This window comes from Schistocerca americana, chromosome 2 (assembly GCF_021461395.2).
Source record: "Schistocerca americana isolate TAMUIC-IGC-003095 chromosome 2, iqSchAmer2.1, whole genome shotgun sequence".
Classification (NCBI taxonomy): Eukaryota; Metazoa; Arthropoda; class Insecta; order Orthoptera; family Acrididae; genus Schistocerca; species Schistocerca americana.
In genome coordinates this window covers 704,074,491-704,193,271 of record NC_060120.1, presented here as the reverse complement: position 1 = coordinate 704,193,271, position 118,781 = coordinate 704,074,491, and the positions used below count along the sequence as shown (strand labels likewise).

At 43.8% G+C, this 118,781-nt stretch overlaps 1 protein-coding gene across 1 annotated transcript; it reads right to left on the bottom strand.

Annotated features, from left to right (window-relative positions):
* Positions 1 to 3,121: 3,121 nt before the first annotated feature.
* Positions 3,122 to 73,348, bottom strand: LOC124595293 (esterase FE4-like). Its single transcript, XM_047133977.1, has 11 exons — positions 73,185 to 73,348; positions 64,074 to 64,211; positions 52,869 to 53,000; positions 50,672 to 50,819; positions 42,504 to 42,689; positions 39,910 to 40,109; positions 32,306 to 32,471; positions 22,504 to 22,685; positions 18,888 to 19,020; positions 3,877 to 3,997; positions 3,122 to 3,658 (listed from the first exon to the last, which is right to left on the bottom strand). Exons 1-11 carry the CDS (start codon positions 73,242 to 73,244, stop codon positions 3,505 to 3,507), a joined length of 1,620 nt encoding a protein of 539 aa, XP_046989933.1. The 5' UTR covers positions 73,245 to 73,348; the 3' UTR covers positions 3,122 to 3,504.
* Positions 73,349 to 118,781: the final 45,433 nt, after the last annotated feature.

Below are 118,781 nucleotides of genomic sequence, written 5' to 3'. Positions count from 1 at the left end.
GCGAAAGCGAACAGTCGGTCTCTAGGCAACTAGGAAGTGAAGCGACTTAGAGAATTTACCGTTGTGCAGTATCGCGGGACTTTGTCTCTGAGCGGTGAGCAACCACGCATCTGGTGTGAACTCTTAACTTTTCGAGTAGGTAACGAGATGGAGTATTGGAGTTGTATTTCGCGATGATATTGTTAATGATCGAACTGTGTCAAATGAATATGCGCTCGAGTGTGACAGTAACTCTAAATACGACCGCTTTCGCGATTAGTTTGCTTTCTGAATAAACATTATTCTAACCAAATCGCAACTGTGTGGCCTACGTCGTTTATGGGTGGTTAATTTAGTTTCCAATATTATTATTACTGTTATTGGCTGTTATACTAACTTTGTATGTTTCATACAATTTCGCAAACTTGCCATCAGCCGGACAATTTAACCAAAGGTTTGGAAGTGTCTAAATTAGGGCGTGTAATGCGACATATCCAACCCCTGGACGAATTTGAGCCAAGACATTTCGAAGAAGAGGAACCGCATGTAAGCCCTAACATCTCTAGGATGTTAGCTTGCACCTGGAATACTGTATTTTGGTGAAAATGTCAGTCTAGATATAGAGTGGATGTTAAATACTAGGATGGGGAGTGATTGGCCAAATAAAGAATTAGTATTAACTAAGACAAAATGAAAAATTTTAAAAAGACAAAACTAATGTGGCTGCTGTGTAAGCAATAGTGACACTGAGGGAAGCATAAATTGTTGTCATGTACTTTGGTGTGTATATGGCCTAAAGCTATTGTAGCTCTGTTTCCATTTTCGTTTTCTGTGCTACAGCCTCTATATTTTTTTGTGTTCATCTGTCAAAATTCTATCTTTCTACGATTTCTATCGAATATTTGGTAGGAAGTGATAGCAATGAGCCGAGAATTTTATCATTAATTAAAACCCTACATCAACTAAAATAATTTTTCAAAACACTGAGTTACTTAGTGTCACTTATGATGCCATATCTGTCATTTTTTGTGTGATGTGGAAACTCCTGCTACCTGTTTTGACTTGAGTCCTGTTCTGTGACTGTCATGCATTTTGCAGGCCACCTAGTTGTCCTACTAAAGGTAATTTGTCGTGATGATGGTAATAAAATTTACGTTGTGCTGTGAATTTTAATGATTACATTAATGACTAATGATTTATTACTTTTTTTCTGGCTCAGTTATTCAACAATTTTTTCTGTTTTTAGTGTGGTTAAAGTAGAGGTATGAGTACTTTATGCTTATGCTAAGGGCTACTGTGCAGTATATTTTTGAGAGAGTCTGTTGTGTCTAAGGATCTGTTGATAATGTTAGTTGATAGCTAGAAGGGATTTTTTTATTTCCATAATGATGACTGAGAATTTAATATGATGACTAATGTACTGCTCATAGTGTGAAGTGATATGTAGAAAAGCTATTATCTGTACTTGTTATCCCTTTGGTACACCATTTTCACTGCATTAGACAGTTTTTAATGGTCGTTTCTCTGGTGCTTTAAATCGGTCATGAAGCAGCAAATACATGCAGACACAACGAAAATAGGGAGTACCCACTGCAGTGGACTGTGTGTACTCTCACCCTCGGGACTGACTGAAAGTTCCAAAGAGGTGACCATTAAGAGCCGTCCACTGCAGTGTACACTCTGCGCCGAAAGGTTAGAGTGACTAAAACCCCGCACTACTCTGTTATGGACATAGTGATGGTCACTGGAATCCCACTGCTTCTAAAAAACTTACTATCAACATCTACAAGCTCATCTGTTGTGTTTGCACTACAGAATAGTAGGAAACCTCTAAGGATATATGTTCATCAGGGGTATACACCACAAGCGTTCGCTGCGCATGCAGGCATTCCATTCACATAATGTGGCATTTAGCGTGATGATTACCTGTAGTGCCTCGCCCGTTAACGGCAGTAATACATGAGCCGTGCACCACCTGTCACAGCAGGTAGTGCGAGAAACATCTTACGACCTTGTTATGCTGCAGCTCAGCCAGCACTGCCGGCGTGCAACATTAACGCATGCAATACTGACGCCACTAACAGAAGTGAAATGTCCGCAAGAAGTAAAGAAATCCACGTCGTCTGTTTTTCCTCCCTTATTTTTCCCTTATGTCTGACAGGTTTCGGGTACTGTATACATTTTCAAGCACAAGTGTATTCAGCGCAAGAATTAGTTACAACTACTGTTTGCGTTGCAATCAAGTAGCAAATATAGAGTTGTAGGTCATGTAACAATCCTGTATTAAAACAAAAGAAAACAGCACGTTGTAGTACAATCTGTCCATACAGTGTTATAAGTACAACTTTCAGATAGCACCTAAAACAAACCGAGTGTGTTCGCACAGAGGTTAGCACACTGGATTCCTATTTGAGAGGACGACGGTTCAAACTCGCGTCCGTCCATCCTAATTCAGGTTTTCCATAATATTCCAAAATCGCTTAAGGCAAATGCCGGAATGGTTCCTTTGAAAGGGCACGGCCGATTTCCTTCCCCATCCTTCCCTAATCCAATGGAACCAACGACCTCACTGTTCGGTCTTTTCCCCCCACAGCAAGCAACCTTCAACCAACCTAAAACAGTAAGTTTACGCTGCGTTGTCAGTCGCTGTTTGAATGTGCCGTAATATGGTACAATCAGTAAAGCAAGCAAAAGTGCATGAAATTTCGAAATAAAATGAAAAAATAAAGCGTTATATTTTATTGTGTTATGAAGTTCCCATTCAATCAGATTTACTGTTCGGAAACTGCGTATTCATCTCCTACAAAAATTTATTAGTCATTCCAATTACTATTTTGTTTGCTCACTAATGTCCTTCGTAAAAGAAGGAGCGTGAAGTTTCTACTGAAATCGTTCAAATGTATTTTATGGCAAGTAGCATGAATGCAGTGATTATAATGACGACAATTATCCATGTGCCACCAAAACATGACAGCAGAATTACTTACTTTGTATTCTTCTTGCCACAAATTGCATGTAAAAAGTTAATTTGAAATAACTATACAATTAACCTTCCAAAATGAATTGTAGCTCAAATAACTGTTATTTTGGTGTAGTATGGTGATAAATAGACAGAATGGAATGGTTAAGGAAAATCATAGTATTAAGGTATTCCAGAATGTATTTATTTTGAATTTCTGATAGAGACCATTACACATTATAGATTTGTAGAAGAATCGTTATCTTTTTCACAATACAAGTTAAGAAAAGATAGGGTACAGCTTGCGAACATACTAGCAGTTTAGTACAACTGTGTCCCTGAAGACTGCAGCACTATTACTGTAAACTGGCTCAGTGCAGAACAATGTGAATATACAATACTTCATATTAAATAGTTTCTGCCGTCTGAATATATGTATTCTGTACTAACATGCGTCATTATCTGTTATAGTGCACCAAAATGTTGCTCTGAAATTTTCCATTTAACCAAGTGGCAACTATTGCGAAATTGTTTTACTGCGCTTATTACTGACACATGATATGTCTTTACGGCAGCAGGTTGTGCCAAAAGGTCATGTATGGTTCGAAAACGTTAGTTCTGAGGCGAAGAGGTCTCGTTATCTCCAGATAGTAAGGGGATGATTTGTCGTACTCCTTCCAAGTCTCCGTTAGTGTGGATGTCAATTCCGGGGTTGGATTGCTGAAACAATAATAATTACATTATCGGATGCTCATTTTGATTTGCAAGAATCTTATGAGAGTATCGATTAAAGTAGCATCATTTCCACTTTGAATAGTATGGTGAGCCATGGACGATGAATTCATATGGACGTGTTGTTGTGGAACTAGCGAAACAGACATTTCATCTTATCTATAATCTGAAAAAAACTGTAAATATTTAGCATGATGATTACTTACTCATATTTAGCAAAGTTCGTAAACATAGTTATCATCTGAGCCCGGATTATACCTCCATCCGAATCAGGATCCAGAGAGTTTGATGCGTGCATGTATTGCACCTGATCGGAGTGAGCTGCACCTGAAAGTCAGTGAAAAGGATGTAAGAAAAATATAGTGCAGGTTTCCTACATAAGTTTACTCATTATGTATTTGTCCGGCATTTGAGATAGATCTTGTGGTGTCACCGCCAGACACCACACTTGCTAGGTGGTAGCCTTTAAATCGGCCGCGGTCCGCTAGTATACGTCGGACCCGCGTGTTGGCACTATCAGTGATTGCAGACCGAGCGCCGCCACACGGCAGGTCTAGAGAGACTTCCTAGCACTCGCCCCAGTTGTACAGCCGACTTTGCTAGCGGTGGTTCACTGACAAATTACGCTCTCATTTGCCGAGACGATAGTTAGCATAGCGTTCAGCTACGTCATTTGCTACGACCTAGCAAGGCGCCATTATCAATTGCTATTTATCTTGTGATGCATGTACCGTCCGACCGATGTTCACCAATTATGAATTAAAGTTAAGTATTCCGGCAGCTACGTACTTTTCTTGCTAGTATAATTACTTTACCTGTTCCAGACCTCACGCCAGCCTGCGTGAGCTTAAACGCGTGCCTTTCGGCTTTCCTCTCATAGTGACTTGGCTGTCTTGCCAAGTCACAACAGATCTTCCCATTCATTTCGGCGATATTCATGTTTGTCACTGGACCTGCAATTTCCCTCACCCATGCGCGCCTCAGCTCAGAATAATAGGCTTTCAAATGACTCGCGAAAGTTCTATCCAGCGGTCGCATCTAGTGGGAGGCATGAGGAGGCAAACACAGGGTTGCGACATAGTTTCGCGTGCGAGATTGATAACATCCAGAATTCTGCAGTGGCCCATTGCCTTTTGTCTAACATCTTTAATTGGTGTTTGCATAGCAGATACATCCCACTGTTTTCGAGCTCGTGAAGTCATTTCAGAAGCAATTCCTATAAGTGAAAGTACGGTACAGATATGGAGTACTTGGATACAACTATGGAATACTAGTGTTACATATTAGTGACACAGCCACCCTAATATTCAGAAACGCAAACAAAATCGAAAATTAAGTTTAAGTAGGCAACAAATAGGCCACTTTACGGCTTCATGTATTCGCTAAACGCCTATTTACAAAATATATTAATAAGTTATGTGTTATAACAAGAATGAAACTGTAACAACTATGCCTCCTAGTGAATTTGTTAAAACGGCTACACTCACTCACAATGGTTGTTGACTGTGATATGAATGCAATCCCACAGCAGTGTAACAGTTTGCTAAACGTAGTTTTTAAGTAGCTAACCAAAGTACAGCACTTAAAAGGGGCGAATTAATAGTATTCCATATTACTAGCCCTATTTCACATTTTTACCTGTTCCTCTAATAGTTGCTGGGCAGGCGTGACGAACATATTTCGACCAAATACGTTGCTGACAAGTTCGATGGTCTACATGCAAGAGGAATCCGTTGGGTGTGGCAGTAGTAGTAGTACACATTGTTTCTTGAAGTGGGATTATACTGTTCTCGTCACATATGACGTTGCTTAAACAAGGGTCCTTTAGTACCCTGTGGTCCAAATCATCCATAATGAAATGGATTCTGTCGATGAATAAAAGATCATATCTGCACGCAGTAGTACCCCAAACTGTCACAGCTGCAGTTCGTCCGCTACACACCGCTGAAGTGAAGACGACGATATGGGGTCAGCGTGGTATTCTCAAGCACATATGCGGCCTTTACTTTATGATACAAGGGTTGATTGTGGACCTTTAAGTACCACTTCGAAAACTTGAACTGTGAACAGGAAACTTGGTTTTAGTCATTCTCTAGATTATCACCCTTCAATGCGACGCATTTTTTCCAACGGCAGATAACTTGGTGGAGACCTTGAACGACATCATAAATTTTAATTTTTTTCGAAAATTTTGCGTTTGTAGATGTCGATGTTATTAAGAGCGATAATAACCTGTTTAAAAAGATTATAACACTATTGCACTATCTGTGAACTGAAGTGACTGAATGCTGTGTAAAAACACTGACGGCAAAAAAATAAAATAAAATACAAGAAGCAGTTGTGCGACAGGAAAGAAAGTTGGTAAGCTTGTTCCTACACATGGAAGATGATGTCTATTCAGATTTCGCGCCAGTTGTGAGAGCGCGGCGCTTGTAGCGCCAGTATGAGGATGCGGAGCAGGGCATTAGTTATCTTTGAGATTTGGCATCTACATCTACAAGCTTACTCTGCAATTCACACTTAAGTGCCTGGCAGAGAGTTCATCGAACCATTTTGATACTACTTCTCTACCGTTCCACTCTCGAATGGCGCGTTGGAAGAAGGAACACCTAAATTTTTCCGTTCGAGCTTTGATTTCTGTTATTTTATTATGATGATCATTTCTCCCTATGTAGGTGGGTGTCAACAAAATACTTTCGCATTCGGAAGAGAAAGTTGGTGGTTAAAATTTCATAAATAGATCTCGCCGCCAAGAAAACCGCCTTTGTTTCAGTGACTGCTACCCCAACTCGCATATCATATCGGTGACACTCTCACCCCAATTGTGCTATAACACGAAACGAGCTGCCCTTCTTTGCACTTTTTCGATGTCCTCCGTCAATCCTACCTAGTAAGGATCCCACACCGCGCAGCGGTATTCCAGTAGAGGACGGACAAATGTAATGTAAACTGTCTCTTTAGTGGGTTTGTCGCATCTTCTAAGTGTTCTGCTAACAAACCGCAGTCTTTGTTTCGCCTTCTCCACAATATTGTCTATGTGGTCTTTCCAATTTAATTTGCTCGTAATTGTAATTCCTAGGTATTTAGTGGAACTGACAGCCCTTAGAGTTGTGCGATTTATCGTATACCCAAAATTTATATGATTTCTTTTAGTACTCATGTAGATGACCTCGCACTTTTCTTTGTTTAGTGCCAATTTCCACTTTTCGCACCATACAGAAATTCTCTCTAGATAATTTTGTAATTGGAATTGAACGTCTGATAATTTTACTAGACGGTAAATTACAGCGTCATCTGCAAACAATCTAAGGGGGCTGCTCAGATTATCACCTAGATCATTTATGTAAATCAGGAACAGCAGAGGGCCTATGACACTACCTTGCGGAACGCCAGATATCACTTCTGTTCTAATCGATGATTTACCGTCTATCACTAGGAACTGTGACCTCTCTGAGAATAAAACCACTAATCCAGTCACACAACTGAGACGATACTCCATACGCACGCCATTTAATTAGTAGTCGCTTGTGAGGAACGGTATCAAAAGCCTTCTGGAAAACAAGATCCCTTGTCGACAGCACTCATTACTTGATGGGAATAAAGAGCTAGCTGTATTGCACAAGAACGATATTTTCTGAATCCGTGTTGGTTATGTATCAATAAGTCATCTTCTTCAAGGTGATTCATAATGTTCGAGTACAGTATATGCTCCAAAATCCTACTGCAAATTGAAGTCAGTGATATGGGTCTGATGAGGTGATAGTCAAAAATACTTTTAAAGCTAGAAAGACACCATTACTGATTACTGACGCCCCAGTGAGTTTGAACGAGATCGTGTAATACTGCAAAGAGAAGCTGGATGTTCCTTCCGCGATGTGGAAAGACTTGGCAGGAATGTATCCACTGTATATGTTCGCTGGGAGCGGTGATCTCAGAGAACGTACGATCGCAATAAGACCGGGCTCCGGACCTCTATGTCATACTGCCGAGATGGAAGGCCATCATGTTGGACGCATGGCTCTGCCGCATCGTAGTGGATCTGCGTTGGGTTGATTTAACATAGTGACGCTGGATAACCACATGTGTTTTATAGAACAGTTGAGATGTGTAAATAATTAATTAGAAGGTCAGTTGTGAAGGCCTAAATATGAAATTAAATTCTTTCTCCTTGTAGTTGCCAGTAATTCAGAGTGTCTGTTTGTTTACGTGCTTGGCTTCCTAGCTTTCAATTAATATTTTAATCGACATGTGTTTGTGCAGTTGTAATTTTTATCGGGTTCGTTATGGACTATGGCCTCATTACGTCTAAAAATGGAGTGTTAACAACCTGTTTAGGATGTTATTTTGTAGCAACATGTGTTTTATAACAAATTAAATCTGAAAATAAGACTTTATTGTGTGTGTGTGTGTGTGAATAAGAGTTTGACACGTAACATAAACAATGAATTTCTATGTTGCTGACGTATTTGTAACTCATTTTAGACGTTGAATTAACATTGTGACTCTCGACAAACATCACAGGACAATTTAGATGTGGAAATGTGTGACTTTCAACAGTGCATTACACGAGGTGTAGAGCTAAAAATTGTGTCTCACTTACTTGCTTAGGATGTTGTATTTCAATCGCAAGTGTACTGTAATAATTTTGATGTGAAAATAGCGTAGAGAGTTCACAACCACGTGTTAGACATAAATTTGGACTGATATTGGTGTGTGTGTGTGTGTGTGTGTGTGTGTGTGTGTGTGTGTGTTCCTGACGACGAAGATCATATATTTCAGACACGGAAATATTGCAAGCTACACCTATTATATGATTATTTGATAAATACCTTTGAACATCGTGCACATTTTAGATCGTGCGGATACTTTCGAACATGACAAAAAAATAAGATGATTTGGATACTTCGGAACATGGTGTCCCTCTCAGAGCATTCAGATACTCCTTCACAAGGTGCAAATTTCACATCGTTCAGACACTTTTATATATTTCAGCATAAAGGCCACTAGGACAAGTGAGCTGTTTCCACCACCTTGGGCCTATGAATTTTTAAAATTTTGTTTCAGTTTCATTTTCTGATTTCTTAAAATTTCCTGCCATCTGGAATTTTTAAATTTCTTGGCAGTTCTACCTTGTATATTTTTTTTCCAGTGCTATCTTGGAGTTTAGAATTTCTTGCCACCCGAAATCTTGGATTTTTTAATTTTCTGACTCTGCCAATGACTGTAGTGCTGCGACTGCAGCATCGACTTTCGCCTGATGTCTGAACTTTGGCCCAGGTAACTGATTGATATACTACAACATACATTCTACAATCATGAGCACTTTTTAATGTTGCACTGTAGACACATCCTTCGATACTGAATTCATTCAGGGTTTTATAGTTGGGACTTGTTACTTTTACAATTGTTTTTCTATAAGAAAAATATCACACACAACGTAATAATACTATTAAAAACTCCAAAAAATTGACATGGAATCTGAATGTGTTACGCTGCAAGGAATTACCAATTGTAAACCACCGGTGCTGCTGCCATCTTGCAGTTCCTAGAATTGGTATTCGCCACTTGTCTGAGAGTAGGGCAACAGCAAATACATGAAGCATACAGCGATGCGTCATTCAACACCAGTTCTCCAATGTAGAAGCTGTAATTGACTCATTTTAACATGAAAGTGAATTTATGTTAGCAAACAAAAACGAACAACTGGGCTTATGGAGTCTCGTTGATGTCGAACTACCAGTCTTGTGTAACTTTCAACTGCTTGGCGAAATCGGTCATCTAAATTTGTCAATCCGTTGATTGTCACGAAATATGTGATTGCGTTTGTAGCTTTCTTAGCCTTCCAGGCCATAACAGTTTACATATTTACAACTGAAGAATAACTGATTTATGAGTAATCATCACGTCAGCGAAATCGCTACGTATTATGAGGCCGTCAGATGTACGATAAACTGGCAGTGGGGGTTGTACGCTGAGGCAACAAGTCATGGGATAACGGTATGCACACATGCAGATGGCGGCAGTATTGCATACACAAGGTATAGAAGATCATAGCCTTGGCGGAGGTGTCATTTCTACTCAGGTGGTTGGTATGAAGAGGTTTCCTACGTGACTAGGGCCGCATCACGGGCATTAACAGACTTTGAACGCACAATGATAGTTGCAGCTAGACGCGTGGCACATTCCATTTCGGAAATCGTTACAGAAATTCAATATTTCGGGATCCACAGTGTCAAGAGTGTGCCGAGAATACCATGTATGAATGCAGAGTCTCGCGGCGATAACATTGAATAAAATGTTCTCGGGTTTCCAACCGCGTCAAGCACTCCTTGGCCATTGTCAAGTGTTATGACTGCCAGTGGGCTGTTGGTGCGCCCTTATATACGCTAGCTTCCGGCTGTGACGTCACTGGTGCCCGTGACATTGTCATATATGGGCATGTTTTGAGTCGGCGTTCGATGTGCCCTCTTCAACCGCGCGATCGCTGGATCCCACGCAGCGCTGAGCTGTAAGCCACCGTCTCTGTTCAGGGTGTTTGTGGTAATTTTTATTTTAATAGCTTCCTGTATTAAACTGTCCCAGAAGCCGTTAGTGCGAACCACGACAGAGGTATCGTCAAATTTTATGTGGTGACCGTTTTCTAACGCATGCTCAGTTAACGCAGATTTCTCTGGGTAGCGTAGGCGATAATACTTCTCATGTTCTTTCCTGCGTTGTTCCACAGTGCGCACTGTTTGTCCGATGTACTTCTGGCCACACTCACAAGGTATTTCGTAAACCCCAGGTGTTCTGAGACCTACAGCGTCTATAACTGGTCTGAGTAATAGACGGACTTTCGTTGGAGGCCTGAAGATCGATTTGATCTTGTGTCTTTTCAACAGGCGGCTTATCTTGCCCGACACAGAGCCACAGAATGGCAGCAAAGCAAGTTTCTTTTCCTGCTCTTCGTCGCTGGTCTTATTCTGATATTTCCCAGACATAACTTCTTTCACTTGATGGGTGCTGTAGCCGTTATTCCTGAAAATCTTGCGTAGGTGGCTCAGTTCGTGGGGCAGGTTGTCGTCGTCTGATATTACTCTTGCACGATGCACCAATGTTTGCAATACCGTGCGCTTCTGTGCTGGATGATGATGGCTGGTAGCGTGCAGGTACAGGTCTGTGTGGGTGGGTTTTCTGTAGACGCTGTGGCCAAGGCACCCATTTCGTTTACGGTGGACAAGGACGTCGAGGAAGTTCAATGCATTATATTTTTCCACCTCCATGGTGAACTGGATATTAGTATTGATGCCATTGAGGTGTTCGAAAAACTCGTCTAATTTCTCGCGTCTCGTGTAGTTTTAACCAATTGACGCGGTTGGAAACCCGAGAACATTTTATTCGAGAATACCATGTTTCAGACATTATCTCTCACCATGGACAACGCAATGAGCGAAGGTCTTCTGTTAACAACCGAGAGCAGTGGAGTTTCCGTAGAGTGATCAGTACTAACGGACATGCAGCACAGCTTGAAATAACCGCACAAATCGTTTTTTGACATAATATGAACGTTTCAGTTAGGACAGTGCGGCGAGATTTGGCGTTAATGAGCTACGGAGCAGACGACTGACTCGAGTGCCTTTGGTAACAGCACGAGATCGCCTGTAGCGCCTCTCCCATGTTCGTGATGATATCGGTTGGATCCCGCACGACTGGAAAAACGTGGCCTGGTCAGGAGGGTCCCGATTTCAGTTGGTGAGAGCTGATGGTAGGGTTCGAGTATGGCGCAGACCCCACGAAGCCATGGCGCCAAGTTGTGAACAAGGCACTGTGAAAGGTGGTGGTGGGTTCATAATGGTGTAGGCTGTGTTTACATGGAATCGACTGAGTCCTCTGGTATAACTGAACCGATGATTGACTGGAAGTAGCTATGCTCGGGTACCTGGAGATCGTTTGCACCCATCTACATCTACATCTACATTTATACTCGGCAAGCCACCCAACGGTGTGTGGCGGAGGGCACTTTACGTGCCACTGTCATTACCTCCCTTTCCTGTTCCAGTCGCGTATGGTTCGCGGGAAGAACGACTGTCTGAAAGCCTCCGTGCGCGCTCTAATCTCTCTAATTTTACATTCGTGATCTCCTCGGGAGGTATAAGTAGGGGGAAGCAATATATTCGATACCTCATCCAGAAACGCACCCTCTCGAAACTTGGCGAGCAAGCTACACCGCGATGCAGAGCGCCTCTCTTGCAGAGTCTGCCACTTGAGTTTATTAAACATCTCCGTAACGCTATCGCGGTTACCAAATAACCCTGTGACGAAACGCGCCGCTCTTCTTTGGATCTTCTCTATCTCCTCCGTCAGACCAATCTGGTACGGATCCCACACTGATGAGCAATACTCAAGTATAGGTCGAACGAGTGTTTTGTAAGCCACCTCCTTTGTTGATGGACTACATTTTCTAAGCACTCTCCCAATGAATCTCAACCTGGTACCCGCCTTACCAACAATTAATTTTATATGATCATTCCACTTCAAATCGTTCCGCACGCATACTCCCAGATATTTTACAGAAGTAACTGCAGCCAGTGTTTGTTCCGCTATCATATAATCATACAATAAAGGATCCTTCTTTCTATGTATTCGCAATACATTACATTTGTCTATGTTAAGGGTCAGTTGCCACTCCCTGCACCAAGTGCCTATCCGCTGCAGATCTTCCTGCATATCGCTACAACTTTCTAATGCTGCAACTTCTCTGTATACTACAGCATCATTCGCGAAAAGCCGCATGGAACTTCCGACACTATCTACTAGGTCATTTATATACACTCCTGGAAATTGAAATAAGAACACCGTGAATTCATTGTCCCAGGAAGGGGAAACTTTATTGACATATTCCTGGGGTCAGATACATCACATGATCACACTGACCGAACCACAGGCACATAGACACAGGCAACAGAGCATGCACAATGTCGGCACTAGTACAGTGTATATCCACCTTTCGCAGCAATGCAGGCTGCTATTCTCCCATGGAGACGATCGTAGAGATGCTGGATGTAGTCCTGTGGAACGGCTTGCCATGCCATTTCCACCTGGCGCCTCAGTTGGACCAGCGTTCGTGCTGGACGTGCAGACCGCGTGAGACGACGCTTCATGGGGGACAGATCCGGAGATCTTGCTGGCCAGGGTAGTTGACTTACACCTTCTAGAGCACGTTGGGTGGCACGGGATACATGCGGACGTGCATTGTCCTGTTGGAACAGCAAGTTCCCTTGCCGGTCTAGGAATGGTAGAACGATGGGTTCGATGACGGTTTGGATGTACCGTGCACTATTCAGTGTCCCCTCGACGATCACCAGTGGTGTACGGCCAGTGTAGGAGATCGCTCCCCACACCATGATGCCGGGTGTTGGCCCTGTGTGCCTCGGTCGTATGCAGTCCTGATTGTGGCGCTCACCTGCACGGCGCCAAACACGCATACGACCATCATTGGCACCAAGGCAGAAGCGACTCTCATCGCTGAAGACGACACGTCTCCATTCGTCCCTCCATTCACGCCTGTCACGACACCACTGGAGGCGGGCTGCACGATGTTGGGGCGTGAGCGGAAGACGGCCTAACGGTGTGCGGGACCGTAGCCCAGCTTCATGGAGACGGTTGCGAATGGTCCTCGCCGATACCCCAAGAGCAACAGTGTCCCTAATTTGCTGGGAAGTGGCGGTGCGGTCCCCTACGGCACTGCGTAAGATCCTACGGTCTTGGCGTGCATCCGTGCGTCGCTGCGGTCCGGTCCGGTCCCAGGTCGACGGGCACGTGCACCTTCCGCCGACCACTGGCGACAACATCGATGTACTGTGGAGACCTCACGCCCCACGTGTTGAGCAATTCGGCGGTACATCCACCCGGCCTCCCGCATGCCCACTATACGCCCTCGCTCAAAGTCCGTCAACTGGACATACGGTTCACGTCCACACTGTCGCGGCATGCTACCAGTGTTAAAGACTGCGATGGAGCTCCGTATGCCACGGCAAACTGGCTGACACTGACGGCGGCGGTGCACAAATGCTGCGCAGCTAGCGCCATTCGACGGCCAACACCGCGGTTCCTGGTGTGTCCGCTGTGCCGTGCGTGTGATCATTGCTTGTACAGCCCTCTCGCAGTGTCCGGAGCAAGTATGGTGGGTCTGACACACCGGTGTCAATGTGTTCTTTTTTCCATTTCCAGGAGTGTATATTGTGAAAAGCAATGGTCCCATAACACTCCCATGTGGCACGCCAGAGGTTACTTTAACGTCTGTAGACGTCTCTCCATTGATAACAACATGCTGTGATCTGTTTGCTAAAAACTCTTCAATCCAGCCACACAGCTGGTCTGATATTCCGTAGGCTCTTACTTTGTTTATCAGGCGACAGTGCGGAACTGTATCGAACGCCTTCCGGAAGTCAAGAAAAATAGCATCTACCTGGGAGACTGTATCTAATATTTTCTGGGTCTCGTGAACAAATAAAGCGAGTTGGGTCTCACATGATCGCTGTTTCCAGAATCCATGTTGATTCCTACATAGTAGATTCTGGGTTTCCAAAAACGACATGATACTCGAGCAAAAAACATGTTCTAAAATTCTGCAACAGATCGACGTCAGAGATATAGGTCTATAGTTTTGCGCATCTGCTCGACGACCCTTCTTGAAGACTGGGACTATCTGTGCTCTTTTCCAATCATTTGGAACCCTCCGTTCCTCTAGAGACTTGCGGTACACGGCTGTTAGAAGGGGGGCAAGTTCTTTCGCGTACTCTGTGTAGAATCGAATTGGTATCCCGTCAGGTCCAGTAGACTATCCTCTATTGAGTGATTCCAGTTGCTTTTCTATTCCTTGGACACTTATTTCGATGTCAGCCATTTTTTCGTTTGTGCGAGGATTTAGAGAAGGAACTGCAGTGCGGTCTTCCTCTGTGAAACAGCTTTGGAAAAAGGTGTTTAGTATTTCAGCTTTACGCGTGTCATCCTCTGTTTCAATGCCATCATCATCCCGTAGTGTCTGGATATGCTGTTTCGAGCCACTTACTGATTTAACGTAAGACCAGAACTTCCTAGGATTTTCTGTCAAGTCGGCACATAGAATTTTACTTTCGAATTCACTGAACGCTTCACGCATAGCCCTCCTTACGCTAACTTTGACATCGTTTAGCTTCTGTTTGTCTGAGAGGTTTTGGCTCCGTTTAAACTTGGAGTGGAGCTCTCTTTGCTTTCGCAGTAGTTTCCTAACTTTGTTGTTGTACCACGGTGGGTTTTTCCCGTCCCTCACAGTTTTACTCGGCACGTACCTGTCTAAAACGCATTTTACGATTGCCTTGAACTTTTTCCATAAACACTCAACATTGTCAGTGTCGGAACAGAAATTTTCGTTTTGATCTGTTAGGTAGTCTGATATCTGCCTTCTATTACTCTTGCTAAACAGATAAACCTTCCTCCCTTTTTTTATATTCCTATTAACTTCCATATTCAGGGATGCTGCAACGGCCTTATGATCACTGATTCCCTGTTCTGTACATACAGAGTCGAAAAGTTCGGGTCTGTTTGTTATCAGTAGGTCCAAGACTTCATGTTCTCGAACAATGATGCTCCGTGCAGCTGGACCACGATTGTTCGCGTTTGGTTTGAAGAAAATTCTGGACAATTGTAGCGAATGAATTGTCCACCTAGGTCGCTTGACACGAATTGCATCGATCATTTATGGGACATAATCGAGAAGCCAGTTCTAGCACAGAATCTTACACTGGCAACACATCCGCAGTTGCGAACGGTTATAGAGGAACCATGGCTTAATATATCTGCAGGGGACATCCAAAGACTTCTTTTTATTGAGTAAATGCCACGTCGAACTGCGCCGGGCAAAAAAGAGGTCCGACACGATGTTAGGATGTACCCAAGACTTTTGCCATCTCAGTGTATATACACCGGTGGCTATCGAAAGTGCAATGTCAGAAGGGATGACAAATAACAAAATTTTATTCATTGTGCGTTGACATAATAGTTGGAAGAATACATTGCCGGAGCTTTTAGTGCATACATTGTGGTGCATGCAGTAAACGGAGATGCCGGTTCTGGCAGCAACAATGACCCCAAATCAGGTGGGCACTGAATCGAACTGTGCCTGGTTGACACATTGAGGGACGCCATTCCGTGCTGCGTCAACTCACTGTCGGAATTAATAAGTGTTAGTGGGTGGTGAGCAGTGGCGTGCCAGTGTCCCGGCAACCTATGACCAGATATTACAGTGGGTGAGAGTTCTAGAGAATGTGCTACTCGGGGCAACAGTCAAACAACCTCTGTATCGTTGTACGTCAAGATGACAAGGCTAACATTTGATCTTACGTTATCATATAGAAAGATAACGTCAAGAGACCTCGAAGATAGAGCGCCACAACCGTCCTTAATACATAAGAAATGTCACTGCGGTTGCTGCTGTGGCTATTATAACCTGATGTGATCGCGTTCTGTACCCGATGGCACCGAAAACCATAAGGCCAAGTGTTGCGCCCATATGTCGATAATAAATACAACATGGGGAGTTTAGTTCTCGTCAGAGGCCTGACATGAATTCGTCCACCACGACAATGTAGGCAGAAACATGACCTTCTTCAAATATGATATCATGCCACAGCTGCATCTCTCTACCGACGTGTCAAGGGAAGCTGAAACAACGGCCACTGCGCTGGTGGTCCGTGCTGCTCCAGACGGCGTCACCCTGTCTGTATGGATGCTGGTGCAAACTAACCCATTTCTGACTGGACGTCTGCCCCATTTGGAGCTAGTCGAGTAGTGCCGTATGGGGTCTGTATGGTGCTGAGTATGGTCCAATTGAACCTAACGGTTCCACATTCGCGTAAGAGTGGTGTGACCCCAAAGCAAGAAGCAATAAAGAATGATGACAAACCGCAGTCTCTATACACCACGATCCAACTGCTGTCGAATTCCGACACTTGCTGGTAGAGGTTTCTCCTCGTTACACAACAAATAACGCGTTCCATGGCGATTTTTCAGTAATAAGCCCACTGCATGATGATGCTTCCTTACATTCAAGAAATTTTTGATATGGGCTCCTTCTGATCCCAACACTTCCTCCAGGTATCATTAGTTCCCTGCTGCTCCATGGTATAATTACGACAGTCCCTCATCGCAGTGACTTAATTCAAATGGTTCGAATGGCTCTGAGCACTATGGGACTTAACTACTGAGGTCATCAGTCCCCTATAACTTAGAACTACTTAAACCTAACTAACCTAAGGACATCACACACGTCTATTCCCGAGGCAGGATTCGAACCTGCGACCGTAGCGGTCGCGCGGCTCCAAATTGTAGCGCCTAGAACCGCTCGGCCACCTTGGCCTGGTGACCTAATCCGGAGCTCTGTTAGAAATCCCACGATTTCTATATGCACACCTCTTTGCGTCAACCATTTAGTCGATGCTTGCATATCGATATGGCCTTGAGCAAGTTCACTCATATTATTATGATTATTGTTATTATTAGTAGTATTGTCATTATCATTTAACACATTGTCATAGAGGTAATGTACATTGTTTCGGAGCGAATCTGAATGTAAATCTTCCTGAAAGTCGTGACAGCCTGAATCCACACTGTCACTTTGGACCATCTCGTTTTTAGACAGCCTGTTGGGTTGTAAAGGGTGTTCCAAGTAAAACCGATACGCCTCACGTACCGGTTCATCATTTCTATTCGAACTGCTTGTGAAGTGGCAACATTGTCTCGAAAATAGGCTAGACTGCATTTTAGCGAAAAGTTGAGTGCAGCTGTCTGTTCGCGCGTCAGTTGTTGTGACAAGCTCGTATTGTTGAGTTCTACAGAAATGGGCAGTTTGCATTAGAACAGCGAATTGAATTTGTCGTTACATAAAGACGGGCTCCATGAAGGAATGTAAAGAAATGTTTTAAACAAAGTATCCTGGTCGGGAACTTCCCACGAACAGAGCTAATCAAAATGTAGGATGTCTTTAGAATGTGCAAACGAATAGGTGGCCGACAGTGGGGACCCCTGAAACTATTGACAGAATTCGCATAGACATTACGAGAAGTCCCTGCCAGTCTGTAAGGAGGTTATCGTAGCAGATTGGTGTATCTCGTACATGGCGTCATCGTGTACTAAAAGATATGGAATTAAAAGCCTGTCATGTGTGTGTGGTGCAAGAGTTGAAATTTGAGGATCAGGAAAAAAAGGGTTATGGTTACGGTTGCTAACGGTTACTTTGACCCCTTGCTGTACTTCATGTTAGATGAGGCCTGGTTTTATTTGTCCAGTTATGTAATCTTTCAGAATTGCTGATACTGGTCGCAGGACAACCCACATATTCTGGATGAAGAACCTCTTCACGCGGAGTAGGTAGGTGTTTGGAATGCGTTGTCCAGCATGCACGTTAATGGCTCCATTTTTTTTAGTTAAACCTTAAACAGTACCAGATATTACAGATCTTTGACTCTTTCTATGCTCAATTAACAGATGCAGGGAAGTTATATGCAATATTCCAACAAGATGGAGCAACTGCTCACACATCCAACGTGTTCCCTGAAGACAGACTTGTCAGTAGAGGTCTCTAACCACCAAGGTTCCCCGACTTCAACATCGCGTGATTTTTATTTGTGGGATAACTAAAAAGCAAAGTGAACGCTGACAATCCTCGCACAACAGAGACCTTAAACGGAACGTTACTATAGAAATTAACATCACACCTGCACAATAACAGTGTGCTACTGGTAACGTCATCACACGAAGCAGCCATGCCTCGAATTCATAGGGTCACAACTTCTGGCACTCTTACAAACAGGTAACTACATGTTTTTAACGTCATTATCTGTTCTTTTTTATTTAGTTCATTCTTATTTGAATCCCAGGAGATTTTATGTGGGACGTTCTACTATTTTATAGTATTTTCAGAATTCATGCTGGTTACTAAAGAGTTTCCATTCTGTACACGCCATTTAGTAGTACTTAATGTATGCTATAATATCGTCTGAGATTCTGCAGACGATGATCTATAAAAATTTTCTTTTAAGAAGAAAGAGAGTAATAAGTGATACGTTTTAATTATCTTCGAATTGAGTTACATTTGTGTCATAAAATAAGCTGAATGTCTAAGTAAACGTCCAACATCGTACAACCAATAATGACATACTTTCTTCTTATTATGTACTATTTAATGAATTTTAATCGTTACCTGGGCCGCCAGGATATGCACTGAGAGGACCAACGAACGAAAACAGGTACTGGAAGACAGGCTTTGAAGAATAGTTAGCCATGCTCTTAACAGCAGCGTCCAATCCTTCCACAAAAAAGAGATGCGAATCGAACTGTAAAGTGTAATAAATACATCATTAATATTTCCGTGTGGTTCAGAAACTTGAAAAATGGAGAAAACATTAATATCCTACTATAGTTACGCCATTTTAATGTATTTTACACATTAGGAAACAAACTTGAATATCACATAGCCTACAAATTTTATTCTAAAGAACAGTTATGACCTTATTAAGTGTATGAATGTTCTGACTGTACCAGCTCAAGCTAAATTTTTATCCCTAGACATTTTAATCTTATACAGAAGAATAACTGTAGATGAAATAGTCGAGACAATAAAAAACGAAAACAAAATAGTTAGCTGACAGAAAGTAACAGAGTTTATAAATTTACTTAGTCTCGTATTCTCACACAATTACTTGTCTTTCAACAACAAAATTTACAAGCAAAACACAGAATCTGCAATGGAAATCCCTTTTAGTGGCCTAATAGGTGAAACTTTTTTTCTGTATTGTAATGTCATTCCCCTGCCCCATATGGTCAGGGGAGGGCTGGCAGCAGCACAGTCCAACCGCTCTTCAGCCAATTGGTTTTACAAAAATACAGAAGGGTGATTACATAAAAATGGCGGCTAAAAGGGGGAAATAAAAAAACACAGTAAATGGAGATGATGGGAGTTAAATTATACACTAAGATTGGGACATGCAATGGGAGACAGTTAAAAAGTCGACATAAAGTTCATAGCTGGCAAATCAAAGTGCACTTAAAAAACATCGGAAGCAAACACAAGTTAAAAGTCGGCTACAGGATAAAAATCACAGAGCAAGACACTTAAAAAATCACAGGAAAACGACAGAACACTCATGAAGAATAAACAACTGGTGTTGGGGACCTGCCAGGGCGGGAGATGAAGAGGGGAGACAAGGCAGGAGTGAGTGCAGAGACACTGAAGAGGGACATGGGAGAGGGAGGGGGTGTAGGAGGGGGAAAGCCACACAGGAGAAGGGAGGGGGAGGAGAGGGAGCCCTGAGGAGGAGGCAGGAGGAAGGCGGGGTTAGAGTTGGTAGGAGGGGTAGACGTCAGGGGGAAGCTAATCATCTGGGAGGGGTAGATGGTGGAAGTTGCTTTGAGAAAGGAGGTGGGGAGTCTGGAGATGGAGAGAGGTCGGGACACAACGGTAAAGCGCGACAACGGGGTGGACAGGAAAGGCGAAACCAGGGGGTGAGGGGATCGAGTCGGCAGACAATATACAGGGTGCAGATGTGCTCAAGGGAAAGGAGAAGGTGGGGGAAGAGGATGAGGTCGTAGAGGATGTGCGTGGGGGACAGAAGATGGATACAGAAAGCAGGCAGAGCTAATAGCTGAAACACTGGGTCATCAAAAAGTCAGTATAAATTTGAAAACTTGATAAACCATGAAATAATGTAGATAGAGAGGTAAAAATTGACACACATTGACATTTAAATAACTTGAAATCAAATAAATATTTCTACGGCTGGACCATAAACACGCTCTAACACACATTATTAAATACATAAATAAATTAAACAGACATATATCAAAGGAATAGCAAGTAGAAGTAGGCCAGTAGTCTAATGTCCCTGTGCTTTCTAAAACACAAAAAAATAATTGACCAATTTCTTCAAAAATAGCTTATATCGGATATAAACAAAGACATAGAAGAATAAATATATTTATAGGTATGCTGCTACCGATTTTTCGTGTAACTGTGGAGAACTTACGGCCTGACGCGATCGATAGTAATCGGCCACTTTGAGCTCCAGTAACTCATGTACTATTGATGTTACATGCATGTAATTAATACCAATTTAGGTTTACACTACTAGCTTTCTAAAGACACGTCGATCGACGAAATCCGATGAAATGTTTAGATTTTGGAAATTCGTTACTGGGTACTGCTTGTATAAGTGTCAGTCAGATAATAAACTTTAAACAAACAATGATAGTGAAAATCTGATTACACCATCAGAATCGTCGTGCAAATAATGGTAATGTGCATGTTTCTTTTTGATGTATCATCATTCATCTGACTATTATTAATTTCTATATGAACTGCAAAATGGTTGCCATTACGGTTTCACAAAGTCTGCCATCTTTGGCACTACCGGCAAGTCTCCTCCATCGGCACAAAGCACAGTCCTCATCTCAGCGTTAGCATCGAATTCCCAGTCACGCACTCCCTGGATCCCGGTTAACGCTCGGCACCACGTGGCTGCCGCCGAACTGCGACCCGCCGAAAGGCGCCAGCGCAGGCGCGCCAACTGCAAACTCTGAATATTTTCAGGGCCCCACGACTCGCCCGTTACAAGTTCGATAGTCTCAAGGTCGATAATACAGTGGGTGACCGAACCTTGTTTGTTGGAAGTTTGTATTGGAAAACACCAAACGTTTATTACCACTTGGTCCTTAATTATCGCATCCCACTTTTGTACTCTTGTTTGATATAGTACTTCCTTACATTGTTGTTTAATTTATCCCTCTTTCTCGTTCTGTTTCCCCTAAGAATTTCTGGTAGTATTTTCTCGCCTGACTTGCTCTGCGTCTGAAGCGCTATAGGGTGGGACACATGGGAATTTCAAACCTTTTTGACATTGTAACAAATGTTGTGATCGCCTTGTTTTGCGCCATCTGCAACGCTCGCACCAATTCGTCTACTTTGGCGTCAACATCTAGTTCTCTTCCTTGCAGAGGGTGTGTCTTGAATTCTGCGTTTGAAAGTTCCCAATTCGCTTTACGTGAATTATACAGTATAGACGCTCGGGGTGGATGTTAGCGTCTAAGTCACTATCTCCGTCTGTAATCTTGAAGAAAATGAGATTATGGTCACTTGTAAGTCCATCATAGATTTTCCTGTCACTATCTGCGTCTGTACTTGTGAGGAAAATGAGATTGTGGTCCCTTGTAAGTCCATCACAAACTTTCCTGTTTGCAATGCGGTCACTGACTTTCGAGTTTACGACGGTGTTACCTAGGGATGGTTGAAGCCAGAAATATATTGTTAGCAGAATACAGCAGGCTAAAATTGCATATAATTTAAGGAAGAACTTACTACATCAAGGACAACAGGGAAACAAGGGAGAGGACGGCTAGAAGACCTGGGGATTTAGTGCTACAGAAGGATGATGATCAGCTGGTGAGACATACTAATGAAGAGATGCTCAGGAGAGTGCAGGAAACCAGACATCTGTGGGGGCACATCCAAACAAGAAGAGCCAAACACGTAGGACACATTTAACACATAGCAATATTACTGGAACAATGGCATAAGGAGCTACTGAGACAAGCGCCTGGAACGACCGAGAATGTCATACATGAATCCGATTATGAATTATGTTGGTTGCTCTACAAGCATAGAATAAAGAAGAAAGCAGGCACAAGAGGGGAATGAGGTGCTGCTGCAAATCAACCTCAGGGTTGAACACTAGAGACTCAATGTAACATGAGGAGTCCAAGTATCTCTATAATTGTTTAACGGCAGTGATTTACACCTGTTAGCTTTATTTCTTCCTACTTACTAGAGCGGTGGTGTAGTTATCCGTCAGTGTGATGTCGCTGCCGTTGTAGTAGAACTCTTTGACGGAAGCAGCACCTTCGAGCCGTTCTTCCCTCGTCGGAAGTCGTAGATCGCACCCCACAATCTCATCAAAGTTCTTGTTCAAGTTGCTTATTTGTGATCCAGTGGATAATATGCCACCCCCTGTCATAAAAGACAGCGAATATTGTAGAATCCTGTCTCAACTCTGATAATAAAGCAAACCACACTGAAATGAAGAAATCAGTTACAGAAATGAATTATCTGAAGAGATTTACAAAGACAGGTTGTGACTGGAAATGAATCCCATAAATTTTAAGCTTTATGCAGAAGCTAATTACGTATACAATTCCATTAAACTTTATCCTTTCAAACTCAGTCGTTATATAGTAAGAAAATCAAACAAACAAAACGATTTAATTGTTAGTTTTATGCTGTTAAAATTCAAAAAATTGTGAGGTAGCTAAAATTTAAGCAGATGTCAGTTTTATAACTTTTAAATGCCCGACTAAGCCTGTGGCGATATAGTTCTGTCAGTTAAGGCCAAAAAAGGTCGAATATGGGAAACAATTCATATATTCGAAGATTTTTATACAGTGCTAGGAAGGAGTGCCATGTGCAACGTACTAAATAAGCTGGCTGGTGGGGAGTGAAAGAGAGAGAGAGAGAGAGAGTGTGTGTGTGTGTTTGTTTTTGCATTTTAAACTCGTCTTTGTAAGTTGCCTTGGATACCTTGAAAAAACCGCGCCCTCCAGCGAAAAAATATCGTAGTTCAAAATGGTTCAAATGGCTGTGAGCACTATGGGACTTATCTTCTGAGGTCATCAGTCCCTATAACTTAGAACTACTTAAACCTAACTAACCTAAGGACATCACACACATCCATGCCCAAGGCAGGATTCGAACCTGCGACCGTAGTGGTCGCGCGGTTCCAGACTGTAGCGCCACCCCAGCCGGCCAAATATCATAGTAAAAAAATTAAACAACTGAAATGGCCCTATTCATTTTTGGTCTAGTAATAATTTTTTTGCGAAGGGAGCGAGAGAATATTGAAAATTTCGTCGTTGCATATGCACTGTAGCTTTTTTTGTTTTCTTTTAGGCCAGTGTGAAATAATTTCACACTTGATGGACCACTATCGTGCATTGTAAACCATTGTCGATTACTTCCTGTATTCCATGGACACATGTTTCTCTGACTTCCACTACTTTATGTTGTTGATTGTTTTCTAGATAATACAGATAAAGTGCAAAGGTTGCATTAGCTTGAGGGAACGTAAAACGCTTTGCAGAAATGTTAAGAATATCGTTAGAAAAGTAGTACCGAAATTATTAACGCATAACGGCGACGCTGGAATCTTAATGGCACATACACATGTTGTCCCATTTATCTTGACCACAGCCAATAACTTTTTGTCCCGAAGCTAAACAAAGAATGTATTATACAAATGTTGTTTAGTTACCAGAGTGACATTAACCAGCATGGTAGCCTTTTTTGTAACTTTATTTGTTACGATGATATGAACGGCGACAAGTCTCTTTTTAAATAGAACTCATATTTTTTCGGTAGTCCACTTCCTGTCCTCAACACCTGTCCAAAAAACTTCACAGTGTACGGTTCAATTTAACATGATTTATTAAGAACGTAACACAAAATTGACTTCGGTTCTCCTTCACTAACACATTCTCCTTTACTAACAAACAGTTCAGGTACCGGGCACGTAACTCGTCCGCTTTCTACAGGAGACAGTAAACAAACGGAATCGCAAGGAATATGCACACTGGTGATTCAATCAACTATCTTCAGATGAAGGTGTGTATGAGCACAACATACACCAACTAAGAGAAGGTAGAAATGTTACTACCCGTGGGGAATGTGAGTTAGCAGAACAGTAACTGCAGTAATGTTTTCTTAGTTACAGTTTGGGTATATGTATTACAGCAAAGTAGTACTTTTAAAAGATATATTATATACTTTGTAAAAGCCTTTGATAGGGTGCAGAGTTATGGAGTACCTCCAAGGATCATCAGTATCGTGAAGATGATGTACAGAGAATATACTTGCCAGGTGAAACATGGTGGAAATCTCTCAGAAACATTAATTTTAAATTCTGGAGTAAGGCAGAATTGTTTGCTTTCACCACTGATATTGGATGGTGTCATGAAGAGGAAAGGACAGGTGTACAGTTTACTCTATGATCGCCTGGAGGACCTGGACTTTGCGAACGACATCTGCCTTCTGTCCCACAGTTTCAAGAATATGAGTGAGAAGCTCAAGGAATAGGAAACAGTAGCTCAGAGAGTTGGATTAAAAATAAACACGGCTTAGACTAAAGAGCTTAGGATGAACAGTAAGGACAATAATGAACTAGCCGTGAAAGAAGAGGAGATTGAGCAGGTGGAGAGCTTTTGTTATCTGGGAAGTATTGTTTCCAAACATGGAGGGGCGACGGAAGACTTCGAAAGTAGGATGAAGAAGGCAAAAGGGGCCTTTGCCCAGCTGCGACCAGTTTGGACATCTCGTGAAATATTGTTGAAGGTAAATCTTAAAATCTTTGATTCAAATGTAAAATCTGTTCTCTTTTACGGGTGTGAAACGTGGAAGGTGGCAGCACAAATTAAAACAAGAGTACAAATCTTCATCAACAAATGTTTCAGGATGATGCTGGGAGTATGATGGACAAATGTTACCTCAAAAAAGAACTACGGCAAGGCACCCAACAACGGGAAGCCGAGATAACCGTAAAAGAAAGGAAGTGGAGATGGATTGGACACACCCTGAGAAGAGACCCTCAACATATTCCAAAGCAGGCTTTAGAATGGAACCCACAGGGAGCAAAGAGCAGAGGCAGACCGAGGTCGACCTGGCGCGGTACTGTTGAAGCTGAGGTGGCAGCCGTCGGCCACTCCAGGAGTAACATCAAGTGGTTCAAATGGCTCTGAGCACTATGGGACTTAACATCTATGGTCATCAGTCCCCTAGAACTTAGAACTACTTAAACCTAACTAACCTAAGGACAGCACACAACACCCAGCCATCACGAGGCAGAGAAAATCTCTGACCCCGCCGGGAATCGAACCCGGGAACCCGGGCGTGGGAAGCGAGAACGCTACCGCACGACCACGAGATGCGGGCAAGTAACATCAAGAAGATGGCAACGAACAGAGTCAAATGAAGAGCTCTAATATGTTCCCTATGCTCCACGTCGGAGTAAAAGGAATTAAGTCAAGCCAAGTCAACTGCAGTAATGTTTTCTTATTTACATTTTGAGAATATGTATTACAGTAAAGTAGTACTTTTAAATGATATATTATATCCAATAAAAAAAGTTCTTCATCATAATTATTTTCCCTTTATAACAGTTGAAGGCAGGCGAAATGCTACTCAGGCAGATCAACTCTACAGAGAACGACATCCTAATAAGAATCCACCTTCCCAACCGATGTTTTACCGTCTTGTGACACTTCGGTAAATGGGAAGCTTCAATCGGAGGCAACGTAATTGTCGTAGCACTCGCGCAGATGAAGACACCGGAGTAACTGTCCTCACTTCTGTTGCAAGGAATTCACACGTGAAGAAACGACAGCTTAAACAGGAGCTAATTTCCACACAAATGTTCTCAAAAATGGTTCAAATGGCTCTGAGCACTATGGGACTTAACATCTGTGGTCATCAGTCCCCTAGAACTTAGAGCTACTTAAACCTAACTAACCTAAGGACAGCACACACATCAATGCCCGAGGCAGGATTCGAACCTGCGACCGTAGCGGTCGCGCGGTTCCAGACTGAAGCGCCTAGAACCACTCGGCCACAACGGCAGGCACAAATGTTCTCAGTCGAATCTCTTTCTTACATGTTGCTTATTTTAACACAGGGAATGGCTACGTATGGGACTAGGAATGGAAGCTCAAGAAAGAGGCGCTCTGATAAGAAACGGTATAAGGCAGGGTTGATAATGGAAGCAAGACTGAAAAAAAAATCGAGACACGTTCATTGGATTTGTCGACGTGGGAAAAGCGCACTACAGTGTACAATGTTGAAAGAAATTCGAAATTCTTAGAAAAACAGGAGTAAGCGGTAAGGAAAGACGGGTAATACACAATGTGTACCAAGCAAGAGGGAAAAGAAGACTGGAAGATCAAGAACGAAGTGCTCGGTTTAAAAAGGGCGTAAAGCAAGGAATGCTGAAAATTAAGTAGACAAGTAAGATAAGAAATCTGGAGGCATGTACGATAATCGGAGAGGAGGGAAATGTGTGGAATATAGTGATAAGGAGCGACAGAAAGGCATACTTACTTATGACATCAGGGAAGAACATTTATGGCAATAGGAAGAGATTCAGAGGGCAAAAACTGTAGGGGAAGACAGAGGACCGGAATATATCTAACAAGTAACGACGGATGGTGAGTATTAAGTGCTGGTCTGAGATGAAGAAATCGGCACAGGGTTGAGGTCGGCACAGCTCGCATTAACCCCTCAAATGACTAACGAACCTCCGCCTCCCTCAACATTAAAAATATGCGTATCCACATGCGATTAACTGGCATCAGCTTTCGTGTCAAAACACAACAAACGTCCACCCTACCATCCAAAGATCTCTTGTTTGACACCATTGAAGTCGCAACTGGCGGTGGTTTAGGTTCAGTGGAATACACGCTACAGGGTGTCTGGCTCGGAGCCTTCAAAGTATCCGATTTGTAACAGTTCGTCTTGCCACTGTGGTGTCAGCTGCTGCTCAAATTGCTGCTGCAGATGCAGTACGATGAGCCAAAGCCACACACTGAACACGATGGTCTTCCCTCCCGGTAGTGCCACGAGGCCGCCAGGAGCCATGTCTTCTAGAGACCGTACGTTCCCGTGACCACCGCTGCCAACATTTGTGTGCGCTGGTTACATTTATGTCATGTCTCTCTGCAGTATCGCAGAAGGAGCATTCAGCTTCTCGTAGCCCTGTTACACGACCTCTTTAAAACTCAGTGAGGTGCTGAAGGTATTTTCATCGTCTTAAAGGTATTCTTGACTAAAATCAAATTGTTGTTGCTGTTATGGTTTTCAGACCTGAGACTGGTTTGATGCAGCTCTCCATGCTAATCTATCCTGTGCAATCTCCTTCATCTTCCAGTACCTACTGCAACCTACATCCTTCTGAATCTGCTTAGTGTATTCATCTCTTGGTCTCCCTCTACGATTTTTACCTTCCACGCTGCCCTCCAGTGCTAAATTTGTGATCCCCTGATGCCTCAGGACATGTCCTACCAACTGATCCCTTCTTCTAGTCAAGTTGTGCCACGAACTTCTGTTCTCCCCATTCCTATTCAATACCTCCTCATTAGTCACGTGATCTACCCACCTAATCTTCAACAATCTTCTGTAGCACCACATTTCGAAAGCTTCTATTCTCTTCTTGTCCAAACTATTTATTGTCCATGTTTCACTTCCATACATGGCTACACTCCATACAAATACTTTCATGAACGACTTCCTGACATTTAAAGCTATACTCGATGTTAACAAATTTCTCTTCTTCAGAAACGCTTTCCTTGCCGTTGCCAGTCTACATTTTATATCCTCTCTACTTCGACCATCATCAGTTATTTTGCTCCCCAAATAGCAAAACTCCTTTACTACTTTAAGCGTCTCATTTCCTAATCTAATTCCCTCAGCATCACCCGACTTAATTCGACTACATTCCATTATCCTCGTTTTGCTTTTGTTGATGTTCATCTTATACCCTCCTTTCAAGACACTGTCCATTCCGTTCAACTGCTCTTCCAAGTCCTTTGCTGTCTCTGACAGAATTACAATGTCATCGGCGAACCTCAAAGTTTTTATTTCTTCTCCCTGGATTTTAATACCTGCTTCAAATTTTTCTTTTGTTTCCTTTACTGCTTGCTCAATATACAGATTGAATAACATCAGGGAGAGGCTACAACCATGTCTCACCCCCTTCCCAACTACTGCTTCCCCTTCATGGTCCTCGACTCTTATAACTGCCATCTGGTTTCTGTACAAAATATAAATAGCCCTTCGCTCCCTGTATTTTACCCCGTCCACCTTTAGAATTTGAAAGAGAGTATTCCAGTCAACATTGTCAAAAGCTTTCTCTAAGTCTACAGATGCTAGAAACGTAGGTTTGCCTTTCCTTAATCTTTCTTCTAAGATAAGTCGTAAGTTTAGTATTGCCTCACGTGTTCCAACATTTCTACGGAATCCAAACTGATCTCCCCCGAGGTCGGCTTCTACCAGCTTTTCCATTCGTCTGTAAATAATTCGCGTTAGTATTTTGCAGCTGTGACTTATTAAACTGATAGTTCGCTAATTTTCACATCTGTCAACACCTGCTTTCTTTGACATTGGAATTATTATATTCTTCTTGAAGTCTGAGGGTATTTCGCCTGTCTCGTACATCTTGCTCACCAGATGGTAGAATTTTGTCATGACTGGCTCTCCCAAGGCCATCAGTAGTTCTAATGGAATGTTGTCTACTCCCGGGGCCTTGTTTCGACTCAGGTCTTTCAGTGCTCTATCAAACTCTTCACACAGTATCGTATCTCCCATTTCATGTTCATCTACATCCTCTTCCATTTCCATAATATTGTCCTCAAGTAAATCGCCCTTGTATAGACCCTCTATATACTCCTTCCACCTTTCTGCTTTCCCCTCTTTGCTTAGAACTGGATTTCCATCTGAGCTCTTGATATTCATACAAGTGGCTCTCTTTTCTCCAAAGGTCTCTTTAATTTTCATGTAGGCTGTATCTATCTTACCCCTAGTGAGATAAGCCTCTACATCCTTACATTTGTCCTCTAGCCGTGCCTGCTTAGCCATTTTGCACTTCCTGTCGATCTCATTTTTGAGACGTTTGTATTCCTTTTTGCCTGCTTCATTTACTGCATTTTTGTATTTTGTCCTTTCATCAATTAAATTCAATATTTCTTCTGTTACCCAAGGATTTCTACTAGCCCTCGACTTTTTACCTACTTGTTCCTCTGCTGCCTTCACTACTTCATCCCTCAGAGCTACCCATTCTTCTTCTACTGTATTTCTTCCCCCCATTCCTGTCAATTGTTCCCTTATGCTCTCCCCGAAACGCTGTACAACCTCTGGTTTAGTCAGTTTATCCAGGTCCCATCTCCTTAAATTCCCACTTTTTTGCAATTTCTTCAGCTTTTTCTACAGTTCATAACCAATAGATTGTGGTCAGAGTCCACATCTGCCACTGGAAATGTGTTACAATTTAAAACCTGGCTCCTAAATCTCTGTCTTACCATTATATAGTCTATCTGATACCTTTTACCACATACAATCTCAAGGGGAGCTCTCATGACAGTTAGTGTATCTAAAGCAAACCCGCTCTGCATCTTCATAATGGAGCTAAGGACACCACTTTCAGATATGCACTACTGGCCATTAAAATAACTACACCAAGCAGATGATAACGGGGGTCTTCATTGGACAAGTAGATTACACTAGAACTGACATGTGATTACGTTTTCACGCAATGTGGGTGCATAGATCCTGATAAATCAGTGCCCAGAACAGTCACCTCTGGCCGTAATAAAGGCCTTGATACGCCTGGGCATTCAGTCAAACAGAGCTTGGATGGCGTGTACAGGTACAGCTGCCCATGCAGCTTCAACACGATACCAGAGTTCATCAAGAGTAGTGACTGGCGTATTATGACGAGCCAGTTGCTCGGCCACCATTGACGAGACGTTTTCAATTGGTGAGAGACCTGGAGAATGTGCTGGCCAGAGCAGCAGTCGAACATTTTTTGTATCCAGAAAGGCCCGTAAAGGACCTGCAACATGTGGTCGTGCATTATCCTGCTGAAATGTAGGGTTTCGCAGGTATAGAATGAACGATAGAGCCACAGGTCGTAACACATCTGAGATGTAACGTCCACTGTTCAAAGTGCCGTCAATGCGAACAAGAGGTGACCGAGACGTGTAACCAATGGCACCCCTTACCATCACGCCGGGTGATACGCCAGTATGGCGATAACGAATACACGCTTCCAATGTGCGTTCACCGCGATGTCACCAAACACCGCCGCGACCATCATGATGCTGTAAACAGAACCTGAGTTCATCCGAATAAATGACGTTTTGCCATTCGTGCACCCAGGTTCGTCATTGAGTACCACATCGAAGGCGCTCCTGTCTGTGTTGCAGCGTCAAGGGTAACCGCAGCCATAGTTCAAATGCTTTAAACGGCTCTGAGCGCTATGGGACTCAACTTCTGAGGTCCTCAGTCCCCTAGAACTTAGAACTACTTAAACATAACTACCCTAAAGACATCACACACAACCATGACCGAGGCAGGATTCGAAACTGCGAATGTAGCGGTCGCGCGGTTCAAGACTGTAGCGCCTAGATCCGCTCGGCCACACCGGTCGGCGCACCCATGATCTCCTATCTGATAGTTCATGCTGCTGCAAACGTCGTCGAACTGTTCGTGCAGATGTTTGTTTTGCAAACGTCCCCATCCGTTAACTCAGGGATGGAGACGTGGCTGCACGATCCGTTACAGCCATGCGAATAAGATGCCTGTCATATCGACTGCTAGTGATCCAGCACGGCGTTCCGTATTACACTGCTGAACCAACCGATTCCATATTCTGCTAACAGTCGTTGGATCTCGACCAAGGCGAGCAGGAATGTCGCGATACGATAAACCACAATCGCGATAGGCTTCAATCCGACCTTTATCAAAGTCGGAAACGTGATAGTACGCATTTCTCCTCCTTACACGAGGCATCACAACAACATTTCACCATGCAACGCCGGTAAACCGCTGTTTGCGTATGAGAAATCGGGTGGAAACTTTCCTCATGTCAGCCCGCAATAGGTGTCGCCACAGGCGCCAACCTTGTGTGAATGGTCTGAAAAGCTAATCATTTGCATATCACAGTATCTTCTTCCTGTCGGTTAAATTTCGCGTGTATAGCACGTCATCTTCGTGGTGTACCAATTTTAATGGCCAGTAGTGTAGAAAGAAGCCTACGAACTTTCGTTTGTCATACAATTACTTCTTAGCGTTGCGATTTTATTTCGTTAGCGTGCTTCTACCTGAATAGAGTTTTTCGAAAGCTGGTTAACCACATGTCTGCGGGGCAGGGGAACAGTCAATGCTTTATCAGTGAATGAAATAGGAGAAATTTTCTAAAGGCAATACGAAAACGGTTGTGAATCGTTCTGTGGAAAGTGGAGTAGTTGTAAACTCTTCATAGCCGGCCGGAGTGGCCGTGCGGTTCTGGGCGCTACAGTCTGGAACCGAGCGACCGCTACGGTCGCAGGTTCGAATCCTGTCTCGGGCATGGATGTGTGTGATGTCCTTAGGTTAGTTAGGTTTAACTAGTTCTAAGTTCTAGGGGACTAATGACCTCAGCAGTTGAGTCCCATAGTGCTCAGAGCCATTTGAAAGATTTTCTAGGCGACTGAAGACCTCAGCAGTTAAGTCGCATAGTGCTCAGAGCCATTTGAACCAAACTCTTCATAGGAGTTGTTTCATGAAGGATAAGGGTAATTGCCGTTTACAGGATAGAGAAGTTACGGATTTTTCAGATATTTCATATAATTCAGATCGGTTTTGGAGGCCTATGCTTAACATTACGATATTACTTAAAAGAACGGTACAAAAGTACTAAGTATTCTAAGTACGTGCCCTTATTTGTTTACCCAATAATTGGTTTTAAATACTTTTGACTACGATATCTGACAAGCAGAAGAATTTTTAAAAATGAAAATATATTACGTGAAATTCACGAGGAAATGTTATCTTACTCTGTGTTTGCTTCAGTTGTTCGAGGTCATTATTACCAGCCATGAAAGGAATCAGATTGTAGCGGCCTTCAGCGACAAGCGTCCACGGCAATTCCGCCAAAAAGGCACCGTCGTGTTGCGGTTCGACGGTCGGTGACCAGACACAGGTGAACAAACTGAGCTTATCCTGCCACAGTAAAATCATGTTTTTTAACTCTTTGTTAAATATTAGTCACGAATGGTATATTTTACGAACAATAGAGATATGTAAACATAAAACTACGCCGAATTCTACTTTATTTGTATTTAATTGCACATCGTAAGGTTATACTGCTGTTATGACTATATTTTATATTAATATTACGTTAATTGTACAAATTACCAGAATAGAAAAATGAGTCATTATATTCCTTAATTAGTACGGCAAAAGGCAAACAGTCGAAGCACGCTGGGATTTAACAGATAATATTGACAGATCAACCATGCTATGTCTTGATACACATTACTTTATACCTTTATTCTTTCTGAAACCTTGTCTGTAGCTGCTCCAAAATACATCTTTAAAAAAAGTCAAAAAAATGATTACAATTTCAGGAAACTTTAACGATTTATTTAAGGGAAAGAACTACATAAATTGAGCAAGTCAATAACGCATTGGTCCGCTTCTGGCCTCTACGCAAGCAGTTATTCGGCTTGGCATTGACTAATAGAGTTGTTGGATGCCCTCCTGAGGTATATCGTGCTAAACTCTATCCAACTGTCACATTAGATCATCGGATTCCCGAGATGGTTGGAATGTCGTGCCCATAATGATCGAAATCATCTCAATTAGGGAGAGATTCAGGGACTTTACTGGAAAAGATAGGATTTGGCAAGCACGAAGAGAAGCAGTAGAAACTCTCGCCGTGTGCGGGCTTGCATTATCTTGCTGAAATGTAAGCCCAGGTTGGCTTGCCGTGAAGGGCAAGGGAACGGAGCGTAGAACATCAGCGACATACCGCTGTGCTACGAGGATGCCGCGGATAGCAGCCAAAAGGGTCATGATGTGTGAAGACACTGCACCCCAGACCATCAGTGCTGACTGTCGGTCCGTATGACGGGCGACACTCAGGTTGGTACCGCACCGCTTACCTTGACGTCTCCAGGAAAATCTTAGCCGCTCGTCGAGGCTCTGTTCGAAGCCCGACTCATTACTGACGGCAATTCAAATCCAGCCAACGAGATTCCAGGCCAAAGACGTGTCTGGAGAAGCCCCTGATAGTAACCATTTGTTGGTCTGTACATGTACATCACATCTGCGCGTTTTCATCCCATTCGGACGGTTCCTACCTGGCGCGTCGTTATTCTTATTTTTTTCCTGTTTCTAGGGTGTAGTTGACAGATATAATTTCAGAGAAAGTACAGTAGTTGAGTTTGGCAGGCTGGGTGAATGTGCCGTACATAAACTACTGCCCATTAAAATCGCTACACCAACAAGAAATGCATATTATAAACGGGTATTCATTGGACAAATATATTATACTAGAACTGACATGTGATTACATTTTCACGCAATTTGGGTGCATAGATCCTGAGAAATCAGTACCCAGAACAACCACCTCTGGCAGTAATAACGGCCTTGATACGCCTGGGCATTGAGTCAAACAGAGCTTGGATGGCGCGTACAGGTACAATTGCCCATGCAGCTTCAACACGATACCACAGTTCATCAATAGTGACTGGCGTATTGTGACGAGCCAGTTGCTCGGCCACCATTGACCAGACGTTTCCAGTTGGTGAGAGATCTGGAGAACGTGCTGGCCAGGGCAGCAGCCGAACATTTTCTGTATCCAGAATGGCCAGTAAAGGACCTGCAACATGCGGTCGTTCATTATCCTGCTGAAATGTAGGGTTCACAGGGATCGAATGAAGAGTAGAGCCACGGGTCGTAACACATCTGAAATGTAACGTCCACTGTTCAAAGTGCCGTCAATGCGAACAACAAGTGACTGAGACGTGTAACCAATGGCACTCCATACCATCACGCCGGGTGATACGCCAGTATGGCTATGGCGAATACATGCTTCCAATGTGCGTTCACCGCGATGTCGCCAAACACGGATGGGACCACCATGATGCTGTAAACAGAACCTGGATTCATCCGAAAAAATGACGTTTTGCCATTCGTGCTCCCAGGTTCGTCGTTGAGTACACCATCGCAGGCGCTCCTGTCTCTGATGCAGCGTCATGGGTAACCGCAGCCACGGTCTCAGAGCTCATAGTTCATGTTGCTGCAAACGTCGTCGAACTGTTCGTGCAGATGGTTGTTGTCTTGCAAACGACCCCATCTGTTGACTTAGGGATCGAGACGTGGCTGCATGATCCGTTACAGCCATGCGGATAAGATGCCTGTCATCTCGACTGCTAGTGATACGAGGCCTTTGGAATCCAGCACGGCGTTCCGAATTACCCTCCTGAACCCACCGATTTCATATTCTACTAACAGTCGTTTTGCCGGCCGGAGTGGCCGAGCGGTTAAAGGCGCTACAGTCTGGAACCGCACGACCGCTACGGTCGCAGGTTCGAATCCTGCCTCGGGCATGGATGTGTGTGATGTCCTTAGGTTACTTAGGTTTAAGTAGTTCTAAGTTCTAGGGGACTTATGACCACAGAAGTTGAGTCCCATAGTGCTCAGAGCCATTTAAACCATTTTTGAACAGTCGTTTGATTTCGACCAACGCGAGCAGCAATGTCACGATAGGCTACAATCCGACCTTTATCAAAGTTGGAAACGTGATGGTACTCATTTCTCCTCCTTAAACGAGGCATCACAACAACGTTTCAGCAGGCAACGCCGGTCAAGTGCTGTTTGCGTATGAGAAATCGGTTGGAAACGTTCCTCATGTGAGCACGGTGTAGGTGTCGCCACCGGCGCCAACCTTGTGTGAATGCTCTGGAAAGGTAATCATTTGCATATCACAGCATCTGCTTCCTGTCTGTCAAATTTCGCGTCTGTAGCACATCTTCGTGGTGTAGCAATTTTAATGGCCAGTAGTGTACATGCTACCTGAGCGGGTAACGATCCGCACGTGGTCACGTTGCACAGAATTATTTACGGCTAGTGTGTAGCTCGACGTAAGGCACGTGCCGTCGGTTTCTCCGGCGAGTACCAAAGGGTGCTCAGGCTCACAAGGTGGTGGTCCAATCCACCCTGAATTTTTTTATGCGGGATGATTACAACGAAAGAAATGATTTGCCAAATTTTAGTTGCTCACACGCATATCAAGTACTGTTTTTAATTGTTAAATTTAGTCGTTTCCGTTGCTCGAACTACCGCTTATGACAACGGTTTGTACAGTCGTTCCTGCCTAGTGCGCGATCGGCGCTGACAAGAGAACGTTTCGCCACGTGGTGCGAACATTCAGAGTGACACATGCGATTCTGAAGTACATTAACTATACAAATAATATGACATCATTAATTTTTCGAATAAAATGCAGTTCATATCGACATCTAAACTGCTCCAGAGGTAATTCGTAGAACGGTGAATAATACAGCAAAATAAATCAAGTGATTGTTTGATGTTACATTAGAGACGACTTCCATCAATCATACCTTTAATTTGTTGAAATGAAATGTTTCGTACAGATGCATTATTTTATGGCAGTTCCCGTAGCACAGCTCTTATGATGATTTTTCAATATTATATATTTTACTAATAACGTAACAGTTCCTTGTTTATTCCCCATAGTCGTCACAAAAAAGAAATGTGTTATTTGAATGACGAAATCAAACATTTTCCTTACACGAGGCACACCCAAAGAAATCAATATTAATGCCTTCAGGCACTTCACAGTACAGTAATTACTGGTTTTATTTAGACAGAATTGTGTAAGAGTAAGAAATGGTCCTGGCTGTTGCTCTGTTTATTGTGCTGCATACCGGGCGTACTGAAAGCACTTAGTAAAACGAGCCTATGGGCAGTGATAATGCACAAATGAATTGCAGCGCGTCAGCAGTCGTGAATAATTTAATGATAATAAAGAATACTCCTCGATTGCAAATAGAAACCGGATGTTGACCAAGGTTATAACCACGCTTTCTTCGGAACAAAATAAAACTACAAACTGCCTAAAGAGGCATGGTCCAACATTAATACGGAACACCCAAAATTTAATGCTAGTCTTTTGCATTTTTGTGCGTTCTGTATTAATGTTGGACCATGCCTCTTTAGGCAGTTTGTAGTTCTAGGTTGTTCCGAAGAAGGTGTGGTTATCCGCGCCGAAACCTAGGTCTACATCCGGTTTGTATTTGAAACCGAGGCGGATTCTTTATAATCATTTCAATTGAATGAAATTTAAAAATACTGTTCTCCTGAAAAGGCTATCGGATATTATGTTGTCCGATAATCTTCTTAAAAAAATTTCCACAGTTTACAAAGTTCTGTATCGCGAGCCACATTTCTTGCCCTGTGTACAGCCTGAATCATATCACTGGGTTTTTCACTGTTCTCCTCAAAGACAGAGATGTCGTTATGTCCAGGCCAAGAGTCCAACGAAGCCAATGAATAAATTTTGCAACTGGTTAGAAACCGTTTTGAACGAAATGTTAAAAAGTACTCTTTCCCATTTTTCTGATTTTGGTTGGTCGACCATGAGATTTTTGTCACTAGACAGTCTTTTTCTTAATTTTTGTTCCCAGTGTGCCTTGAGCTCTCTGAAGTCAGATACAAAGCTGCAGACGCAGTAACCCACTGATCACAGGCATTGTTGTGTATGAATGTGTTGAAGCATTAAGAGTTTGCGCAACAGCTTCTGTCTTTTTCGCCATCAAATGAATAAAGTGCGGTTTGCTCACACTTCTTCCACGAAACATGACCGATTGATGCCAGACAGAGCAAGTGTAGGGATAACAACAAGCTTCGTCTTCACGCCATCTGCGAATTAAGCATTTCCTCTACGTCTTACTCAAAGTATACATTATTGTTTTGCGATTTACTGTGGTGTATGATTTCTTGCGTCTGTTTAATTAGGCCGAAGAAACCTTGAAATCAGCACATTCATCTCAACTGCGATTCGAAGAGTCCATTCAAGTAGATCTTCATTGGTAACGGTGAACTGTCTCTTAAGACCGGTGCTACAGGGTTCGGATATCAAGAAAGCTCCTCTAAGGAACAGCTGTTTATGTAATTTATTGAAGTTTAGGTGTTGAAGGTGGTTATTAATGAAGGGTGACGGGAATTTGTGACCACCTTATACGGTAAATCTTTCGGATAGTTATTCTTTCACACTTCTGCGAGTTTCATTTTGGCGCGTATTTATTACTTCGTGTAAGTCTTTCTTCCATTTATACAGTTAACGGTCAGATTTTACGAAGGAAAAACAGGTTTGCACACTGCTGAACATTAAGCGCTAAACACAGTGAATATTAAATCAGTTTTATCTCCATCGTTAACATTTAAACTACCGCAAAAGCAACTGGTAGTTATTAAAGGTATTACATGAGATGCAAATTTTACTGGACACTAACTGTGGACACTTGTTTCAGAGAAACTATCGACGAAAACTGAGACACGCTTTACGAACTGCAATCGCGCCGAGTCATGTTATGCGTTTACCGACGCGTCGTCAACCGATCATATCCGCTTGTCAAGTTGTGCACGCACGATATAGCCGCATGACGAGCCATGACTCTGGCAATTTTAAACATTTTTTAAAAAATACTTGCAGTGCTTCTTGACAGTTAAAATTTTGAGAGTTTTTCTTTTGGTGTGTTCTTAGTGCACAAAAATTTCCAGGGCATGTTTCGACAGGTCGGGTTGGACAATTCCCTAATCAGTTTTCAAGCCACTCATACGTACTCGTCACTTCTACGTTCTCGCGAGCAATACATCGCACAGAATACTCAGCTCGCGAGCATGTTGCTCGCAAGTGTATACTCACCTTAACGCGACTACTTGTCTGGACAAACGACTGCACTGGCAAAAGATTATGAAAGCCGCGGAAGGAGGAATTTTAGAGACCAGTTATAAAATAGTTGAATTACTGCTTAATCAACAAACAAAAACGTTTTTCGAACGGTTACCTTTCTTCGCAACTAAACCTCCCGATGTGCCGGTACCAAGGCTTACACCGTAGTCCATTAAAGTAACGCTATTACCACAACTGTTCAACGTCAGAACTCCTTAGATTAGCCAAATCAAGATCAGAAATTGCCATGATGACAGCCAACCTTCTTAGAGGAGACGGCACATGAAGAAGAATTACCACCTGAAAACCCCAGCGCATGATTTTTTCCTTTCTTCTGAGATTCGTGTTTCATTATTCCGCTACTGCAGCTTTGCAATGTTTTCAGATTTGTTGGACGCAGTCGATATTAAGTCTCTTGTCCCGTGCTGGGGCGTGACGCATCACTTCGATGAAGGTTGTAGCCATCTAGTGCCACTAGCAACACCTGAGAATTACAAATTATGATGCACATGTTCTGGTAGGTTCGTAACACTTGAGGGCGTATGCCGGACAGTTCTCAAATCTTTGAGCGTAAGACGAATGCGGGTACTGGTCACACGGCTGTTCTCTGACGTATTGCAAAAGGTGAAAGGTGTTGCCCATTGTCGCGGCGGGTTGTGCGCCAAAAGTGGACGGACTAGCACAGAGGGTGAGTATGCTATTCAGTAAGATTTATAATATTAGATGGGTGAGAACGAAAATAGCTGGAAGTTCGTGAGGAAAGATCAGTGGGCTATCACTGTGTTTATGTAATTATTTTAAATTTTATCCACATCTTCGCCCTCAGAAATAAATATCTAAAGTCCACCGCTGAGCTACTCTGAAAGTCCCTGTCTCTATCCCTGCCTCTCTTGGTAAGCGCAAATATTTTCCTAATTTTCTGAACATTCTTTGTTATAGCATTCGTTGTTGTAACAGCCTTATGGTTACGTATGGTCTCCTTTATAGCTTCAAAAATTTCAGATCTGTTAAGTAATAGAGCTCTAAGGTGTTGCCTTTAACTGTCGCTTCTCTGACTACTTGCTTTGAAATATTAACACTTAATATTCTTTCCTCCTGTTAATGTTGGATACGTAATGTGGCGAAATGATTTGATTTAAGAAAATGTGACCGCATCATCATTGTGAAAAAAAGAACTTGGTGTGCTTAATCAATTATTTTAACAGAGAAGGATCACGTAATGAAATTATTGCTGCTATATCGCATGCACATAAGTGTTGGCCTATTTCACTGCTAGAATCAACATATACATATTTCTGCGTGTCGTAGTATTCAACATACTCGATATTTCATACATGTTCTACTGCCGTCATAACAAAAAATTGTCTTGATAACGAAATGGAGCTAGCTGCAAGATGGTCGTTCATTGTTCCCCATAAAATGTATCGGACCGTATTCAGAAATGGCATTCAAACAGATTTATGACATCTATTTGAAGGAGTAACTCTGAAAATGTAGATAAAATTTATTTTGATTAGAAACGGTTCTAGCAAAATAAAATTTGTAAGTCGCTTTATCACGCTTCCTCTTGTAATTGCTTCACCTGATATTTATAAATGACTACATCAGTTTCTCTTGATTATAAAAGTACAACTACTTTTGCTAGACTGCAAAACGTAATTAAAAGATGGTACATACCTCTTCCGATAGAGCAGAATTTTTGTCTGTCCCTAATATAGTCACATTTGCACTCTTGAAAAAATTGAGAAGATCAGTAGAACTTTTTCCAGTATAGCCCAGATGTTTGGCATACCGCACTGCTCTGTCTGAAGCGTTTCTCGTGAATGCCCAAGGGTTTAATGCTGATCCACTCATCGCTATGGCGCTCTTAAACAGACCTGATGAAGAACGAAAGTTTACAATTAATAAAAGTAAGCAGACACACATTAGGGTGTTAATTGTGGTTTCTTTGTGTCCAACAACCTTTCCGCAAACACATCATAAAATATACTACCTAACGTTTTCTGCACTGTCGTAACTCCTACATGAAGTGGACTATGACTTTCAGTATAGACTGCCCGTTCTGCTTATGCCATGCGTACTTGGAGGTGCTAACCAACCTAAAAACATACTACTTGTAATAGTGTAACTATTAGTTTGCAAATTAAGTAAATACTGATGTAGCCCGCCCGGTTAAACGTGCGGTCTAACGTACGGTTTTCGGATTGGGAAGGAGCGCCTGGTCCACGGCACGAATCCGTCCGGCGAACTTGTGACGAGGTCCGGTGAGACGGCCAGTCTGTTGATGGTTTTTAGGCGGTTTTCCATCTGCCTCGGCGAATGCGGGCTGGTTTCCCTTATTCCGCCTCAGCTACACTATGTCGGCGATTGCTGTGCAAACAAGTTCTCCACGTATGCGTACACCACCATTATTCTACCACGCAAACCTAGGTGTTATACTCCCCTGGTGTGAGACGTTCCCTGCGTGGGGCGGTGGTGAGGGGTGAGGAGGGAGGGGGGATCCATCGGGGGCCGAACCGCACAATAACCCTGGGTTCTGTGTTGGGCGGCGGAGGGGTGAAGTTGACTGGAGTAGTCGTCGTGGGGTTGTGGACTACCGCGGCTGTGGCGGGGACGCAGCCTCTCCGTCGTTTCTAGGCTCCCAGTTAACATACAATACAATACAATACAAATGCTGATGTACCGTTGCCAGCACACAGCCTCCAGTCATCAGTAGGTATAACTACACTTAACACCCTGTATATAACGCGATTTACATTTTTAAAGAACTCAGTAAATGTTGTGAGATTTTAACACTGTCCCAGTTAGCACTTCAGACGGTCATTTAATTATGTAGATTCAAAGTCTAGGAGGGGGGAGAAAGGATAGGTGCTATTAATGTCAGCTGCATCGGGACTTAAAGCGGAATCAACAGCGACGCCTGGAAACGTGTACGGGATGGGAATTCTAATCCGTGATCTCCTGCTTGCTAGGCAGTTTCGATAACCACTGCGCCATCCGGATACAATGTTCATCGCAATGGCGCCAACTATTTCGGCACGCCTTCCGGCCGACTCACATTGCACTTAGTGCCACATGTGCGTAAATGCCACAGAAGGTTATAAATTTGGTCAGTTTCCTCACATGAGGCAGGCTCAGTACAATCCATTACACGGACCAGACACAATACGCGGACAGTATACAAAGTTTCTTTCACTGACACATTTTCGAAGTTAATAATTGACGTCCTTGTTACATGTTTCGATAGATGCTATATGGGACGAAGTAGTCCCTTTTATTTCCCAAACCAACGCAGTGGTTTCAAAAATAAAAGTCCACCTTGCATTTTATATGTTTTTATGACAAGTAGATGACAGTTCGGTCACTGTTGCCTCCATTTTCCATTTTATATAAGTTTATGACGGATGTGTTACATACCCAGTTAGTTTTATACCATCTGACGATGCCCCAAAAAGGTCATTGATGTTAAATAATTTTGCAACCAAGACGGTTTCATTCTGAAATGGAAAGTTCTTATTTGTACCCAAGAAGAAAATCTAGCTATATACTTTTCAAATGCAATTTATTCTAATAAACTCTGATATAATGGCACTTCCTGTGTAGAATCGTTTAATTTGGTCATCTTGCAGAAAACGTTGCGAACAAAGAGTCGCGGCTTAGAATGCCACTGGAGCAAGAGAATTTTTTCACTTTGATATATATTACTGTTAAAGAGTGTGACATGCTTTCTTAACATATATCGTTGAACGTATGCGAGATTTGAAACGTATTTAATTGGCTTCAATTGACACTGTTTGAATGTGACCACTCAATAGCGGCAGAAGACAAATTTTGCCAGGAAGTGCCACACAAACGCATCCATCACTTAATTCGACTGCTTTGTGCCAATTTTACGGATCTACTTTCCTGAAACATTGCTCATTTTTATTAATGTTGTAAGCATTAGCCATCAATCGTGTTTCTTATACTCTTCTGACGTTACTATATGGTGCGTATGGTGCGTACTTCCCCCATAAGGCAGTAAGGATCCCAAATACTGAAACTATGGCGTCTATTCGCCTCTCACTCTCTCTCTCTCAGTTCACCCTCTCTCTTCTCTCTCTCTCTCAAACACACACACATACACACACACACACGCACACACACACACACACACACACACACACACGCACACACACACACACAAGGAATGTCAACTGCTGTTTTTTTTTTTTGTACAAACTACTTCTGGATGACCAATTAATTTAGTTTGAAAAATGTGGATCAATTACCTTTGCTCAATGGAGACAGAACGTGGTAATGAACGGATGCACCTCCAGCACTTTGACCTAAGATGGTTATTTTTTGTGGATCACCTCCAAATGCCTCTATGTTCCTCTGCACCCAGCGAAGTGCCTCTGTCTGGTCCTTAAGACCCATGTTCCCAGGGACCACTTCATCGCCGGTGCTTAGGAAACCTACGATGATTTATTATTGTGAAGTAAATAGCGGACTTGAATACATACTAAGAAAAAATAATATAAAGACTTGTAACAACAATGTAAATTCTATAGTAAATGATCACATGTGGAAATTTAGAATTTATACAAGAACATCTCTAAGGAGTTTAAAGTGTATTATGTTAACGCATTTCAGATAGCGTCAGAGTCGAAATAAAACAAAACTAGGTATTTACAGTATACGCACGGAAACTATGTTTTTATCACTGTAAAAACATTATAGTTCTTCAGAAGTTACAGAAGGAATTACATTTTAACAAGACGACAGATCATATGTATGTAAGATATGCAAGAGCAAATCATTCAAACTCTGAATTATAGAAGTAAAAACTGACATGCATTTCTCCAAGAAACTGATTGTATACACACAGCTTTAGTAACTACAATGTACAGTAACTTTCCACTGGGTTGCATTTGTTACTCCCTATTATGTTACTTTCGCAATTTTCTCTTTTTTTGGAATTAAAAGCGTAAAAGCGTCGTTTACAAGAAAAAGATTACGTATGTTTGCAGAAGGACTCAATTTTTATCACAAATTTTTTGACAATAATCTGACAGTATGGCACTGGAAATTAGAGTATTTAAGGGAATGATGCGACCTAGTAAACGTCAGAAGCTTGGTGGAGGCAGCTTCCGAAAGGGGAAGAAGGCTGATAGCCACAAACAGTGAGAATGTAGCCACGGGGCGGCTTCCTTTAAGAGCTGAAAACTGCGGTATTTTCCACTGTTGTAAATAGGAACTGTTCCTATGGTAAGGCGGTTGGTCGAGTCTGCGTCATCTACCAGTAAACCACAACGTCACGTTATACTCGAATTTGGCTTAGGCCGCCCGCTGCTCGAATACGCAATTGACTGCATATTAACGAGAACTTGAACTGGAAACCTCACGTTACAGATTTTTTCAAACGCTTGAGTTCAGAATCATTTCCTCTGAGTTTAATTGCTGATTTTGGTAATGGAATCATTAGAAAATTAGTGAACGTTGTGAAGTTCCATTCGTTGGAATGGTTGGAATGGTATGAAATAATTCTCTCGCAAAATTCGCACACAGGCACCAATTATTCATTGTACAGAATAAGGATAACACCAACTCTTCCTTTGTGTGCTCATTGCCTCTACAGATTATTGAACGTGTTTTAAATCCGTCTGTCTAACTACAAGAAAGTGCGCATTTTTGTCACGAAACGTGTGTCTTTTATCGACATAAAGTATCACCAGCACTCTGCAATGAAACGTATTTACAATTGGCTGGCTTTCTAAATCTAAAAAATGTTCTGTACAAACTACGTTGATTTTACTTACGACATTTTGAATTTTGCTCACTTTAGGAAGTGTATCTGTTTGCACTTTTTTGAGGTATTGTCTTGTTGGGCACTGGGATTATTTTCGTATAAAGCCACATTGGTTTGCAACACTACACACTTCATGATGTGAAACATGACGCTACGTAGCATCTGTACTGCATTGTTACCTACTTACTGCTAAACGTGTATCTGTATTTTGTATGAGTAGTTTTGCCTTGAAGAGAACATTTTTAGATCAAGCGAAAATCAGAGCTAGCGGATAAGTTTGCAACACTCCTCACAGAAAAACACAGAGAAAAGTTTAGCCAGGAGTAGACAAAACTAGCAGTATCCTACATTGTCACGTTTCAGATGAAGAAACATGTAGTGATTCTAAGCAATGTGGAATTAGGCAAAAAGCAGTAGGGGAAATGGATAGAATACCACAAAAGTGTGCTAGCAGACGACACTTGTTCATGTTAACGAAAATCGTACATAAAACACCGCAAGTAAACTCAACGTACCTCGCATCGAACTGTTTTTAGATCTAAAAACAAGCGACATTGTAAATATGTTTTATTACAGACGACTGATGATATTTTATATAAATGAAACGAAACGTTATTGATGACGTAACCACGCACTTTCCTGTAGTTACGCAAACATATATGAAGTACGCTCAAAAAAGGTAATCTCATTCTACAACTTCGTGTAGTTAAATGTTTAAAAAGACTGACATAAACAGCCTTACTATACATCTACCTTTTTATGAAATTTGTTGGGACGAATGAGGCACTATCTGAGGGTAATAGCAGACTTCATAAATATAACACTAGGAACAACAGTTGTATACACAGTGCACAGCATAGCTTTACCATTTCACGGAAAGGAACAAAGTATGCAACCATGAAAAATGTTTGAACACCTGCATTGTGAATTGAAGGTGGGTATCAAATCTTTTACAACAAATTGAAATCATTTTTGCTTGACAACTCCTTCTGCTCAACAGAATAAATTTCTGAATAGATAATACGTGTGAGTTGTACGAGGGGCGCTCAGTGAGTAATGGAACACACTTTTTTGTCTACCAATTTCGGTTGAAAAAAATGGGGAATTTGTTGTGGGAAAGCGTGGAATATTAACGATCCAGCTTGTATAGTTTCATAAGTTCTGCTAGGTGGTGGAACTATTTGTAGCCTTCAAAATGGCGTTTGTATCGGAGGTGCGTCACAAGGAGAGAGCTGTCATTGAGTTTCTTTTTGCAGAAAACCAGAGCATCGTAGCTATTCATTGGCTCTTGTAGAATGACTACGGAGACCTGGCAGTGAACAAAAGCACGGTGACTCATTGTGCAAGGCGTCTGTCATCACCGCAATAAGGTCGCGCAGACTTGTCCGATCCCCCAAGTGCCAGCCGGCTGCATACAGATGTGACTCCTGCAATGTTGAAACGTGTGGATACTCTCATTCGAGGTGATCGACAGATCACAATCAAACACCTCGATGCACAACTGGATGTAGTGCTGACACATTCGTCCACCATTTCGGGTACTGAAAGGTGTGTGCCACTGGGTTTCTCGCCGGGTAACAGAAGGCCATAGAGAGCAAAGAAAGACATGCGGGCGGAATTAATTGCGAGTTACGAGGCTAATCGTGACAATTATTTCTCGAACATTGTCACTGACGATGAAACTTGGGTTCTTCAATTCGAACCGGAAAAAAACGGCACTCCATGCAGTGGCGCTACAACAACTCTCCTCCGAAGAGAAAATTCGCACCGTTAGCCGGTGAAGTCATGGCGATGGTCTTCTGTGACACTGAAGCGGGTATTGAGATTGATGTCGTCTCACAAGCCGCAATAACCAATTCTGAAGTGTATCGTGTTGTTCTCAGGAAATTGAAGAAACCTCTTCGGCGTGTTCGTCGCCACAAAAATATAAACAAACTTTTTCTTTTCCACGTCAACGTAAGGCCTCACACAAGTCTCCTAACCCGAGACGAGCTGACAGACCGCCATTGGAATGTTCTTCCTCATGTACCCTAACCCCAGATCTCGCACCTTCCGATTTCGAAGTGTTTGGCTCAATGAAGGATCATAGGAAGTTCGCGGGAATGCATTGAGCTGACAAAAGTCGTGGGATAGGGATATGGACATATACAGGTGGCGATAGTGTCGCGTACATAAGGCATAAAACGGCCGCACGTTTTCGGAGCTGTCACTTGTACTCAGGTCATTCATGTGAAAAGGTTTTCCACGTGATTTTGGGGGCACGATGGTAATTAACAGACTTTGAACACAGAATGGTAGCTAGGAGCCTGGGACGTTTCAAGTAGGAAATCGTTAGGAATTCAAAATTCCCCGATCCACAGTGTCCACAGTGTCAAGAGTGTGCCGAGAATACCAAATTTCGGACATTACTCTGGTCACGGACGACACATTGGCCGTCGGCCTTCACTTAACAACTGAGAACAGCGGCGTTTGCGTAGAGTAGTCAGGGCTAACAGACAAGCAACTCTGCCTGAAATAACCTCAGAAATCAATGTTGGACGTACGACGAACGTGTCCGTTACGACTGTACTGCTAAATATCTTGTTAATGTGCTATGGCAGCAGACGACCGACGCGAGTGCCTTTGCTAACAGCACGACATCGCCTCTTCTGGGCTCGTGACCTATCGGCTGGGCCCTAGACGACTGGAAAACGGTGGCCTTGTCAGATGAATCCAGATTTCAGCTGGTAAGAGCTGATGGTACAGTTCGGATGTGGCGCAGACCCCAGAAAGGCATACATTCAAGTTGTCAACAAGGCACTACGCAAGCTGGTGGTCGCTATAGTATGGTGTGAGGAGTGTTTACACCGTTTCTTCTGGGTCCTTTGGTCCAATTGACCGGATTATCGACTGGAAATGGTTATATTGCTTGGAGATCATGTGAAGTTAGTCATGGATATCATGTTCCCAAACAACGATGTCATGTCACAAATGTTCGCTATTAGTTTGGCGAACATTGTGGGCAATTAAAGCGAAAGATCTCGCCACCGAGATCGCCTAACACTTATGCCATCGAACAATTTTATGGAACGTAATCAAGAGTTCGTACACAGCATCGTGCACCAGCAAAACGTTCGCAATTGTGGACGGCTATAGGTCCATGGCTCAATATTTCTTCAGGGAACTTCCAACGACTTGGTGAATCCGTGACGCGTCGAGTTGCTGCTTATCTCCGGGTAAAAGGAGGTATAACACTGTATTAGGAGGTACCCTATGACTTTTGCCACCTCAGTGTGTGATCCATGGATGATGCAAACATTGAGGTGAACTAAATTACACCGTGGTGTAGAGAAAGGACGAAGAGGACAACAAGATGTGGTCCTCATGCAGAATGAACACCAGACGACTTGCCAAAACAAGGAAGGGAAGAACACATGAGTATCACAGACGGAGCAACAGCACAGAGGAGCTTGAAGCGCAGAACCATGGAGTCTTACAATGATCAAGCGAATTACCAGTAAAATATTGTACCAAAAATTTAATTTTGTGTTTGACCAATGTGTGATTTGATGCAATAATTTTGAAAGTATGCGAGTTGGTTACGGTTGCAGCTATACCCTCAGATAATAAACAAGACATTCAGCGCAGAGACCTTAACTAACTGAGATGCAGAATCCATACACGAATTCCCAACTATAATCAAACTAAGAGACTTCCTATTTATCGATGTGCTGTGGTTTGAGCTTCCGGCACGCCTTCGTAACGAGACAAGGAGTATGTGGGCGAGCTACGGACGTAATTCTGCTGCTGGGCGCTACAATGGCGCTACAGAGGCACCCTACAACGCGACGTTATGCCAGCAGTGGGCGAATGGAATGCTACGTGGTGTAGCACAACGCAGCAATGAGATCATAAATCGTCCTACGTCTGGGCACAGCAACTTTCCCCTCAGTGTTGTACACCCGAACGACTCTGTGGCCGCGGCAGCATATGTGGAATGTACGCTAGGGTACTCCTGCATAATCTAACAGCATCAACAGGTAGGTGAAGCTGCTGATATATTGGTCATCAGCTAGTTCTGATGGTTGTGAACTTCGAACTAGATATGCCGAGACCAGACCACCTGGCGGGTTCTGTCGCCTGAGACTCCGGCCAGACTCAGAGGGTCGTGCATTCAACGTGCGGCCTGCAGGCTTCCTGCCAGGCGTCATGCGTTGCGGGCGATGCAGGCCAGCCTAACCACCTTGCCTCGTCGCAGCGCGACAGCTGATACGATACTTGCTCAGCAAAGAGGAGGCGCCGTCAACTGCTGTTGCGCACCCGAAGCATTCCACCAGGAACGTCACACGCTGCAAGTAGCAAGTAGCAAGTAGTCCTGAGCTGTTGACGTCAACTTACTGTCTAGCAGGCAACAAGTGCTGCATAAGCGTTCTTGACTAGGCAGTTGCCCTGATACTAGTGAATCCGCAGCCCATAAAGACGTCATTTTATGCAGCCCGCAATATTATATCTGGCCTTCAAAAACGAAGCGCGAGATGTTCATATTCTCTATATCGTTATGTGCAAACTATTACACCCACAGAAAAAAATGAACAGTAACTTTCTGCGGGTGATTTAATGTAGTAAAATTTTACACTGTGAGCCACAGTTTTCGAGTCACTCAAGGAAAATGAATGAAAGTAATCTTCAAATTCACCTCCAGTCTCATACCCATCCCTCAACAGCAGGGATTTAGAGTATGTTGGTCGTGGTACTTTCTCCTACAACTGTACAAAAAAAAAAAACCTTTTTAGGTCTCTGTTGATTGAGCTATTATGCCAACAGCATAAACGGCTATCCCATTAATATTTTTAATTTAAACGTGTCTGTGAGGATAATGGAAGAAAAACGACTTTTGTAAAATTAACGCCAAAAAAGTGCGATCCTAATTTAACCCTTATAAGCACAGTTGTTTCGTACTATGAATGCCTTACAGTGATGTATTTTTTTTATTTCGTGCTGTTAAAATTCATGGAACTGTTACCCAAAATTTATACAACCGTCAGTGATACAAGTTGAGTGTGGGACTGTGGGGCCCGTTTGACGATCACTTTTGACCGTTTTCTTGAATAACTGGAGTACAAAATTTAGCTACATTAAATTTCCTAGGAAAAGGTCGCGTCCATTTTCTCTGTAGTACTAGTAATCTGAGTGTAGGGAATTAGAGAATATGAAAAACTTGGACGTAGTTTTATAAAGCCACATATAACATTGCGGACTGCAGAAAACGATATCGATAGTGGCATCTCAATCACCCTGTACACGTGTGTTAAAAACATTTCCCAGAGATGTGCCACTAGTGAGAAATTATCTTTCCAATTTACATCTTGGTATTGTAATGCGAGCTACAAATTATTGGTTGAGAAAGCAAATTCGGATAATGTAGAAGACACAATGGGATGACTTGTTTCTGTTGAAGTAGGTAAGTCAAACAAATAATGTCATAAATATCTGCAAACAAAATGGGAAAATGCTAAAGAGGTATGCGTTCATACGGTATAGCAAAGAAATTAGAACCAATGTGATCCTTACAACTAACCATAGACTGCATTTTGTGTGTGTAGGCAGAAGAGGAGGAATGGCAACACCGGACTACTGATTGGTAAGAGATAATTTGCCGGTATGTCCAACAGAAGGCAGTGTTAAAGATATTAATGCCCATTCTTGGTAAAGTTCTCAGCATCATTACTAGCTGCTCCTTTGCTTCGCGAGGCCTCTCTGTGTAGGCGCTTGTTCTGTACTACACTAAATCATCTCAAACATCTGAATCCTGAAGATACATTCTTTGTCTGGAACTGTCTTCGCATGTTCCGTTTGTATTGGTAATGTATTCAGTACACTCGACTTTAAAGATTTTGGATTGTGGGAAGCTGGTTGACATGGTTCAAATGGCTCTGAGGGCTAAGGGACTCAACTTCTGAGGTCATCAGTCCCCTAAAACTTAGAACTACTCAAACCTAACTAACCTAAGGACATCACACACATCCATGCCCGAGACAGGATTCGAACCTGCGATCGTAGCGGTCGCGTGGTTCCAGAATGAAGCACCTAGAACCACTCGGCCACTGCGGCCGGCTTGTGGGAAGCGTTGAGCCTAATGTGTTCATTCCATGGTCAGGTCCACATGAATGATTGTCGTCGTATATCCTGCCTGCGTCAGTCACTGCGTTGGTAATCCAGCGTATTGAAACACAGACTTGAAATCAAAAACACTCCAGTCCAAGCAACACCACACTAACGTGTACTAGTTATCTCTACTATAGCGGCTCGTTTTAAGAGAGAACTTGATGACATTTTTGTGATACGTAAGTTGTATATTAACTGTTATGACAAAGGTACAGTGCCTCCAAATTATCATTGCCTTCCTAAACTGGCTACTAGTTTCATCTTAGCCTTCAGGTTAACATGCTGTGTAAATTCGTTCTCCATCTGGGGCTAGTACATATCAGCCTAAGGCCTTTTTACAGTCTGCCATACAAGTCCAGGCTGACAGAGCAGCCTTCAATCTTTTCTCTGTGGAGATTGTTTTATTCTGCAAACAGATTCATTTAACAACAATTTCTATGCAACAATGGCCTAGTTTTGTAAGATTTTAGCTCTTCATGTTACTCAATTAATAATGTTCCTTACCCAGAAGTCCCAGTCGATAATTGATGGTGACGATTATGACATCCTGGTCCACATAATAATGTGGTCTCGCAGTACTAGATCTTTGTGTGAAACATCCTCCATGGATATAAAATATAACATTTTTCAGTGTTCCATTCCGCGTTGGCGTCTGCAATAACATACAGAACAGTTGCAATGTAATCTTCAGATTTAGAATAAGAAGCATGAATCATTTTTTTAGTTTATTTCTGCTCAGGCCATCTGATCAAAAGTTCCGGACACTTCTATGTAATGCAGAATTAACCACTAGTTGTCTTCAGAGACTGACCAGCCAGTACAAACGCAGTCGGGGCATATTACAATTGTAGGAGGGCCATATTGTGTTGTTAGTAGCGAAGCAGTAACATCAGAATGGATAGGTCAAGAAAGAACTTCGAACGTTGATGTGTCGTTGAATGTCAACTGAGTAACAAATGTGATAGGGACATTTCAGTTCTGCTAAAGCTGCCCCAGGCGACTGTTGATGGTGTGATTGTAAAGTGAAAATAAAATATGAACGAACAACCGCTGCTAAAGCAGGCCCAGACAGACCTCACGTACTGAGGTTGGAAAAAATCATCATCATCATCAACATTTAAGACTGATTATGCCCTTCAGCGTTCAGTCTGGAGCATAGTCCCCCTTATAAAATTCCTCCATGATCCCCTATTCAGTGCTAACATTGGTGCCTCTTCTGATGTTAAGCCTATTACTTCAAAATCATTCTTAACCGAATCCAGGTATCTTCTCCTTGGTCTACCCCGACTCCTCCTACCCTCTACTGCTGAACCCATGAGTCTCTTGGGTAACCTTTCTTCTACCATGCGTGTAACATGACCCCACCATCTAAGCCTGTTCGCCCTGACTGCTACATCTATAGAGTTCATTCCTTGTTTTTCTTTGACTTCCTCATTGTGGACACCCTCCTGCCATTGTCCCCACCTACTAGTACCTGCAATCATCCTACCTACTTTCATATCCGTAACCTCAACCTTATTGATAAGGTAACCTGAATCCACCCAGCTTTTGCTCCCATACAACAAAGTTGGTCGAAAGATTGCACAATGCACAGATAACTTAGTCTTGGTACTGACTTCCTTCTTGCAGAAGAGAGTAGATTGTAGCTGAGCGCTCACTGCATTAGCTTTGCTACACCTCGCTTCCAGTTCTTTCACTATGTTGCCATCCTGTGAGAATATGCATCCTAAGTACTAGAAACCGTCCACATGTTTTAACTTTGTTCCTCGTATTTGGCACTCAATCTGTTTTTATCTCTTTCCGACTGACATTACTTTCGTTTTGGAGAAGCTAATCTTCATACCATAGTGCTTACATTTCTGATCTAAAACGACTCATGAGTTTCTCGGGGGTACCTCCAGTACAGCTAGCGCTATGACTGTGTGCAGTGAGCTTGGAGAAGGAAGTGCAATGGTCGAGTAGCTACCCATGAGCCACATGTTTCCGTCGTCAGTGCCGTAGTCAGTGTTAAGCTACGCTTGTGGTTGTGTAAAGAGCGACGTCAGAGGACATAGGGCGATTGGAAACGAATGATTTTGAGTGATGAATCGCTCTGTAACCTGTGGAAATCCTATGGAAGGATTTGGATTTGGTGAATGCGTGGAGGATATACCTGTCATCATGTGTAGTCACAACAGTGAAGTACGGTGCAGGCGGTACCTCGGTATGGGGGTGTTTTTTTGTGGGAATGCTAACTGCCCAAATACGAACACATATTATAGCAACCTGCTCTCCGTAGAGGAATGGATCGAAGATGACGACAGCCTGTAGCAACATGACATGGGCCCTTTCGTGAAGCAACATCTGTGAGGCAACGGTTAGTGGGCAATAACCTTCTTGTAGTGCAACGGCGCAGAGCCCCGACCTCAAACCAATGGAACACGTTTTGGATGAGTTAGATCGAAGCTTCGAACATCACTGCCTTCTCTGGTTTCGTTTCTTGACTTTGAAAGGTGTCCCATTGTTCCAAAGACATTCAGGCACCTCATTGAAAATATCTCCAGCAAAGTTCAGTTCGCCGTAAAGCCTAAGTGTGGACACAACCTAAATTAATGCCTACTAATACGTGTACGGATACTATTGATCAGATATACTCTAAACATTAAATGCAGATTGAATGAAATTTTAATTTACATTGTGTTTGTTACTGTGTAATACGTACCCCTGGACCGAACACGTCAAGAAACAAGCAGTCCTCGCCGCCAATCGCTTCTCCACTGCTGTACTGGGGACACCTCTCTCCCGCCGCCAAGGCGTCTTTCACGCCAGTCCACGCCGACTTTTTCACCGGTGGCTACAGAAAAACAGCTTCTATTCATGTGAAGTCTTAATATGCTCACAGCTGACCGAGATTAGTCTGTACGAGGGCTTCAGAGTGATTTACATAAATTGTAAGAAAGAAACAACAGTGGAATAGCAAACAAACTGTCAAGGTAAAAGTTGTTGAAGGAAGTTATTCAAAGGTGTGGATCTTTTTAGATGTGATACTTTTGAGAGGAACAATTATACTGAATTCGTAACTCAACAAAAACTGCAACCACAGAATGCCATCATTCTAATTGCTACTGCTGGCCATATGTGGACATCTTCAGATATATGTAATGTTTTCTTTAAAATAACGAAATATCTTCCACTGTTTAATCTGCAGTGTTGCTCGTCACAAAAATTTAAACACTTAGCAAAGGGTTTCATCTTTCTACGAAGTAAGTGAACTTATGAATGTGAAAAGTAGAATTCTGGAAGAAGATAACCAAGTGACCGTTTCCGACATATTTTACTTCATTAATAAAAGCCTAATATTGTATTTCCTTAGTACTTACGTTAGATTTCCTTTCCGTTATATTGATCTGGAGGTTATCAATTACGGCAAAATATTTAACTGTAATTAGTATGTTATGTCGCATTACGTTGAACATAATTGTTTCTTTTTTTCGAAAATTATGTTTACTGCACTTACCGCCTACACCCCCCCCCCCCCCCCCCCCCTCCTCCCGGCACGCTCCTCCGAAATTTGGTTTCGAATCGTCCTGGGGCAAGAAGCCCCCAGGGTAGTAGTTTCGAATTTTGATAGCTAAAGAATTTTGAACGGTGGACTTTGGTGTAGCTGAGTCGGATATATAGAGAGAAAACTTACATATATTTATCAGTGTGATCCAACTACATAGCTATATATCCACAATCGCAGAATGTCGGTGATAAAATCGGTAGAGGAATCCAGATTAACAAGTTGTCCTCTGTTGTGTCGGCTACTGTGGGAGTCAGCAAGGACACAAACAAGGAAGGAACGAAGTTGCCATGCCCATTGGCAGGAATCCAAAATGATCTGTACATAACATTTGAATATTAAGTTCATTTCTAAAAATAAAAGTAACTTCTCTTTATGCAGTGGCTTCCTGTGCCTCCGACATGTAAGTACTTCAGCCACTACTGCTACTCACAGGACGCAGGCTAAGTGTCGTCTCGTTTCTGAAACACTTCCATCCTTATTCGTAAAAGGAACATTAATTTCAGTACATCAGAATTGTCGTACCGTATTAACATTTACATATGGAGCATTTTTCCTGTACCTTATGCTGGTTGGTAGGTTGGTTGGTTTAAAGGGGAGGGGGGGAGGGTGAAGGGACCAAACTGCGAGGTCGTCGTTTCCTTCTTCAAGGGAAAGAGGAAAAGAAGGAGACGTACAGCACAATAACAGGAGAATGGAACAACCAGAAGAACGACAGGAAGACAACCAACACTACAACGAACAAAACAGGAAAAGAAAACCACAGAGAGAAGCAAGAAACAGGTGGAAAGAATAAAAACAAGAGAGCAGATACCCGTGGCTGGCCGACCACGAAAACAAAAAGGAAACGCCAGCCGCTCTGCGGCACATTAAAACATCCAGCCTAAAAGCATTAGAGCGGAGAACACACAGAGACAAAGGACATGCGCTAAAACTTATATAGAATGATAAAACCCACCGTCACGTATAAAACGTAAAACTAAATTAGCCGATGAGGCGACGTCAATTAAATTTAATGGCAACGAGTCCGGTAACTAATAAGTCCGTCGCAGGGCAGCCAAAGGAGGACAGCTCACCAAGATACGGCCCACTGTCAGCGGGGCGCCGCACCGGCACTGAGGTGGGTCATCACGACGCAGGAGGTAGCCGTGTGTCACCCAAGCGTGGCCAGTGCGGAGCCGACAGAGAACCACAGAGTCCTTGCGAGAGACCCGCGTAGAGGTCTTCCACACATTTGTAGTCTCCTTAATGGCACACAGTCTGTTGTGCGCTCTGAGGTTATGCCATTCCGTCTTCCAAAGCCGCAAAACCTTGCGGCGAAGTACTGAACGCAGGTCAGCTGCATAGAAGCCGATCTTCATAAGCATTTTCCTCGTAGCCTGTTTGGCCATCCCGTCAGCAAGTTCGTTGCCAGGGATTCCGACGTGGCCTGGGGTCGTGACAAACACCACCAAATGACTGAACCGTTCCAGGCCATAGATGGACTCCTGGATGGTCGCTACCAAAGGATGACGAGGGTAGCACTGGTCGATAGCTTGTAGGTTGCTCAAGAAGTCAGTACACAGAAGAAACGACTCCCCAGTGCATGAACGGATGTGCTCAAGAGCACGAGATATAGCCACCAGCTCGGCAGTGAAAATACTGTAGCCTTTGGGCAAGGGATGCTGTTCAATATGTCCTCCATAGACATACGCGAAGCCGACGTGATCATCAGCCATCGAGCCGTCGGTGTAAGCCACCTCATGGCCTCGGTACATGTCAAGAATCGAGAGGAAGTGTCAGCAGAGAGCCGAGGTGTTAACTGGATCCTTAGGGCCATGTGAAAGGTCCAGGCGAAGCCGCGGCCTAGGTGTACATCATGGAGGTGTACATGAATGGACCTCAAGTTCAGGTGGTAAAGGCAAGGACTCTAGTTCGGAAAGAAGATATTGGACACGAAATGCAATTGGAAGCCCTGGCCTGGGTCACCAAAACGGGAGATGAACCACCGTGGGTGGGAAAATGAGACGGTGACTCGGTTGTGCAGGAGAACTACGAACGTGTGTAACGTAACTGACCAGAAGTTGTGCATGCCTAACCTGCAATGGAGGGACTCTGGCCTCCACCAGGACGCTGGTCACCAGACTCGTCCTAAGAGCTCATGTCGCTAGGCGAACGCCACAGTGATGAACTGGGTCGAGTCAACGCAATGCTGAAGGCGCCGCTGAACCATAAACCAGACCCCCACAGTCAAGGTGAAATTGAACAAGGGCTATGTAGAGATGCAGCAGTGTAGAGCGATCTGCACCCCACTTGGTGTTGCTCAGGCAGCGGAGGACGTTGAGGTGCTGATAGCACATCTGCTTAAGCTGACGAAGGTGAGGAAGCCAAGTCAATCGGGCGTCAAAAACCAGTCCTAAGAATCGATATGTCTCCACTACAGTGAGTGGATCGTCATTAAGCTAAAATTCTGCTTCCGCATGAACGGTACGGCGTCGACAGAAGTGCATAACACACGACTTTGGGGCCGAAAACTGGAAACCGTGAGCTAGAGCCTATGACTGCGCCTTGTGGATGGCTCCCTGTAGGTGCCGCTCAGCAACACCAGTACTGGTGGAGCAGTACAAAATGCACAAGTCGTCTGCATGCGGAGAAGGACAAACGGACGGACCTACAGCTTCTTCAAGACCATTAATGGCCACTAAAAATATACACTGAATATAGAGCCCTGCGGGACTCCATTCTCCTGGATATGGGGGGAACTATGGGACGCACCAACTTGGACTCGGAAAGTTTGAAGAAACAGAAAATTTTGGATAAAAATTGATAGTGGGCCTCGGAGACTCCACTCGTATAATGTGGCAAGGATATAATGTCGCCAGGTCGTCTCATAAGCTTTTCGTAAATAAAAAAAGAAGGTAACCAGGTGTTGGCGTCTGGAAAAGGCTCTTCGGATGGCAGGCTCGTGGACACAAGATTATAAGTGGTAGAGCGACCCCAGCGGAAGCCGCGCTGATATGGAACCAGTAGGCCATGTGACTCCAGGAACCAACCCAACTGCCGGCATACCATACTTCCAGCAACTTACAAAGAACGATGGTGAGTCTAATGGGCCGATAACTATCCACATCAAACAGCTTTTTACCGGGTTTGAGCATAGGAATAATGGTACTCTCCCGTCATTGCGATGGAAAGACGCCATCGCACCAGATACAGTCGAAGATCACAAGGAAATATGACTTGTAGTCAGATGAGAGATGTTTAATCATCTGACTGTGGATCTGCTCTGACCCAGGAGCAGTGTCAGGGCAATGTGCAAGGGCACTGAGGAGCTCCCACTCTGTAAATGGGGCGTTATAGGATTCACTGTGGCGTGTAGTGAACGAGAGGACTTTCCTTCCAGTCGCCGTTCGAGAGTGCGAAAGGCTGGGGGCGTAATTCTTCGATGCAGAGGCTCGAGCATAGTGCTCAGCAAAGCGCCCGGCAATCGCGACTGCTTAGGTAGATAAAACGCCATTTATGTTAACACTGGAAACACTTGTGGGGGTCTGGTACCCGAAAACACTTTTGATCATTGCCCAGACTTGGGAGGTGACGTATGGCCCCAAAGGTCGAGACGTATCTCTCCCAACACTCCTGCTTCCGTTGTTTGATAAGTTGGCTAACGTGGGCACGGAGCCGTTTAAAGGCTATGAGGTGCTCCAGGGAAGGATGCCGCATATGCCACCGCAGAGCTCGCCGACGATCCTTAATTGCTTCAGCGACCTCCGGCGACCACCAAGGTACTGGATTTCGCTGGGGGCACACTGAATTGTTTTAGTCACCTACTCAACCACCACATCGATGTTCCCGCGTGGGGGAGATTCAGCGGCGATAGCAGAGGTGAAAGTTTCCCAGTCTGCCTTGTTTAAGGCCCACATGGTCAGGTGTCTGTGTGCAGTGACAGGAAGATGGGGAAGTGGTCACTACAACACAGGTCGTCATGGGCTCTCTAGTGGATAGATGGGAGAACTCCTGGGGTGCAAATTGACAAATCAATGGCCGAGTAACTACCATGAGACATACTGAAATGTGTGGCGGCCCCAGTATTTAAGAGGCAGAGGTCGAACTGACAGTAAGGTTTCAACATCTCTGCCTTGGCCAGCAAGCACAGAGCCCCATCACAAGGGAGTTATGGGCGTTAAAATCTCCCAAAAGTAGGAAAGGTGCAGCTAATACATCCAGGGGTACTCCACAATCTGGAGGAAGATATACATTGCAGACAGTTATTTCCTGCATCGTCCTTATTGTGACAGCCACAGCTTCAGGCACAGTTTCACTACAGACTGAGTTTAGGATATAAACGAAAACTCCACCTGACACTCAATTATAGTCGCTATAGTTCCTGTAATATCCCTTATAGCCTTGGAAGGCAGGTGTCCGCATTGCCGGGAACCAGGTTTCCCAGAGGACAATGCAGAGAGCAAGTGTAAAGCTTAACAGTTGCTGTAGCTCAACCAGGCGGTGGAAAAAACATCCCCAGTTCCACTGGAGGATAACATCATCGTGAGACCTGAAGGCATGGAACATTCAATGAGGCAGTTTACGCCTCAGGGTCACCTGCTGCCACTGATGTATTGCCTGAGCAGTCTATATTCATTGTGTCTAAGGGTGTGGCGAGATCTAGGTCCTCAGTGGATGCTAGAATTTCCACCTCATCCACAGGCACAGAGCTCGTAGGAAGTGGTGGTGTGAGTGCTACCGCAATTCTCTTGGTCTTGGGGATCTTCGTTTTGGATTTCTTTGGCTGCTCCTTGGGTTTCCCTGGCTGGGAGGACTTCACTGATTCAGCCATCGGTACTGATGATGAGTGTGAAGCCTTACAACCAGCTGCTTTTGGGCTCTTCAGCCATTGGCGGGTGTCATGTTTCCCACTAGCAGAAACCTGGGAAGGGCGTGACCCAAGGGACCCATTCCTAGTGAGAGGAGCTGAAGAAGACTGAAGCTTCTCCAGAACAGAAGTGGGGACTGATATCGCCAATGGTTGTGGGGTGTTGCTTCCAAAGTAGGTGGTGCAGGAGCAACAGGGAGGGAAATGCCTCCCACCATCAAGGGGGCAGGTGTAGCCTTCCAGCTCTGAGAGGTGACTGGGGTTGGTGGAGCTAGGCTAGAAAAGTTGTAGCGGCAGCGTAAGACGATGTTGTATGTACAAGATGTAGGCATTCAAATTTCCTCTTAGCCTCGTGTAGGTCAGTCAGTCCAGGGGCTTGTACTCTATGATTTTCCTTTCTTTCTGAAGAATCGTGCAGTCAGGCAAGCAAGATGAATGGTGCTCTCCACAGTTGACTCAGATTGGAGGCGGTGCACATGGAATATTGGGGTGTGATGGGCGTCTGCAATCTCGACATGTGACGCTGGAAGTACAGCGGGAAATCATAGGGCCAAACTTCCAGCATTTAAAGCACCCCATAGTGGGAGGGATATGGGGCTTTTCATCACAGCAGTAGACCATCACCTTGACCTTCTTGGGTAATTTATCACCCTCGAAGGCCAATATGAAGGCACCAGTGGCAACACGATTATCCATCGGACCCAAGTGGACACGCCGAACGAAATGTACACCTTGCCACATAAAATGGGCGTGCAGCTCATCGTCCGACTGAAAAGGAAGGTCATTGTCAATTATGATACCATGGACCATATTTAAGCCGTTATGAGGTGTGATGGTTACAGAAACAGCGTGTCACAAGCGAGTAACGCCCATAACTGGGCAGAGGATGCTGTTTTCATCAAGACTGACCCAGATCTCATTTTGGACAAGCCCCCATCTTCCCAGACTTGTCCTCTAAATGCTCAACAAAAAACTGGGTGTTCAACATCATGAAAGATTCCCCATCAGCTCTCAAACATAGAAGGTACTGGGGCGAATAAGACCTGCTGCCAACCTTAGCCTGACGTTCCTCTCATGGTGCGGCCAGGGAGGGGAACGATTTGGGGCCACACTCCTGTGTGCTGAATTGAGCCGGTGAATGCATAGAGACTGCTGGTGTTTGACCACCAGTAAGAGATGATGTACTATATTTCATCACATGCCCTCCACCCTGATGCCACCCATTCTGATCAGGGGCCCTCCCCATGTGCGCCACCCAGCCACAGCAAAGGTCACCTGGCAGGATGGCTATTGCCAGGAGTCCTGATGCCCCAGGGTGACGAGCATCTACTCCTCAGCATACAAGGGGAGTTAACGGTGCAGCCATCAGCAGAGTTGTTGTTGTTGTTTGTTTGGAGGGAAGAGACCAAACAGCGAGGTCATCGGTCTCATCGGATGAGGGAAGGATGGGGAAGGAAGTTGGCCGTGCCCTTTCAAAGGTACCATCCCAGCATTTGCTTGGATCGATTTAGGAAAATCACGGAGAACCTAAATCAGGATGGCCGGACGCAGGATTGAACCGTCGTCCTCCCGAATGCGAGTCCAGTGTGCTAACCACTGCGCCACCTCGCTCGGTCATCAGCAGAGTGATCCCTGTGTGGTAAGGGGCTACAACCAACAGGGTACATGGTGGCCCCACCTTAACGGATTGGCTACTGTGCTGGATATCAGATGCAACCAAGCAAACAAGTCCATTACCATCGTCGGTATAGGAAACGATACTGCACAGTCGATGGAAAAATATGCACTCAGAAAGGTGACCTCGCCCAACAGTTGGAGAATGAGCAGAAGTGCTGATCCACGTCGACGAAGGATGTGATAGGTGTCAGTGCATGGTGGACATGATGCATCATATAAGGCGCCCTTCTCTTTGGGAAAACTTTGAAAAATGGAGGTCAAACACTACAGCGTAAAGGCCGAAACATGTGAGACTCCTTTAAGTCGCCTCTTATGACAGGCAGGAATACCTCAGGCCTACTCTAACCTCCGGACCCGCAGGGGTGGTCATGCTGATAATTAACGCCGTGCAGAGATAGATAATTCCTGTCAAATAGATCAAAATTAGTAAATACTTGGAGCAAATAGTTTGTAAATGCCATATCTTGGGGATGTACTGCATCACACAGACGTTTGTCTGAAAAACAAAGTTAGACACTGTCTTCATTCAACAGTTACTTCAGGTGTTACCGGAAATTCATATTACCCTACAGAATCGCTCGAAAAATGTGATTCCAATAATCAGTTGTGAACGCTGTCTTGAATAGGCCTACCTAAATGTTTAACCCACTATAGCTAAGTATATTTCTTCACTTTCCATGTCATGTTATATTCCAGTCAGGGAGCTGGTACTCCAACTGCCCATGTTAAATTGGTCAACTTTATGTACCTTTTCCCAAAGAACTATTGAAGTCACAATTACGAAGTTCTGAAGCCTTTTTCTGGCAGTTGATTTATATTTACTGAATTAGAATTACTTTATTCGCGTGAGAAATGTTGATTACTGAATTTAACTCATGTTTGTTGATGCTTTTGGGAATAAGTACTAAGTCTAATTCATGTAAAAAGGAACGTTTCACTATAGTTTTAGTACAGTATTTTCTTTTCAGCATTCTGCAGCACACCAACATTTAAACAGGAGGTGCATGAGAGATTGTCTGGGCAACACTCAGTTTCAAGGCAGGCATAACATTGTAACTAGAACATTCCATTGATCACTAGGCTCACCACCTGACGTAACCTAAATCTTCTGAGAAAACATCAGTTCGCCAGAGTGTAAAGTTTCTTAATCACACTGAAATCATTCGAGGAGACTTTAACCATCCAAGAGACAGTTGGGAGAGTTCCAGATTTGTTAGCGGTAGATATGACGAGACATCCTGTGAAACATTACTAAATGCCTTCTCTGAAAAGTTCCAAGAATGGACAGTTCGGAACCCCACATATAACGGAAATATATGAGATCTAATTTCAACAAATAGGTCTAACCTCCTTGAGGATGTGAACGTGGAAACAGCTGTCAATAACCAAGAAGCAGTTATGGCAACAACGAATACCAAAGTACAAAGGGCGTGTAAAACAACTAGAAAGATTTATACATTCAGCAAACTAGACAAAGAAGGAATAGTGTTATATCCCAGTGAGGAATTTGAAATTCTTTACTCAGAACACGAGCATGTAAAGGAACTATGGTTCAAGTTCAAAAGAATAGCTGACAATGCACTGGATAGATACGTAATCAGTAGAACAGTTCATGATGGGAAGGGTCCTTCATGTAAGTTTCTAAAGAACAGAGGCTGTCGCAGAGTAGATACATTACAAACCATCGCGCTATAGATAGAGAGATGCTTTATGAAATGTGTTTGGCCGTCGATAGGAGAATGTGTCAACCTTTCGGTAACTACCACAACAGAATACTGTCGGAAGAGAGTCTGGTCGTATCTAAAGGCCGTCAGTGGCATCAAAGTTGGTGTCCAGTCACTCACGGACGAGACAGGAAGTGACATTGAGAGTTTCGAGGGAAACACAGAAACGTTTGACTCTATTTTCAATGTTTCTTTACAAAGGATAAGGCAGAAGTACTGCCTCAATTTAGAAGGTGAATGACCTGGATATTAATGCCAGAGTCGTTGAGGAACAGCTGAAATCGTTTAATCTAACCAAAGACCCATCTCCCTATGGAATCCCTATCAGATTCTATACCAAATTTGCAGTCGGCTTAGTCCCTCTGTTAATTATAATTCATCGCAGATCTCTGGAACAAAACAGAATGCCCTGCATTTGGAAGAAAGCACAGTTCACACCCATTTACAACGATGACAGCAGAAGTGATCCGCAGAGCCGTCGTCCAATGTCCTTGATATCCATTAGTTGCGGAACCTTAGAATATATTCTGAGCTCAAACATATGAGGTATCTCGAACAGATTGACCTATTATAGACCAACCATCACGGATTTGGAAAACATCGATCATGTGAAACCCAACTCGCACTTCTCTCACACGACGTACTGAAAGCCATGGATTAAGAGTCAGATAGGTGCAGTATTTTTCGATTTATGAAAAGCATTTGTTTCAGAATCACATCTGCGCTTGTTATCAAAAGTAAGATCGTATGGGATATCATGTGACAGACGAAGTAAACAAACAGCTTCATTTCAAATAATGAACAAAGCAGCCTATAAGTTATAAGTTGCGATAAACATAGTACACATAACTTCCTGCTGATTTATTTCATTATTTGCAATGAAATTGTTCCTTGCTTTTATCCCTTTGTGTTTAGAATCTCTCTTTTGTATCTCGTTGATACAACCAGCAGTTTACTGAAGTTGTCTCTCATATGAGATTGGTATGTCTTTCATGTTTGTTACTTTGTTTGTTTTTGCGGTGCCGTAAAATTCATTATGGTTCACGCTGGTCTGACAGCTGCTTCTTCCTTACATGGTACCAAGATATGCAGATGACGTGATTTTTCTGTATAGCTTAGCACAATACTTTTGCCACGATTGGTATGTCATTACGTTGTGCACGCTAATTTACCTTGAAATATGTGTGTTCCTCAAGACTATTTAAGTCAGTTTCACCCAAAGCAGTTACCTGTTTTAGTTATCGAATTTTAAGTTGTATACTGCTTGTGATCTAGACAGTTAAAGATTTTGTATAAGACTTCTGATGAATTATCTGAAAAATATGGGTACCTGACGGCGGCAACAACAAACAGTTAAACATACGTACGCGGAACGTAATCTAAATTAGACCTGAAATAGCATGTTTAATGACTTTTGTGGGACTATCATTGGCAGGACCGCACAACATGTGTGGCACGTAAGTGCCTGAACACTAAGACTGACAATGGCCAGATATATATGCTGACGGCACGAAAGCCCTTGCCGAAATTTCATATTAGTTCTATGATTGCAGTTGACAGTATACTTTGAAACCATTCAGTTACGAAAATATAGTAGATTACGTTCAGGGTTCACTTTATAGTTAACTTGAATGTTTAAAACTAAGCCACATTCATGAAGTTCTAAAAGTAAAAGGAGCTTGACTTTGACCAGTAAGGCCATGTTACTTATAATTTTCTCACATCTGGTAAATCTATATTTATTGTATTCTGGTGATTGGATGTGAAGACTGGCAAGCATGTGTGACTGTACCTGCGCTGTCAGTCTTAATTACTGCGTTGTGGGATTTAGAAACTTATAAAAATTCATGATTTGTCCAGTATCTTTACAGTCAATACAAGTAATAGTTTTTGTGTTGCATAATTATTCATTCATAAAAGCGTAGTGTCAGTAATATTAAAACGTTAACTTTGTCAATAAAGAGTCTGCATGACAGTATTACCATGAAATTTGAAACGGTTTTCTCTGTTAAGAGTAAGCCGTCTCCCAAAAGGTGTGAATTGATTGTGGTTTCTATTTTTCGTAATTATACTTCTCCCAGTAGCATTAAGTGGGTGGTGACAGTTACTTACCTGGAATCGGAGATCTCCAACTGGTGGTTCTGCATACGGAATACCTTCAAACCTGAACATGGGTTTGCCTGTATACGTTTCCGACATCCGACCTCTCAAGGTGCCTTCTTCTATGTCCACGGTAACATACTCTTCAGCCTGTAAAAGATTTAAGAAGAAAACAATGAAGGTAATGAACATATTAATAAGAAATGTGAACATGTCAAACTGAAAATTGGTGGTTCATCATATACCATGGGGAATCGTTCTAAAACCTGAAACATGATATTACCGCAATAAAGCAATGCCGAACTGTCAGCAAGGCATGAGGTATTGAGGAGAGTGTCTGTGCATTATCGTCAGAGCTTTTGGAAGAGGATGAGACAACAAGGAAGGACGAAGGGTGAAATGGTCATTGGACGCTGCAGAAGTATTGTCACAAAACGACGGAGTTAGAAGGAAAATTTGGAAGCTTCCTATCAGCAGAAAAACCTTTACCGGGCTATGAGGACATCTACATTGTTTCACAAAAGTCGAGAAAAAAAATCACAAGATTTCAGTAGTTACTGTATGTATACCATGTAGACCACACGGATCACTTTATAAATATTTATTGAGGTTTCTGAGTTTCTGCCTGTCTCAGTTCAAATGGTCGGTGACTTGTCGAGAACCGTCACTTTACGTTACACTCTCTTGGTGGTAGAAGATTGGAAGAGAATCGCTTTTCTCCAGAAACAAAAGCCCTACAAATTGACAAGATTGGAAAATCAGAGGAACTGTTGACGCGGCGATACACCATGAAAATTTACACTTGTACCGTGCGTGCCTTTAAATGGTTCAAATGGCTCTAAGCACTATGGGTTTACACTTGTACCATGCGTGCCTTTAAAATGGTTCAAATGGCTCTAAGCACTATGGGACTTAACATCTGAGGTAATCAGTCCCCTAGACTTAGAACTACTTAAACCTAACTAACCTAAGGACATCACACACATCCATGCCCGAAGTAGGTTTCGAACCTGCGACCGCAACAGCAGCGCGGTTCCGGACTGAAGCGCCAGAACTTCTCGGTCACAGCGGACGGCGTGCCTTTCTTTACGGTTACATGCACGACCAGAAATGTTGAAACAGTAGATTTATACCGTCACTGAAGAAGACTAGAGAGGGCCATCTAGACATCTGACAGAGGACCATAAGATATCTTGCAAGAATGCAGAGTCCTGTGCCGTATCAAGTGGTTAAAATGCCACTACCTTTTGACCGAGAACTACTTGGTCCTTGTCAATCGTTTCACTTGACAATGACCAAAGAGTACTTGATCGACATCTCGGGGAATTTTAAAGTATGAACGCTGCAAGAACCCCGAGAAGAGTTTAGTCGACAACATAATTGTTTGTGCTGCTTGCAAATCACGCCCATCCATCACAGAAAAAATGTACAAGAACCCAAAATTCTAATATAGCTGATATAGGAAGGCATCTTTTATTGAAAGAGGAAGCTGAGAGCTTACACACAGGCTAAGAGGACCTGACAGTACATCATCCATTGTTTTATTTGAATTCAGGTAGCCGAGAGTTCCTCCATAATCTAGTCCTTTGGAGCAAGTCCACTGCTTTGATTAATTTTTTCTGGTGTGAAGACTGTAGTTTCATTAATGGGCACAAATCTGCCTGACAGATTAGCTTCTTTCTTTTCCTACAACTACATCTGCATAATTATTCCGTAAATCATACTTAAGTGCCTGGCAGAGGGTTCGTCAAACCAACAGCAGACTCTTTCTTAACTGTTCCTCTCTAGCAGCGCTTGGAATAATGATGTGGTATGCAAATAAAACAGTCTTGTCCCGCTTTTCCCAGACCATTTTCTGTGCGATCATTCCAATTTAACGTATTCGTGATTGTAATCCATAGGTATCTAGCTAAATTGGCAGCTTTTAGATTTGTGTGATCTATCCTGTAACCTAGATTTAACGGATTTCCGTTAATACACATGACGTTGACCTCTTACTTTTCGTTTTGCCACTTTTCGCACCATACAGATATCTTGTCTAAATTATTTTGCATCTGGTGTTTCATCCTCTGATTGCTTTAATATAAGGTAACTGACTGCATCATCTAAAAACAACCTGGCTGCGCAAATTGTCTCCTAAATCATTTATGTAGGTTAGGGACAGAAAAGGGGCCTATAACTCTTCCTTGGTGAACGCCAGATATCACTTTTCTTTTACTCAAAGACTTTTAGTCAGTTATTATTGATTGTGACCTTCCTGACTTTAGCCATAAAAGATGGAGAACTAAGCAACAATATAGGGACTCATTATAAGAGGGGGGCTTTGTAATATATCTAGAACGCTATTCGTCATGTGCGAGTCAAAGTAATTGTTTGCTGTCTAGTCGCAGGTAGGAGTGCTTGGCGTGTATTATTATCGCTACTGGCGTTTGTTTGTTCGCTAGCTTCTGCTCAGAATGAACTGCTGTACATTATCTTTTAGCCGTTTTCTTCCACAGGAAAAGGGCATAATTTGTTAATCGTGCTGAACATGGCCATTTTTTAAACTGATAAATTGTACTAGCGTAGTTGGATTTGATGTAGTGTGTTCGCCATTGTCATGATATTATCCACCATTAAACTGGTGAGAATTATACCGTGAAAAGCAAAAGAAATGAGAACACCTGCCTGCGAACATGTAGAAGTGCCGCATCGCGACGTGGCATGGACACGACTGATGTCTGAAGTAGTGCTGGAGGGAAATGACTTCATGAACCCTGCAGCGCTGCCCATAAATCACTAAGAGTACAAGGGGGTGGAGGTCTCTTCTGAACAGCGTGTTGCAAGGCATCCCAGGTATGGTCAATAATTTTCATGTCTGGGGAATTTGGTGGCCAGTGGAAGTGTTTAAACTCAGAAGAGTGTTTCTGGAGCCATTCTATAGCAATTCTGGACTGTGGGGGTGTCGCATTGTCCTGCTGGAAATGCCCCAGTGTGTCGGAATGGACAATGGACATGAATGAATGCAGGTAATCAGACAGGCTGCTTACGTACGAATCATCTGTCAGAGTCGTATCTAGACTTATCAGGGGTCCCATATCACTCCAACTGCACACACCCCTCACCCTTACAGAGCCTCCACCAGCTTGAACAGTCCCCTGCAGACATGCAGGGTCCATGAATTAATGAGGTTGTCTCCATACCTGTACACATCCATCTCCTCGATACAATTTTAAATGAGACTAGTCCGACCAGGCAACATGTTCCCTGCCATTAACAGTCCAATTTCAGTGTTGACGGGCCCAGACGAGGCGCAAAGATTTATGTCGTGCAGTCATCAAGGGTACACGAGTGGACCTTCGGCTCCGAAAGCCCATATCGATGATGTTTCGTTGAATGGTTCGCATGCTGACACCTGTTAATGGCCCATCACTGAAATCTGCAGCAGTCTGCGGAAGGGCTGCACTTCCGTCAGATGAATGATTCTCTTCAGTCGCCTTTAGTCCCGTTCTTGAAGGATCTCTTTTTCCGGCCTCAGCGATGTCGGAGATTTGATGCTCTACCGGATTCCTGAAATTCACGGTACCCTTATGAAATGGTCGTATGGGAAATATCCACTTCATCCCTACCTCGAAAATGCTGTGTCCCATCGTTCGTGCGGTGACTGTAACACATTGTTCAAACTCACTTAAATGCTGATAACGTGCCATTGTTGCAGCAGGGACCGATGTAACAATGCGTCAGCCACTTGTTTTCTCATATAGGCGTTGCCGACCGCAGCGCCGTATTCTGTCTGTTTACATAACTCTGTATTAGAATACACATGCCTATACCGGTTTCTTTGGCGCTTCACTGTAATACTCTTACGTACTGATTTACGTTTCAAGTAGATAATGATGGAATTACATGGTATATTGGTTCATAATCAGGCAAATACACTGTTGAGCCAAAACATTATGATCACCTACTTAAAAGCGTGTTGGTCCACTTCTGGAACGCAATTTAGTAGCGATTCTACATGCCATAATTTGACAGATTTCCAGAGGCTTGTGGCACCAGATGCCTATGCACAGGTCACACACTTCTCACAATTTACGGGCGTTTTGTTTTCTGGGCTCGGAACTGGCGTCCGACAGCGCCCCAGTCGGATTTCGTCGGATTTTTAATGGTCAAGACATCAAGATGAGTTCACTATCATCCTCCTCAAACCATGGCAGCACGATTATGTCCTTGTGACACGGACAGTTGTCCTGTTGGAAGATACCATTGGTGTTGAGGAAGACAGCAAGCGTAAGGGGTTACAGGTTGTCCCTAATAATGTTCACATAGTCCACAGCTGCCATGGTGCATTCTATTATTACCACAGGTCCCATGGAGGCCCACGTAAGTGTCCCCCAGAATATTATTCTGCTCCAACCGCCATGCGTCCGTGGCGCACTACATGTTTCGAGCACCCGTTCGCCTGGATTTCGGCTTATGTAGAGACGATCATTGACCTGGTATAACGGTAAACGGGATTCATTCCACCAAGTGACACGATTACACTTATCTGCGGTCCAATCTTGGTGATCCGGTGCTCACTGTAATCATAATTGTCTATGTTGTTGGGTCAACATGGGAAAAAGTAGTGGATCTCTGCTGCGTAACGCCATGTTTAAAACTGTGTGCTGAACGATGTGCTCCAAAACACTTGTCTCTGCGCCAGTGCTGTACTCTGTCATCAGATCTGCCATAGGTCGCAACCTATCCTGTTTTAGAGAACAGGCAAACCACCGATCCCTATGTTGTGTCATGAGGTGTAGACGTCCAGCTTATTGTCGCTTACTCGTGGATTCAGCGCTCTTCAACCACTTTCTGTAGATGCTCACGAAAGTAGCACGCGAACACTCGACCAGCTTCGCCGTTTCCGAGGCGATCGCTCCGAGGCACCGGGCCACAACAATCTGGCTTCTGTCAAAGTCGCTTGAGTCGGTGGATTTCCGCATTTGTGTCACTTACCGTAGCTAGAATGATTTCCCATTCGTCTCCGCTCAGCTCATATATTTCTCTTACAGCGTCACGTGCAGTCACCGCCACTAGGCAGCATACAGCCTCACGGTGAGCAGTGGCCATAAATGTTTGGCCTCATCAGTGTAGAGCCCGAAACTTCGGGATGTATGAAATTTGCTATCAATCAATTAAATTAGATATTTTTTTTATTAGGTATTCAGCGATCACAGGCCCTGCAGGCCACACGCTGCTTCCACAAACTGCCTCCATTCCTTCTCGTTTTTTGCCCGGTTCCTCTAGGTGTCTTCAATTCCCAGGGCTGCTCGGTCCTTCGCCAGGTCGTCCATGCAGCGCTGCCTTGCTCGTCCAATGGAGCGTTTGGTTTTTGGTTTCCCCGCTAGTGCCATCTTAGTCTGTCTTCCCTTTGGCATACGGGCTACATGGCCCACCCATTGTATTCTTTTGCTCTTTATCTTCTGTAGGATAGTTGGTTGTCGCATCAGAAGGTAGATTTCCTCGTTTTTCCTCCTCCTCCATTCTCCATTATCTAAAACGGGTCCCCATATGTTCCTCAACTCTTCTTTCAAATATTAATAATTTTTTTTCCTTTCTCGCTTAGTCATGCATTACTGCTGGGCATATCATTGTGTTGTAGATTTTCATCTTCGTGTTCACTGAGATCGATTTAGGGCCAAGCGTCTCTCTGAGGGTATGCATGCATTTCGTTCCCACTGCTATTCTTTCCTTGATGTCAATTTTTATGTTGTTGTCCTTGGTAAACCACGATCCCGAGTATTTGAACTAGTCTACTCTCTTGAACCTCTTGCCATCTGTCTCAAGAAATTCTATCTGCTCCTGTATTCTTCCTAACTGCATGCACTCTGTTTTGTCTCGATTCACTCTGAGCCCTACCTTCTGTGCATAATTGTCCATTTTCTGGTACATTTCTTTCAACTCGTGCTTTCATTCACTTAATAGTACTATGTCATCTGCATATGGGAGACAATTGAAGTTACCGTCCATCTCTACTCCAGCTCACTCCTGTGGCCTACACTCTTTTATTACTGTCTCTAAGATGAAACTGAACAGAACATATGAGAGAGCATCCCCTTGTCTGAGGCCTGTCTCTATCTCGAATGTTTCTGATGTGGCTCCTTGGAAACGCACTGCTGCCTTTGACCCTTCCATACAAGCTTGAACCATTCTCACTAGCTTCTCAGGGATTCTGAAGTCCTGCACTGCATTGTATAGGCTCTTCCTGTGGATACTGTCATACGCACGTTGAAAATCGACGAACAGGCTGTAGATATCTTTACCATATTCCCAATGTTTTTCAAGCAATTGTCTTAGTGTGAAAATGTGATCTACTGTCGCTCGGTTTGATCGAAAGCCAGCTTGATACTACTGCATGTTGTTCTCTATGAATGGTTTCAGTTTTCTAAGGATAATGATAGACACCACCCTGCACGTAACATTCAACAAGCTGATTCCTCTGTAGTTACCGCATTCCATTTTGCTTCCCTTCTTGTATATTGGACATATTACATCCAATTTACATTCTTCTGGCAGTACCTCCTTCTCCCACATCAACTGGATCAGTTTACATATCTTTAAGTGTAAGCTCTCACCTGCCTCCTTGATTAATTCAGATGATATTCCGTCCTCTCCTGGGGCTTTGTTGTTTCTGAGTCCTTTGATTGCGATTTTCACGTCTTCTTCACTAACTTCCCGTTGTTCTTCATGTTTCCTTTCCTCCGTAGTGTTTACAGGTAATATCTCATCTTGGTCTGGGCGATTCAACAGTTCTGAGAAGCATTCTTTCCATCTTTCTACAATTCTTTCCTTGTCATTTATAAAGTTGCCGGTCTTATCTCTAATTAAAAAAGTTTGGCTCAGAAATCAGCGTTTCCGATTTTTTATGTATTGGAAGAATTGTCTTGAGTTAAATTACAAGACAAAAAACAAACACTTGACACTGATCATTACCATGTACGCACGTTACATTGCGGATGGACTCCACCACCTGTGGTGACAAAAGGAAGCCCTAAGTTACAACATTTAAAAATCGGGGAGAAATGTAAGGATTTAGAATGGCTCTGAGCACTATGCGACTCAACTGCTGAGGTCATCAGTCAAGGATTTAGAAGCATTTTTCACTAGGGGAAAGATAGATACCACCTACAGGAAAATTAAAGAGTCCTTTAGACAAAAAAGGAAGCAGCTGTATGAATACCAGGAGCTCAGATGGAACCATTCCTAGGCACAGAAGGGAAAGCTGAAAGAGTGAAGGAACATATAGAGGGATCTATGCAAGGGAGATGAACTTGAAGGCAATATTAAAGTCATGTAGATGAAGATGAGAGGGGGAGGTGTGACACTGCGAGAACAATTTGACAGAACACGGGAAGACCTAAGTCGAAACAAGACGCCGGGAACAGCCGACAATCTGTCAGAGCTACTGATAATCTAGGGAGAGCCAGCCATGGTAAAACTCTTCCATTTGGTTTGCAAGCTGTGGGAGACAGGCGAAATACCCTCGTACTTCAAGAACAATGTAATTATTGCAATTCCAAAGACAGTAGTTCCTGACATGTGTGGAAATTACCAAATTTAATAAGTCATGGTTGCAAAGTACTAACACGAATTCTTTGCAGAAGAATGGAAAAACTGGTAGAAACCGTCCCTGAGGAAGATCAGATTGGATTCCAGAGAAACGTAGGAACACACGAGGCAATACTAACACTCTGAGCAATCTTAGGAGATAGGTTAAGGAAAGAAAAACCTGAGTTTATAGAATTTGTACACTTCGAGAAAGCTTTCGAGGACGTTGGCTGGAATACTTTCTTTGGAGTTCTGAAGATAGGAGGGGTAAAATACAGGGAACGAAAGGCTACTTAAAACTAGTACAGAAACTAGACGGCAGTAATAAGAATCTTGGGGTATGAAGGAGAAGCAGGGTTGAGAAGGGAGTGAGACAGGGTTGTAGTCTGTCCCACATATTTTTCAATCTGTACATAGAAAGTGTAGTAAAGAAAACCAAAGAAAAATTTGAAGTAGGAGATAAAGATCAGGGAGAAGAAATGAAGGCTTTGAGGTTTGCCGACGACAGCGTAATTCTGTCAGAGACAGCAAAGAACTTGTAAGAGTAGTTGGAAAGTATGGGCAGTGCCTTGGAAGAAGGATATAAGATGAACATCACCAAAAGCTGAACAATGATGGTGGAATGTAGTTGAATTAAATCTGGTGATGGTGAGAACATTATATTAAGAAACGAGACTCTGAAAGTAGTAGGTGAGTTTTGTATTTGGGTTTCAAAATAACTGGTGACAGCCAAAATAGAGATGATATAAAAAATGTAGCGTGGCAACGGCAAGAAAGAGAAATCTGTTAAGATCAAATATAGACTTAAGAGCTAGCAAGTCCTTCCTGAAGGTACTTACCTGGAGTGTAGCCATGTATGGAAGTGAAATATGGATGACATACAGTTCAGACAAAAAGAGAACAGAAGCTTTTCAAATGTGGTGCTACAGAAGAATTCTGAGGATTAGATGGATAGAGGTACTGAATAGAATCAGGAGGTACGGAACACAAGGAGGAAGATAATTAATTTGTTTGCACAACTTGACTAAAAGAAGGTATCGATTGATAGGACACATTCTGAGGCATCAAGGGATCACCACTTTAATACTGGAGGAAGGGATGTGGACTGGAAATCATAGAGGGAGACAAGAGGTGAATACAGTAAGGAGATTCAGAAGGATGGGAGATTCAGAAGGATGTAGGCTCCATGAGTTATTTAGAGATGAAGAGGTTTCACATGGTAGAGTAGTATGGAGAGCTCTGTCAAACCAGTCTTCGGGCTGAAGGACACAACAACAACAGATGTTTTCATATGGAGTTACAGCTTCGAGTGTTCTTTGGCACGCCAATTTTCATTGAATTCGGATACCCATTTTTAAACTTTGGAAATTGAAGAATCGGGCTTCTTATATAGAACAGCTTTGGGTGAAGCTGCGTTGTCGATACGCCATCGTGACAAGTAAGTATGAATTTTGGTGACAGCTTACTGTATGTTTTTATTGTTTTTACACATACACACATTGCATGAAGCACTACATACGTAACGGATTATGCTGAATAAATGAAGATACTTACTGACAAAGCGACTGTTATTAAACAGAGTTGTAAAACTGCAACGAAGCGAAGAGTCGCCATGGTTCTCGAGAGCTCCCTTCCTTCCACGATGGCTGCTAGTGACCAAACTCAGTAGCTCCGTCTGACTCCTCACAGTTAAAAAGTAGTGTCAGTAATCACGTGCGTAACAAAACGAAAAAAAATCTGTCTCTATCTTGGTGACAGTTTGTAATTACAGTAACGAAAGTTACTCCATTTTAATAGGGAGTATGTAGTGTGATGAAATAAGTAGCCAATCACGTTTGTTTGTCGCTTTTTAGATGGATCTTTTAACGTGGAAGATAAACTATCTTATCGTGTAATCATATCACTACTCATCTTCGGAAATCTGAGGCACGTCTGTTGCATAACTTCACTGTAAGAACGCGTTTAGTAACAGAGTACTTCCTAAGACGTGATTCTCTAATGAGGAAGTAGAAATTATAGCTAATTAACTGAATTATTATCTCTAAAAACTAAAATATGATTCTTTTGACTACCTCAAGATGTAGTTTATAAAGAAACTATAGAAAACAGCAAGGCGTGTAACTACGTATACAGTACTGAATAACAAAAGAAAAATGTAATTGTCTGAAAGGCAACATATACCGCTCTGGCTGTCACTGGCTGACTAAAAATATCGCTTTATTCCCACTGTAGCACACTTTCGGTTGTGAAGCCATTTCCAAATGTTTGCGTATTTACAACCCATCAGATTGTCATTTCTGGGTCAAAGTATAGGAACTCATCAAGTCACACAAATTATAATGTAACTGTGAGAGTTTTGACACATTGTCAGACGTGATCAAGGGTATGACAAGTGTATCTAGAGAGTAGTAACCCAGCGTACCACTAGGAACGTATGAGTATATTGGGCTACGTACAGGCAAAACTGAACTAGAAGCTTGGAAGGAAAGAAGATGTAGTAAATCAATATCACAGAGAGTTCCTCATAATGTATCGGACAAAATTTTCAGCTCAGTGCGGTCGTCCGACTTCCCTTCATCTTTTGTTTCCATATGAAAGGTGCTGTGACACAACCAGCAGAGTCAACAAGCAAGTACATTTTCTCAGCAGTGCTCTTGTAAGACTATTGCTTCCAATGTGCACCCATCGATTCAATGCAGTGTTGTCTGACAGCCGCGAGGAGTGACCGAGTGGTTAGAGGCGCCATGTCACGGATTGCGCCGCCCCTCACGCCGGAAGTTCGTGTCTTCCCCTGGGCATGGTTGTGTGTGTGTTGTTCTTAGCATAAGTTAGTTTAAGTTAGTATAAGCAGTGTGTAAATCTAGGGACCGATGACCTCAGCAGTTTGGTCCCTTAGGAATTTACACATATTTGAATATTTTTGCTGTCTGAAAACGCTATATAGGTGCCCTCAACAACCCAACAAGAAACTGCGAAACATCCAACCAGTATACATAATGAATTTTTCACTCTGTAGCTAAGTATGCGTTTTGTACATTTCAGGAGGATTAAAACTTTGTCCCGAACCGAAACTAGAACGAAGGACCTTCCCCCTTGCAGGTATGGCTCTTCCCGACTGAGTTGTTGAGGCCCGACAGCGCAGCTTCACCTCTGCCATTGGTGTACCAAAGCATTCAACACAACCAACGTCGCTACAGAAAGAAAACCTACGAGCTAACACCCATAAACTTAGAAAAGGAGCCTCCAAACGAATCTGAAGAAGGCTAATCTGCTTGAAGTCTGCGGGAGGGAACCTACTGATACCTTCTCAAAGCTTCTCAGCTTGGCAACAAGAGGACAGAAGTAGAAAAATTTAACGGATGAGTGGCTCCACACTCCAATGGAGAGGTAGACGATTCATGATTATGTGGGCAACTCTATCTTTCGTCATTTATAAACAAAGTGATTTACTTCCAGTCTACGGGATATTTATCTTAAATATACAGAGGCCTCTTTTCTGTGGGATTGTAGCGTCCAAGACGTTTCTCTACACACCACTTCGCAAGTGTTTACAGCAATAGTGCAACTACCGTTTAGGAGGGGCTTATATGAGGTGCATTCAAAAGAAAATATGCGAAACACCACTGTGGTATAATAAACTGAAGTCTTTATTCAAAAGTAATCACCAGAGGCTTGAGCCCAACTACCCCACTGTTTCACGAACCGAAGGATTCCCTGTTCTCAGCGATCCCGCGGCTGTGACAGGAGCCAGTCCCCCACTGTATCCTGTAACCCTCAGTTCGTCGTCCGAGATATAAGCGCGACCCTTTGAGGTGTTGTTTTAGTGGACCAAACACATGGTAATCGCCGGTGACGTGTCCTGGCTGTACGTCGCACGCTCAAGCTGCTCCCACTTGAAGTTGACCATTACACATTGTGTGGCCTTGCAGACGTGTGGACGCGATTTAACGTGGAGCAGAATCACTGCCTCCGTGAGCCGACCACGTCGTTCGCTCTAGGAGTTTTGCACGCTACAAAAGTATACGTCATTTTGGTTTTACCGTACCCGCGGAATTTGATGAGTATATGTCATCGGACGTCGGAAAAGTCGGCGAGCATCACCTTGACTGCTGAGGGCACAGATTTGAATTTCTTACGAGGACGTGACGAAGTATTCGTCGCGTTCATAGATGGCTCACTATGTTATCCCAAATCGGTATATGCAAATTTCAAACGGTTTGATTGTTACGACATTTGTATCTTTTCATTTGAACACCCCACGTATTACCTACAAATGCTGGCCGCTGTGGCCGAGCGGTTGTAGGCGCCTCAGTACGGAACCGCGCGACTGCTACGGTCGCAGGTTTGAATCCTGCCTCGGGCATGGATGTGTGTGATGTCCTTAGGTTAGTTAGGTTTAATTAGTTCTAAGTTCTAGCGAACTGATGATGGTTGGCTCTGCGCACTATGGGACTTGACTTCTGAGGTCATCAGTCCGCCAGAACTTAGAACTACTTAAACCTAACTAACCTAAGGACATCACACACATCCATGCCCGAGGCAGGATTCGAACCTGCGACCGTAGCGGTCGCACGGTTCGAGACTGAAGCGCCTAGAACCGCTCGGCCACTCCGGCCGGCCAGGACTGATGATCTCAGATGTTAAGTCCTATAGTATTCAGAGCCATTTGAACCACAAATGCCTCCCAACGAAATTGTAGATGATCAGGCTTTCAACAAGTTTCTAAGCTGCAGAGATTCGACGCGTATTATATGTTGTGAGCGTCCACAACTATTTCACCCCTGAACAGAGCTTATTGTTGTGACTGAAATAAGTTATCGCCCAGAGGAGAGCTCTGCGAGACGAACTGGACACGTACAGCTAACTGTGTTTGAATATAAAGTCCGAGTCCAATAATAAATAGGCAATGTCAGGAAAACAATCCTCGTGACGTTCGTTCCTCCCTGCCAAGGGAACAATGAACTCCGCTCGGTAGTTGTGTAGCTCTGCGGAGATGACTCTAAAGGACACCACCCAATGACAGTCACGCAGACTTTTCGGTAGCGAGAACTGAGAGCCGCCGCCACATTAAGGAGGGCAATAAGATATATTGTCAACAGTTCGTGAACTCCATCAACTGTTCCACTAAATTAAACTAGACCATATACACTGACGGAAAAAATCGCAACAGCAAAAAAAAAAGTAATGTAGAATAAGGAAACTTCGGGAATGCTGTGATTTAGGTAACATATTTAAGTGATTACAAGGTCACAGGAAAGCCGTTGCAAATGTTAAATGCTAGTACATCGACAACTGCATAGTGGCCGCAATGTTGAATGCAAGCAGACAGTCTTGCATGCACAGCTTTTTACAGGTGCTGGATGACTGTTTGTGGGATGGAGTTCCACGCCTGTTGCACCTGGTTAGTCAATACGCGGACGGTTAAAACTGTTTGCGGATGACACTAGGGTTGTCACCCGATGAGGTCCCATATAAGCTCGATTGGAGACCTGGTGATCGAGCAGGCCAAGAAATGTGTCGACACTCTGTAGAGTCTGTTTGATTTTTATACTGTAGCCGACTTTTAACTTGTGTTTGCCTCCAGTGTATTTTAAGTGCGCGTTGAATTGCCAGCTGTGTTACTTTAACTGTACGTCGAGGTTTTAACTGTCCCCCAGTGCATGTCCTCGTATTAGTGTATATTTTAATTCCCATCATCTCCATTTACTGTGTTTTTTATGCCCCTCTTTTGTCCCCCTTTTTATGTAAGAGTTCCTCTTTCCATGTATTTTTGTAAACCCATTTGGCTGAAGAGCTGTGGAGTACGCTGCTGCCAGCCCTCTCCTGCCCATATGGGGCAGGGGAATGAAATTATATACAGATATTTTTAAAAAAGTGGCCATTATAATTGCTCAAGTTGTGAAATACGACAAGGACTCTAAGAGGACGGCAAAAGTTAGAGTGGAAGCTGCCATCTGCAGCCCCCATATGCACTAGTTAAATGACAGCGATGTCTATGTTTAACATCGCCTTCCTTAAACTGTTCTCGGTTTCAATTTGCAATAGAAACCCACTTAACAGTTTAAAACATGACATACAGCTTTTAGCGAAATATTTTCTACCATCGCTACTTCTGTAGGATTTAAACTGCAAATATTCTTTGGCATAGCTACAGTGTACGTAATAGGCTACACTGAATTCTGTGTGTAAGTGTACTTCATTGAAATATAACCAGAATTTCTGTAGTAGGGCACTGCGTGTGGGATCTGTCAGCGTCTTTTTTCCTTTGTCCTATGATTACTGAGACAACTGCACATGTCATATTTTGCTGATATCAACATGAGCACTTACTTATCTCAAAGATTCCCACAGGGATCGTGACGTCTTATCACATTCTGAGGCGAAAGAGGGGAGGAGAGGGGTGGGGGAGAGGACAGTCCTCCTTTCCCACTCTGAGCTTTTGCAAATATTGCATGCGACACTCATCCGCACCCAGCACCCGCTCCTTACAACCAAATACTACGAAATATCTGAATTGCCGAAAAATTAGTTCATCAGCTATATTTTCGTTACTGACTTCCAAAAATTCGTTTAAGGACTGGCTCACCAGTCTCATTGGTATATTTTTAAATATGCGATACGGTACAATACAGCAACATCGGTCTTACGCGGTCTAACTGTGTTGGTGAGGCAGTAAATTTAACCACAGGACAGTGACGCTGCGTCACTGGAATGCACATTGGATGTAATGGAAATGAGCGTTTGACGTCATTGCGTGGGAGGCCCCTTGCGGGGCAGGTCCAGCCGCCTTGGTTCACGTCTTATTACATTCGACGCCACATTGGGCGGCCTACGCGTTGGATGGGGGTGAAATGATGATGAAGACAACACACAGTCCCTGAGCGGTAAAATCTCCGACCCAGCCGGGAACCGAACCCAGGCCCGTAGGACGGCACTCAGCTATCGGGGCGGACATTGGAGGTTTTGTAGTGGGACTTGGAGTCTTGTACCATCCTCCAATGGTGACAGCACACGTCAGTAAGGCATAAAAACTTAGTCTGAGATGGGTAAGTAGGGTGGGAAAGTAGTGGATGTAGAATGGGGGGCTAGTCCCCCCAAAGGATTTATCTGCAGTGGGCATACCAGGCCTATCATCAGCCATGGTCGGAATCTGATTCCTCTAGGATAGTTAAAGGACCCGGATGTCGATGGCAGCGGCATGGAAGTGTGGTCCCAACGTGGTGTTCATGGACAGTGTCGCGCAGGGCATCCACTTTCTCATAGAGCCGCCGCGTGATGTTGAGATTCTTGTGAGTGGCGGGGTGTGCAGGGTCCACCTAAGAGCCTTGTTCAGCAGGCGCTGCAACGTCGACATCCTGGTGACACTAACTGTGGCCCATGCAGCGGAGCCACATGTGAGGGCAGGCAGTAGATGCGGAGCTTTGTGTACAGGTTAAGTTCTCTACTTGGGAAGAGCGGGTACAAAGCCCTAATCAGCTTTTGCCCCTTGTTGGTGACATACTACGCGTGACAGTTGAACAGCAACTTGTGGTCCACCCGGACCCCTAGATAGGTGGTCGTCAGTGACCAGGGCACCAGCACGCCTGCAATCGAAATATTGCGGTGGAGGACTGGTTGCCATTTGGTAAAATAGACTGCCATAGTTTTGGCGGCATTGAGAGCTATTTTGTTTGTCCGGCACCGGGTGATGGCAGCGTCCACCTGTCGCTGGAGGCGGAAGATGATGGCGTCAGTGATACGGCCAGTGGTATAAAATGTGTGTGATGTCCTTAGGTTAGTTAGGTTTAAGTAGTTCTAAGTTCTAGGGGACTGATGACCTCAGAAGTTAAGTCCCATAGTGCTCAGAGCCATTTGAACCATAAAATGTTATGTCGTCAGCATATTGTGCCAAGTGGTACTCGGGGATGACCGGCATATCATTCACATAGATATTAAAAAGAATGGGAGACAACTCCGATCCTTGTGGAGTGCCCGCCGACAAGTGGCGAATGCCTGAACGCATTCCCCGTTGAGCCACTAGGAAAGTCCTACTGTGGAGGAAGTCATCCACGATTTTGATATAGATATCCGATGTAGGGGTCTGCGTCAGAATCTTGTGTACTAGGTTGTCGTACCAGATCTTGTCGTTGGCGTTCTGCGAGTCCAGAAATACGGCAGCTGCCGACTTGCCGCTGTTGAAGCCTTTGCTGACGTATTCAGTGATTCATAGGACCTGAAGTCCGGCAGAGAGGTGCGAAGTAAATCTGAACTGTTCAGGTCGGATCGTCCCAGCCACTGCCAGAGGTTGGGAAAGTCGGTGGAGGATCATTGATTCAAGGACATTCGTCACGGTATTTAAGAGGCTCATAGGCCTGTTGTTTGTGGGGTCCGTAGGGTCCTTGAACCGCTTGGGGATCGCAGTCAGCTTGGCTTGCTTCCACTGAGGGGAAAAAGCCATACGTGGCACAACCATTAAAAGTCTTACTGAACAAGGCGTGCACTGAAGGTGGCAAAGATGTTCGTTTAAAATTCCGTCCAATTCAGTAGCTGACTGGCCATGTTTCCTTCGTAGGATCCGCTGGACTTCTGCCGTGGACGTCGGGTTGGGGCTGGAAGGGGGGGGGGGGGGGCAGGGGGGCAGACAGAGGTGGACGGTTGCTGAAAGCGGCAACAGCTGTCAGGACAATGTGTTCGTCCTGTAATTCGTCCAGAGAAAGGAGCTAGTCGAGGGGGTGATTTTGGGCCTCAAACGCATCGGCCAGCGTCCCCACGATTTGGAGGGTATCATACTACAAGCCCGCTGCCGTGAAAATAGGATAGACAGACGCTGGCATAGACTGCTGCAGGGCGCGAATGACAGCCCAGTCAGACTTATTGTGCAGGAGGAAAGCAGACGTCCTGTCCTCCTATTTTTCGGACCTCCAGTCAGCGAGTCGATGGCAGAATTCCCGCTGGAGATGTCTCATTTGGTGTTTGTCCAGAGGATGGCGAAACTGCCTCCACCGCCGGTGGCAGCGGTTCTTTTGCATCTTTAGCTTCCGTAACAGGGGAGGCAAATCATCCAGGCGGGTTAAAGCCCGAGGTACAATGGAAGTGGAGAGCTTCACTGCTTTCTGTATTTGGGCGGTAAGGAATTCACAGCATGGAATACATTGGACGGTGTTGTCAAGTCGAGTTCGTGCCGAGAGGTGTCATTAAGTACTCTGGCAACAAACCTGTCCCAATCGGTGAGGATCACAGTGGAATGAACATCAAATGAAAGAGCAGCATTGGTGAGGTGCAGGAGTACTTGGTGATGGTCGGAGGCCAGTTCGTGGAGAGCTTCCAGTGACAAGTGACGGCGATGTTTTTGAATATAGCCACATCCAGAACGTCTGGCTGGAAGTTAGAAAGGACTGGGAAATGGGTAAGTTCACGGGGACCGTAGACCGACAGCGCTTAAGTATCCTCCAGGTCAGGGAGGAGCTGGCCTGTGGGGTTAGAGACCCGGCATTGAGATCCGCCCCTGCCTCTATAAATCAATCGTCAAGGAATTTTCAAACGAATAGACAGTATATTTCTCTAGAAATAATTAAAATTCAACATTTCCTTATAAAAATGAATAGCAAAATAGGTATTCATATTGGTTGAAAGTGAGTTGCTTACCTTAGATACTATTCCATACACCTGAAAATGCAAATAAAAGCACGTAAACTTTCACCTCCTGTGTGCTCTTGTAACCAACAGATTGTCACACTGTGGAGGACGAGTGTTTAACGCCACCAGCAGATGCCAGCACTGCAAAACAAAGAAGTGCCATCTTTGTTCCACGATTTCGTACTAGCGCGAATGGTTTTCTGCACGTTTAACACTAGAAATACCGGACTTCGCCGTACCCCTAGTAGTACCATGTGGGTCATTTTTGACCCACAGTAGAAACCCACCGTTTTATTCGTATTTGGGTGGTGTTTTGAGTGTAGCAACGTTGACAACACGTTCAGGAATCGAAATGTAACCCATGGATAATTTGGTCTCTAAAATGAATAATACACTGTCAGGCATAAATTTTCAGAACTATTTCTTTATGGTAAATTTTACAGAAGAAATTCCACAGTCTTTCATCAACCATCGTCCGGAGAAGTAAGTAAAACAATGTTTTTCTTTATAAAGAGATTGAAACAGAACAAAACGTACTGTTTGTATGAGTACTAACAGTATTTTTACTTTTCGAGGCAAATAAGATAAGTAGCGAGTGTTTGTGAAAGGTTCTAAAACGAAGTAGTTGACTAAAATGCTCTGAACGTTTACTACCTATTGTAATTAAGGAACTAAAATGATCTGCATGTTTGCTCGCTTATTGCAATCAAGGAACTAAAACATAGGAACAAACGACTTGACTCTATAATTGTAAACATTTGGAAATATTTAGGAACAAATAGTTGACACAAATGTATAAACTGGGATTGGTTCACAGTTCAGACATTCGGCAACAGTTTTTGGCTAAATGGTTCAAATGGCTCTGAGCACTATGGGACTCAACTGCTGAGGTCATTAGTCCCCTAGAACTTAGAACTAGGTAAACCTAACTAACCTAAGGACATCACACACATCCATGCCCGAGGCAGGATTCGAACCTGCGACCGTAGCGGTCTCGCGGTTCCAGACTGCAGCGCCTAGAACCGCACGGCCCAACAGTTTTTGCTTGGTAGCTTCTGCACATATACTTGTTGCACTTGAAGCATACTTTGATATTTTATTACCGTTTTGTTGTTTGCAGGTCACCAGAATTAGTGCCTTCTGTTTCCATATTGGCCAGCGTCGGTATCGAGCGCTTGCAAGGGGAGATTTTTGGCTCCTCTCTACAGTTTGTTGGGGATAGAAAGCTCATCTTCTACACTAAGGATAAAGTATCGGAGTCAGATCTTCTTACAGGTAAGTAACTTGAAAACTGTGTGAGCGTTGATCCTGAAAAGGTCAAGATGCTGTAAAAGACATACACAAGCCATTGGTGGGTGCCATCTCGAACACTGTAGTGTGTAGCCATTTGGTCAACTATATAGACTCCACCCTTAGTTTCATTATAAAACTTCTCAGTTTTTGGAAGCTTCTTCTCACTATTCTCATTCACCTGACATCCAGCATAAGGACATTTTTTTTCTTTTTCCCTTGATATAGTGTGCCAAGATTGTCATCCGGCATGTACAAGTATGTTGCATAAAATGCGTCGTCTCCACTCCACGCTGCAGGAGGGACCTCTTTGAGTGATCTCCGAAAAGTTCCAACTAAACTTGTTTCTTTTTGTTTCAGCTCATCCACCAGTTCCACGGCGGTGAAGAAGATACCAGTCGTGACGTTACGACCGCAGTTGAGAAATGGCTGTGCCAGCTTCATAACGACATGGTGCCCTTGCTTTGATCACGAGTTTCATGTTTGCGACGGTAAGGGAATCCATTCTGGATGTAGCTTTTGTAAGTGTCACACGAAAGTCAGTATTTTATCCGATGCTTATCAGGTTTACTCAGTACTTTATTAATGGGCACCTGAACTTGCAAGGATACAGTTGCTCGTCCACAGCCATTTTCTAGCCTGCCTTCTAGCAGGCAATGCAACTGTCAGTAAACAGAGTCCATATTTCTGAAGCAATACAAAATTGACTAGTTTCCATACGTTGTCTTCTTGATGATATAAAATCAAGCCCAAGATGACTGCATATTTATGCAAATCTGTTCCATGATGTGGTATTTTGAAAGTAAGGAGGTGCCCACTTATTGCTGCACAAGTCTTTGTATGAAATACCCCGAGTGTAGAGTATTCCAGTGAAAGCACCTATTTCTTCCAGACTTAGGGACAACTCATTATTACCAAATTTTCTGTAAGCCTTCTTTTCAGTGTAATTTTTTTTCAGTTCCAGGGTTGGATCGCTGGCATATAGATGCAACGCTGAAAGGCCGTATCCTGTCAGCTCAGGCATCTCTCACGACACATTCCGGCCTTGTGCCTACCTGCTGTGTCGCTTGTCTCAATCCGTGTTTATTTGGTGGCATTGCACCTCTCCACTTCCTCGCCATGGAGTTGTGTGGCGAAACAAGGGCTGTGTCATTGTGAAAAATACAGAGGCGAGAGAGAGAATGCCGGAACTTACCTCAGTTCACTATTAACCAGCGCCGCATCATCACAAGGCGCCTGTGTTTAGCGTGCAAAGGAAAAATGGTTCAAATGGCTCTGAGCACTATAGGACTTAACATCTGAGGTCATTAGTCCCCTAGAACTTGGAAAAACTTAACTAACCTAAGGACATCACACACATCCATGCCCGAGGCAGGATTCGAACCTGCGGCCGTAGCGGTCGCGCGGTTCCAGACTGAAGCGCCTAGAACCGCTCGGCCACACTGGCCGGCCGCGTGAAAAGGATTGCACCACAGTCTAAGAGTGAAATTAAAAATTAAAATAACTTTTCCAAACTATGTCAGTTATGCATTAGTGTATTAATGTCAATATTGTGAAGTTTCACAATATTCTAATGAATATGTAAGAATCAAAAGTTACAAGTCTCAACTTGATCGGAGGAATATTTTGGTTAAAATCGGCATTTTTACGGAAATTTGAAGGTACTATACTTTAGATGCAGGGAGATGAAAATTCGCATGTAATCTCAGATACAAGTAAAATTACTGTGTACATGACACCACAAGCTACCTCTAATAGTTTTCAAATTATTTACTAAAAACTAAATTTGGCAGGAAAAGTCCTTATTCATAATAGATTAAATATCATTTGTAATTATAATAGAAAGTTTTAATTACAGCAATTGATTAATTTCATTAAATAATACAGCTGTACCAAGTATCAAGACTTGATTGTTGATAACAAAAAGGCAGTTCAGAGGTAATGTTCAGCTGTCAGTTCCGTTCCAAAAATTTTAGCTGGCAAAGTATAAATGCAGTTGAGCTAAAAGTATTTCAGAGACTAAAGTAAACCTAACTCCTTTCATATAAAATTAGGAAGATTCTAAATTAATAAATGAAAGAGACATTAATTAGTACATGTTTGAGAAGGGGGACGTTTGGATTCTGCTATCTGTGCCTAGAACAGTTGATGGCTGATGTTCCATTTTTTTTTGTAGTAAATGTATTCGAACTGGCGACATTTTATCTATGGTGCACGGCACTTACCATTTTTTTCAGATCATAACTCTGTGAAAATAAAGAAAGTAATTTTTTTTTTTTTTTAAAGAAAGAAAATTACCTCTTCCACTTCAGGCGTTGCCCCTATCACCCATATTACCCCCAAAAACCTATCTAGCCTAAAAACAAAAACAAAGCTAGTGCCACCGCCACTTTCATCCTGAAGCTAACTAGGACGTCCGTTAGCCACCACTTCAGGTTCCGCCAACGAACGAAAATTAAATATGCCTCTGAACTTTTTATAAAAATAAAAGGAGAAAGGAAAGGTTATAATACTTTATTATAGTTTATTTGTTGTTCATTGTGTTCTTATTTTGTTCTTGTGTATTTATTTGGATTCGAAAGCAGGTCTCCTGCCCACTTTTTTTTTAAAATCTTTTTTTATGTATATAGATACCAATGTGCGAACAGTCATAGTTAATCAAGCCTGGAAAACTAAAACAGAATGAAGACACCATCGAAGAAATGAAACATAAATAACATGAAAAGAAAGCTTCCACATCGTAGTTAGGCTTCTCAGCGACTGCGCCCACTGATAAAGATTGTTCAGTATACGCTCGTTTGTAGTTCGTTCTGACCTCATCTGCCACTGCCTGGAACATTCCAGCTGCACGGCGGGCTGTGAAAGGCACTCCACAGGTAGTTTGCGAAGCACTGTCGATATCTGGTATGCCCGGAAATAGCATGATGTCTTTCTTGCAAATAGAGCCAGAACTCAAGGAAATTCTTGTGTTCGTCACGACAGAGGTAATGGACCGCATGTCCACGGATCCAGGTGACGGAGTTGGTTCGAGTCTTGGGGTACAATGTCTCATCCGGAAACAATAACGTACGTGCAGATATATGCTCCGGCCTAACCCGCAAGAGATAAGCCAGCATCTGCCGCACTAGGTGCCAAACCGGTTCCGCCTCTCCACAGCTGAGGTGGTGCTCGTCAGAATCTACTGTATTACAACCCACACAATTGGGAGATTCTGCCATGTGGATATTGTAGAGACGTTCTTGCGTCACCAGCTTCCCATTAACGACTACGTACCATTGGGAAACAACATCGGAATCAAGCATGGCATCGTGTACAGTCTTCCACACCACGCGCCACCGTACGTCAGGATATTTTAGTTCGACCACATTTAGGGGGCGGCGTTGCAGCATGTCATGATATAGGCGTCGAGTTGTGGCCATTTGTGGTGTCGTGAGCGCTACACTGCAATAACTTTGTTCTAAATAGAAACGTCCTATATAAAAGAGGGGCGCTGGGATGTCCTGTAGTGGCACCGGCGCTCTTAGTGAAGCAGGTCGTAGTGCCGTCAGAAGCAGACTCGTGAGGCTCGTAGGACAACGGCGCAGCAGACATAAATGTGAGCTAACATAGAGGGCAATGGCCCTATCATGGACGTTAACTAGGCCGAGACCACCTTTTTCCTTGGGGAGGGTAAGAGATACTTATCTGATCTTCAGCAACATTCCAGCGGTGACGAAGTACCCCAGGGCTGCCATAATGCTACGAGCCAAGGGTTGCGGAATGGGTGGCGTTTGGGCGACATGCGGTATGCGGGACGCAAGGTATACATTGGCATAATACGTCTGCTGAACGATGTTGAGGGATCGCAAGCGCTGATTTGCAATTCCGGCCCTAATTTTGTTAAGAAGGCGTCGATAATTGAGCGTCGCCGTGCGTCGCATGTCATTCATGAAATCTAAGGCCAAGCAGCGGACAGTATCACTGAAGCGTAAGGGGGCAATGTGTTCCTGCGGTAGCCCAATCCCGATGCTCAAGGCGACAGACTTGTCAACGTTGATTTGGCTACCAGAAGCTGTACCGTAGGTTGCAATCCAGTCCAATGCCGCGGCCATATCGTCAGCTCCACGTATGACGATCATCAAATCATCCGCATATGCGGTGCAGCGATAGATGGAGCCGCCGAACTGTATCCCAGTGAGCCTGTCTCGGAGACCACACAACAAGGGTTCTAAGGCCAATGCAAATAACAATGTTGATAATGGACATCCCTGTCGTACTGATCGGCGGATCGGCATGGGTGCCGTCAGTCTTCCATTAACAAGAACTCGAGAAGTAGCCCCATGCAGAAGGCGTGTCAACACTGTGATAAAGGGGTCAGGGTATTCCATGCGCCGTAGAACGGCCGTGAGGAAAGTGTGGCCCACACGGTCAAAAGCCTGGCTAAAGTCGATAGACGCCAGGGCTGCCGGCAAACGTCTCACCCGTGCAAGGGAGATGAGATCTCTGTAACGACATAACGCAGTTCTGATGTTGTTGGGTCCCCCCAAGGACATCTGATCGCTGGACAGGACGTGCAATAGTGTGGCGCGAAGACGTTCTGATAGCAGCCTCGAGAAGATCTTGAAGTCGCTGTTCAGTAACGTTAAGGGGCGATAATCGCGGACATGATTCCGTCCCTTCGGCTTATGGATGGGGACAATCAGTCCTTCCAAGAACGGTGCAGGCAACGGTATACCCGGGGACATCAATTCCTGACAAATTTCAACCCAACACGGTACCAACAGTTGTTTAAATGCTCGATAGAACTCTAATGGTAATTCATCGATTCCTGGTGATTTATGGGGAGCACCTTTACCAATGGCGTCGAGCCCTTCCTCTTCTGTCACTTCTCCCAGTAAAGTCGGTACCATGTCTGGTGGAACTGTACCGTGGACATGTGCTGAAACGGTGTCTACCGTCGCCATATCAGGGAGCACTGCTGAATAAAGTTGAGCGTAATGCCCATAGAAGGCTTCTGCTATATCTGCTTGTTCTGCCACGTGTCGTCCGTCGTCCGTTATCATGTCGGTTACCAGTGCCCTACGGCACCTCCTGCGTTCTAGGAGCACGTGGTGCATAGATGGCCTTTCTGATTGTATCATGTCGGGAGCACGCGACCGTATAACAGCGCCTTGTAAATGATGGCGTGCTAAGGAGACGAGCTGCGCTTTCGCGCGATTGACTATGATCTGCCTGTCAGGTGAGGGCTCCATAGCAAGACATTCCCGTAGGACGGTGTAATAAAAGTTTTCCGTGCTCCTCCTCCATGCCGCCGCTTCCCGGCCGTAAGCCATGAAGGTGCGCCTAAGAGCAGGCTTGGCACATTCAATCCACCAACTGAGGGTCGATCGGTAACGACCACGACGCTGTAAGGACGCGTTCCACGACTCTTCGATAGCACCTTTACATGCCGGCTCGTCCAGATGGGCGACGTTCAGTTTCCAGGGGGGGCTACTGCGCCACACACGTGCAGGTTGGAGGGCAAGGGTGCAAATATAGGCTGTGTGGTCGGTAAATGCAGTGGGCCAGAGCTCTGCTTCTCTCGTCGCCGTCGAAAGGGTGCTTGTGACGTAAATCCTGTCCAACCGACTTGATGAATGACCTGTATAATGGGTGTAACCAGGAGCTGGGCCATGGATGTGGCGCCACGTGTCGATCAGGTGGAGGTCACGCACTAGCATTTCCAATTCCGCACACGGGACGTGATGTGGCTGTTGATCAGACGGAGATAATGTACAGTTAAAATCTCCTCCGATCACCATATCGTCTATGCTGCCCATAAATAGACGCGTAATATCTTCCGAAAAAAAGCGGGCCCGATCTCTCCGCCTCCCTGATCCTGAAGGGGCATATACATTGATGAGTCGGACACCGTTGACAGTTACTGCCATGGCTCTTGCACTCGGTAAGTACAGGACGTCCGTAGCCGCCAAGAAGTCCCGTAGCAGGATAGCCACGCCACAATCGGTAGAAGAGGCGTGGGAGATGTGGGCGGTATATCCGTAGAAGTCAGGGAAACTAGCGACACATACTTCTTGTAAGAGGGCCACGTCGATGTCCGCCGCATCGAGCATGCGTTGTAGCATTGTCAGTTTGTGTGGTGCCCTTATCGCATTGATATTGATGGTGGCAAGGCGAAAGGTGTGCTGCCTAGTCTCTTCACCTAGAGTAGACGCCATGGCAATCAAAAATAACCGCAAGAGATGCCGGACCCACCAAACCCGTTACAAATTATGAGTCTTTGACACAAGGAGGGGCATCCCCAATGCCACCCCCTCCCCAGTCACCCGTGCCCTCTCCCGTAAGTTCCTCAACATCGTCCGATCACAGTGGGTGCAATACGATGCTGTGTAGCTGATTGGCACCTATATCTCTCTCGCCCACGTCGTCTTTGGAAGAGGAGGACGGAGCACCATCCATCTGTGGTGCAAGAAGTAACTGGGAACTCGTAGTATGGGCAAGTGAACCGTCTACACCACTTAGATCCTCAGCAGGCGCATTATCCATGCCGTCGGATGAGATGTCACCTTTTTGACCGGCCGTGTGGAGGAGGCAATTGTCAGAAGCGGTCCGCCGACGTCGCTTGCGTCGTCGAGGCGAACGTTGCTTTCGAACGTGGACATCCGTATCCGAATGTGGGAGGCAATCCAGCGTCGTATCACCTTCCGCTAGGAAAGCCGCGGTCGGGACAATGGTCGCGTCCACGTCCATCGCGTTCTGAATGTGATGTTGCGTCTGGATTCCGTGGGACTGTTGCTGCTGTTGTTGCTGTGGAGGGGGCGACATATGGGTTGGTATAGGGGGTCCTTCCTCTTCCTCCCTTGGTACTTCTGACGTCGATGGAAGTGTCTGATCGCCCGCTTCGTCCTCATCTATGGTGCGCATCGTCGTCTGAGCGTACGTGAGGGGCAGGAGTGTCGTCCCCGTCGGGGAAGCTGAGTCTCCCACCGGTATCTGCGTAATTCTACGTTGTAAGCAGCTCGATCGAACATGGCCTTCCTGCCCACATCCGGAACAGGTACGCGGTTGACCGTCGTACATGATGATTTCACGACAGCCACCGATGTTCAAATAGGACGGCACATGTTTCTTGAGCTCAAGTTTAATTTGGCGCACACCATTGTAGACCTTGTACGTCGAGAAAGTTTGCCACTTTTCTGCAACGTGGCTGATAACATTGCCATATGGTCGGAAGGCGTCCTTGACAACTTCCTCTGGGACCTCGAAGGGGAGCTCAAAAACCCGAACAGTCCTTAGGCCCATGCCTGCATGATCCACCGTCACGGCACCGATATGCCCGTCAGAATGTTTGAATCTGAGTGAGTTCGAGTATTTAGACACCACTGTCGCGCAGACCTCTGCACTGGTCATTTTCACATAAACCACGCTCGCCGTTATGGAAAAATGTATTCCGACGACAGTCGCCGGATCTAAACGTAGATCGTCGCGTATGAACTGTTCTATGTCATAGGCTCGAGGACGCGCATGATCTGGTTGAAAAGTAATTTTGATCGTATCGTGGCGCCATGTGTGTGCCATAACCGCACTGAACGTGGAACAAATACAACTCGCGCCGCGCGAAAGTAAACACAAGCAAGCGCTCACGGTCGCGCACGGCGGGGCGCAGCGGACGTCCTCGCACCACCGCAGCCGAAAGCAGACTAGTCATTCGGTCGTCCGCTGCGCCTATATACAGTGAAGCGCCAAAGAAATTCGTATAGGCATGCGTATTTAAATACAGAGATATGTAAACAGACAGTTTCTCTGGCTCTTCAGTGTATAAATACAGCCAAAGAGGCACTAGTTGGAGACACTTCGCACTGACAGATCAATTTGTCCGCAACAGTCAAATGCCTGCCTTCGCTTTTGCTTGGATGAAGTCACAGCCAGGCAGCGACAAAACGAGTTTTCGTTAGAAGTAGCAAGTGAACTTGTGACCACTGTACACCATCCTGGATCTCTTAGATTTCACTGAAGTTACTGTTTGTGTCCCACCGATAATGTTGACAAAACTGCATGGCAAATGGCGAGATTATTTGTCCAGCAATTAACTTCGGTGATTACAAGCTAGGGCGATAGAACATTTTACTTTTGAATCTTCCATATAGGTCGCCTCTGAACTGTTAATAGTCCTGTTTCCGATAACATTTGCAACATTATTATGTATTCTGTGCAGTCCGCCCCATGTAGCTGAGTGGTCAGCGCGACAGAACGTTAATCCTAAGGGCCTGGGCTCGATTCCCGGTTAGGCCGGAGATCTTCTCTGCTCAGGGACTGGGTGTTATGTTGTCCTAATCATCATCATTCCATCCATACCGACGCACAAGTCGCCGAAGTGGCGTCAAATCGAAAGATTTGCACCCGGCGAATGGTCTATCCGACGGGAGGCCCTAGTCACACGACATTTACATTTATTCTGTGCATGAACTTTTACTGGATATGTCAGTCAGTTGAAACTCTAAACTTCTATTTATAGTCATAGTTCCTGATCCTACTGAGTAAATGGCAAGTAAGAACGTTTTCTTTCAGTGAATACAATGAGCAATGTTGACTTGCAGACTGGGAATTATGGTTAGTACTTGTATGTTCTCCATCACCTTCTCGCTGGTCGAAAAAATATTATTCAGACTTTTGTAAATGGCGTAGATTTTATTTTGTTTCATTTTACTCGGCGCCCTACATATGACACATGGCGCTCCGTCGTCCTCGTCCATGATGAGCTGCTGCAGCACGTCTGACACCCAATGTACAACGACCGTGTGCAGCTCTCTCCACTCCATCAACTGCAACGACCGCCACGCCATAGCCGCCTTGTGAGTCATCCACAACACGTGCATCATCACCATGGTCAGCTGCAAATTGAATCATATGTCAAAATTCTTTGTAACTGGTGAGAGACTGGGAATGACGGCTAAAGATCGTCCATGATGCAGTTTGACTTCAGCGTTTACATTATAGGATCAGTGATACTGCGTTTGAGATTTGAATAAAGATTTATTTATCAGTGACTTACCGACTCCATCAGGTGGCTAACCATTAACTCCTCCATCCCGCCATCCTTTTTCTAGTCGAAGGCCCCGGTCAACACTGCACTCAAGTTTGGTTCGTCATTGGAAGGGGCGTTCACACTGTTGAGTAGAATGTATAAAACCGACATGTAAAGAACAGAACAAAGAGAGCAGAGCTGTGGACTCTGTGCTCATTGGTTTAAAAACTTAAGTACAATGGTTCGTGCTTACACTGTGGAAGAGGTAGGTCATCGTCAGATGGATCATATACTGCTTGCTGTTCATTTGATGCGTCTGAATCACTTGAGTCAGCAGTTTCCACTGGAACAAAATCGTCGTCCTCCTTTGCATTCATCTCACTACCGGATTCATCATTCGATTGCATAGGTAAAAGGTTTTCCAGTAGTGGAGCATCTCAGCTTCTGTAAGGCCAAGTCGTCTTGCCATCATTGCTTTAATGATACGAACTCACGAAAATAAACTGAAAGCTCTCGCCGATGGCGTCAGGGCTGCCTCTGACCTCTCGGCTTAATCACAGACAAAGATATACCGACAGGAAACTTCCGCAAGGGTCGATGTGCCTGACATCTGCTGTCATGTGTGAGAACTATTGGTAGTGCCCGTGACAGCAGTGGAGGAGTGGGGGTTGGGGGGATTCCCCACTATATAATATGTTACTCTGTGGCTTCCCAGTGTCATTTCGTAGGTCTGCATGTCGCCAGTCAGTAGAGAACGGAAAGTCAGGCTGATATAAAGTTTCACACGACCTCCAAATTCTTCATATTTCACGTTCTTTTGGCCTAGGTGTCGTGGTATACTCTAACATCTCGTGAATATCGTCGAGGCACGTCCAGAAACAATTCAGTGCCAGAAAACCGGTGTTACTGATATCATTTTGTATTAAAATGGGTATGGGTGAAAAATGACCCACATGATACTACTGTTATAACATGCAATTTTTTGTAATTGTAGGTGGGCAATTTAGATGAGCTATACAACACCATAGATAATGAAAAGCCATGCGATGATTGTAGATGGGGATAGCGCCCTTATAAAACCGCTGTCGGTCAAAAATTAACAATGAGGTACGTCTGGTGTTGGAAAACGCTACAGTATTATAAATTAATTAGTTTCCACATCTAGCATGTTGAAAAAGTTTTAAAATATACCAAAATATGTCAGCAATGTGAAAAAGTGCAATGCTTACATAGTTAGTTGAGTTTAATTCATGAAAAACGCTGTAGGGTTAATGTGATGTCACAACATTGCAAAAAAAGTCTGCACTGTTAAAGAAACTGTATATTCGCCAAATTAGTGCCCAAAATTATAGAGCATGTACTCCAGTGATAGATTTCAGTGCCTGATAACAGTTGATATTTGAAAATGTAGGCCTAAAAATTTGATGTCACAAACTACCCTGACCAGGATTATAGCTGCGGAAAAATAAGTGTAAGCACACATTTTCGCCCGTATTGTTATGTTTTTCCACTTTTCCTCTTCACGATCGACACTGGTCAGCTAGATCATTATGATCACCTAGCCAAAGCCGATATGTGAACATCTGGCACGGATACCAGTGGCGACTCGTGGTGGCATGGAAGAAATAAGGCCTTGTTAAGTCGCTGGAGGAAGCTGGAACAACATCTGCACACACAAGTCACCTAATTCCCGTAAATTCCGGGGAAGGTGGGCAATAATGGCCTCTGACGCCAGACTGAAGCACATCCCTGACGTGTTCGATCGAGTTCAGATCTGGCGAGTTTGGGGGCCAGTATATCAATCGGAACTTGCCACTGTGTTCCTTGAACCACTCCATGACACTCCTGCCCTTTTGACATGGCGCATTGTCTTGTTGAAAAACGCCACTGTCGTCGGGAAACATGATCATCATGAACGGGTGTACGTGGTCTGCAACCAGTCTACGAAACTCCTTGGCCGTCATAATGCGTTGCTCGAGCTCCTCTGGACCCAGTGATGCCCACGTGAATGTTCCCCAGAACATAATGGGACCACCGCCAGCTTGTGTCCGTCCCACAGTACGGGTAGCAAGGAGCTGTTCCGCTGGAACGTGGCAGAGGCGCGAGCTCCAGTCGGCATGATGTGGAAGGTATCGGGAATCATCAGACCACGCAACGCTTTGCCATTGCGCCGACGTCCAGTACCTATGGCCATGTGCCCATTTCACTCTTATTTGCCAGGCTCATGGTGTCAACATTGGGGCATGCATAGGTCGTCGGCTCTTGAGTGTCATGTTTAGGAGTGTTCAGTGCACTGTGTGTTCAGACAGACGTGCTCTCAGGCACACGTGCTCTCTGCCCAGCATTTAAGTCTAATCTTAGTACCACCGAAGTTCGCCGCCCATCCTGTTTTACCAGTCTGCCCAGCCTACGATGTCCGACATCTGTAATGAAGGGTGGTCACCCAAGCGTACGACGTCTGTACGTGGTTTCACCCTGGTGTCGTCGCCAAGTGTTGAAGACACTCACCCCAGCACTTCTCGAACACCCGTGCAGTTCTGGAAATGCTAGTGCGGTGCCTCCACGCCGTCACAATGTGCTCTCGCTCAAACACAGCTAGATCGCGTGTCTTCCCCCAGTGATAATATATGCATTGTGCGTGTGTCTGATTAACAGTCATTTCTCGCCAGGTGACGGGTTTGCATGTGTAGTAGGTCGGTGGTTATAGTGTACTGGCTGATCAGTGTAAGCCTTCGATATGGTGCCATTTGAAATGCCAAACACTTCACCTACCTTCATTACGGAAGCACTCACCGTAACTGCACCAACAATTTGCCCACGTTCGAGTTCATTTTAATCTGATATAAAGCATCACAACTACAAAGGAAACTTTTATGACTTCGACTGAAACTTGAGGCCTATCCAGCACATGGGACATGTGCCGTTCACGGATCAAATGCAACAGGACAACCTGCAGGCTTAGTCGCCGAGATGTTTCCATTTTTTTGTCCAACCATTGTATATGTGCAGTAGAGCATGAGATTGCTTTTAGTATGTTATCAGACAGAATACAGTTTACATTTACCTGTTGAAGACGACGAATACCGATTCGCGTTATTTGACGTTTCGAACAATATGTGCGTGAACAGCCTATACTGAAAAATTCGTCACTAGAATGGAAGTGGTTCACCAATAATATACCTTTTAAAGTCCTTCTAAATTGTATTTTATTACTACTACTACTACTTAAAACTTTTATGGTTGGTAACAAGCTGTTGAAATTGTGTATTTCTCAGCAATGTAAGTGAGTTTAAATCTTTATGTAGATTCTTTCTATTTCCAGTTCTATTTTTATGAACTCAACTGTGTTTTAACGGGGCTTACTGAGTTACCCCTTTTAGATTATACATTATATGTATAGCAACAGATGACTCCATTTTTCAGCATTGTCCATTGTAAATGTGCTGCCCTTACGGCTTTCCTCTTCCTTTAGACTTTCGTGAGTAGCCACACACGTGTTTCGCAGGAGCGCTGTATCAGCGTTCCTTAAGTGTTGGCCTCGAATGTTGGCGTCTTCGCGTGGTTCGTCACATTAGGTTATAAGCTCATTTACTTCTTCTGCGGGGCAGGGTCGTTATTTAATTTAACTTTGTTTTAGCCCGTAACTACCACCTAATGTCCTACAATGGCTTCAGTATGCATTCACAGTGACAATTTTGGGACAAGAAGAATTTCCCAGGCTGCGATTGAAAGTAGGACTTTTTCACAGCCACCATTTGGCATGTTATTTCAAGGTCCACCCACGGGAGATAGTTGCTTATTAGTTGTTACTGCACGGAAATAATGTTCTACTACTGCTAGGTGGGCTATTGTTCAATTATTTTATCTGTTTTTCATTTTCTAAATACCCATCTTCAACTTTTTAAAATGTTTCAATTGGTTAATTGAGTAGGTTTTAAACGTTGTTATATTTCAGATTTCAGATACGTCTGATGATGGGCCTAAGGCTGCGAGACCGTGGTAGCGTACAGCAGCTTCTGTCGTGCAATTCTTCGGTCAGTAAAGTGTTTTACAAGCGTGGTGGATATTTTTTTTACCGGGAACGTTCTGCAGAACAGTTGTGGATGTCAGAAAAATAAAAATTTATGAGATGTAGAACAGTGTCTATTACAACTGGACAAACAAAACAAAAATCAAGTTGACAACATTAAACTAAGGAGAGAGGAAACGTAACGGCTCGAACACCAACAATCGGGACCGCTGCCTAGAAATCAACGCCTGGCCCTAGTTACCAGCCAATGTCCTGCCATCTCAGCAGCATTAGCAGGCATTGCTTCCGCAATCGGCCCTTCCACATGAGGGACGTCACGGGGAGCCCCCTATCCGTTAAGCCACACCAGGCCATCATCTCCGTTGCAGATGTTTCGGCGCGGCATCGCTACACGGAGCCTCCGCAACTGTCAGTACGTACAAACGGGATTTAAACCAGTGGGACCAGCCCGTCAGCAATTCGTTGCAGCTGGGCCGTCTCATGATGGACAACCTGTGTCGATCGTCGCCGCATCTATAACACTGCCACCGCCAGGCCGAAAACCTAGGACAGCGTCCTGAGTGTCCAACCCGAGCACAGGGACGCTGCCTCGCTGTCGCCCCGCCAACCCTCAGCCTTCAAGCATGCCGTGCTGGTAGTTGGGCCGCCGCTAATGTCGACAGGAAACGCCTACTCCATCGCCAACCTCCAGCAGAGAGCCACTCGCCGACACCTACCCTCATTAAAAGCCTGTTACGATACATATACTACCAACTGTTGTAAAATAATAATGATCACAAATTGATAATAATAATAACATGAGTGACCTCAGTCAAGAACATGTTGATTTGGAAGCACTGACCAACTGGTTGACGCAAGCAGATTAACAGGCAGAATGTATGGAATTTATGAAAGTAACACAAGATCAAGTCATTACGATGTGGAACACTTTGAATTTGAAGCTGCAAGCATGATACTGACAGATTGCAGAAGTAGTTCGACTGTTCTTATATATCTTAATTTATTGATGGAGTAGATAATTGTTTTCCTAGTATAAATAGTGCATTTGACTTCCAGTGACAAAGACTCTGGCGGAATTATATCCTGAAAGAGCAAAGAATTAATGACAGCTGCAGGGAGTTATGGGATCAGCAGGGGACGACATCGGTAATTTCATCTGAAAGAAAACGCCGCAGCCACACGGTATTTGAAAAGTTCTGAGAATCCATCAGAAAATGGGATATCAGTATCAATTAATAAAACACTTCTCTCAAATTATAAATAGTATCATCTCACTGCTGCTGAGAATAAGAAATTCAGAATGCACTGGAATACCAGTATAATAACCGATAAAAAAACTCCATTGTAACCGACCTGACTTAAAAATGATCAGTGTAGCTAAGCATATCACCTTCCTCATACACATCGCTGAAGCCTACTCGTAGTAATCTGATGATACCTTGCTGTTGAAACTGTTATCATCAAATCAGTACCTTGAACTCAGACAATACAAATAACAAAATTATTACTGTTATTATTATTATTATTATTGGAATTTTTATAGTTATATAATATCACTAGCTGAGTACTTGGCGTTGCCTAGTTACGTTTTTATTTCACTCTTCTGTTACTTCATCTCGTCCACCCCTCTTCTGTCCACTTCTTCGTCCCTCTCTGTTCATCTCCTCCTCCACCATCTCTCTGGCTGTCTCTTCTTCACCCTCTCTCTGTCATCCTGTCTTCTTTCCTTTCTCTCTCTATCTCCTCGTCCTCCTCTTCCTCCTATCTGCGCCTATCTCCTCCTTCCACCAATCGTAATGTGTCCATCTTCCGATCCTCCCTCTCCACGTCATCACACTCACCCCAAAAGGAGGCTGGCGGTTGTTACTCCAACAGTATTTGTTTCGAGATTGTAACTAAAATTTCTACCAAATTTGATTGAAATTGTTCCAGTGCTCTAGGATGAGCTTTCCACACGTTGCTTCGCCTCAATACGCACATATAAAATATATTTCGCACATATTTAACACATTTCAAACGTATTTGTACAAATACTTCTTTATTTCCAACGAATTTCAACCAACTCCTTCATTTTGACGCAGTTCAATGTCTGTGACGTTGTATCTGCTGAACTGCGTGTTGTACAGTGATATAATCCTGCAGATACGCCTAGTAATTTATGTGGCTACTGTCTGCGAAAAGTGTTGTGTGTGAGATAGTAGGCAATAATAAATTAAAACGTTATAAATGATGCGGCAGTTTTTCACGTGTCTGAGTGTTTACGACGACATATCACATGCCTTACAACATTTTTTTAGTTACATTCCTAGGTTTATGTGAAATATATTGCGAGTACAGTTGGAAGGAAAAAGTAATACTTCAAAACGGTATGCTTCATATGTAGTTTCACAGCATGAATGGCGAAAATGTAGTAAGCGAGAAACTCTTTTCCTTTATGAGTTTTGCCTTTGTATCGACAGCACAATCAGTCAAATTTAGATGGCGTTTTAGTCTACTTCTGCAGTTGACATGATCCTGAGGGCGGTTGTTACCTGTATTCTGCACGAGCAGACGGAAGACGTTTTGGTGCTAGCTGGGTGGTACGCCTGTTTCTACGCCATACAAGTATTTTACAATCTGTGGTAAGTTTCTATGGGACCAAACTGCTAAGGTAATCGGTCCCTAGGCTTACACATTACTTAATCTGACTTAAACTAACTTACACTAACGACAACACACACTCCCGTTCCCCAGGGAGGATTCGAACGTCGACGGGGGGGCCGCGTGAACCTTGGCAAAGCGCCCAAGACCACACGGCTACCCCTCACGGCTCTACACCATAGACTCCAGCTGATAACTCTTCTTGAAGCTGCCAAGGCTGAGACCTGCTCTACTTGAGACAACTGATTCTTCTGAAATAATGTACATGTGCTAAATTACTCTCGATTACTCATGTTTCATGTGTTTCGTGATATTGCTGCTTGTGTTGGGTTCACATGACTTGTATTTGAATATAGTGTGATTCGGTTGAGATGGATCAAACACAACACCATACAGAATATCAGTAGCACCACATGAGTAGCGCCAGAGGCGACAGACACAGCTCGGTCCTATAGTATCAGACCTTCAGTCAGGAAATGGGCTAGACTGCAGCAAGTATCCACACGGAGAGTGTGACGACGTCTGGAACAGCATAGACCATCAGCAGGACACACTGGATTCATCTTCCTTTATCACAGCAACAGAGAAAGGCACGTGTGGCACCACATCATCTTTTGAGAAAGTTTCCTGCTCTGCCTGCGTCATCATGATGTATCCTTGTGTGGGGCTCGTGGTAGAGAAAATGTTGCCAGATTTTATTTGTAATCCTCATATTGGCTCAGCACTTGACCTGATGGTGGGGGGTGTCACTGGGTACACAACACGATCACCTCAGGTTCGAATAGTTGCTATTTTGGGGAGCACCATTGACATTTCTGAAGTATTAAGGGCACTTGGGGTGCTTTATCTTCTTGGTCTTATCTTTCTACATGATAACCTAAGACTGAATGTTGACCTCATCATCTAGACCCACATCGGTACAGAGTACGTGCTATTATTACCCCATGTAGCATGTCCTCCACAAGTACATACATTTTATACCTGGTCAATCTGGTCATCGTTTGCCAAGAGACTGGTACGCTACCATCCACCACCCACCATTATTGAGGAACTCTGCCAACGAGTTGAAACAGATTGGAATGACGTACCTGCATCTGTCATCCAAGCTCAGCTGACTCAGTGCCCAAATGCGTTAGAGCCATTTTTTCTGCCTGAGCTGGCTGCTCTGTGTTTATATTTTGTATCCTTTCCACCCCAAAGGCATTGACAAATTTAATAATTTATAATTACTATACTGTACATGCGTCGCATATAAAATCAAGTCAAGCAATGGGTTATAGGATATTACTGTTCCAGACTTGAACGTGATCAGTCCCATTCCATCAGACATATGAGAGGTAAGTGACTCTACTAAAGTAAGGTAAAGTTGTGTGGTATGAAAGGCTGGGAGGCCCCGAAGAGGAGGTTCAGTTGCTTATTTGGGAAGGTTTTCCCTATCTTCTAAGCTCACAGACACTTTTCCACTCTGGAGAACGTGGTGGCAGTTGGTGGTACAGGCATACATTAAATTTCCTTTTGTTGTCTCCATGGTATCCACTACTACTGCAGTATGGTGCCTTCAATTTTGTCTCGAAGAAAGACCCCAGTTCACGTCAGCCGATTTTCTACGGTTTTACGCCGCCAACGACAAGCATCAAATGGAAATAAATGGGTGTGCGAATTCACTATTAAGAATTACTTCAGATTCTCATTGACGGTAGATGTTATCCAATTGTATTTATGTGAGATGAACACCTTCAGACTAATGGTGAAGCTGTACGGTTTGTTCGAACGTTCAAAAGTCACGTTGGGAAACTCTGTTATTCTTACCACTCCCTGCCATGCGATGGAAAGTTCCCAGAAAAGCTATTACACGGCCGTCGCCTCTGTGTCCTATTGTACCTCCTCAGATGAGACGCAAACAATTCATTCCATCACACCATACAAAATTTCAGTAGCAGGACGAAGTCTTCGTTAAACTTTCTGACAAAGAGCAGCATTGGAGGGACAGGCACAACAAATGGCTTTGGAATTTCTTACTACATCGTACAAGATTCAGATGGGCTACATCGGCATGACTAGAACCAGCTGTGTCGACCTTACGAGTAAGTCAGTGATTCTCAGCACATTCCTATTTGGTTGGTTGGTTTGTGGAGGTTGAAGGGGCCAGTTTCTGGGGTCCACAACACCACCTGCATCGATCTTTGCGCCGGCTCAGCTGGTGCCACCACCAGTGGTACCCATGGAGGTCGAAATCGCACCACCACCCCAGTGGTCATCTGCACGCCTCCACCAGTCATGGCAGATGCCCATGGAGATAAACGCTGCGCCGACGCAGCCGACGCCGCCATCGCTGTCGCTGATAGCTCCGACATTTGCCTCTAGACAGCCTACGCAAGACCCCAGTAGATCCTCTTGCTGGCTGCCTAACTAAAGTTTGCGCATCACTGAATGCAGGCACACACCACATGGCTGGTTTCTTGGCTGGTGTTCCCAGTCAGATGAATGCCAGGGTGCTGACAGAGAACTGCCATTGGCTGTTGCTTCAGTCCCTGTCTCTTCATCTACATCTACATCTACATTCAGGCTTTGCCTCTCTCCCTCTAGTCACGTAACACCGCATTATACAACAGTGTTGTGGAGGTTTGAGCAAGAATAATGTGGTGTTATCTGAACAGGAAGGTATCGTAGCAATATTGGAAAGTTGTGTAGTGGATCGAGAAATTCTCCTTTCTGATATCGTGTACCCTGCAAATTATCAATGAGATCGCCCCACGTTGGGCGCCAAAAATGTAGTGAACTCGGGCTGCCCGCTGTGGCCGAGCGGTTCTAGGCGCTTTAGTCTGGAACCGCGTGACCGCTACGATCGCAGGCTCAAATCCTGCCTCGGGCATGGATGTGTGTGATGTCCTTAGGTTTGTTAGGTTTAAGTAGTCCTAAGGTCTATGGGACTGATGACCTCAGATGTTAAGTCCCATAATGCTCAGAGCCATATGAACTATATATATATTTATGTATTGAAGTCGAGAAATTGTATGTGACATCATATAATATGTAAATTACCAACGAGATTTCCCCATTCTGGGAATCAATAATTAAGTAACATCAGTAGTTAAATGGAATCATGCTTAGTAGGTTATGAAATTCAGGGGCTGGTGTATGAATGAAACATACTGTTTCGATGATTGAAATGTGAAAGAAATGTATTTATTACAGTATCATTTACACAAATTAAAACAAAATTCCTAATTTCAGGGCCAATTTAACTGGGCACAGACCTGATTTTGTTATTTAGGGGAAGGAGGGAGGGGTGGGGAACAAATCATCTCACCATTATTCGTGATTATTCGTCGTATAGTGCTGTCGGCGGCAGGCGTTGCATCGGTACGGCGCGTCGCTTCGGAGCAGTGGGTAGCGAGTACGCTACTCTCATCGGCACCCATGGCTCTGCGGAGAGACGCAGCCAGCTACGATCTTCGCGTTTTCTCTCCTTTGTGGGTTGCGTGGCCAGAGCTGCGAATCACGGTGTCGGAAGGTGGATGTAGGCGATGGATGGAAGAGCTCCCATGTCTTCTTTCCCCACTGTCTCACCAATTGTCTCCTTTCCTTCTCGTCCATCTCCCAGCTCAAGGACTCCCCGAACATTCTACTTCTCTCGACATTGCCACTGGCGGACTAAATTTGCAATGCCGTCCAAAGACTGATCAGCATTTAATGACCACACTTCTCTGTGATGAGTTGAAATCTCCTATCTTGGGTCGTCTGATATGTAACTCGGGAATCTTTCTCACTATTTCACCTCCAATGCTGACACATTCTTTCGATGTTTTTATGTACTCTTCAGTTTCTGTAAAAGCAGCCACAAGACGCTTCTTTTCAACAGCTCACTCTGCAAAATCAAATGGCTCTGAGCACTATGGAACTTAACTTCTAGGGTTATCAGTCCCATAGAACTTAGAACGACTTAAACCTAACTAACCTAAGGACATCACACACATCCACGCCCGAGGCAGGATTCGAACCTACGACCGTAGCGGTCGTGCGGTTCCAGACTGTAGCGCCTAGAACCGCTCGGCCACTCCGGCCGGCAGCTCACTCTGCTTCTCAGTCCCAAATTTGTACCTTGTCTAAGGACTTGCTGGTTGTTGTCATTTACAAGTAACATTGTTCATGTCCAGAAAACGTCTTTTAGCAAGCTGAGTTCTTTCACACGCCTCTCTGTGCTAATTCTTCGCGTTTTGTTTGCGTTCCTCCCAGTGCCTGTGGGCTGCTGGGATTGTTGAGACGTCCGTACTTCCTACAATAGGTCAAACGGCTGCTGCTAAGGCACAAGAATTCACACGCTTTCGCGCGTGTATTCTTGATGTTCCGTCCTAATCGCTGCAGGGGTCCATCAGTTTTCAGCATGCTTCTCATTGTCCGCCAGACTCTTTGCAACGTGTCCATTCTCAAGCGAAGCGCAGGCGTTTGCCTGACTACCCCGTTTGCGCTTGCAGAATGATTCCAGTGTCCGCTTCTCGGGCGCTCGCCGCATGACGTCCGGCTCCCTCGTCCTCCTGGGCCGCTGGCGCGGTGAGTCGGCGAAAGTGGCCGTCGCTGGAAGCATCGCAGATGGTACCTAGTGATAGAATCCACAGCTCCTGGTCTTGCGGGAGCGTTCTCTCTTCCCGCGCACGGGGTCCCAGGTTCGATTACCAGTGGGGTCAGGGTTTTTCCCTGCCTCGAGATGACTGGGTTTTGCTGTGTCGTCTTCATCACCATCATTCATCCCCATTACGGTTGGAGGAAGGCAAAGGCAAACCACCTTCGCCAGGACCTTGTCCCGTCGGCGGTGCGGGTCTCCCGCATCGTCCCCTACGCTCCTCGGAGTATGGGAGCTCGTCATCATCATCACCTAGTGACAGAATCTCAAGGAAACATAGTCACCACCAGAAGGAACAACGAGTGAGAAACGGTAGCATAGACACACGCAGAAGAGTTCACATACACCAATGCATCATCTCGCTTGCTTATGTGTGAATGCAGTGTCGTTCAAACCAGTTAGCAATCATCGCCGAAGATGACACCATTGTCTTTCTACCATGACACCAGTGCGATAAATGTTTTTGTCGGTACTCTGCTTAAAAGTTTGTGACTAATTGTAATCCGTGTGAATGGACTATAGTCTCGTTGTGTATCACGTGACACGTCAACATTCAGTGACAGTAATAAACGCTCATGACATTCCTGTGGACATGGATTGTTACGAAGTTAAGCATTTCGTCTTCCTCAAATTGTAACAAAATGTTCTAATATTTTACATGTCGTAGTATGACCTCGGCCCATAAAGAAGTAAAGCAAGGAACCTACCACTGTACCGCAAGTGATATTTTGTCCGATACAATACCATGGAAAATCAAAGATACATTCTCCCTTAGAAACAATCAAACTGCGGGATTATTCGTTGGTGCAATGAGATCTCATAGTAACATTCACTTCGGAAATCAATCGATAAGCATTATAATGATGCTATTAGGAGGCTTATATCTTTACATAATGATCTATTTCTTGGGAATCTCATGTGCCTGTCTGTATTACGTGACTCCTTACAGAAGGAGTGATAACGCAGCAGGGTTTTGAGAACTACTTAACTATATTTGACGTTATAATACCCGATATGATAATGGCAAGACACATTTATGAGACCGAATAACTCTTCATCACATAATGAACTGTTAAAAATTTATCTGGCCATTGTATTCTAATCTGTACTTCATCTTGAGATATTACATAGGGAACACTCGCTGTTAATCTTAGTTTACAAAGTGAGATAAAATGGCAATATTTAATTTCCTGATATAATTACCCTCTGTAATTGATACAGTGATTAGAATCTCAATTACGAAGTCTGTTTGCTGTTGAGTCCCTAAGATTTATCCCGCGGTGGTGTGACGTTACAGCTGGGTCCTGTAGTTAGGGACGTCAGTAACGACGGGGTCTGTGACTGTGCTGCCAAGAAGCAATGACTATTAATTTGGAAATTCAGGAACTACACTGTACAGATTTGAAAATTTGCTCAGATATTATATTTCCGTTCCTGAATCGTATGATGTAAGGTCTTCAGATCAATGTGAAAGATATATGAAATTAATAAGATACAGTTCTCTGACCTCCATCTGGGTGAGTTTGTAGAAAGGACCCGACGTTTCGTGGGTATCACTGCAGGGGACTTAATAACTCTCTATTCATTCTGATCGACTGGAAAGGCACGGAGTTAAAGTTAGTTACACTACACACTGTGCAGCATAACTATACAACGTAATTAATAAACAATGTTACTTTCTAACTGCGTGTCGTGATACCAAAAACAACGATGAAAGAGAAATCGGAAGACATTAATAAACAGTTTCTAAAGAAAACAACACCTGTAGATCAGGTAGTTGATAGGCGTGACCCACCATTCCAAAACATTCTGTTTGACTGGGTGGTTGGAATTAATTTCTGATGTCATAGAGACTGAAAGAATGCATGGAATGTTCCCATGGTCCGCTACGCCAACTGTTTGCTCTTTAGTTCTGGCCATTTCCTTTCTGATCAACTCGTGAAATTGTTTAATGTTCATCTCACATAAATACAATTCGATAACACCTACCGTCAATGAGAATCTGAAGTAATTCTTAATAGTGAATTCGCACATCCATTTATTTCCATTAGCGCTCTTATTCCTCTCTATTTAGGTGAGCTACATCTCCTTTACCTGACATTTTCATCACAGAAAGGAGTCTTTATCATCTGATTCTCTGATTCTGCTGTGTAATTCTCCTCAATAATTAGAAGTGTGGTAAAGCGGTATTGTTTTACTAAATGCCGGCGTAAGAATACAACTTGGCTTGAGTTTCCTCAAAATACTCTATCACGCTGCATCAAAATGTAGAGAGCTTTTGCAGCAGTCAGTGCTTCAAGACACACTTAGAGGTAAGTGCGCGGCCTCTCGTCTTTAACTCATCGTTATTTAGCGCAATAGTGTTTATTTGTTGTTGTTGTTGTTTTTGCGATCTTCAATCAAGAAAAGTTTGACGCAGCTCTTTAATCCACTTCAGCCTGTGGAGATCTGTTCACCTCCCATAACTACTGCAAACTACTTCCATTAGAACCTAATTACTGTATTTATTCGTTGGTCTCCCCATACAAAATTTACACCCCCCCCCCCCCCCCCTCACTTCACCCCCCTGTCAAATTGACGATTACTTAATACCTCGGGATGTGTCCTAGATGACTATCATTTCTTTTAGTCAAATTGTCCAATACATTTCTGTCCCTCCCCCCTCCCCCCCCCCCCCCTCAGTTCGCTTCAGTACCTTCCAGTTAGTTACTATCTGATCTTCAGCATTATACTGTAGCTCCATATTTCAAAATCTTTATTGTCTTCTAGTCTGAGTTCTTTATCTCCCACGTTTCACGCCCTTATAAGGCTACATCCCAGAAAAACACTGCAAAAAGAGACTTTCTAACAATTAAATTTATATTAGGTGTTAACAAACTCTTCCGTTTCAGAAATTATTTTGTTGCTATAATCATTTCATTTCATATCATCTCTTCTTCGGTCGTCATCAGTTATTTTGCTATCCAAATAGCAAAGCTCATTTACTAATTTCCGCGCCTCACTTATTAATCTAATTTTTATTTTTATTTTATTTTTCGTTTTTTATTTTACACGTCTAGTTCCGTAGGATCAAACTGAGGAGCATATCTCCAATGTCATGGAACATGTCAGTACACGATATTAAAACATAAAAGTAATAACAGATAAAACAAAACGTTTATCTACCAAAAAGATTCGTAAGTTTAAGTTAGCACAATCAACAATATAACACAGCAATCACCTTAATTTTTCAAGGAATTCCTTGGCAGAATAGAAGGAGTGACCCATGAGGAAACTCTCCACTTTTGATTTGAATGCGAGTGGATTACTGCCAATATTTTTTAATTCTTGTGGTAGTTTATTGAAAATGGATGCAGCAGTATACTTCACATCTTTCTGCACATGAGTCAAGGAAGTGGGATCCAAATGCAGATTGGATTTCTGTCTAGTATTAAGTGAGTGAAAGCTGCTAATTATTGGGAACAAGCTGAAATTGTTAACAAGAAACGACTGTAAATAATAGATACAGTATATTGAGACGCCAATGTCACAAAACCCAGACTAGTGAACAGGGGTCGACAAGAGGTTCGCGAACTTACACCACTTAGTGCCCGAACTGCCCGTTTCTGAACCAAAAATATCCTTTTAAAATGGGAAGAGTTACCACAAAATATAATACCATACTACAACATAAGCGAATGAAAATAAGCAAAGCACTTTACTTTTCGCGTCGAACTATCGCTTATTTCAGATACTGTTCGAATAGTAAAAATGGCAGCGTTAAGTCTTTGAAGAAGATTCTGAACGTGGGCTTTCCACGACGGTTCACTATGTATCTGAACATCTAGAAATTTGAACTGTTCAGTTTCACTAATCACATGCCCATTCTGTGAAATTAAAACGCCGGGTTTTGTTGAATTGTGTGTCATAAACTAGAAACTGAGTCCTACTGTGATTTAGAGTTACTTTATTTCCTACAAGCCATGAACTTATGTCATTACCCGCACTACCTGAAACAGAACCAATGTTGCAGACAACATCCTTTACTATCCAGCTAGCGTCATCAGCAAACTGAAATATTTTGGAATTATATATAATATTAGAGGGCATATCATTTATATAAATAAGGAACTGGAGTGGCTCCAGCACTGATCCTTGGGGACCTCCCCCCCCCCGCCCCCCCCCCCCCCCCAATTTAACCATGCCTCACTCAGACGCCACATCACAGTCGTTCTCAATAATAATAACCTTTCGCTGTCTGTTGATAAAGTAAGAGGTGCACCAGTTGTGAGCTACTTCCCGTATTCCATAGTGGTCCAACTTCTGGGGCAATACTTTGTGATCAACACAATCAAACGACTTAGGCAAATTAAAAAAGATGCCTAGCGTACGAAACCTTTTGGTTAATCCATCCAGTGCCTCACAGAGAAAAGAGAAGGTAGCATTTTCAGTTGTTAAACCACTTCTAAAGCCGAACTATAAATTTGATAGCAAATATTGTGAGGTAATTCCTTGAGTATCATCTGATTTAGTTCGAGTACATTTGAATATCCTTGTTTCAGTTTTGTTGATGTTCATCTTATAACCCCTTTTCAAGACACTATACATCTCATTCATCTGATTTTCTAGGTGCTTTGGTGTGGCAGAATTACAGACATCGGCAAATCTCTAAGTTTTAATTTTTTTTTTTCACTGAACTTTCATTCCCACTCCTAATTTTACCTTGGTTTCCTTCCTTGCTCAGCCTACAGACGGAATAAGTTGGGGGTAAACACTGTCTCATTCCGTTCCAGCCACTGCTTCCTTTTCCTGTCCGTCCACTCTTAGACCAGTAAGTGTACAACTTGTAAGTAACCTTTCGCTCCCCACATTTTATCTTTGCTACCTTCAGTATTTCAAAGAGTGTATTCTGGTCACATTGTCAAAAGCCTTCTCTAAATCTACAAATCCTATAAAAGTACATTTACCTTTCTTCTGTCTATTTTCTAAGACAACTTGGTATCGCATATTCCTACATTTCCTGGAACCTATTCTGATCTCCCCTGAGGTCGACGTCTATCAATCTTTCCATTTTTCCTGTAAATAATTCGTTTTAATATTTTGCAAGAATGACTTCATAAACTAATAGTTCGGTAATATTCACCCCTGTCACCATCTGCCTTCTTTGGGATTTGAATTATTACATTCTTCTTGGAATCCGAGACTATTTCGCCTCTCTCGTGTATGTTGTACATCAGGTAGATTAGTTTTGTCAGGGATGGATCTCATTTATACTGAGGGAATGTCGCCTACTCCAAGGGCCTTGTTCTGACTTAGATCCTTCAGTGCAATGTCAAATTTTTCTCTCAGTGCAATATTTACCATCTTATCTTCATCTACTTCCACCTTCTTTTCCATAATATTACCTTCAAACTCATTTCTACTCTGTAGTCCTTTTATACAAGGGGTAACATGTGTAAGTGCAGATGCTCTGGGGGTGGTATACGGAATGATATTACGTGAATATATAGATCATTTGCATACTATCATATATAGCTACTACAAGTCACATATTTTTAAGTTGGTTAGTGCCTCCAAGCATGTGTAGCACAAGCAAGCCATTAATCGTCATTTCTCCCTCTTCAGCAGTTCACATATTGAAGTGTGAATACGGAGAAGCAAAATGGGAATTCTCTACTGCCAGACATCGTTCACATCGCGGCCCAGCTATGACCATGGAAAGAACATCAGGTCATAAGGTTTGTCATGTGTTTGTGGGAAGACCGTTCAACACTGAGGAAAAACCCAACACACTGATGTGTGTACATAAGAAAAATATCTGCGCTATACCTGTTACACTTTGAAACTTCCTGGCAGATTAAAACTGTGTGCCCGACCGAGACTCGAACTCGGGACCTTTGCCTTTCGCGGGCAAGTGCTCTACCAACTGAGCTACCGAAGCACGACTCACGCCCGGTACTCACAGCTTTACTTCTGCCAGTACCTCGTCTCCTACCTTCCAAACTTTACAGAAGCTCTCCTGCGAACCGAGTTCGAGTCTCGGTCGGGCACACAGTTTTAATCTGCCAGGAAGTTTCATATCAGCGCACACTCCGCTGCAGAGTGAAAATCTCATGCTGTTACACTTTGTATATTGCTTCCACCTATCAGATTTTCCAGCTTTGGTTAATAGTTACTGGCTGCCTGAACACTTGAAATTCATACAGCTGCTTCTGTGATTACCATTGGTCTCTTTAATTTTCGCATAGTTGCCATCTATCTTTCTTGTTTTAATTCATGCTTCTACAGTCTTGCACTTGTTCTCTAATGATTCCTGCTTATTCCTACCCGTGGTCTAGGTGGAGTGTCTTTGACTGGTAATCAAAACGTCTTCGGTTTCGGGTTCGAAATCCGTCACCGCTTAAATACTGATTAATAATCAGCATTGGCGGCTGAAGACTTCCGGCACAAGAAGTTACCCTCATTCCAACTGCCTTGTCAAAGAGGGCGGACGAGCGGGGAGAAGATTCAGGGCACTCTCTTGTCCTTGGAGCGGCAAACTGCCCCTAAAGCCGGTAGAATCAGCGACGATCAACGACGTGAGGATGCAGAAGGCAATGGAAACCACTGCATTAAAGACACATAACGTGTATCCACAGGACATGTGGCCTGTAGCTGAAAAAGTGTCATGATGATCTTTCCATTGGCAAAAGATTCCGGAATAGTCCCACATTCGAACTCCGAGAGGGGACTGCCTAGGTGGTGCTGACTACGAAAAGAAGATTAAATAATCGATGAAACGATAACGTTCTAAGAGACAGGGCGTGGAATGTGAGAAGCTTGAATGTGATGGGGAAACTAGAAAATCTGGAAACGGAAATGCAAAGGCTCAATCTAGGTATAGTAAGTAAAGTGAAATGGAAAGAAGACAAGGATATCTGATGAGATGAGTATAGGGTAATATTAACAGCAGCAAAAAATGATATAACGGGAGTAGGATTCGTCATGAATTGGAAGGTAGGGCAAAGAGTGTGTTACACTGAACAGTTCAGTGATAAGGTTGTTTTTTTGAGAATCGACAGCAAACCAACACCGAAAACGATAGTTCAAGTATACATGCCGACGAAGCAAGCTGAAGATGAAGAGATAGAGAAAGTATATGAGGATACTGAAAGGGTAATACAGTACGTAAAGGGAGATGAAAATATTACATTTTACGGGAAGGAGTAGAAGAAAGTGTTACAGGAGAATATGGGCTTGGGGCAAGGAACGAGAGAGGAGAAAGACTAACTGAGTACTGCAATAAATTTGAGCTGGTAATATCGAATACTCTGTTCAAGAATCACAAGAGGAAGAGGTTTACTTGGAAAAGGCCGGATGATAGGGGAAGATTTCTGGTCATGGTCAGACAGAGATTCCGAAATCAGATACTGGATTATAAGGCGTACCGAGGAGCAGATAAAGACTCAGATCACAATGTAGCAGTGATCAAGAGTGGGCTGAAGTTCAGGAGATTAGTCAGGAAGAATCAACACGCAAAGAAGTGGGATACAGAAGAACTTAAGGATAACGAGACACGCTTGAAGTTCTCGAAGGCTATAGGTTCAGTAGTAAAGAATAACTCAGTAGGCAGTATAGTTGAAGAGGAATACATCTCTGAAAAGGGCAATCACTGAATTTGAAACGAAAAACATAGGTACAAAGAAGGAAATGCGAAGAAATCATGGGTTACAGAAGAAAGACTTCAGTTAATCGATGAAAGAAAGAAGTACAAAAAGTCTCAGGGAAATTCAGGAACACGGAAATACAAGTCGCTGAGGAATGGAATATATAGGAAGTACAGGTAAATTAGGACTAAATGGCTGCATGACGATGTGAAGCATTTACGAAAAACAAAACAACCTTCGATTACGTTAAAAGCAAGGCTGGTAACTTTAAGAGAGCAACGGGAATTCCACTGTTAAATGCAGAGGAGAGGGCGGATAGGTGGAAAGAGTACACTGAAGGCCTCTATGAGGGGGAAGATTTTCGGATGTGCTAGAAGAAGAAAGTATAGCTAGAGGCAGTGCTGGTTAATAATGAGCGTATGGCATTGGTGGCCGGGAGACCCCTCGCGGGGCGGTTCGGCCGCCGCTCCACAAGTTCTTTAACGCCACTACGGCGACTTGCGAGTGAATGAGAATGAAATGGTGATGAAAGACACACAATACCCAGTCATCTCGAGTCAGAGATTCCCCGCCGGGAATCGAACCCGGGACCCCGTGCGCGGGAAGCGAGAACGCTACCGCAGGACCACGAGGCGCGGACTGCAGTGCTAGTGTTGAGTGGTATTCACATCAGATTTCGTCTTATAACGTGCATTATTACGCTTTGTACAAAAATAAATACAGTGTGTAGCTACACTTGGCTTTACACTGGCTCACAGGATGTAAAAAAGCTACTGGTTGCATATTTATTACCAAATAAACGCCAGTTTAAATTACAGTCGCAGTTCGCAATTCGCAATGGATGTACTGAAACGCAAATTATTGTTTCGTTTTATCACCCAAACAAGTTTCGCCACAGTTGTGGCATCCTCAGTGGTTGTTTTTATCATTATTTCCCTGAAACACGTACATACATACATGTTATCTGTAGGTTAAGAATACAGAAGGTTTTGCTGACACTTAAGTTGTATGTGCACTATATCTTTTATTTTATATTGTGCGCATCCTGTGGCTGCCAACCAGAATCAACCACAGTCTAAATTAGAACACAATGACATCTACAAACAAGATGGACAATAGAAAAAATGGCTTCATTGATTTGTTGTTTATAATCCAATCTTTAAAATGTATGTTCTGGTCAAATTCGTGGCAGATGTCCGTTTTTGACCTTACCTTTGTAGTATTTTGCTATTTCTTAGTTGTGACAAGTCCGTTTGCATGTACCAAACGTGTTTTTGTGTAGTTAAGCTGAACCTTTGGACATCGGCAAAAGTTTTGTGAAGCTTAGGCGCAATCCTTAAGGATATCAATCATTAGTAATATCGTCGAAGGCGAACTTATGATTGGAACGTACAAAGGACACACACTATTTATCCCCAGAATACCACTGATCTCTGCTGAATTGCCATTCCAATTTAAAAGACTGCGAGAAATCACAAGGACGAACTTTAAACTATTAGGACATCATCCTCAAAAACTCCTGCTTCTTTCACGATCAGCTATATGTAGCTTGCTCTCGAGTAAGAAATTGGAAAAATTTGTACATATATACTCTGGATAACAAAGTGAAAAACGTTGTTAATAAACAAGTACTGTAAATAGAATATGTTTTCAATAATTTTTTTACCTCTTATACCTTAAAGTTAATCCTTTTATTCCAACTACTATACAGTCTCATATCAACTCCTTGAGCGAAGCCAGGTACCCCAGCTAGTAATATTAATAATATAATATTGTACACCAGACTGCTATCCCACCTTCCAATAGCACCGGTAGAGTAGTTTACACTTCCTTTCTGCAAGGAGACAAGAAGAGCATGTCAATAATGACATCTAATTCACTCCAAAATTCCTTGGACTACGGGCTGAATCGAATCAGTTACATTAGGCGGAAGATACAGTGCTTTTCCACCATTGGACTTTCGAGCCACACCCGAGAGAAGACTGGGAACATTAACAGATAGAAGGATATCTTTCACTGGATGTTTTTTCTTTTTCAGGTCTTGCCTCACAACTAACAAGGAACCCCTTGGGTGCGAGGTCGCAAGTTCTATCTTTAGTTAGGTGCATTTGAATGTATTGCGTTAACCATTATGACACGAAAAATATTAGCAGCTAATGACTCACCGTGTGCATCAGGAGGGAGACAGAAAATGAATGTCAATGAGGTGCAGAGATCAACCTTCCCTAGGATGTATTACATTTCACAAAACGGACATAGTATACATTCAAGAAATGTTCAAAATGAACCATTAACTTGCACCATGAACACCGAGTAAAAAATTTCGCGCCACAGTTTTCACATTGGTTCGCACCATCGAGATCGGAGGCGAACTGGTTGAGAGTTACAAACTGTGTGGGGTGTTCAGCTAAGTTTCCATTCTTAAGGAATGCTTACAGAATCATATTCGTGTAACGGGCTAATGAGAACTGATGGAATGCCATGGCATACAACGAAATGCGGAACAGTTCGTCGTGGAGCCTATCGTGAAACTGGTTATCCTTTAAGGTGTAGTTACAGATAATGCTATAATATGTTTTGTAGGCACAAAACAAACAAACATCCAGAGGAACAATCTGTCTATAGTTTCCAAATGATACGGACTGCAATGTCACGCACTTTCCACGGGGGACAGTTTGTTCTAAAGGGTTACGATTTTTATGCGGGAAACAGGAATCAAGAAAAGCAAGTCTTTTGACCAGCTGCTGGCCAAAACCAGTGTTCATGCCATACTTGTAGTACTCTTACACTCATTTCACCATTCTTGCTTGTTGTGACGTAAATATTTCCTGGTGCCCTTACAAGACCACGCACACGAGAAAGAACCGAAGAATCGTAGGGGCAGAGCACCTCCATCTCCAACCAGCATAATAAACAACTGTCCAGCCAATTTACCATCCAGATTAACAGTCAGCATAATATTGTATACGAATGCGTAAGACATTAATGTTAATTGATCATAGTACAACTCTGTTTCTGCCTCTAATTTCCAAATTCCTTATTAAGTGATTGAATAAGTTTATCTCACCTATAAATTTTCTGGCCGATTCCGTAGTTTGCTGTGCGTCGTTAAGTTGACGTTTTGCTTGAGATTTCCTTATCTTACGTCTTACAAATTGTAGCACTGTTTGAAGTTTTGCAACCATCCACTGCTACCCTTTAAATCACCGTTATCTACATCGCGCGCAGTTTGATGCGCATAACCCAGCAGATCAGAACCATGCGCATCCTGTAAATCGAGCGTCCTTGAAACCCGTAGCCACCAGTTTTTGTAGCAAGTGTGCCTTGTCCTCCTTTGACTGTCCATAGTTCTTCTTATGTACTATACGGTCAAATCGGTTAGGAGTTATCGGAAATTCTTCGTAAATGTTTTATTACTGTGCTGCGGATGACTTTCATGTACATAATTATGTTTTGTACCTCTCCTTTGACAAGGACTGCCGCTTACTATGTTTCACTGGAGACGGAATTTGTGGCTTTGTGTCCAACAAGGATGATGAACTACGTGGCTCGACACCTGTTTGAATGTCCGTTCCACTTGTTAAGCAATTACCGTCATCATTGTACTCTTCATGCACAGTGTCCGTACAATCGAGCGCGTACGACACATTCCACTGACTCAACTTGCACAAACACTAATATGTCATCTGCCATTTCTTTTCCATTCTGTGAAATTCCTATGGTTCCTCAACTTTGGCAACTGTTGTAGATATCAAGCAATGTTTGCTTTGTTTATCGTTGCCATTGCTCTGCTTTGTATCAACACTACTAGCCCTGCAGCCCTGTTGTGAGTTACTCGTCGACTAAGCACTGCATCTACTTTCCGTAGTTTCACGTTGTACTCACCGATGTATACCGCTAGTCTCGCCGCCTGTTATCATTACCAGCCAATATCGGCCTTAAGCCATGTCGCACTCGATGGGTTCCTTGTAATTTATGTGAATATTTTTCTTGGAGAAAATCAGCGGTCTAACTAAAATACTTCAAAACGGACAAAAACAGCCTTCACCCCAATAAAGTATTTATTTGCAATGTTGGTGAACTTAGCAGATATTGTAGCTCAACGAACGTCAACCGGTTCGACCCTTGAAGTTCGTGAAGCTACAGTACCTGCTCCGTTCACCATCTATCATCGTGGTATACCACTGCCATCACAAATAAATTGTTTTTACTCCATTTTAAAGTATCTCACAGTTGGTGGAAATGTTTTGTGGAATCACCTAGAGGATATTTCTCTGTTCATCCAAGCTTTCTCCTGAGCAAAATATTGTTGTGGTACCGTATCTCAGTTGCAGCGTTGGTAACAGCATGGATCTAACAGTTCGCCATTGAACATGAGTGGTAGTTTATGACTCTCATTTGGGTTGCAACACGTTGTTAATTTGGTCTTGTGTTTCTGTTCGTTGTAACCACGTGCTCCCTTCTTGTTCTTCCCAGCTAATGTTTTTGAAGGAAGCATCTTGTGAAGTAGACCTGTTTCATCAACTTTGTAAAAGGCTTCAGCAGTTAAATCTTTTTCTTCTATTATCTTCCGGATGTTCTTTACAAAGTACTCTGCATCTAATTCCTTACCTGAGTGGCATTTCCTGGTGACTCTCAGCTGACGCATGCCACGTTGTATTTTTCCAGTTTAGTAACTAACCCTCGCTTGCTGCCGCCAACTTGTTCGTTAAATGTAACTACTCTTCAATAACGGGTCACTGACAGAAATTTCTTTACGGTGTTGTTGTATGAACGATCTATAAACATTACAAACAGTTACGTCCAGTTCTTCATTGTCACTCTTTCTAATGACCTTCCGTTTTCCCAACTCGTTCTCCATTTATGTTGCGTAATGTCAGCAACATCTTTCTTTTTGATTCTATAAATACACTCCTGGAAATGGAAAAAAGAACACATTGACACCGGTGTGTCAGACCCACCATACTTGCTCCGGACACTGCGAGAGGGCTGTACAAGCAATGATCACACGCACGGCACAGCGGACACACCAGGAACCGCGGTGTTGGTCGTCGAATGGCGCTAGCTGCGCAGCATTTGTGCACCGCCGCCGTCAGTGTCAGCCAGTTTGCCGTGGCATCGGAGCTCCATCGCAGTCTTTAACACTGGTAGCATGCCGCGACAGCGTGGACGTGAACCGTATGTGCAGTTGACGGACTTTGAGCGAGGGCGTATAGTGGGCATGCGGGAGGCCGGGTGGACGTACCGCCGAATTGCTCAACACGTGGGGCGTGAGGTCTCCACAGTACATCGATGTTGTCGCCAGTGGTCGGCGGAAGGTGCACGTGCCCGTCGACCTGGGACCGGACCGCAGCGACGCACGGATGCACGCCAAGACCGTAGGATCCTACGCAGTGCCATAGGGGACCACACCGCCACTTCCCAGCAAATTAGGGACACTGTTGCTCCTGGGGTATCGGCGAGGACCATTCGCAACCGTCTCCATGAAGCTGGGCTACGGTCCCGCACACCGTTAGGCCGTCTTCCGCTCACGCCCCAACATCGTGCAGCCCGCCTCCAGTGGTGTCGCGACAGGCGTGAATGGAGGGACGAATGGAGACGTGTCGTCTTCAGCGATGAGAGTCGTTTCTGCCTTGGTGCCAATGATGGTCGTATGCGTGTTTGGCGCCGTGCAGGTGAGCGCCACAATCAGGACTGCATACGACCGAGGCACACAGGGCCAACACCCGGCATCATGGTGTGGGGAGCGATCTCCTACACTGGCCGTACACCACTGGTGATCGTCGAGGGGACACTGAATAGTGCACGGTACATCCAAACCGTCATCGAACCCATCGTTCTACCATTCCTAGACCGGCAAGGGAACTTGCTGTTCCAACAGGACAATGCACGTCCGCATGTATCCCGTGCCACCCAACGTGCTCTAGAAGGTGTAAGTCAACTACCCTGGCCAGCAAGATCTCCGGATCTGTCCCCCATTGAGCATGTTTGGGACTGGATGAAGCGTCGTCTCACGCGGTCTGCACGTCCAGCACGAACGCTGGTCCAACTGCGGCGCCAGGTGGAAATGGCATGGCAAGCCGTTCCACAGGACTACATCCAGCATCTCTACGATCGTCTCCATGGGAGAATAGCAGCCTGCATTGCTGCGAAAGGTGGATATACACTGTACTAGTGCCGACATTGTGCATGCTCTGTTGCCTGTGTCTATGTGCCTGTGGTTCTGTCAGTGTGATCATGTGATGTATCTGACCCCAGGAATGTGTCAATAAAGTTTCCCCTTCCTGGGACAATGAATTCACGGTGTTCTTATTTCAATTTCCAGGAGTGTAGCTGCTCGTGGACATAGTACTCAGAAGCAATGGCATCTGCAAAGAACCTCGGGTCAACCTACCTAAAATTTTGGGTCTCTGCTTGAGGGTCTAAAGTAACATGTTTCGGTTTAGAAAGTGCGATAATGAACTGTAAGAAAAGTCACATTTTGAAATATATATAGCACTGTTTAACGTAGTAGTAACTGGCAACATTTTTGCTTGTGGTGTTATCTTGTTGTGCGCGTCGTTTCTGCTCGAGGCACTATCCGCCTGACGTGGGCCGGATTACTGAGAGGCCGGACTGCCGCGTCGAGCACGAGAGAATTTAGCACGTTGTATAATAGTACTATTTAATACCACTATAGCACATAATCAGTCACTCGTACAATACGCTTTGGTTTACTATAGCAACTGACAACACCTTCATCTTGGCTGTGAGAAGCGTTCCGCGTAGGGAGAGAGACGTCTCTGATGTTGACAGGTAGCAAGTCGTGAGGTCTCTGTTCTACAGCACAGACTCCAGCGGCTGTCTGCATGTTGACACGTTCGGTGATTATACTACTTGCGACAGATGATTCTTCTAATTCTCTATCGAAAATTTGTGTACATAGACTAAATCACTCTCTATTATTTACGTTTCATTTCTGACACTCATTATTAACACTATAATGCCATTTTAACCATTACAATACAACAAAACCAATGTAAAATTTTGAAAACGCTCGTGACAGGAAAGTGCAGTATACCGATACTGTTGAATGTTGCTTGTTGCTAATAAGCACCTCTTCATCATCAGTCTTGTTTGGAGCATGTGCTGATGAAAATTTCTTCTGTCACGAAGGTACGAAGCTCCAGTCTACTAGCGTGCCTTCTCGATCTTTTCTGCAGAAGCCATGACAGCCGATAAAGCACTGCTGGCCTTTACGATATCAACCCCATGAAGATAGCAAGCAATAAATGTCAAATAGGCACTAGATATGCTCATTATTAGCAATTCAACTACACGAAGCAGGCAAGAGCAACGGCATCTAAATTCTGTATACGTTGGTTGGAACTTAAATAGTGGCAACACTGCTGTGGAGACTTTATGCAATGGAGTCTACTATTGTGGCTGATAGCACACGTTGTTGACATACCTACCTTACCTCCGAGCAAATGGACTAGCTCGTCCCACGTCACCGGCGTGCGCACAGTGGAGGGAAGCTTGTGAGCGAGCAGTCTAAGGTAACGGTGTCACTATGCTTTAGAAACAGGAAAAACTGAGTTGAATCAAGACTGAATGTGCCAGAAGTCGTACAGCACGACAGTGTCGTCAAGGTCTTCAAGAAGCGTGCGTGGAATCGGCATTGCCGTACAGAACAGTGGCACGTTGGGTAGAAGCCTTCAACGGAGGTCGGTAAACTGTGGCAGACATGCATCGGGCAGGTCGCCCTAGCGTCTCTAAAGTGCATGCTGTTGCCGCGTTGGTGGACAATGATCGACGCCATACGATTTGTGAGCTCGCCCATGAAACCGGATTAGCGCATACGACTGTACTTCGCATCCTGAAGGAACGCCAGGGCATGCGAGAAATTGCATCACTATGTGTTTCGCGTGATCTGATGGAAATGCAGAAATGGATGCGTTTCGACGCTGCTCAGACGCACTTGCAGCGCTGTGAGCGCGAAGGAGAGGTTTTCTTACTCCTTATCGTAACACTGGATGAGACATGGGCCACATCGTACGAGCCAAAGCTGAAAAGCCAATCCAACGAATGGCGTCATTACGGGTCGCCGCGAAAGTCGAAAGTGCGTCAGAGCCCCAGTATGGTGAAAGTTATTCTCGTGTAGGACTATGATGATGTTATCCTAACGCATTACGTTCCTCCACGGCAGACCGCCAGTGCATAGTATTACTGTTCGTTTTTGGAGCATCTCCTGCGACCAGCTTTGCGAGAGAAGCGGCGACACTTTCTGCTCAACCCACCCATCATTTTGCACGACAATGCACGCCAGCTGTGGCTGCTCTGTTCG

Excerpts from the sequence above, each read along its gene's own strand:
- LOC124595293 (XM_047133977.1), bottom strand. The coding sequence starts at position 73,244 with ATGGCGACTCTTCGCTTCGTTGCAGTTTTACAACTCTGTTTAATAACA. Across the intron at positions 50,820-52,868 it reads TTGACGTGTTCGGTCCAGGG|ACGCCAACGCGGAATGGAAC; the intron begins GTACGTATTACA and ends ATGTTATTGCAG. Across the intron at positions 19,021-22,503 it reads ATAACTACACCACCGCTCTA|TTCGATTCGCATCTCTTTTT; the intron begins GTAAGTAGGAAG and ends TACACTTTACAG.